Source organism: Thalia democratica, chromosome 4 (assembly GCF_965202585.1).
Source record: "Thalia democratica chromosome 4, ktThaDemo2.hap1.1, whole genome shotgun sequence".
NCBI classification, from domain to species: Eukaryota; Metazoa; Chordata; class Thaliacea; order Salpida; family Salpidae; genus Thalia; species Thalia democratica.
The window spans coordinates 37,167,174-37,311,352 of record NC_139168.1 but is presented as its reverse complement, the minus strand read 5'-3'; the positions used below and the strand labels follow the sequence as shown (position 1 = coordinate 37,311,352).

At 25.1% G+C, this 144,179-nt stretch overlaps 9 protein-coding genes across 10 annotated transcripts; 5 read left to right on the top strand and 4 right to left on the bottom strand.

The window, feature by feature from the left end:
* The first annotated feature begins 17,413 nt into the window (after positions 1–17,413).
* LOC145835000 (agrin-like) lies at positions 17,414–23,437 on the top strand. Its single transcript, XM_082942529.1, has 5 exons — positions 17,414–17,558; positions 17,955–18,082; positions 19,299–19,393; positions 21,784–21,892; positions 23,132–23,437. Exons 1-5 carry the CDS (start codon positions 17,430–17,432, stop codon positions 23,136–23,138), a joined length of 468 nt encoding a protein of 155 aa, XP_082798655.1. The 5' UTR covers positions 17,414–17,429; the 3' UTR covers positions 23,139–23,437.
* A 20,168-nt stretch (positions 23,438–43,605) lies between these two features.
* Positions 43,606–57,639, top strand: LOC145833963 (uncharacterized). Its single transcript, XM_082941251.1, has 17 exons — positions 43,606–43,738; positions 44,367–44,641; positions 44,867–45,054; positions 45,844–45,999; positions 46,674–46,803; positions 47,181–47,308; positions 49,522–49,810; positions 51,069–51,127; positions 51,410–51,541; positions 52,227–52,328; positions 52,680–52,861; positions 53,101–53,218; positions 53,644–53,781; positions 54,419–54,588; positions 54,869–55,064; positions 55,979–56,160; positions 56,920–57,639. The coding sequence occupies exons 2-17, from the start codon at positions 44,413–44,415 to the stop codon at positions 57,071–57,073; spliced, it is 2,553 nt and encodes an 850-aa protein (XP_082797377.1). The 5' UTR covers positions 43,606–43,738; positions 44,367–44,412; the 3' UTR covers positions 57,074–57,639.
* Positions 57,640–59,795: 2,156 nt separating this feature from the next.
* Positions 59,796–63,226, bottom strand: LOC145833337 (G-protein coupled receptor 84-like). The gene is made up of 7 exons (XM_082940519.1): positions 63,178–63,226; positions 62,280–62,477; positions 61,740–61,895; positions 61,246–61,429; positions 60,390–60,536; positions 60,273–60,316; positions 59,796–60,102 (listed from the first exon to the last, which is right to left on the bottom strand). Exons 1-7 carry the CDS (start codon positions 63,186–63,188, stop codon positions 59,796–59,798), a joined length of 1,047 nt encoding a protein of 348 aa, XP_082796645.1. The 5' UTR covers positions 63,189–63,226.
* A 3,472-nt stretch (positions 63,227–66,698) lies between these two features.
* Positions 66,699–75,307, bottom strand: LOC145833336 (very-long-chain 3-oxoacyl-CoA reductase-like). Its single transcript, XM_082940518.1, has 8 exons — positions 75,253–75,307; positions 71,540–71,629; positions 71,242–71,288; positions 70,917–70,992; positions 70,119–70,336; positions 69,784–69,966; positions 67,971–68,120; positions 66,699–66,794 (listed from the first exon to the last, which is right to left on the bottom strand). The coding sequence occupies exons 1-8, from the start codon at positions 75,305–75,307 to the stop codon at positions 66,699–66,701; spliced, it is 915 nt and encodes a 304-aa protein (XP_082796644.1).
* Positions 75,308–77,990: 2,683 nt separating this feature from the next.
* On the top strand, positions 77,991–99,921 carry LOC145834992 (N-acetylgalactosamine-6-sulfatase-like). 2 transcript variants are annotated; one of them, XR_014369806.1, is made up of 14 exons: positions 77,991–78,104; positions 79,952–80,075; positions 81,064–81,138; positions 81,257–81,359; positions 81,485–81,628; positions 90,480–90,546; positions 91,465–91,592; positions 91,941–92,077; positions 92,684–92,790; positions 96,898–97,037; positions 97,522–97,624; positions 97,911–98,015; positions 99,025–99,142; positions 99,440–99,921. XR_014369806.1 is itself a non-coding variant. In XM_082942523.1 (14 exons), the coding sequence occupies exons 1-14, from the start codon at positions 78,006–78,008 to the stop codon at positions 99,524–99,526; spliced, it is 1,554 nt and encodes a 517-aa protein (XP_082798649.1). In that variant the 5' UTR covers positions 77,991–78,005; the 3' UTR covers positions 99,527–99,921. The 2 variants fall into 2 exon arrangements, 1 of the variants encoding a protein (XP_082798649.1); XM_082942523.1 differs by having other exon boundaries at positions 97,894–98,015.
* Positions 99,922–108,976: 9,055 nt separating this feature from the next.
* Positions 108,977–110,705, bottom strand: LOC145834723 (uncharacterized). The gene is made up of 2 exons (XM_082942226.1): positions 110,467–110,705; positions 108,977–110,407 (listed from the first exon to the last, which is right to left on the bottom strand). The coding sequence occupies exons 1-2, from the start codon at positions 110,509–110,511 to the stop codon at positions 109,304–109,306; spliced, it is 1,149 nt and encodes a 382-aa protein (XP_082798352.1). The 5' UTR covers positions 110,512–110,705; the 3' UTR covers positions 108,977–109,303.
* Positions 110,706–124,271: 13,566 nt separating this feature from the next.
* Positions 124,272–129,211, bottom strand: LOC145834715 (dynein regulatory complex protein 12-like). Its single transcript, XM_082942216.1, has 4 exons — positions 129,057–129,211; positions 125,733–125,920; positions 125,359–125,490; positions 124,272–125,126 (listed from the first exon to the last, which is right to left on the bottom strand). The coding sequence occupies exons 1-4, from the start codon at positions 129,172–129,174 to the stop codon at positions 124,974–124,976; spliced, it is 591 nt and encodes a 196-aa protein (XP_082798342.1). The 5' UTR covers positions 129,175–129,211; the 3' UTR covers positions 124,272–124,973.
* A 7,162-nt stretch (positions 129,212–136,373) lies between these two features.
* On the top strand, positions 136,374–139,208 carry LOC145834397 (uncharacterized). Its single transcript, XM_082941815.1, has 11 exons — positions 136,374–136,501; positions 136,562–136,738; positions 136,841–137,028; positions 137,140–137,248; positions 137,340–137,447; positions 137,598–137,847; positions 137,996–138,345; positions 138,405–138,524; positions 138,586–138,769; positions 138,836–139,013; positions 139,079–139,208. Exons 1-10 carry the CDS (start codon positions 136,380–136,382, stop codon positions 138,911–138,913), a joined length of 1,686 nt encoding a protein of 561 aa, XP_082797941.1. The 5' UTR covers positions 136,374–136,379; the 3' UTR covers positions 138,914–139,013; positions 139,079–139,208.
* Positions 139,103–141,805, top strand: LOC145834398 (uncharacterized). The gene is made up of 8 exons (XM_082941816.1): positions 139,103–139,228; positions 139,296–139,433; positions 139,503–139,568; positions 140,133–140,224; positions 140,597–140,711; positions 140,822–140,942; positions 141,072–141,151; positions 141,242–141,805. The coding sequence occupies exons 2-8, from the start codon at positions 139,404–139,406 to the stop codon at positions 141,380–141,382; spliced, it is 645 nt and encodes a 214-aa protein (XP_082797942.1). The 5' UTR covers positions 139,103–139,228; positions 139,296–139,403; the 3' UTR covers positions 141,383–141,805.
* Positions 141,806–144,179: the final 2,374 nt, after the last annotated feature.

Below are 144,179 nucleotides of genomic sequence, written 5' to 3'. Positions count from 1 at the left end.
TTCTCGATTTTATCTAATAAAAAGTTTAGACTTGTGATGTGTTAAAGTTAAGCATTCCATAAACTTTCATATTAGCTTTTTTTAGAAAACAAAGTTTTATGGAAACTTTTACTGTGATACTAAACTAAAAGTTTTTTTCGAACAGTAAAGTTAAAATTCAAACAAATGTGCAAATATAATATTAAAAATGTCATAAAATTTGCAAAGCAATTGATAAAAAGAGCGAAAATCTACAAATATTTGTAGGGTTTAATAATACTATCACAGAGTAAAGCTAATCAAAGTGAACACTATTAATAAACTTTAAGAAGAAATGTATTTTTAAACGTAAAAATGTTATAATAAAAACATGATTTAAAAAAGTTTTTTAGCCTTTAAGTCAGTGGTCGTCACTGGTGCACTTTAGTGTATATGAAATTTATTTTTAGGTGCACAACATTTTCAAGATATTTAAAGGAGTTTAAGTTTATTTAGTTTATATAATTCAAATAATTTAGCTCAACATAAAAGTTAAATTCAGCCTGGTGCTTTATTTTGCTTTTTATTTATTAACCGATCTACTAATTTGACCATCTTAATATTCCTCTCAAAACATCAAATACTTTAACAAATACTTTTTTCTAAGATTAGCATCTTTAATTTGAGTTAAAAGATGTAAAAGCTCTTAGTTATAATCAATGGACTGATCCTAAGAAAGTTTTCTGTTTTCAGCAACAAACACGAAGAGGAACCACAAAAATCTGAGATTATCTAAATTGTTAGTTAATCTTAATACTGTTGATTAAATATTAGCAGTATATTGATGTTTTACAACATACGATCCAAATATATTGATTTAAAGGAATTAATAACAACAGTTTTTTTTTCGGAAGTTTTCCTGTGCTAAAGTGTTTTCCAGTTTTACGTAATGAGAAAACAGGATTACATAGTGGGACAACCAAAAGATAGCTGTGTGCAAAATTCTTATTTTTTTTGTATGATGTCTTAACTTGTTTGGTTTATTTTAAATGATCAATAAAAAAATATAAGTTTTAAAACCGTAGAAGTTACAAAACAGAATTATTTTTAACTTTAAAGCTTAAGGCAAACTTTACAGCCGTTTTTTTAAGTGCACCAATGTATACAGTAAGGTTCATAAAAATTGTTTTACTAAGACTCAGAAACTTTAACAATTAATGAAATATGTTTTAAACAGTTATATGTTTATTTTTATTTCTTTATAAAAATAACCTAGTAGTTTTTTCATAGTTTATATAAATCATTTAAAACTGAACAACTGTTTCAAAAAAAAAAATCTACTGAGAAAGCTTTTATGTATTTTGTGTTTTACCGTATACAGTTTTAGAAAATTTTGAAAACCATTTGATTAAGAAAAAAATAAATCTTATAACTTAATAAAAAGGTTAAAATTTTCCAAAAACTTATGTGATTTTATAATATAAACACAACCAATAATTGTAGTTTATTTTAAAAAGGCCCAAGCATAGAAGCCAAATGTAGCTGAAACGCGGAAAATTAGTTAAAAAATGAGCTATTTTCCACAATAGCTGTTAGCTTAGCATAAACCTCTTTTAACCTAAATTTTGATTTTTATAGCAGAACGGCCTTGAGGGGCATCACGTAAACGTAAAGGGGAATCTCGTTGTACTAAACATTTTGAAAAATAATTTATCAAAGTTTATAAACTGTAGTAACAATGCTTGTAACTACAAGTTGTAAGGCTTAAAATAATAAATTTAAACTGTGACAAGTTAAAACATTATAAAAGGTTTTAAAAGAACACTGCTCTTCAAATAAATTAAATTTGGAAATATTTAAAAAATACTCATGATCATAACTTTTATAAAAAAAATCATCAGTATTAAAAAGTATATTCATTATATTCAGTAAATTTCAGTTAGTTATATATATTTTTCATTATTTTAGGTAGAAAATTACTAAATAATTAAAATGTTAATTTAAACTTATATAAACTTTTTTATATTGTTTAACGAAAATAAGACAAATAAGACTTTCAGCAAAATATTAAGCTTGGTAAGTTGTCTATGAAACATTTCCAAATTCTTAATTACATTGATAATACAAATTTTTAAATTGACAAAGTGTTCAATTTAATGTTAAGAAGCAAAATAGAGGGTGAAGTTAATCTGATGGTTGTCTACCATAAAAAATTAAAATATCCTCGAAATAAAAAATAAATTGTAATTAAAGTCTTAAAATACTTAAAGATTTTTATCAAAAAGTTTTCTTTTTAGTTTAATTTTTGTAATCTATTTTATATATTTGAATGTTATAATGAATTTTTAAATGACTTGATTAAGTTTCAAATTACTATTTATTCAAACATAAGTTTACCATTTTTTCAAAAACAAAAATAAAGTTTAAACTTTTTTTTTTTTTAAATTGCCTCTTTGACTTAATTTCTGCACATTTTTGCTGGTCACTATTTACTCAAAAAATAACAACAGATTGAGTATTAATGAAATGGGTAAATAAGATTTCTTGAAACAACCTATCTGCAAAATTTAATTTAATAATGCCACGCATTTTTAAAGTCTAGGACTGTTTGTATAGTAGCCATATACAAAGTAGCCTACAAATGTGCATAACTGTGTTAACCATTAAAATAATAAAATTGGTTAACATGTGTTATTAACTTAGTCCAGTTTTATAAGCTAACTCTTATTAAAAATATCTTAAAAGACTCTCCTTTTGTAACAACTAAATATTTTAACTGTATACTTATTAATTATTCAAGAGTTAGCTAAAAGCCTTTAGACTAGTAAAAAACATTTTAAGTATTATTTTAGAACTTAACAGTTATATAATGTTTTCTTTTTAATTTTTAACACTTTATTTACTCTATTTAGCTCTTCTTTGATTTCTTAAATAAGTTCTTCTGTTATTTGATAAATGTTTTTGTTTCAATTTTGGTTTTGATAAATCATGTTTTTCAAGAATTCTAGAAGTTATGATTTTATAGCTTAAGTTTAGAAGTGTACAAATTTTTTTAAAAACAGCTGTGTTTAAATCAAAATCTAAACAATGTCTTTTCTTCACTAAAAAAAATTAACAAAGTATTATGTAAAATAATCCTAAAAAATTTAAAAATAAGTTTTGTGTAATAAGTATATTAAAATGGTAGTTAAATAATTGATCTTAATCATCTAATTGTTACAAAAAGGAATCATTAAGAACAGTTTTAATAAAATGTTCATTAAAAAAATTTGATGGATTTGCTTCATTAAAAAAATTTTCTGCTCACATTTCCCATATCCTACAATATATGAGCAAAAAATAAATTTCTGTCTTTTGAAGCATTCAAATAGTCAATGAAAATGTACATTAATTTGTGTGGTGGACTTTAGATAAAATGATTGTGCTAAAAATTAATGTTTCAGTTTTAAAATTTGTTTGTATCATGTAGAAATTTCACATCAGTAGATTAGTTTTTTTATAGTATCATCCATAAAGTCTATAGTAAGATGTTTTATACAACCAAAAACAGTTTCAATTAACTTTTAAGATATATTCAGTTTAAAAAAGTTTCAGATACATACTGTGTGTGGCACTTTTAGGCTAGTATGAACTTTTTTTGAAATCTCATGCTAGTGTTGATTTTTAAGTATCTCATACCAGTTTTTATTTCTTACAATTATTGATTTTTAAAGTTCTTTTGTAATTATTTAGGTATCTTTTTGTATTTAAACTTAACTAGTATTATTTTTATTCGAAAATTTGCTAACCAAAACGTTCTGTTTCTATTTTATTATAAACTCTAACTAGTCTCAGGTAACACAGGCTGACTATTTTGCCTCAAAGATAGGCAATTCTGATTATTATTAACTCAGCTAAATTATAACTTCTTCAACTTAGTAGTTAGAATAGTTAAAAGCAAAGTATACATTTGTAAGTTGTTTAAAAAGTAGGAAAAACATCTATCTAACTAACTAATGAATTTTTATCAAGTATTAAGTAAAAATAAATATTTAATATTTATTTTAATACCTTATTACTAACAAAACAATGTTTTACTCCTATATTTGCATATAGGAGATCCTCAGTTGTTGTTAACAAATCTGAAAAAAAAAATTGAACAAATAAATGGAAGTAAAATAAAATTAAAAACAAAATATTGAAATAGGCATTTGGTGTCAAGAACTTTAAATTGATTAATTTAAAAAAAGTAACAATATTAGTAAAAAATATGTACAATTATGATTCCCAAGATTTATTTAATCCAAAATACTAAAAAAATATTATTGGTTATTTTATGATAGTTAACTTTATAACAGCCTATTTAATATAAAGCACTAAAACATTTATTTGTCACAGCTGGTTAAAAATGATAACAGTCGAAATGGAAGCACCTACTAGGAACAATAAACAAAAATACACTTCTAAATGGAAATCTGTTCCTGAGTTTAAAGGTAAAGTAGTTGATTATTGCTTTACATAAATAAGACTTATCTATTAAATACAGAATATGATTTTACTAAAAGACTGGATTATGCCTGATGTTTCTAGTTCATACCACGTAAGATGTAGATATTGTAAGAAGAGATTACAAGCGAAATGCTCAAGTCTTAAATACCATGCTAATACTAGCCAACACTTGAAAAAAGTTAATTTTAATTAATCATCCTACCAAAATTTTTGAATAACAATTAAAAACATGTTAAGGGCTTAGGGATGTAGATCACCATTTTTACAATTTAGTCTTATAATATTGAATTTTAAGTACTACAAGTTACAAGTTGCTTTACAAATTAAAAAAAATCAAATTACTTTTTGAGATATAGCAGGTCAAATTGGACGACAACAATAGGTTCCTTTTGGGAGGGGAAAACTAAAACAGCAAAAAAAAACTACTTCACTAAAAATCCATCTTCTTCTACGTTTTTGAGATAAATGCCACAAACTTACAGAATATGCTCCTTGCAATTTATAAAAAATTGTGTAGGAAGAGAATTTAAACAAATAAAAATAAATAATTTGTGACAAAAAAACAAAAAAAAACTGTTTGTTTTTTGTTTATTTTTTTATAATTTTATTTTTTTAATTTTAAAAACATTCTTTCTGAAAAAGTTTTAAAGTTTTTTAAACAACATATCCTGAAAGTTTGAGGTATTTATCTCAAAAAACGTAAGAGAATATAGATTTTTAGTGAAATAGTCTTTTTTTGCTATTTTAGTTTGCCCCTGCCAAAAGGAACCTATTGTTGCCTCCCACTTTGACCTGATATATCTCAAAAATTGTTTTTTAATATTAAAATCAGTAAAAATCATCTTGTAGCTTAAAAACTCAATAAAATAAGATCAAAATGTGAAAAAGTGTTTAACTCCCCTATTCCCTTAATACTTTTATTACAATTTTGTTAGTACTGCTTGATTTTAAAAATAACTAAGTTAATTTTCCTACTGATCTACTATTAGCATGTAGTTTTTATAGATATTCATGATTAAAACTTCAGTAACAGGTTTATTCATTATTTTTTTTCATAAATGGACTAGACTATGCATGCTTGTTTTCTAAAATATTATCATTTTGTACAAACTTTACCTGAACACAGTAAGCTGAAAACGGATTAAAGCGGCCATTAGTTGTAATAAAATAATTTTGCTGAAAAAAAAATTGTACAAAGTGTTAAACATAGTTTGATTTCTTTGTTTTAAAATTGGTTTTGTTGTTTTTCTGCTTAAAGTATTTAAGAAGTTATGTAAGTTTAAATCCAATTATTTTTTGACTATACAGTTTGAAAACTACTCCGAATTCTTCATAGTTTTGACAATTTTTTTTTGCAGAATGTTAGAGAAAAATTTCTGTAAGACTAATTTAGAGAAACTTTTTTAGTATTTTTCTTAAACTTTGTTGAAATAGTATTGGTAAACACAATAAGTTATTTAAAAACTTAAAATTTTTAACTTAATTTTTTTTATTTGATATTTTTTCAAGAAAAAAGTGCAAATAGGCATCAGGATGTTGCTTGTATAAACCTAAAATTAGTTAATTTCCTAATGATAATTTATTTTGTAAAATTGTATATAGAATTTTTATCATATTTGCTAAAACATAAAAATGAAGATATTTTAGCACCAAGCAGTTGAAATACTTATTCTCTTTTAGAAATACTTTGTAATTACCATAAATACATCAATGAAATTTTCAAAAGATTATAAGTTTTAAATTGAGAAAATATACACTTTTTTTCAACTTTTCAAAGAATTCTGACATTTTTTAACACTAAACCAAAGAAAACAAAAAACCTAAAAAAAGTTTTTATATAAAAGCTTCTAAGGTATTTTTTAGCAGTTGATGTTGGCCTTAATTTTGACATAAATTTTAGGTTTTTTCAACTTATTTTTCTCTATTTAAAAAGTAAAAATTTGCTACATTTAAGCTTACATAATTTAATTTAATTCACTGGCCACTAGTGAGATATTTATATAACAATTTTTTTACTGAGAGATTGTTTCTTCCAAAGTATGTTAAAGTCCACAGTTTTCATTTAATAAAAATGTTTAATATTGAAGAATAATATACTACACGTACATGTTTTGCTTATGAAAGCAATTTAAATCTAACTAAATTCTATTCGAACATTTTATAAACATTAAAAGTATTATCAGTAAACATCCAATTATTTCTAGTAATCTATTAAGTTTGATTAAGTGTATTTTGTATTTGTATCAAAGTTGTTTTTTTATTTTTTATTTAACTTTTTTATTAAAATATTTGTACAAATTGATTAATTTTTAATGTTTTATACTTGAATAAATTTTATAGCTTTCTATTTTTAATGATATTTTTTGTTTAGTATTAATGTGTTTATTCTAGTTCAACCTATTTAAAAAAAAACTTTTTTGACTTAACAGGAATTCATATCACTTGAAGCACATTTTAGTAAAGCCAATCGCAAAAAGTTGGTTAAGATTTCGAGAGACTGTTCCAATTTGATAGTTGTTCCAGGAGCACTCATCTCTTTAAGTTAGTTTTTTTTTAATATTTCATTTATTCTAAATAACTCATCAGTGTTTGTAATTTATCTATTTATTTATTTTTAGACCATCTTCCCTAATTAAAAAGATACTTTGGTCTTTAAGTTAGTTAAAAAAAAAAGTTTTTTACCTTTCAAGTTTTTTTTTTCAACTTAATAAAAGTATGATTCCAATTTTTCCACTTCATAATACTTATATTGTTTTTCTAACTCTTCGTTTTAAAATGTATAATAATATTATATTTAATTACAATGGATTTTCAAATATTTAAAAATTTATTTTTGAGTGATAAACAAGTTTTTGAAATTCTAATTTCTGTAAAAAGTTTCAAATACAAACATATGTAAAACAAAGCTTTTGTAGTAATATTTTAAAAGTTTTAACTAATTTACACAACCTTTTATATGTTCTTAACAAATAATAAGCAAAAAACCTTGAATTTGTTTTATTTTACTTTTTTTGCAATTAAAAAAAACATAAAATATATCAATTAAACTAAGATATAAATTTACTAAAATGCAAATAAAAATCAACAAATTTTAAAACTTTTGTATAAAAATTTTTATTTTTATTAGAATGCTAATCCAAGTTTAAGTAAACATTAGAGATTGAAAATACTCAAAATGCTTTATTTTCTGTTATAATTTGCTCTTGTTTTGTGGCATGTAATACAACTTTCTGATCAAAAGAACTGTAATTTTTATTTTTAGTTAATTTTAATGTTACTTCATGAATACTGTATCGGTTGAATTGAAGTTTAATAGATGCTAAAGAATTTTGAAAAAATGTATAGCTTGATCTTACTTTGTAGATTTTTAACTAATTTATATGTTGTTTATTTAAATTTTTTAACTAATTTTTAAATATAGCTGTTTAAAGTTAAGAGCACATTTAATTTTAAAAATATTTAACAAATGTTAAATTTACAATGATAGACAATAAAATGATTTAGATAATTGTTTGAACTAAAAGAAAAAAAATTAAATTGGTTTTATATATGTTTTGTAACTATAAATATATGAATTTTTGTTATATACTAAGTATTTCATTTCCTAATTGTTTGCAATTTTAATTATAACACATTAAAAATAGCATACTTCACTCCTAGGGTAACTTGAAGTAATTTGTTCTAAATGTTTTTTCAGGTAAACTTTAAAAAATTTTTTTTTAACCTTTTTAATTTTTAATTAGTTCAGTACATATTTATTATTTTATTATCAACAGTTTTATGTAACAAATTTTGCACTTAATTAAATTTAGTTGTGTTCTAAATGTTCACAAAATGTTGTTCTTGTGTTTTTTGAAGATATAGAACTAATAGTTTCAAAACATCTTAAGTAATTATATAAACTACTTCTTTTTTAATTAAAGTGTGTTCAAAAAAATTTTTTTTTTTTATTATTAGATCTTTTAAATTTATTCAGTTAAGAACAAAAAAATAAATTTTAGGTTATTATTTATAGTCATGTTTATTAATAGATCAAACATTTTGAAAATTATATACTGTAGCAGTTAACTTTTTAAAGTGATGTATTTAAAAGATTGATAGTTTCAATAAAAAATTCCTCCTTGTATGGTTTTTTTTACATTTTGGTGTTATTTTTTAGACAGAAAAATTAATTAAGTGGCTTAAAAATAAAAAAACAGTTACTGTTTAAAGCAATTTGTTTTAATTGCTTTGGAGTTTCTTTATGTTTTAAGCCAACTTTACAATCTACAATGTTATTACTGATGTTTTTTCTACTTATTTTTTATTAGTTACGAGTTTATTTAGTTTTAGTCTATTTAAACTATTTTTTACATTAAATGTAAAATTTTACTAACTTAGTATACAAACTTTTTTTAAAATTTTAGAAATAGTAAACAGTTTTTTATTCAGTGTTTCAACTTATGAATTGTTGGTTTTGTTAAAACTTATTTGTCTTGTTGATTTCTGATTTACTAGTTTTTTAGAAATGCTTAAACAAATCAGTTGTATAAACCAAGCTTATGTAACATTTTAAAATATTTTTAAATTCATGTTGTTTTTTTATTAAACCTCTATTTTCGTTCAGATGTTTAAAATAATTGAATGTTTAAAACTAAGTTAAATTTTTACCTCGTACCTTGGAAGTTTTGTTTTTAATAGAATATTTTGATATTTAGTAGTTTTGATCTTAAAATGCTTTTTAAGCTGTATCTTTCTATATTTTCTTCATACTAAATTTAAAGTTATTCATAATTTTTTTATTATAAAAGCTTTTATACAAATGAAATTTTGAAACTACAAGTGTAAGCTCTACTTTTTATGTGAAAACTACCTTTTAGAAAAAATAGTGTAGAAATTTTTTTAAATCTATTTGATTAGTCTTTTTAATTTCACAGTAGATTATTTAATGTTTTTTGACCTTTTTCTTATTAATTTTTCAATACTTAAAATAATGACATAAAACATTTAGTTATGAAGCTTAAATAGTATTACCTATTATTTTTATGGTTTAGTTTTAAGGAGTACCAATAGAAGCAATTTAATTCTAATAGCTTTAATCCATTTGTTTTTCATTATTATGATGAACAAAAAAGATTAAAAGACCAGCTTAAAATTTAAAATAAATTCTTCTAGGTGTTTTATATTGTAAAATAAGTTTTACTGTTTATAAGATGTGATTTTTAGTTATGTAAATAGTTTTGCAGGATTTTAGACAGTGAACTATTACAATTTCTGCAATTAATATTTCTGCAATTACTTTGATTTGTTTTTATTATTTGTATTTTTTATATGTTAACTATGATAAAGCTTTAGTTTTTAATATATTTTTTTTAGCTAGTTTATTGCAAATTTTTTCAACAAGTTACTTAATATATTTCAAGTATTGGAAAAAATACTTAAATTAGCTACAAAAATTAAACTAGCTACTTTAAGCTAATGAATTTTTTACATCTAAAAGTTTTCTGTATTCTAAAGGTAAATGTACTGAATTTGTATACGTCCAATTATTAGAAAAGATATCTTTTTTTTTAAGTTTATCCAAAAATTTTGTTCACTGTAGGAATATATACAAACTAAATAAATAAAGATTTTTTTGTTAATAAAATTTATTATAAAACTGATAAATAACCTTTTCATTTAGTACACTTGCTAAATTTCACTTTGTATTCAAAATAAAAGTCTAAAACTATTTAAATATAGTTCGATAATAAATTAATGTATTTTTTAAAATACTCTACTAATAATAAGAAAAAAAAGCTTTTATCCACTATTATCGTTAAAATTTAAACCAAAATTTATTACAAAAAGGTTACATATTTTGAAGTTACTGTAAATTATAAAAAAATCATTGTCTAAACATTAAGTACCATTTCATTTACATATTTTTAAAAGAATCGTTTTTTTATAAAAATATAAAAACAATCTTATAATTTGCTTTTTTTCAAAAAAAAGTGTTTATTACTGCTATTTTGAGACTGAATTTACATAAATATATAATTAAAGTTCTTAATCAAGAAATGATTTCTTTGATTAGAACATTTAGTACATTTAAAAATTGTTTGTTTTGTTTTTCTTTAATTTTATAATGTTTTTATACATTTATTTAAATAAATTAGAAAAAAAAACTCATTAATAATAATATTTTGAAGCAAATATTAAACTTAAATTCACTTAACTTAAAATTGAAAAAGTTACATACTAGGCAATTTTTTTTAATTCTGAATCCAAAATTAAACAGCAGTGCGAACTCAATATTTGCAAATTTAACCGACTGTGCGAACTCAAAAAACTCGAACCTAACTTATAGACTTCTGCATTTGAAAATAATTTTAAGTATGAGCAAAAAACTGTAAGCAACTTTTAAATACCGGAATTTGTACTTTTAGTTTGCAAGAATTATTCTTTTAGTATTTCAGTCTAAAGAAGTTAATTTCAGTAAACTGAAAGTTAATAAGAATAGCACTATAGTATAGTGTTTTATTTGTAGACTAATTCATTTACTGAAATTCAAAGAAAGCCAAACTTAGCTCTTGGGCGATACTTAACGGTTAAAAATTTATATATGTCAATTTTCCTATAGAAGTTGAATGAGGGCAAAAATAGCAGAAAAATTCTGGCAACTATGGGCCCAAGTTTATTTTTTTTCGCCTTTTTCTAATTTTCTTCACTAGTAGTTTAAAAATTCTTTTCCTCACATAAATACTATATGGTTAAAACTTATTTAGTATATTATGAGAATGTTAAATTTAGCATCTAAAATTTTTGTTTGCAAGTTAAAAAGAATAACGCTAAGACCAAAAATAAATAAAAAACAAGACTAAAATAGTAAATAAAGACCTTTTGTTAGAACTTGTTACTTTTTCTATATTTTAAAGATAATAATAGCAATAATTTTAACTGTATGTAAATATACATAAGTATCTTTGATTTTGGTTTATATACTAAAGTAAGAGTAATTTATCAAACAGTAAATTATTTTCATATGATTACAACTTAAAGTTTTAACTTAATTTTAACCTTTTTTAAGGCTTTTCTTGAACTTCGACTAACTATTCTGCATTAAAACTTATAAAAAAACTTTAATTTGAAGTACTAATTTTAAGAATTTAATGTTATACTTTAGACTTGAAAAAGAACATATTGTTGCTTTGTTTATAAAAGATAAAATAGTATTTATCAAATATTTTTTATTTTTATATAAACAATAAAACAACAATAAAAATAAAAGAAGTAAAGCTGCACTATAACAACACTCTATGTCAAACGCTGTCTACTATGCAGCTTTTTAGCTAAAAAACAAAAATCAAATAAAAGTACAAAAAATGAGAGCAACAAATTATTTTTTTGCTTCTATCTTGTCTGATCAAAGCAACGCTAAAGCCCCTTGTAAAAAGGATTTAAAGATACTGTTTGGACTACTCCAGAGTCCAGATGACGAGATCGCGGATGAAGGCTGTCCTGTGGGCAGCTTTTGTTGAAAATCTGAAGTGGAATACTTTTTTTCGACTAATGATGGTTTGTAACAAAAAATGTGTTATTTTTAATAATACTACTTATACTTTTTCCAGCCAAGCCCAACACGCCACTTGAGATACCAGTTTAGGGCAGCTTTAAGATCTGCAATGTATTTTTTTCCTACAACTTCTGTTAAGCACACTGTCTTAAGTGATCGAGTAGTAAAATATTTTTAATGACAGCAGAAAATTTGACTTTGCATGCTGCAACTTTGTTCTTAATTGTAATGAGAACACGGTTTAGGTTTTAAAAGAGGACGAACAAGAAGCGAATAGAGCTTTAGCGAACACAAAGAATCTGCGAAAATATTCAATGCTTTCACTGCCTACGTTCTAACAACGTTTTTCTTTTGATTATTTAATAACGAAGTCAATTGGTAAGAATAGAAAATTAATAAAAAACTATGTAAGAAAAGCATGAAGTTAGAAAATGTAGCAATTATCACCAAAGTTTGTCGCAACTTTACCAGTTTTAGTCCAATTTAAGCGTTCTTTTGTTAGTTTATATAAGTTTTTCTAAAAGTAGAAGTTAGTATATAATTTTTAATGATTTAAACATCTTGAAGAAAATTATTTTAAATATAATGGTTGATTTTAATTTTCTTTGAACGTAAAGTGTGTTAGATATATATTTTCTGTTAATTATATAAAACATTTTTTATTAAATATTATTGGAAAAACATAAAAAAACGAATAGAATTGGTGATTTTTTAAATATATTTTCTACATACTGACAAAAAGCAAAATTAAAATCGAAAATAGTTTTTCAAACAGTGCATACTTATTGTCATGTATAAATAAATGATTACAAACGTACTTTAGGTATAAAACTGAAATTGTTATATATATTTTTAATTTTTTGTATCTTTTAATCTTATGTTACTAAAGTTTGTAAATAAAGTCGATGTCATAAATGCCATAAATTTTATTAGTACTGTTATTATTTTATCTTACAATTGCAAACACTAAGGTTTTCTTACATTAAAGTTTCATACGTATAGTTTTGGCGAACTAATTATAAAGAATATACGTTATAGATCCGATAAGTTTAAGTAAGCTTTTTTTATAACGACTCTAATTTAAAATAAAACTTTTAATTACCTGAGAAATTTCAGACATATTGTAACAGATTTGCCCTGTTATTGAATTGCACTTGAGTTTTAGCCATTTTCGTTATTAACTATTAGGCGGTTAATGTTTTCATTGTAAAAAAAGTTGTTGATGTGAGTTGTTGTTGTTGTTGTTGATATAACTTTGACTAAATTTGTATATATTCTTATAAATTCTTTTTCATTGATGTTTTCAAATTTAAATAAAAGAGTTTAAACTATTTGTCACTTGTATTTAATTCTACAAAAATTAAGTTAGCTGTTTTATAAAAGGTAATCCCTACATAGATCATAGGGTTATAATATGACACCTATGACCTTGATTATGAATTTAATAGTAATGATATGTAATATTAAATTTCATTTAAAACTACTAAAAAATAATGATTATGTATATAAAAGTGTAAAAAAAAACGTCAGAAAACATTTAAGGAATAAAAAACGGATCGGCTTTTCGTAGTGTATGTAAATAGTAGAAATGGTTTTTTGCAGAGCTTAAAAAAGATATAGGCAACGTACTGCCTGCGGATTGAATCTGGGCCGCCAACAGAAACCTCTAGGCCTAGTAGACGTATATTTAAGTTGGAAAACATCTTGTGCGAATCAAATAAGTTAAAAATTTCAGCATTAAATTCCTTAGAGTGTTTAATTATTAGTACTAACAGTAGTTATAAAAAAAAATTGTGCTTGTTAATGTTAAGTTTTTTTTGTAATTTTTTTTACATTTACGCGGCAGCGAAAGACTTTTTGCTTAAATCTAGCCTGCCCACAAGACTTGGTAAACGGCAGTGTTAAAATAGTTAAAAATTCACGACAGTAAGATTCAATTTATTCTTAAATGAATACTTAAAGCAGCATATTACTAAATTTGCTGCCGATTTTAAAAATAGCTACATCTAAGCTACAGTACAGCTAAAACTGACAGAAGAACTAGTATTTTTATTCAATATAAAAACTTAGTTTATTTGACAATCGCCAAAAACTTACATCATTTTTCTAATAAATTATTAAGGCTTTTATAACATAGTTGCTATTGTGATGACGGTGTATTATCCAAAATTAATCGAGAATTAAAAGTTAAGTCAAAAAATTCTAAGGATTATTGAGTGCTATGTTTTCAGAAACATGTATTTTTTTTTCAGAAATATATATTTATGGTGATCCTGGTCCATTCTAACACCAATATTTGCAGAACAATTAATACTACACTGGTTTGTTTTTGTTGATATGACAAAGTATTAAGTAAAAAAATATTAATATAACTTCTTAATTTGTGCAATATTGTTGAACATGTTTACTATAAAAGTCTGGTTATGATAACTATCGAATCTCGATAATCTAAAGGTTTTTTTCATACACTAGGTCCTTAGACCGAACTTTTTGAGCGCTTTTCTATTAAAAAAAAAACATAACTAACTTAAATTTATGACTTTGAAAAAACGATGGTAAACATAAGTAGTAAATACTGTAAAATTTAATTAAAGGAAGCTCTTTTTTAAGAAAAAAGTATAACTATGTAACAATAATTTAATATGCTGAAACATTTTCTAAAACTGTTGTTAAAATTACAAAACAGTGAAATATTTTTCTATAACCATCAAAAAGCGTTATATTTTTTATAATTGTATTTACAGATTTGAAGTAGCTAAGTTCTATTATAACATTTAAATTTTAGCTTTTTTCTTAATTCTTCATCAAACTATTTTTGTTGTTGAATTAAAATTATCTAAAAATGCTACCTTAAAATAAGACTTTGTTATATATATTTAGCTTAAATCACTTTCAGTAGTTAGTTGATACTAAAAAAACTATGAAACTAATTTTCTTTTGTATAAAGAATGAAAGTACCAAAACAAATATTCAACCATCTAAAAAAATATATAATCAATTGTTGTTTATTGATATAAAAGGGTTTTTGATCAGAATTTAGTTTAATACTAAAAAAAATTAGTCAGTAGTATCACAATATAATCATGTTGCATACTAATAACCAAACGTCAATGGTTTATAATTTTCTACTTATGTTGCATAAATAAAAACCTACTAGTTTTCGGAAGCTTTAACAAGTTTTACTTTCTGTAATTAAGTTTTATATAATTTAGTTTTAGTGTAAACAAAAAAAAAATTAAATTGAAGCATTTGAAGTTCTCAAGTTATAAAGAGTATTATTATTGTTTATTGAACGATAAAAAAAGTGTTCAAAAAGTTCGGTCTAAGGACATGTTGTACAAAGGAAGCTTTTGGTTATCGAGTCGTACACCACATGCTTATAAAGTTTCTTACAAGCTATTAAACATTTTTTTTTTCATATAAATCTTTAGTAATAAACCAATCATTTAAACGAAGTGAAAGAACTCTAACTAAAATTAATTGAATTTTGTGTTTAAAAATGTACTTAAAAACTTGTCTAGTAACAAAAGAACTAAATAAAAAAATATATCTAACCTTAAATTAACTAATAAAAGGAGATAAACGATACTAATAGCAAACATGTGGTAGCTTGAATGATAGGTTACAACTTTTTTAAAGAAGGTAAAAATGTAATATGCTGAAATATTTTTACGTAAAGTTTTATCAGTAATTTGTGCTAAAAGTGTATTTTTTATTTATTTAACAATTTTACATTTAAATAGATAAATAAGCTTTTGTGTAATTTTATAAGCTTCGTTGTTTAAAACGAGTTAGTTATCTTTGCGGATTAGATTGAGATAAATTAAAACGTTGAAGGATTTTTTATTAATTGTGGAATGTTAATGTACTTAAAATTAAACAAAATTTTTTAAAGATAATTAAATATTATGATAATGATTTTAAGGTGAAAACCTATTCTAAATTCTTCCTTGTCAAAAAGTTCTATAAATATAAAGAAAAATTGATTTTTAAACACATTTTATAAAATCTGTTATAACAACGAAATAGTTTTTGATATTTGTTGCAATGAAAAAATGTTTTGTTCTTAAGTTTAAAGCTAGTTAAACTAAAAGTAATTCTTTAACCGCTTGAATATAAAAGAGTTTTCAGAATTTGAGAAAAAATAGAAAAGTTGTTTTGTAAAAACCGAAATTCATACTCATAATCAAAGCATAAATAATCGAGGTTAGTTTGATATTTACACTAATACTTTTTTTTGCATTCATAATTTTATTTAGATACTTTTAAACTTAAAAATGTAGGTAACAAGATACTGTTATAAGTCTTTTGTTGATTAACATTTGTGCAGATAAAAACGCTTGATTTCATTTGTAGCTTGAAATAAAAAATTAGTTTATTTTTTAACAGTCATTTTAAGGTATGAAAAAATTTAAAAGTAAGAAAAGATAAAACTGGTATTTTTATTAAAATTATTTTTGTTATATCACATTTTCAACATTCTTCCAGTTAGCATAATTTTATCCAAAAATCTACAGCTAAAAACGAATGTAATAAATTTTAAAGCTTTACCTTTTTTTTAATAACAAAAAAAGATATTTTCTATTTTGAAGCATAATTTCAATTCCTAAGCTCCGTAAAATATTTATACAGATTTTAAATAGTTTACAGAAGTGTCAGTTTTTAAAATCTAGTATAAACACAAAATGAATATATTGAAAAACGTAGTTTATTTTTGTAATTCTAGTTTATTTCCTACGAAATAATAACAAAATCAGAGCTTTTTAATAATATCTTTGCAAAGTGCTTTACTTTTGCATTGTTTAAATTAAGGTATTAGTTTAGAATATTTTAGATGTTAACAGTAACTAAAAGCTTAAACCTTACTTTATATAATGACAGAAATTTAACGTTAAAAACACTTCCTAATTTCATAAACTTTAAGAAATCTTAGATCTATTTAAGATTAGAATCTTGTTTTTTTTTTAAGTTTAGTTATGTGCAATATGATTTAAGCATGAAATAGTTTAAACTGTTCATTAAGCATAAAACTATCAAACGAACAAACAACTAACTCAGCAAAAAATAAGTTACAATTCTTAACTGTACAAACTTTCAAGTATTTAAAACTAAACTTTTAAAATTTTATTTGATTCATTTAATCTTATACTAATAATTAAGAACAGCAGTAGAATTGAGTTTATGAAGTAGTAAATATTTTAGTTTTCGGCCATTTATAACTAACTTTGTTTCTAATTTAATTAGTAAAGATTTGTTATAAATTTCAATGTATATTTAATGTAAAATTGATAGCTTATTAAAATTATAGCGAGTTTTTGAATGATACAACTATTAAACCGTACTTTCGAATTTACATAGACCAAGTATCAATGGTATTATAGAAGTAACAAAAATATGAATCAATTAATTTTTAATAATTAAAAACAGGTGTTGATTAAAGAAAATAGATATGAATACATCAATAGTAAAATTGCTAAGCTTTACCATATTGTTAACAATAATGACGCCAGCATTTTCAATGCAACCGTGTGACCCAAATGATCCGACAACATGCGGCTATGGTGGAAAGTGTGAACCGGTTCGTTTAACTATTTCGAAATTTAGATAGTCGACAAAAGTATATTTAGAAATTAAGTTCTACGTTTGAGCTTGAATAAGATGATTTAGAAATATTAACAAACATAATAGTTTATCGGTGTTATAGTATTTTTTACTTTTTGCATCTTGCTTCTTGATTTTCAGCTCAGCTTAAGTTTTTTATTTTGAACAAGTATCTGTGACTTGGTTATAGCCTAAAATAAATATAAAAATGACTTCAATCTTTACATATTACACTTAAGTAGAAAAATATTATTAGTTTATTTGAATTTTTTTATTTAAGAACAAAAATATAGATTATAAGTTATTATTTTTAAATAAACTAAGTATTAAAGTTTGTTTGCATATTTAAAAATTTAAAACAAACTTATTTTAGATCATCAAAAGTGAACATTTTATGCTGTACTTAATGTATGGATACAAATATGAAGACTACGCCTGTATATGCAATATAGAATGCTATAACAAGCCTAGAAGATTGCTTTGTGACCCAAAAACTGGAGTGTAAGTATTCTCAATTTAGAACTAATATATATTTTTTCTTAGTAAAATAAGCTTGTTTAAAATTTCATATTACAAGTAGCATGTTTATATTTACTTTTGTTATAGACTTTAAAACATAAAAAAAGGAAAACTTTTTAGATACTAAAACTATTTACAAAATAAAAGTAAAAAAAAATAAACTAAATAATAGTTTTTGAAATATATTTTTGATAAGCTTGATTTAAATAACAAAATAGTATTTTGTACAATTACTTGTAAAAAATATTGACAAAAATTTATTTTACTAAAAGTATTAAAATGCCCCTTAAAAATGATTTTAGAAAAGCAGATAACGTTTTGAAAATTTATCAACTATTAAAAAAATATAGTCTTATTATTTATTCGTATCTGAATTTAAACTTAAACTTCGTAACTTAATTATTTATCTTTGGGTAATTAAAAAACAAAATACAAAAAAATGTTTTATCAAAATTGGTTCCATAAAATTGATCATAAACATAAAGGAATTGATCATTTAAAATACATTTCAAATGTTAGAAACATATAAAAATTTTATCAGTTATGTTTAAGAAAAAATAAACTTTCAACATTTTATCTAAAAAAATGAGTCAATATGAAGTTTATTAAAGTTTATTAGTTAAAGTAAAGCAATCAAAAGATGTTAAAATATCTTATATTGATTAGACATTATTTTCCAAAAAAATAATATAAAACAGTTGTCAATGAAAAATGAAAAACACCTTATTCAAAAATTATAACTATTTAAAAACGGATTAATCTATTAATCATTATCGAAAATTAAACGTTTTTCTATTTTGTATTAGTATGTTTTTGGTCTAAATAAATATAATCAATTTTTAGGTTTGAAACAATATTATTTAGTAACGCTTAAAAAAGTATCTTGAAAGTTTAAAGTTTACTAGCATGACTTGTTTATCAAAAATTAACTAGATTAACATTTATCGTTTTTAAACTTAATAAAACCGTGATTACTTTTTCGTCAAGTTTATATAGTATAGACAACATGTTTTTGGCTAATTAGTTTATTTGTTTTTGCAAAAAAAATCTGCAATATCAATTGAATATATGTTCTATTTTATGTTGTAGACAGATTATGAAAATTACTACATTCATATTTTAGAAAAGTTTAATAATTAAAACAGTTTAGATTTTTTAATTAAGTGCAAAAATTTTACGCAATGTTTGTAATACGCAGAACCTACTACAACGAGTATTGTATAAAGAAAGAAGAATGTCATGCACAACGACCTATTGTGGCTAACTGTGAAGGAAAATGTGGAAGCTGTAAAAGTTAGTATTTCTTAACCTTTATGGTATTAGAACACCAAACAAGATTTACAAATATTTACATTATTTTTAACAGACTGAAATTACATTAGTACAATAAATTATACAACTATTTGTACTATTAAAAGTTTCAACCGACATACATTTTTAATACTGTTTAAAAACTTTTATTTAAAGGAAATTTAGAAATTATTTATTACCAAATAAAAACTATGTGACATTTATTTATGTTTTATATGTTTAGAGGTGTTTCTTTATCAAATTGTAAATAAAAGCTGTATTAGTTTAAGAAACAACTCTGAATAAAAATGTGAACAAATAAGTTTTAACAACTTTATAATTTTTAGATTCTTGATTTGCAACTAATACTTTAAATTCCATATTTTGGAATAATTATAAAAAACAATACTTTAGCAGTGTCATTTTTATACTTCGTTTAGTATTTATTCAACGTTTTAAGTTCGCCAATGTCTTTTTTTATTTATTTAGAGAGTACAAAGTTTTAAACAGAATTAAAAAACTTCGTTACAAATATGTCAGAAAATGTTTTCGTTACGCTTTTTATAAAAAGACTCAATTTATGATCGGTAAAACTTAAAGTTTACCATTGTGTTAAAATGTTTTGTAATTTTTACTAAAAGAACTAGAAACGATGAGTAACTTTTTTGACTTTTGTTAATAATTAAAAATAAACATGACATTTAAAACTAATTACAAAGTTTTAGGACAATTTATGACATCAGTTTAAAGACATAAGTTTAAGTTTTCTACAATTTAGCACAATTAATTACTTTATAATAAGCTGTGTATTTAATTTTAGAACAGTAGTGTAATAGATTAAAAACCGTAAATTTATTATTTTAATTATATAGTGTTATGCGGATTATGTATTTAATTGGAACACATGTTAAAAATTTCATATTTTTGTGCATGTTAATATTTTATTATTCTAACTTTAAATATATTTTGTAGTTAACGCATTAGTTAATTAACAGTATTTTTTTCATTGTTTAAATGCACAAAGTACAGAAAGCTCAAAAATAAATTAGTAATATGATAATAAATCTTAAAAATACTTGGTTACGGAACACTTAATAAACGCTGAAACATAAAACAAATCAATCATTTTTTTTTGTGTATCATTCAACTTCTTAGAAAAAAAAAATATTAAAAAAATTTGTTTTTAACTTATTTTTTTATATGATACAACAATTTTGTAGTTTTTATGAAACAAAAGAAAATAAATCAAAAAATAACTTTTTCTTGTGTTACTGCTTTTTTTATAATTTTGTTCAACAAACGTAATAACTAATTGCTAAAATGTGTAAAGTAGTCAATATTATTTTACAAAAAAATTGTTTATAAAGTTAAGTAAAATTAAGCAAAATTCAAACTTTAAATGCATTTTTCTTAAAAAAAATTTCTTAAAAAATAATGAATTTTTTTTTACGTATAATTGAAAGTTTAACAATTTTGAATAAGTTTCCTGACGGTTCTTGCTTTTCTAGATCGATTGCGTTTTCTTTAATAATTTCTAATCTACATGAAGTCGTTTAGTTTGAACTAATGTCCTTTAAGGGCACTGGAGACGGTAAGGACATATTTTTTACAAAAACAGACAATGGCTCTTATATGAAAGATAAAGTATTAAATTGAAGTCAGTTTTTATAAAGATATAAAAAGTTTAATTAACACTTGTTATATTATAACAATTTACAAAATACTTAATTTATTGCAAACTGGCGCACGATATCTGTGTTAAACTAATAAAATGTACTTTAATCATTAAGATATATAAGTTTTTGTTACAAGTTTTCAACATAAATGTATTGACCGCAATTTTTATAGCAGATTATTAAAAAAAAAACTGTCCTCTTCTTTTTATTCTTTTATAAGTAGACCTCACATTTTGAGAAAATGTTACTTGCATTATCAAAAAACTAATTCATTGTAAAAGTTAAAAAAAAAGAAAATAACTATTTTACCAAAGGAATAAAATAATAGTTCAAGAAAAGTCATGTTTCTACAAAATGTTTTAAATATTTCAAAATGGAACTGTTTATTTTTAATTTAAACTAATTGAATTATACTTAAAAAACTTTCAACGACTTCCTAAACATTTTAGAAGTATAAGGTATACTTTTAATTAAATAATAATTTTTCCCTTCTTTCAAGTTGGCCTACCTTTTAAGTCCTGACCTTGTATCCTTTTACTTCAAAACACCAGTTTCAATATTAAAAATTGATTAACATGTAAAAAATTTGTCTTATTCTTCTGTGCCCTTATAATTTAATGCAGTTTAATTTAAGTAAAATATTTGATATTTTTTTCTTCTACTTAAAAAAAAAGCATTAATTCTCTGTTACAACTTTAATCACAACAAAACTAATAGTGATAAAACATGACCACTGGAGGAGATGCACCATAGGAATCAGATACAACTGCAGAAACGACGAGCTTTGTTACGAGGATGAACGAGACACATGGAACTACATTTGCAAGTAAGACAAATTTTTTTTGTCGCCAGGAAAGTTAAGTATTATTCTGTTCAACTAAAACTACATATTCTAAAATCTATAGTTTACTATATAGTTATTTATTTTTTCAGAAATCCTATTGTAAATTAAAGGTGACAATTTTTCAAATGAAAACAACTTTTTTGTCAATTGACTAAAAGTATTTAAAAACAAGAAATAGAGTTTTCTTAAAATATCTTACTTTTTTTTATTATGACTTTTTTTTTGTAACTTAATTTTAGCTGATATTAGTTTAAGTTTAATTAGAATTAGCAAACAAGTCTTTCAAAAATTAATATAAATTATAAAAAACAGTTTTACAGATATACGTTTGTTTAGATAAAAATTTCTAAGCAGTTAATATATTAAGAATGGAAAAGTACAGATTTTTTCATTCGTACTTATAAAATTAAATAAAAACTTGTTCGTTCAAACGCGTAATACCAAATTAAAAAAGAAACTTCTTTAGCATTTTGCATAAAAAAGAATATTTAGTTTGATTTTTTTTAGAATGTTTTATATACTAATAAAAACTACTATGTTACTTTGCAGTTTTAATTTTGTTCTTTAAAAATACAGACTAGATGCTTAAAAATGTTTTGACCTATCAAATTTGTGATATGATAAGAGATTTCAAAAATTTTAAATTTAATAATTACATCTTTGATAGTATAAGTTCCAAAACATACTAATAAAACATTTTTTTACTCACTATTTAAGTTTTAAAAAATAATAACTTATTTTAGGTAGCTTTTTTCATGCTTTAAGTGATAGCATCTTTTATTTTTTTACAAAATAACTTTTTTGTGTACACTTAATAAACTTTAGTGCTACAATTTTAGCTTGTTAGTTATTGTCACAATGAAAATTTTTTGATAGTTTTGTAAACTAATGATAGAGTAAAAAAATCAAACAAAAGTTTAATTGCTTAAAAGTAGCTTATATTTTGTAACATTGTATGAAACTTTTATGCTAAAAAGCAGTTATTTATCAACATAAATTTAGTTCTATACAAAAATATTCGAAATACAGTTTTTAAATTATAAGTGTATCTCATTACCTTTTATTTATCTTTAAACTGTAATTTTTTTAGCAATTATTTATTGTTTATTTTTTATTTATTTCGCTGTTAATGTCAAATTTTATTGACACTACTTTTTTAGAAACTAACCAGATACTTTCTCAAGTTAATACTGTTGTATTTAACAATGCTTCTTTTTTCAGAAAATAACACAGACACGAAACCCAAAATAGTTTGAAACGAAAACGAAACTTACGAGCTGTTTTTTTCCACTGTTGTGTTTAGAATTTCTAAAAAAAAACTTTTTAAAGAAGTACATTTACATTATACTTATATTTTTAACTACCTTTCACCTGCTGTGTAAAAAGATACTTAATTGTACGCAAGTCTTCTAACAAAAAATACAGATTTTAATAGACCTCAAATTTTTTTTTATTATTGTAGTTAAAAATTCTTCATTTTTATCTTTTTTTGTCACTAATAGTTTGTTGTAAAGATTAAACCGTTATAAAGACATCAGCATATAAAAAGTATTTCCAAAAGTTTATTTTTGTTTTTTCTTATACATCACTATTGAAGAATATAATCACTAAAGCTTCTACTTACTATTGCTTTCAACATAAGAAAACAAAGTACGAAACTAGACTCCCATATTATTTTAACCTCTTGTCAGCGGTGGCATCTCAACTAAGACGTTTATCCTGTTGCTTGGCAACCGGTGACAACAGCGATGGTTGTTTTTACAAAATCATTTTTGCTCACCCATAACGTTTGCGTTACCTTGACGTCAGTAAAGCCGCTTTGTACGCAATAATTTGGTTCTTGGTAGCAGTTGCATTACCTTATCGTTTAAGCGGTTGTAAAACTGTTTACTTACTCGAAACCAAAATAAACCTTACTTTAATTCGGAAACTGGACTATGCTAAAAACTAAAGTAGTTTTGTTTTTTTTTCTCAGAGGAAGTTTTATATGATGCATGAAAGTATTTCTTTAATACAAAAATTTTCCACAACAAAAATAAATCAGTATAAAAGTTCTTTACTATTCCGTTGAGTGAGCTAAACTATTAGCTAAGTTATTTAATATCTTATTACTTATAAATCTAAAACTTTATATTTATGTAACAAATACAATTTCTTATATGCCATTATTAAAGACTGATGACTTATTTTGAAAGGATAAAAAATATTCGACTAGTAAATACCAAAAACTAATACAAAAGGTTTTCTTTTGTTAGATTAGAAAAAATAACTACTTGTTTAAGTTCATTCGTGTATATCCGTTACTTATTTGGATTTATATTATAATCATACAGATAGTATTTTAAAGTAACCAAATTTTCCAAACTCAACATGTTAACATTTAACTTTGTTTTCAAAGAAACTTTTATTAAAGTTATATTTAATTAAAGTTACATTAAAAGTTACATTACATATAGTAATGTTGTACGTATGCAATATTTTATCATAATTACACCAGTAATGATAAAAATTTCAAGTTTAAAATATTTTTTAGCATGCGGTTTTTGGTACATGCGGTTAATTTAACTTAAAAAGTTAAACTTAAGATGAATTTTTAAGTTATTATTTCAACACCTGCTAAAATACTTTATAATATAAATTACTTAAAAACTACTTAAAGTCAAACATTTTCCATTTAAAATTAAATTCAATAGTCAAAGTAATTAGCAGCTGAAAATAATTATGGATCCTTAAAAAAGTTAAATAAAAGTTAAATAAAATTAGTTTAAGGTGAAAGATGTTCGAAGTTTGAATAAAATAAACAAAATAATTTTTAATGCAGTTGTACATGAAGTTTACAGTTTTAAAAAAGTTAAGGTCGGTTGAGATTACAGTGATTTTAGGGTATTTCATATTATTATAAAACATTTAATTTTATTTGTTTTAAATGACCTCAAAATTTCAATTTAATCAGTAATAAATGCGTATGGGAATAGTTTATTTTATAATTTCAAACACTTAAAAATAAGAATTGTTTAACTTAAAAGAATTTTTTAAAGCAGTTCTCAGCTTTTTCTAAGAATTGCAGTTAGTTTTGTGTTTAAGTAAAACAATTCAGGAAGTAAAACTTTTCTTTGAGATGCGTGCGCTTTTTCCCGATTCGTCATGTTAATGACATTAATCATTAAAGTTTTGGCGACATCTAATACACCTGATGAAATTAAAAACCGCAATAAACTAACAATTAACTTGACGTAAGCCCTGTAGATTACAACAATCTTCCTAAAATTGGAAATCAATTTTTCTAAAAGTTAATTGGAAGTTTTGGCTTTTTAAAATATAGAAAAGCTTTATCATGAAAAGTTTTTATTTATTTTTTAACTATTAATAATGTTAGCATATATAAGACTTTGAAGTTAAATAAGAACACGAATTAGCACTTAATACTGAATTTTAAATTGCAGCTTTAGCACTAACGCAGTACATATTGAATACTTCTCAACACAACTTATATAAATTGTAATCATAAAAACTACATAGTGAAATATTGTAACTAAAAAGTAAAAAAAAGCAAAGGCAAGTTTTCATTCCGTAGTAGTGAGTTTTTGAGAATTTTCGTACACATAATGTTACCATATGCGATTACTGAGATATCTTTTTGTGGTTGATAGATAAACGAAATGGGACTGCATTACAGTGAAGTTCTCGATAAAAAATACTTCATACCGTTTTGACAGTTTTCCTTACCAGTATTTCATTTTATAAAGTAATTTTCTAAAAATATTTAAAGTTTTTAGTCTATTTGTGAATGTTTTGTTTGTTTCTTCTTTAGTTTGCTTTTTTAAACAAACTTTTGCTCTTGAAATAAATTTTAGTAAAAAAGTATTTCAGTTAATTTTCAAATCTATTTTTTGTTTATAAACTATAAGTATACAAACTTTTGGTAGTGTATAAAAATTAAGAAAGTTGAACTTTGTCTAAAATGAAAAGTAGTTTGAGAATGGTCGACATTTTTGCAGTTTTAAAGATTATAAAAGTACTAAGTGATTTATCATTCATAAGTTGTGCTTACAAACATTAAAACAAAAACTCTTAGTTCACTTAAAACTCGTTTATGGTTGCTTTGACAATACTTAGTCTTTTGTAAACAATGTTATAAATATTATTTAGTTTAGTTGAAATTTCAAACGGTTTTATTTTTTAATCAGAATAAGTTTAAAAAAATAATTAAATAAAGCAAAAATAAAAAAATTCAATACTGGAAGAAGAAAGGTTCAGAGATTGATTTAAGCAATTGCCCTTATAACTGCTTAGTTAATTAAGTATTACATTACTTCCAACCTTCTCTACTTTACTCCGTGTTGACAACAATTTTCTTTGATGTTACACATAATGCTTACTACATACTTTTACAACAAAGTAAAATCTTTCGCATTCTGGATAAGAGTATTTTTTAGTTTAGAACAAGTGTTTTATTCAAGTGTAAAAACTTGGATTAATTTCTTATAAATGGCTTAAATGTTAATATTTAGCAAAAATTTAACTTTTAAACTTACCTTCTCTAAGTAAAAATTCTAATAAGTGAATTTAGTATTAAGAAAAGTAGAACATTTTTGTCCTATAAACTTGTATATATACTACTATTTTAGAAACCGTTTTATTTTATTAATTTATTACTTTTTTCTTAATATATACAGATTTTAAAACAAACGATTAAAGCATAAAGAAGTGTGAGTTTTGTACTTTTCTTTATAGAATAAACCATTAAAAAACTCTAAATGTTTTAGTTTTAGTTGCTAAAAAATATGCTTATTTATAAAAAACAGATGAGTTGTTCAATTTTACGATCAGGATCAGAACACATATTCAAAATGTTTTTTATATTGTAAAAAATGTATAAGCATAGACACAAATTAAATATATGTTTATTTAATTAGTGTTTATGGTTTTGAAATATTAAACAGTAATGTTACTGCAAGTTAATTATTTCATTCACTACCGGGATTAAGTGGGAAAAAATTGGCTTTGTCAAATATAATAAAATAGTAAATTGCTTTTTTAAGTAATTTTCAAGTTAAGACAAAAGACTATATAGATTTTAAAACATTAAAATAATTTTTAGTTTTTGTAACCTATATGAAAAAATTCTGTTCTTTGGTGAATTTAAAAGACCGAAAAACTTAAAAATCCTTTTTTTTGAAACTTAATTATTTTGTTTATTAAATGCAGTATGCAAAAAATCCGTTGAACTTGAATTTGATTGTTACTTTTCTGTTTTGACAAAACGTCAAACGCAGCTGACAATCAGAGAGTAAAGTTTAAGGAAGTTATAAAGCGCCGTATTTACTTAAGTGAAGGTCAACCAGAAACCAAACTAACTATTGCCTTAGTTAATTTTTGGTTAAAAGCAACAGTAACAAATTGCAAAAAAAACTATTGTTAGATTTATCGTAACATTATCATAGGGAATCTAATGTACACTGATTTGTTTAAATTAAGATTGTTCTATCCGGTAAAGAAAGTTAAATGAAAGTAATAAAATTATACTAAAAAATATCACATCTCAAAAGTTGTCTAAATAAGAGAAAGATAAAAAATGTTGATGTAGGTCAGTTTTTAAGACTATGATATTCAGAAAAACATGAAAAAGTTATTTAAAGAAACAGTTCACAAAAAATCAAAACTATTAGAATTTAAACTGTCAGAATTTACATAGTCAGACTTTAAACTGTTGTGTACTCATTAAAAAAAATATCTTTTTATTTCACAAAACTATCTTTAAATATATCAAAAAAAGATTTTAGCTTATATTAAAATTCATTAAGTTATAGAATAAAAATAATTTTATACTACTTTCAGTTACGACAAATAGTACTAAAAAAATATTATACAGTGTGTGTAATCTGTTAGATGGCTTTATTAAATATCTTACTTTGTTACTACGTACAACTTCTTTTGAATTAAACAAGCTTTTGTTATTTGAATGTCAAAAACTTTAATTTAGTATAATACTCTAGAAGTGAAGTACTATTATAATTTTTTTTTCATACAAGAACTTTTTTAAAAGTTCATCGGTTTACTTTAAAAATTAACTACCAGTTTAAAAGTTTAATATTTAGAAAAAGTAAAACATGTATACTTTTACTCTTTTTAAACTTAAGGTTAATTCATTTGCAAAAAGTTTAACAAAAAAGTGAAATACCGATAAAAATCAAATCTGTCATATCATTTAGCCGCCGGTAAATTTAAATCTATTTTTAGCTCAAAACTTTTTTTAATGAACAAAGTCAATTTCCTGAAGCTCTTTTTAACTTAGCCAAAACAACTTTTATTAGAATTTTTTTAAACCATAAACTCTTTTCAAGTGTCCATAAGTTTTTACACTTATTATATGCAATTTTTCCGGTACAAACTTTCAAAGTATCAAATGCGATAAAATTTAGCTTTTTTTAAAACACAATCACTTCAAAGACGTTTGAGAAAAACACTTTAAACAAAAACAAGTGTTTTTATACACCTTAAACTTAGCTTGTTGTTAGCTAATGTATCTTAAAACATTCATTTTATTTGACCTAGGAACCTTTTGATAATTTAAAAACTTATGTTTGTTTTTTGAATGTTTTTTTTTCAGTTTAAAAAGAATTGAAGCATTAGTGTTTCTTGTTAGTTTAAAGTTATTAGCAAAAAGTATCTAAGCACTTAGTTTTAGTAGTAAAACGAAAGGGAAATATTATTAGTTTCAAATAGATATATACCGGATCCCGACTTGTTTTTCAAAATAGGATCAGACCGAACTTGAACCTCATTTTCACGATCCTCCCATATCCAATTAATTGATAAAATATAAGAACTTTTAATGTTCCGAACCAAACACCAAATATTTTTTATTTCATTAGGGGTGTAAAACTTTTTAGTCGATAGGCAATATTTACCAGAAAATCTTTTGCTGGTCAGATATAATTGTAAATAAATCTTGGCAGGCCGCGTAAGTCTGGAAAATTATAAATTTTATTTAAGTCACTTTTCGAAAAATTGTAATAAATTATTAGTTTTTAAGTAACACTTTGAAAGGAAAATAATACTTATAGCGCATTTAGAAATCATAATAAGCTCAATTTTTTTTTTCAAAAATGTTTTTTGAGCTAAATTATTAAGAGAGGTTCCTACATGGCGAGCCAGATCCAGCCTACGGGCTATACTTTGCCCATCCCTGACCAATAAACAAATAAATTAGATTACAGTCACCTCTCGCGAATCTACGCACATTGTGTTCACAGCAATTGTGCGTAGCTAAACGAGAGAACGTAACAGTTAGTGTAGGCTTCGCTGGCTCGGTCATGTTTTGAGGATATGTGAAGCAGGGGTGTGTCTAGACATTTTTCAAAGGGGGTTCACAATTATTTTTTTTAATTTGCCAATTAAGTACGCATTTCTTAGGTATGCACTACCAGTTAATTACGCAATATTTAGCCGAAAAACTCTGTGTTTAAAATGCTTTTTTCTGCTTAGAAAAAAAAAAGTAGTAGAAGAAAAATATAATATTTTCAATTTACTGTACTGTATTAAATTTAGATAAATTAAAACTAAAAGAACCAGAAAAAATTATGAACTTAATCAAAGTATTTATATAAATTTTTTTTTTATATAAACTGTATATATTTATCAAAATTCAAATCCTTTATTTAAAACAAATATATTACATAAGTTTAAATATGCTTTATGACTAATATAAGTAATTAAAGACCAAAACTTGCAGGTAGTATTGGTAAATTATAATCATTGGTTTAAAATTAAAAAAAAAACTTAATGAATTTGTTGTATAATACAAAACTCAATAAAAAGCCTTTAAAAGTTGTCAAAAATAAAATTGCAAGTCAGTTAAATTAAACAATTGAGAACATAATTTTTACGAGCATTATCATTAATTTTCATATTTTGTTTGGAACAGAATTAATAAAAAGCACAGCTGGAATAAAATTTTTAAAGGTAAATAAAAATTTTTGAACTTTAAACAATCTAAAATTACCAGTTAAACAGAATGAAAATTCTTGGTAATAAATCATTTAAAAAAATTTCCCAGAAAAAAAAAATGCTACTTTAAAACTTTTATCTATTATCACGTCACAATAGAAATTTTATTTGAAATCCATTTCAGCTGGGCAAAACCGAGCATTTTTTACGGAAACTTATAATCTTTCAGTGTTATAAATTTAACATTCATTATTCAAAGTTTATCAAATAACCAAAATAAAGTCAATAAACAACGTTTTTAGTGACATTCTAAGAACTGATTTTTTAGGGGGTTCACAGGAAACAGGATACTAGTCAAAACACGCCCCTGATTTGAAGAGCGAATCCCAAAGTATCTGTTGTATGACGAGTTGATCGTTGGCAAACGCAGCCGTGGTATGCAAGCGTGGTCTAGAAAGCTTGAACACAAGAACTGACAAGTGGGAGTGGCTTGCAAATGACCGCGCTAGATGGCGATCTACTGTACACAAAAGACTGACAGAAAAGAAAAGAAAATACTTTAAGAAACCGAAGCAGACGAAGAAATGAGAATCAAAATAACTACTATTTTTTTAATTTATTTTTATTATTTTATATTTATTGTTTGTTTTATTTATTGCATCACTGTGTTTGTAAATTGTTATTGTTGTTTATTTTTATTCTCCTATGCACAATGTGCATACCTTTTTTGGGCGTTAGCGAGCCTATTATCAAATTATTTCCTAAAAAATAAACAATATAAAAAAATATAGGTTATAAATGATCAGTCTTGATTAAGTTTTGTTATGATTAATTATTTTATAAAACTAAATAGTTTTTTTACTTAGGTTTGTATAATTAGTTTTGTACAGTTTTTTTATTTTAAACATTTTCTAATGCTTAAAACAGTGAGTATTTTATTAAACTCTAAGTATTAAATTGTAATTTGCTAATATTTGGCACCTGTTAATAGAGCTTTCTTTCGACATAAGCCTATAAACAGATTATTACAAACTGTGTATGCACTTTTGGATTGTATTCAAAGTGCGTACTCAAGCAAAATATAACGTGTTACTTAAAAGAAAAATAAATTTACTAAAATTTACAACTGATAAGTTTTAAAGAAAGTGAAAGAAGTCAAGCTAACAAAGTTTAGCCTAATTCTAAAAACTAACATAAAGTTAATTTATTTAATTAATTTAATTTAATATTTTTAGAATTAGTATCATTATACAAAAAATTCAAAATATCAAAATTAAAAAAATCGAATAATGTTAGGTTTAATACGTGCTTTATTAGTTCTTTAATTCTATTAATTTTTTTATGTTTTATTAAATTGTATATGTTTATTATTTAGTTAGTTAAGTAAAAATACCTCATAAACTTAAAGTAATTTTACTTTCGTTAAAGTGATTTATTAAGAAAAATATTAAAATATTGACAACTATTAAAAAAAAAGAAGTTGTAGACTAAAAGTAAAGTTTTCTTAAGTATACTCATTGATATTACTCAAAAATAAATTAAGAAATATGTTAAATTACTATTTGTGGTTTTTTTGAAAATAAAAGATAGTTAGTAGTATTTTCTGAAAAAATAATTTTTTAAATGGTTGTTTTGTTTAAAAGTTTCAAAAGTTTAAATAAAGAATTAACCTAACTTTAGAAAAGTTGTAGTTTATTTTTTAACTGTTTGTATTTTTAATTTTTTAATATTATAAGAAAGCTTCTATTTAAAATGAGTTTTAGCATAAGATAGATACTTCTAAAGAATGGTGAATAACCTATGGCCTTTTATGTAGAATCTCTGACTTTGAATAACTCTTTAAAAAAAGACCGTAAAAAAGGAGTTTTTTTTTAAAACTTTAAAATATGCACTTATTTTGTTTTTTACTATTTAAAGAGTTTTAAAAAAATTAGGATTCCAAGAAACTTTATTTTATGCTAAGTCATACCTGAAAAAAACATTTTTTATTAATCTGGCCAGTCTACTATAAATGTTGTCCACCTCTACTTTAGAACTAGATTATTTCGTATATCTGTATAGCAATAAAAAACAGTTAATAACTTATACAATTTAAAAAACATTTTTGAAACACCATATTTGACTGTTTGATGTTTTGAACTTAAAATACTACCAAAGTAGTAGTAAACACAAGCTATTGTTGCCAACCAAAAAGGTAATTGAGTTTTGCTAAACTAAATTAAAGCTAAATCAGTTTAATTCGGGTTATTTTGATAAGTTAATTTAATTTTCACTTTTGTTTAAATTTTATATGCTAACTAGTTCAAAAACATTTAATTAATCTGCCAATATTATTGTATTGAATTAACTAAAATTAAAACTGCTAAGGTAACTAGTTTGTTAACGGTATCTGCTTGAAGTTAGTAGTTAGGTAGTAAGAGTATTGTAAATACTTAGTACAATTTTATACACAAAAATGCATTTATTTACATATAAATTGTTTATTTTTAATTTTCTTTTGAGTATTTATATTTTTTTGATAAAAAATCATCAGTCACTCTACCCTTGGTAATGATAAACATAAAAATCGATATTAGTATTAGACTCATAAAAAAAAAAAAAATTTTTGGTAGTTTGCTTTTCAGCAAATGTTTTTTAAACTGTGTGCTTTCAGAAGTTATGTTTTATTTTTTCTCTCTTGTATGTTGGTTGACTTAGGCGTCAGTTATCAGTTAGTTTTGTTTTTTTATTTTGTTTAGTATTTAGTTTGTTGCTCAAAGTTGAAGGTTTAATACAAACTTATATTTTATTTAGGTTAGTGAATATTTTTTAACTTGATAAGTTCTTGCAAAATAAAGTGTCATCAAAATCTACTTTTTTTATATAAAAATACATTCATTTTCTACTGTGAATAAACTTAAGTTATAGCTTATCAATTTAGACAGTTTAATATGCATAACATCTTACTTGTTTCAACTCTGTGTGAAACTTAAATCATTTTAAAATGAAAATTGACCCACGATTTGGTTTTACATTATAATTGTACTGGTTAGAAATTTAATTTTTTAATTAAAATTAAATAATATCATAGTAGTCTAGCTAGATTATAAAGTATAATTAAACTTAATTAATTGTTGCATTATATTAAGTAGTAATAATGGTCTGCTTGCAACTGTCATTGATGACAGTGAGTTACCATGCTCACAGAATTTAGGAAAACAACATCAAAGAACACAAAATAAAGACAGCACACAATAATGACATAATTAATAACTGAAAAATATACATTTTAATAAATTTCAAGAAATTATAGAAAAAACAAAAACAAAAGGAAATTGAAACTATTTTATTGGATTCAGATATTCTCTTGGGTTTGCTAAAGAATGTAGATTCTCTTTTACTCAGTTTATGGTGGCTACTTAATCAAAATATGGTAATAATCTGGAATATGAAAATTTAAGCTTAAAAAGTTTTGGAAAAAGTTGAAACTTTAAACAATTTTTACATGTAAGATAATGAAATATAGATGAATTACAAAAATTGTTTGATAGCTAAGCTAAAGTTCTACAAAAAAAATCAAATTGTAAAAAATAAGGTAGATCCAAATATGGCCTCAATGACAGTAATGCTTGAGTTACTCCAGCGGTCAGCAGGTTGAAAAAGTAACAATTTTAATGTGCTACAACTACATATTTGTTACTAATTTTTTTGAACAGGAAAATCAAGCAATAGACTATCTTTTAGTTCTACACTGAAGTTTTAAAACAATTGTCCAAAAACAAATTGATATTTAATTAGTTGAAACAAAATTTTGAATGCGGCCTGCAGGCAGCAGTTTACCAACCCCTGACTTGCCCAATAGTATTTGACATTTGCTATTGTATTGACATTATGTAACAAAAATAAATAGTTAGTGAATAATTCAAATTTGAATAAAAGAGACTTTAAAGTTTTAGATAAGACTAATGAGACTCAAAGTTTTTTTTAAATAGTATTATGTTCATGACAACCACTTAGGTTCTAAGTCACAAACACTGGTCAACTGCAACTATATTTAAATTTCTTAGGTGTTAGTTAATAACTTTTATTTTTATTTAAGACTACTGTTTTTAGTAAAAAACATATTTAGATGCTCATGATTGTATGACTGATATAATTTTAATTAAAGTAAAAAACATATTATAACAGACGTGAGGTAGTTATATTTTCATTTAGCCATATCAACAAACACTGATTTAAACTATTTTATTAATGTTATATTATTTTGTTTGATTATCGTGGGTCCGCAGACATTTAATGGTTGTAGGCCAAGCTTCAAAAATTAAAATTTTTGCTTGCCTCAAATGTAGTTTAAACTCTTTATGACAGACCCAAAATATCTAGTATATGTTTTAAATTTGCTATCAAGTATACCTAAAACCCTTGTTTGCTCTTCATTTCGAATTACAGAAATTCTAGTGTAGTATTATTTTCTAGTGGCCACATTTTCATATTTGCAAGCACAAACTTTTTTATTCTTAATAAATTTAAAACATGCTGGTGGGACATAGTTTGCTGACCCTTGACTTATATGTATGCTTAGTTATGTAGATCAGTGTTTCTTAAACCCTACTGTGAACTGGTGCACACTTATTTAAAATAAGCAAATTAAACTGTGAATTGGTATAAACTTTGGGAAAAGATGATGTAGATGACTCATAGAAAAATTTAAAATAAGCTGTCAAAATGTTGTCTTTGTTATGAAGAGTTTATTGTAAACCTATCTAAATGTTTTTTAAAATAAACTATTTGCAAAGAGTTGAGTATATTTGTTAGTGAGAAGGCAGTATTACAAAGCGAGTGTAATAATGTAGCTGTAGTTAAAATTTTTTAAAATTGAACGAGTTAGCACTCCGAAAGTAAAATCTTAACATGTCTTTAGCAGTTACATGATTATTCATGTTTCAAAAACTCAAATTCTTAAGTTATTTTTCAGGGGCAATATGTAATAAAATTGTTTGAAATTGAAAACATAAAAAATGTATCAAAGAGTGTGTTTCACTGTTACCGCTAAATCAATATTTTTTCTTTTTATAAGCCCAACTTGAGGCTAAACAACAAATATTACAGTAAATTGTCTGTATTTAACCAAGGCTTGTCAGTCTTAAATTGCAAAGTTTAGCGTAGGAACCCTGTAAATTTTAGTTTTATAATATTAAATATTGTTACGTTTATGGTACATTTTTGCTTCTCTAAAAAAGTAAAATAAAACAAATTACCAAAAGTACTTTTAATCTTCAACATTAAATTAAATTACTCAGCACTACTTTTTATCAATGTGTTTTTTTTAAATCCCCTAAAGGAAATACAGAATACAAAATTAGTTTAGTAATGCACATTAGAGTTTGTAAATGTTGTTAAGATTATATAATAATTTTCTACCAATAATTAAACATACTTAGTTTTTTTCTAAAGTTTTGTTTTGTTATAAGTGTTTTTATGCATTTTTTTAGAGCACTTATGCTAAATCAAAAATAATTTTTTTATCAGTTTCATAAAAAATAAATATTTTAACATATTTTGCAATTTGTCCAACAAGTTTCTTAAATGATGTTGTTTTGTAATTTGAAAAATATTTTTGTTACAAACACTGTAATTTGTTTCTAAATATTTCCTTTTTTTATTAAAGTTAAATTTATGTTTATATTAAACATAATCAAAAATAATCTACACTGTTAAGGTCATAGAAGAAGTGTCAAATAGTTTTTCTTAACATCATTTACTTTTTGATAGAAGCTTGAAGTATTAACACCTTTTTTTATAGTTTTCTATAAACTGTTATAGACTATAAATAATTCAATTGAATTTTGAGCTTAATTAGTATAAAAGTTAATAAACGACTTAAAATTTGATGAGATATAGAACAAATAACTCGTTGTCTGAATGATTACTATTTATATATCTTATTGTTTTACAATTACAATTAAATGAAGTTGATAGTTGCTATAGAATTTACCCATACAATAAAATTAAACAGCTTACACAAAAAAAAAGAACTAAAATAGTGTCATGGTGGGCAAAAGTCATAAAACTTGAAAATTTGAAATACAATTTTTTTTAGGATTTTTGTAACAAAAATTTTTTTCTGATGAATTCTTAAAAACCAATATGTAAACATTTTTAAACCATTTAAAGAAATATTTCTTGAAATTTTGAACTGTATAAGCTTAAAAAAGTACTTTTAGATACATTTAGTGTACTTTTAAAGTTCTAAGAAAACTGAAAATATTAAAATAGGCTTTTGTACTCTTGGATACATAATATTTTGAAATGTGATTTCAAATTTTAAAGGAATTTTTTATACTCTTTAAAAAGTGACTTATAGTTCATATTTTTAGCTTTCCTTTGAAACATTTGTTAATGTCTGTAAAATTAAAAACTATGACAATTAAGGCCATAGGGGGGGGGGGGTTTGACTTTTTTTTTTACAAAAAATAACTTTGGCTTTTATATGAAAGCTTTAAATACAAACTACAAGCCTGTTTTTATAGAATTCAAAAATATAATTTAACTTTTGAGATATTTTATTTTTTGTAAAAAGTTCCCGATAGAAACGTATGGACTGCAACTTTTTTGGGGTCAATTTTCTTGGAAATTTAAAAATTCACTAAAAACCTATCTCCTCCTTCATTTTTTGACCTAGAGACTTCAAATTTTCAGGAAATGTTCCTTTTAATATTTTGAAGAATCTGAATGTTGGAATTTTTGAAATTTTGAAAAATAAAAATTTTATCCACAAAAAACTAAAAAAACGGGTAGTTTTTTGACAATAATTTTTTTTTTACTCAAAATTAAAAAAATTCCTACAATAGATCTCTTTAAAGTTTAATGATACACATTCTGTAAAAATTTGAGAAAGATTACTCAAAAAATGAAGGAGGAGATAGATTTTTAGTGAAATAGTCTTTTTTTGCATTTTTAGTTTTCGCCTCCCATAAGGAACCTATTGAACGCCCTTTCTTTGATCGCTTATATCTCAAAAGTTAGTTTGAGTTTTTTTAAGCGGTTAAAAGTGTCTGATAGCTCAGATTAAATTCTACAAATTAAGATCAAGTTGTAAAAAACAAAGTGGACCCCCCCTATGGCCTTAACCAAGACTTTAATAATTAATACAAAAATAAAAACTTATGTATAAAGAGAAATAAACACTTTTTCAACTTCAATTATTTTCAAAGTTAACACATTATATTTTCCTTTTTTTTTAAACTGAGCAAAATTCAAATATAATATTTAATGTGTCATTGCAGTGAACAACTAAGTCCTTTGTTGAAACTAGTACATGAAGTGTACTGAATAAACCAATTCAAAAATTTTATATCATATATTATAAAATAATTGCTACCTGATTATTAAGCTATTTTCATCCTTTAATTTACTATTTATTCAAGTCAATTATGCAAATAAGTTCATTTAGTTTTTACTTTTATTTAACAATATTATTTTCCTGTCTTACCTTTAAGTATTTGAGGCTTAAAATTTATTGCATATCTGAATTTTATGCAATTACCTTATATAACAAAGTATTGACTAGTTGATGTTAGAAAGTTGAAGTTTTTTATAATATAAAACTAAAAAGGTTTTTATTTCTTGTAAAATCCAAGTTGCAGATAAAGTAAAATGTTTTTGATATATTACTTTTAATATTATACTTGTGTTTGTTTTCTTTTTTTTTTGTTTATAAATTTACAGTTTAAAAAAGAAACGTTTATTTTATTTATTTAATCACTGTATTTGTACTCTTTTTATGGTGACAATGTTTATTCAAAAATAATTTACTGTTGTTTGTGCACTGCACAATATTTACAATTGTATTTACAAAAAATGTACCATAGTTTATAATTAGTTTTTAAAGATGTTAAATTATATTTTTAGTATTAATAATTTTTTTCTCGAATAAAGAATTTTTGTGTTGTATTTACTACATAAAAATAAAATTTACAGATTTTATTGTAATTTTTTTTCTGTGATTTTTTTATTCATACACTGTAGTACTAATAATAATTTTATACCTAAATAGGTTTTAAAGGAAAGTTAATGTTGAAAGTCTTTCAATTTTATCTGTTTGTTGTTATTCTTTATAAAGCTTCCAGTCAAATGTTTTGCATGTAACAAAATTTGTATAACTATTTAAATTATTTTTTAGTATTATATAATGTTTGCTGAATGCAAGATATAATACAAGAAACAAAAAAAGCCAAGTTGGCAGGTTAGCTTAGCTATCTATAAACTTAATTAAAAGTTGAAGATGTATTTGTCACAAATACTTCTTACTTTCATTTTTGTGGTATTCTAGTTAAATTATTTTTTATGTCAGCTGATACATTTTTTAAAAGAAAAATTGTGACATTATTGGAAATATTAATGTCTAGATTTATAGTTACACTAAGTGGATAGCTTAAAATAACTTGATTAATAAACTAATTTATCATTATTGCTTTACAAATGGAGATTATTACATGTTATTGTTTGCCTGCTATTTACATCAAAACTCAGTCTACTAAATGTAATAGGACCACTCGTATAATACTTTTTATTTGTATTGGAATGCTAAAATTGTAAATATAATATAGCTAGAAAATGCTGTTTTTTTCATTGTTATGTTTATATACTTTTTTAAACCAAGAAATTAAAAAAATTATCTTGAATAAATATTCATCTCACTATAAAATATAACTAATCTTAAAAAATATCTAAAACAAGGCATCTAAAAGTATTCTTAGTACTATAGATTTTAATTTCACATGTTATTTTAAAACATTTCTTTGGTTTTATTTATTTAGGTTAATTAAGGTACTATCAGGGTTGCCACACATCCAGGATAATTCAGTCTAGTCAAAATCTTTAAAAAAATATGGCTAACTCAGGCTAGTTTGAACTTTTTTGAAAAAAAAAACCAGGCTGAATCAGGCTTGTTTTATTTTTTCTTAAAGCTCAAGCTAGTTTGGATAAATACCAGGTTTTTTTTGTGACTTTAGCTTAAGTCTTCAAGAATTGTATTTTTATTAAGATGTTTTAGGTGTTTTAGCTTGATTAAAAATTATTGTTTCTAGTTAATGGCACATATATAATTTTTTTTTTCCCAAGCTTATACCAACTCATACTAGTTTGATGTTAATCAGACTGGCTTTATTGTCTAAAAGAGTGTCAACCATATCATTATGCATTTTAAAATAATATAGTATATTCAACTTTTTTGGAAATAATTACTGTTAATTTTATTATTTTAACTAATTATCTGTAGTAACATTTTAATCATAGTTTTTCTGTTAAATAAATCTTTTCAGGTCAGAGTCACAAGATATTTGAAGAGCTACCTGTATTTGTAAAACCAAAAAATCTAAAGTTTTGTGAAAAGATCAAATCCAGTCATAAACAAATTTTGACTATATACAATCCCTATCAGTTTGTCATTAAATATAAAAGTAAGGAATATAGAAATAAATATGTTTATTTTTCTGTAATCATTAAGTTTAATTACGTATGTTAAGCTTTAATGCAAAGTATTAAGTTATCATTTATTAATAATTACCTATGATTAAATAACAATGTTTTCTAAATGTTTTCCTTAAAAGCTTTAAAAAATATAATTAACACAAGTTTCAAAGGAATAATTTTATTAATATATTGAATATTACAGTTCGTTGTACTAATCCAAGAAACTACATCGTAAGTGAACCAATAGGATTGATTGAACAAAATCGTTGTTCAGAAATGTAAGTTACTGTAGAACTTTATTTTTTCTAGATTCTGATTAGTTTTGATAAATTAAACTTTTTATTATATTTAAGAAAAAACAAAAACAGTTATTTATTCACTAGAAAATGTTTGCTTAAACTTATATATAATACTTAACAAATCTTTTTTATTAATTTTGTTTTAAATAACATAAATAATGTGAGAAATGTTACTATCTATAAATTTGAAGTTTAATAAACTGTGATCTAAGGTCAGTAGTTTTACAACCATTGTGATTAGTTGAATACTTTAATTTCTAATATTATTTTGCTTAATCTAAATAAAAAATTTATTTGTTCTTAATTTTTAATACATGTAATTTAGTACATGGGTTGCCAAAAAACCAGGATTCCTGAAAAAACCTGGAATTTGACAATCTAGGCTAAAAAATCCTGGAATTTTGGACAAAAATCACTAAAAAAACTGGAAAAACCTGGAATTTTAAACTATTTTTACATGTTAAATAGTAAAATTTTAATTAGACATGAAAAATCTATCATATAGATAAACATTTTTTGTCATCATCAAATTTTTATTTAATTTAAAAACACATTTAAAGTAGCTTTACAGTATCTTTTTAATTTTGTTACTACTTCGCACAGTTTTAATCTTAATCATAGCTTTTAACTAAAAATAGACCCAAATACGTGTACTTTTAAAAACCTTGAAGAAATTTCTCAAAAAAAATTGGCAACCCTGATGTATGCAAATTTGAATGTATACGTTATTTATATTAGGAATGGGCAATTTTTCTAGTTGGCAGGTAATATTTTCCAAAAAACAGGGTTGCCACACGGTCAGGAAATCAGGAAAAGTCAGGAAAAACTAAAAAAAAATGACAAAAGTCAGGAAAAATAGGGGTTTTTGAAAAAAGTCAGGAATAGTCAAGAAACTTGACAAAATTAAAAAAAAAAGGTCAGGTAAGTTTACAAAATTCCTTATTTTACAAAGCCTTCAAGAAAACTAATTAAAATTCTTTTAAAGTCTGACTAAAATTTCAATATTTTCCTAGAAATTTACAAAATTGTTTAATTTCCAATGCCTTCATCTGGTTAAATTGATAAAATATTCTTTGTAAAACAGCAAAATTTCTCTATTAATATATTGAACAACTACCCTACTTGAACAAGCAGTTTTTTCATGCTCTTTGTATTGATGATCTGTGGCAAGGACACTTCCATAGTGAAACTGTGGTATATACACAAAATTTTTCTTGCATTTCTTTAGTTATGTGATTTCTCTTATGCGGCTTTTTTGACATTGTACCAGAGTACCCAGCCTGTTGTTGCCTTTATGCATAAGAACATTTCGTGGTTGGTAATTAAATTGCTGTGCATCATTGTGAAAGACATAAGTTACAAACCTCAGCTTAACCAGTTATTCAAGGTTGAATTAAATGATCAAGCTTCCCTAAAACCTGCCTTTGATCTTGGTTGTGCTGCAACCAATTTGCTTGCAAATTTGAGGAAAAAAGACCTAGTTGAGGAACAAAAGGTTATAAATTTCAACAAAAAATATAGATTTTTTTTTTATAAACTAAAGAGTTTAGATTTGTTAAAATCAGGAAAATTTTAGTTAAAAATCAGGAAAATTCAAGAAATTTCTCACAGCTTGATCTGTGGCAACTATGAAAAAAAGTCTTAGCAAGCTATGTAATATTTGAAAATTGTACAATAAAAAAGTCTCAATTAGAAAAACCATAATCATTTAATAACATATTGTGAACCAAAAAAAGAAATTAAAAGTATATTTCAAAACTTTTATTATTTAAAAGCTCTTTTCTTTATCAATTAAAACAGAATAAGCTAAAAACTATGTTGCAGGCCCAATCTAGCCTGCTGGTTATATTATTAAAGCCTTACCTGTATACTTAAACTTTAAGAAAATTGTAGTATATAAGTAAACTTGTTTTTCTTAATACAATTAATTTAATTAACAGACTTGTGAAAAGAGAGCAATTTTTCGAGGGTTGTGTTGGTGAAACAGACACGTTTAAAGTGCTTATATACAATCAGGACGATAGTAGTTCACCCTCAGTTAGAAGAAAGCACCAACTAGATTGGAACTTACTTGGATCTTTAGAATTCATTGCTATTGTTACAAGTGACCTGAATAAGTCTCCTTCTATTAGTAATACTCAGGATACTGAACAGAGCTTAAGTGGACCCTTCACTGAAGAATTTGACCAGGCTCTGTCAGATAAAGCAAAGAAAGAAGAGGAAAAGAAAAACACAGGTGTTATGTTTGTAAATAAAATAATTGAGCTTTTTTTGCTATTAAAACATTGTAAACCTCCAACGAAATTTTTTTGTAGTTAAGAACAAAACATCTTTTTTGATCTTTTATATTACTGTAGTATTAAAAACAGCGGTTTGAAATTAAAACAGAGTTTTAATATTTTTTCAATAGATATACTTTTTGTGGAAATGGGTCAAAATTGTACAAGGGCAAAAATTGTACAATGACAGTTTTGCACCAAGGGTCAATTTTGCACAAGTTACAATTTTGCATGAAGGGTCATTTTTGCACAAGAGTAGAAATAACAGAAAAAAGAATAATAAAAAAAGTAATAAAAAACTAATTAATTCATTAAAAAAAACAGAAAGAAAAAAAAAAGTTACTGACCGAGGGTAAGGGTTAGGGGTAACAATGATAGTAAATATAAAATAAAAGCTAATAAAAAAGAAAAAAAAAGGCTGAATGAATAAAAATAAATTAATTATAAAAAAAATATTTAATAGAAAAAAAGTTACGGATCATGGGTAACAGTGATAGTAAAAAAAAAAAAATAATAATAAAAAAATATAAAAATTCAATCGGTGCAAAAATGTCCCCGTGCAAAAAAGTCTTTGTACAAAAATATCTTCGTGCAGTTTTTTGCCCTTGTGCAATTTCGTCCCCTTGTGCAATTTCGTCCCCTTGTGCAATTTTGTACGCTTGTGCTAATCTAATTTGACAGCTACCCACTTTTTAAGGTTAATTTTTTTTTTTTTTAATATCTTTTATATGTATACCATATTTATTTAAAGCTATATAGTGTAACTAAAATGACTAAATTAGTATAAAAAGGCGTAAGAAGTTATATAGTTGAAATAAAAGTTTTGAACAAATAATCAGTTTTTGCAAAAATATTCTATAAAAAAACACTTTTTTTAAAGTTTTTAGTAATGTTAAAAAAATTAAACAGTTTGCGTATTTTTTAATATCTCAATAAACACAATCCTTAATATGCATTAAATATATAGGTATTATCCAAGTTTATCTATTTTTCTCTTTTTTATTAATTAACAGTCACTATTTCTTAATCGTTATAACTAAAATCATTGTTTTAAGCAAAATACCTCATAATATCTGCTAATAATACATTTAAAAAAATGTTATTGTTTTTTTTTATGAAAAATCGATTTATGAATAAACCATCATAAGTAAATTTTATATACAGCATTCAAAAAAAAAACTTAGTTTTCAGAAAAAGTTTTTGTACTAATAATTTTGATTTAATTAATTTCTTAAACCAGCCAAATGCTAATTTTAGTAGTCTTACAGGGTTGCTAAAAAACTTGGAAAACTGCAATAACCTGTAAAAACCTGAAATTTGACAATTTAGACTAAAAAACCTGGAATTTTAAACAATTTTTAATAATAGTTAAATAGTAAAATTTTAATTAGAAATGAAAAATCTATCATATAGATAACATTTTTTTTGTCATCATCAAAAATTTTAATTAATAATGAACACATTTGAAGTAGCTTTACAATATCTTTTCAATTTTTTTATACTATTTGACACAGTTTTTTACCTTAAACCTAACTTTGAACTAAAAATAGACCCAAAAGTTTGTACTTTTAAAAACCTGGAGGAAATATTGAAAATCAGGTGAAAAATTGTCAAAAACATTTGGCAACCCTGGTATTATTAACTTTTTTAACTATAAACATTTAAGAAACATTATATTACAACAGGGACAGAGACCAACTACCAAGTTTATTACTATATAGCAATTTTACTTTGTTTATTACTCATTGGGCTTCCTACTACTGAATTAAACGAACCAAATTGGTTTTTCTTACCTGAATATTTTACTTTGACCGTCTCTCAAAAGAATGTTTTGTATTTAATTTTAGGTTGGTTATTTTAACTTGATACAGGGTTGCCACCCACTTAAGTTAGTTTGAATATTTTAAAGGTTTTTTGAAAAACATAAGCTAAATTTGTTGTCTTCGATTTTTTGAGAAACTCAGGCTAGTTTTTTGTAAAACGTTAAATAAGATTGAGTGTATTCATTTTTAATGTTTTATTTTATTTACAGCTAATTTCTCTTTTCTAATTTATTTTTGTTAACTTTGTAATGTTGATTTAAAAAAAAAGATAAATATTTTCGCTTAATTTTCTGTTCTACTAAATTATAAAGTTTTTAGATGTCTATTGCTTTAATTTATGGGTTTTATACTCCGACAAAATTAATTCTATTGCAACTCGTAAGCATAAAGTATTCAAGCTTATAATTTGACAGTCATGTTCTTAGTGGTTTTTAAATAAATACAGAATCTTAAAACATAGAATTTTATCAAGGTTTTTGTATAAATTCAGGCTTGATATTTTGCCTGGGTGGATGGTAACCTGTTAGCTGTCATATAATTTAAAGTTAATTTTTTTATTTATTACTGCTGTGTTTTGGTAAAACTTTAATTTTTCCAAAGTTTGCTTAATAGTTTTTAAAGTTTCAATTAACAAAATCGTATAACTGCACAGGTTATCTTTCAGCAGAACTTGTCAGAACCTTACAAGTATTGTGAAAATGTCAAAGTCTCCCTCAAGAGTGAGCCGGAGACTGTTAGAAAACGGCTACTATTACAACGAAGAAGACCCTGAAAGCTCGTATGAAGACGACACGAGGTCAGATGTGTCCGTTGAAAGCCTCACTAGAAGGGTAAAATACAAGGGATTCAGCCCTACAAAGAGAAAAAGAGGTTCTAGAATTTTAAGGACACCCCAATCTGAATATTTAAATTCCGTACTTATTCCGAGTTAGTTTTATCTATTTTGTAAGATATTATAAATGACAAGATACACTTTTTTAATGCAATCGTTTTAAAAATAGTAAAAGTAGTTTTTTTTAATTATGGTGAGCTTTTTAATTGTAAAAGTGAGAGGAAAAACATATACATTTTTTTGTAAGCAAGTACATACATACTTTTAAATGAGAGAATTTATCTTGAAAATAAAGCTCAATAAGAATACTATTTGTTAAGGCGGAAAACCATCAAGAACACCTTCTGAAGTATCTGGCTTACACAAAGGGCTTATAACTCATGTAACTCACGAGAAAAAAGTAGAATACTCTTCTGACCACACAAAAACCACTACTAGAGTAAACAGACGTACAACAGAAACAAGAAATTACAAAAAATCCACAAAGCCTATGACTGCACATTTACAAGTAACTAATGTTTTTTATAAATTTTAAGTGGTCCAATTCATTTACAATTTAAATTGCCATTAAGTAGTTTTATATGTTTTTGACTATATACATAAGTAAAAAGTAAAACTGTAAACGGTATACTTAACAAACCTCAAAAAAGTACACGATCTTTTGATTAATTGCAAAATTATATCTCCTACCATAGAAAATCGTGTCAAAAGTGAAAATACATGAGTGTTCAAATAACAGATTTAATGGGTACCTGAATAATCTCTGATTTGTGCTAAAGTACAAATTCGCTATCAATTTTTTTATTAATGCGTCAGATGAAACTATTTCTTACTGATGTCAGCTTAATTTTTATAACAATAGAGAAATAGACTAGAAAAAAAAATTTAAAGTTCACTGTATACAAACTTCTTTTGCACTTTAGCTCTTAAGTATGTTTTAGGGAAGATAATAGAACAATATTTTTTTATCAAAATATATACAGTGAGAGCTAAGAAAAGAAGCGAAAACCAATATCTTTAACAAATTTTGTATACTCAGACTTAGTTTGTCTAATCTAAAAATATCTGTATATAAATGTACTAACACTGATGTACCCCATTAAAGTAACTTTATATTTGTAATAAATTTAAAAAAAGAATGTTTTTACCTTATTTGTTTGATGTTTTGGAATGAAGGGCAACAAGTGAAGCTACTTTTTGCCTGGCTAGAGACACTTTTTTAGCAACAAGTCTACTTTATTACTAAATATTTATCCACAAATTTGCTTTGAAGTTCGTAAAACATTTCTTGAAATAGGTGGACCACCTTTTCGGGTTAGAAGAGAGTGGTGAAGGCAGAATGACTTCATACTTGAGCAGTGCTGGTGACACTAACAATGTTAGGAGAAGAGGGAGAAGATCTCCACACACTCCTCAGCTGCTACCAGTCTACGTCCAACACCCACCTTCAGCTGTAAGTGGAGCTAACATATATTAGAGCTGAATAAGTAAAACATAAGTTCCAGAAACGTGAAAGTGTGTTTGTGTGCAAAATTGAATATATATAAAAATTTACAAAACTAAAATTTTAAGTTCGTGTTAAGAAGAACCTATTTTATGATTACAGCTTATTTTATTATAGAATTTGAAAAATATGTCAAGTTCAAAGTATTAATGAATTACTAACTCCATATGCTTATAAGTTTACTTTTAATAAAACGTATGTAACTCCACAGTCTCAAAAAAAGTTGTTTATATAATCTTAAACTAATGCATAGAAAAAATCTTAAAATTTGCCAAGGAATAGTCTATAAAAAAAATTTAAAAACCACTGATTAGAAATAACAGAACTTCCTACCAAATTTTTATTGCAAGTAGTAATAATTTATTAATTTATTTAAATTTTGTTATGTATTTTAAAAAATTAATTAAAACATGATGGAAGATTTGGGTAGTTTATGTGCAAATAAAATTCGTTTCATTTTTTATCAAGCTATTTCAACATGCTAAGTAGTTTTTACATGGTTCTTATTTAACTTCAATTTTTTAAATGTTCTATATATTTCCAATTATGATGCCTTTTAACAACTTACAGAGATTCTAGTGTTGTTTATTTACTAATTTTATTAGTTATAATTATTTTATTAGACAAATACAACAAAAGCATCGGTGGAAAGCCGAGTTGTAAAAAATTGCTATTCAGACTCCGATACAGCTACCAGCTCCGACAACAATAAATCTAAAAACAACAACAATAATTCTTCTCACAAATCACTAAGTAACTTGATTTGTTTTTTTAAACGATGTTTTGTAGTCGTATAAAATAATAGTTCTTTGTAGTATCATACGTGTTTTGTTTTGTTTCAAATACTATTTTTGAGTGCATATAATTCAAAACCTCCTGTTTCAGCTAAATATTTCGTATTGCCATCTTTTTATTTTTCTCTAAACTGAGTCACTTTAAATTTCGAACTTTTACTGAGCTTTTTGTAATGTTTACAATTGTTTTAAAAGTAAAAATAAATCAAGTTATATTAAATCTTTATAAAGTAAGTGTTTTGCTACTGTTATTTTTTGTTTTAACGCTTTTCCTTCAGTTTTATAGTATTTTATTTTGCATTAAACTATATCTATGTAATATTTGTATTTTTTTAGGTAAAAGAAGTAAAACGCAAAAGATTGGGGTTAATATTAGTTACATGAGCAGATTTTTATACATATTTATTCACCTTTTAACATTTCCATTAAAGCATACATTGAGTTGGTGCAAATATTGGTATCAGGTCAGTTTAGTTAGTCATAGTGAAAAAAAACTGAAGATAATAGTTGTATTGTTTTAAAAGAGCTAATTTTGTTTTAGTTTATAGCTATTAAAGAATATTTCTAGTTAAAATTTTTTTAATTAAAGTTTAGATTTACACAAACTTTGTATAGGACATAGTTCGTGAAGTTTTTGGTAACAAAGTACGTTTATTTAATATATTGTTAACAAGTACTAGTTGTAATATGAATAAACTTTCTTAATGAATGATTAAATCGTTAGCTGTTATACATTTATATTTACAAAAGTTAATAAATTAGAAAATTATAGTTTGTGATTTTTGATGTATATCTAAACACTAAGATTATTTAGTCTTAGTTAGTTCTAATTATCCCTTATAAGGTTCTAGAAAATTAAAAGTTGTATAATAATTGAAAACTAGAATAATAAAACTTGGTTTTTAAAGGCCTTAAAAAAACAGTTTTGATACTTAGTTGAATTTCACATAGTAAATATATATAAGTATTTAGGTATTGCATATTTATTAGTCTATTCTATGGTAGTCTTTTACTAAAAAGGAAAGTTAAAGAATTACACTTAATATAAAATGTTTTAGACATAATGAACTTTATGATATGAAATTTACAATTATGATATGTTTAAACAAAAATAGAACTTTGTTAAAAGTTTATTATTCAAAAAAGGAAGCATACTGAGTAGAAGAAATGCAATATCAAATTTTTAGAATACTTATTATTATATGTTTTGATTTTTAGAAAAAAAATAAAAAGACCTCAACTACTAGAGAAAAAATAATGAATTTATTTTTTTAAGACTTTATTTTACAAACTTAATGCACTGACGAGGTCTTTGACCGAAACTTAGCTTGTAAAATAAGGTCTAAAAATAATGAGTTCAGAATACTTATTATGTAATGTAAGGCGCGTTATTTAAAATCACAACGTATTGTATGAAATGTTCACAATGCATATTTGTGGTGAATATTATAACAAAAAGTAGTATTTGCTAAGTAAAATGAGGTTTTTTTCATTATACTAACACTTTTTTAAAAAAGTTTTAACGAATTTGCTTGTAATGTATTAATTTTACTTTAACTTAAGTTTTATAAAAAAGTACAACCATTGATTAAAATGTAACAATAAATAGAAATAAGTGATAAAGGTGCGTATAAATAATAAATATTTTTGTTCTTTGTTATACTTTACTAGAAGATAATAATAATGCTTTTGATATAAACTATATATTTAATTTAGTTATATTTTTCTTAATTACAGCTAGTATCCAAAAAAGAGCTTTTTGTAAGACAACAAATACAATTTGACAAAAAAATCTATTACTAACTTTGTAAATTTCAAAAGTATATGCAAAGTTTTACATTAATGAAAAAATTGTCACCAGATACAAATTTTAACATATTTAAACTTTTAGTACAAGAGGATATTTTTCTGAATAAAATGTTACTTTGATTATTTACTGTTGTCCAACGATTTCTATGCTAAAAACTTACCTCCAAGTTTAATAAATTATATCAATACGTTAGCTTGAAGTCTGAAACAATGCGTATAAACTCAATCATTCCAGTGATACCTAACGTACACCTGCTTATTTAATTAGGGCGGTCAACGTATCTTTTTTCTCAGCTGTTTTATTAATTATTTTTACTATTTACTTAGAGCTATTTAATTTGAAGCACTAAGCAAAGTATTATGAAAAAAATATTTTACCGAATGTTTTAATTAGCTCACATGTACAATTTATTTTGCACACAAAGTTCAAGTTTATTATTTAAGTACTGATTTAAATTATTAAAATTATAGCTATAGTTTTATAATTGTTATAAAATGTATATTTACTTCAGGCTTTAGTTATCTCGTGTTTGTTATACTTATTTTAAATATGTTTACGAGTAGTTAACTTATAATTATATAAATGTAAAAAGATCATACATTGAAAAATATAATTTCAAATAATTTAAATAATTAAATTGGTGTAAAGAACAATGAAAATTACGTATATAATGAAGTTTCAATAGTTTAACATGAAGTACTAATGCTACCAATTAAATAAAAATGTTAGATAAAGTATATTTTTAAATTAATTTATAAGTTTTTAAGAAATTTTATAGACAGTCTTAGTAGTCTTTATGTGTTTACCTAGTCTGAATGAATTCGAATACAATTTGCGCCATACACATTTAATATACTTTTCAAACAGAGTGTGTGCTTGATGATATGTGCAAATTCATGGCTAAGCACTGCGCGTCACAAAAGCGTGACGTCATTTAACTTTCTTATTACGTACCTCATCAGAATGGTAGCATGCGGTATTTTCATTATGGTACTTTTACAAATCACCTCCTTTCTACCACAATATTCTCCTAAAGTACAAGTCGTTTCAATCAAGGGAATTAAATCTGGGCCGCTTTCGTTTAGTCAAAAGATTCTTTCTTATTTCACAAGCTCAGATACTTCACAAAAACAAGAAATAGAAAGAAACAAAATGAGTAAGTCGCTTTGTTTTGTCGTACAAACTTTTGAAAAAGCTCTAAAATTACTAAATTAGTTAGTTTCTGATTATCTGTCAATTTGACTTTGTAGTAGTTTTTATTTTATTAAAAGTTCATAAATTAAGTATAACTATCAGTTTTATTTATCTTCTGTTTGATACAAGATGATTTTTCAGTAATTTAAAAACGTATTATGGTAAAAGAAAGCTTATAATATACGAAGATTATTGTTAAGCAAGTGTCATCCATATGCTGCAGTTGAAATATGTGTAATTGATATTGAATGAAAGCTGCCCTTCAACAGCTGTTTCTTCTTATCTGTGTATACAGTCGTCAGAATATTATTGACGTATCTGTTTTTCTTCGTTTGTATTAAGGAGTTCATTCTAAGATAATACAGTTTAAATTTTAATTTTAATTCCAAAAATTTTAAAAAGTATTCAATTTATTTACAAGCTAATGTCGTTTTTTCATGCCATAACTAGCACGGTTATACAGAGTTCTAAAAATACAAACATTTAATTATGTTTATGAGTACTTTATAGCACAGAGTAATGATGTAAGCTTTTAGTAAACTTAATACTTTCTAATGTTGTTGTTGTTGTTTTATTTATACAAACTTGTTTGGTTCGGATCTTTTATTAGCAAACATTATTAACAACTTAATGTATTTGACGTTTTTTTATGTTTTTTTTTTATGCTGTAGTGAAATCAACATTTCATTTTATAAATTTAAAGCGTCTAAATAAACATGGAATTTTTGTAAAAATAAGTATCATTACATTGTCATTTTTACGTATCTTAAACAAATACTATAAAAATAAATAAAATAGTTAAATTACAAGGATTTACAATTTTGAAATGCTTCTAATAGAAAACTTTACTTGTAATCTCTCGCAGTAATTGGTGTTGATGAGTGCTGATATGTTGTTTTATAAACACGTTAGATTTAAGAATTAAATGCTTCTGTTACTTAAGTTCTAAGATACTTATTCATATTTTAAATTTTCATTTGTGTTCAATTGTTTTGTGTTTAATTGTAGTTTTTAGTATAGTGTGATTTAGTGATCGTGTATCTTTGTGCTTTTTAGTTTATGTAAATATTAAAATACATTTCTTTTGATTTGTATATCAATCTTAATGTATATTTTCTATACCCATCTATTCTCTATTATGCATAAGAATTCTCTGTAATGAGATAAAGCTAATCAGGTATTTTTTGTCTTTAAAATATGAATTTGAATCATTTTTACAGCTGAAAAAGTTATTTCTAAGTTGAATCATCAACAAAAGCATCTTGTAGACTCTATGAAGGTTACTTTTTATTTTAACAAATAATATTTTTTTAAATTATATTGCAGAGTGCTTCTCCTTAAAATAGTTTTTTTTTCTGAATTAAATTTTTTTTTACAATGCTTGTTTTAGGCTTAATATAATTTCAACTACATAACTTATTGATCTTTTTAGGAAAATAACACTTTTGTTCCAATTAAACAATATGAAAATTTTGTTAAAGTTTATCTTATTCTGTTTAGTTTTTTTAATATTTTTTCTAATAATTTCTATTAGCAGTGTAAAAAAGTGTTTTTGTTACAGATTTTAGAATCTTCCTTTAGCTTACTACAACATGAGTTTTCCCAGCAAAACGACAAAAACAAGAAAATTGAAGATAAATTTAAAGATAATAAAATAAATACCGAAATACTCATGTCTAATATACAAGACAATGTTAGTTATTACTTTTCAATTCTATCTGTATATGCGTTATTTTACGCAAAAATGAAATCAGCAAAATTTATAAAAGAAAACAAATATATCAACCTTATTAGTATCAATACTTTTGAATAAAATAGGTGCTTCAATATTTATTTTATATTTCATATTTTACTATAATTGTTTTAAATAATATAATGATGTAAATTTAAAAACATTTCTTATTTTGTTTTATTAAGTTAGTTTGTTATTGTTGAAACTACCAATTTGAATCTATTTCATATATAGTATTAATACCGCAGTTTTCCATATTTTGAAAAAAAAAACTTCTAACACCACAGTTTTAGTCTGTTATAGTAAGCTTGTTTAAGCATATATGATTAATATTATTTCAATTCTACAAAAATAAGTTTAATATTGTTTCGCTTGAATACAAAAAAGTGAAAACCGCTTTTAACAATAATACTAAGAATATGCTTTAAATTTTCCTCATGATCATTAGCTTATAATATCTATTTTTGGTCCATTTTAAACAGTGGTTTTATTGTTCAGTAGTTTTTATGGAGTTTGCCGAAGAAAGTAAGCGAACGCACGTGCTTTACATGATACTTTCTCATGCATCAATTACTATGTTTTATGAGCTCTTTTGTTTCGTATGCGTAAAATGTATTTTTGTAAACACCAGTTTTATTCATTGCAGATAAAAGGGGATTTTTCAGAAAAAAGCAGCAAGATTTACAGTGAACTTGAAAATTATAAAGTTGTTGTTGATGAACTTGACAAAAAAGTTGAAAAACTGAAGGTTGGTTTAATATATCTTTGGTTTATATCTAAAAAAAAAATCATAATAAACTTAAAAAATTTACGTTAAAAACATTGTAAAGAATTTGACAATAATCTAATTAATTCAAATAAATAATGACTCAAAATTACATCATATAATTTATGTCACAATAATTACGTGATAAAAGTTGTTTTTAAACTTTGTATGAAATCTAAATAGTTTTACACGGTACCGTTATGTTGTTTTACGTTTTATTTTCTAGTCCTTAAGTATATTATGGTTTTGCATTTATTCAGAATTTTAGTTACCTCAACTTAAATTTAATTTGATACAAGTCACAACTTTTTTGATTTAACTTTATAAAAACAGGATCAGTTCAAACTTTTAAGCACTTCAACTTCATCAAAAATTGATGCACTTGAGTCTAATGCTGATAGAAATTCAGAAAGTTTTAATGAACAAATTAAATTGACTCAACAATCTATACATTCATCTAATAAACAAATTGATGAAATTAAATCTCGCCTGGTAGAACTAAAAGACATTTCAAAGTGAGTCTTGATTTACTTTTTTATTTATTTGTTCTTTCTACTTGTATCGCCCTAAAGTTTTTTTGAGCTTAATATCTTACTTTTTTATATTAGTGTCATCTAAGGCTGTTAAAGATATCAAATTAAAATTGATATATTAAAATACTCTTTAAAATAACAATTTGAAGCTGTATATTATTTAAACTTTCTAATACTATATTTAAAGTTATATACTTTCTATTTAGTTTATTACGTTATAGTGCACCAAAATCTGACGTAGTGTTAAAGTCTGAAGTAGAAGAAATTATTGAAAAACGTTTTATAGAAAGCTTCATACTACTTTTAAAAAGTACCTATGATGATGACAAAGTAGAAAGTGTTAGTAAAAATATAAAAGTTTATTTCATATCTATAAAAAAGTTTGTAAACAAAATATGTTATTTTATTAAATTAATTTTTCTACATTATTACGGGTATCTTTAGATTATTAAACTTTTTTAATTTATTGTTGCATTTAAAACTATTTTAATATATTTAAGAACTTACTTACAAAAATATTATGTTTAAAATGTTGTTTATCAATTACGTTTAGTAATAAGTAAAAGTCTTAGAAAAAAATAAGAAAAGTGTTTTCAAGAACTATAGTTTCTGTTGATTTGTAAGTTTGTATCCATTGAAACTCAACATAAATTTGATTTTAGATTCAATGTATATCAATCTTAAACGCAGCTATTTCAAATTTTTATTACTGTATTGTTTATAATCATTTAGCTTTGAAAAACTATTACCAATAAACAAAACAGACTAAATACACACGCCTTGCATCCATTTTTCTACAATGGCTTGACTCTAAAGAGTTCATCTCAAAGCAGGAGTTCAATACGTTTACTAGCAACAACTTAACAGCTGAAGTTAAAAGAGAAATAAGCATTAAAATGCAGGTGAATTAAGTATTTTTTATTTATGTTTTATAGACAAGACAAGACAAGTTAATTTATAAAAAAAACTTGGTGTTCAGTATGTTGCGGTATAAATGTTTAATATTATAATGTTTTAGTGTAATGTATACGACGTTTTAAAACATAATATAATAAAGAAGTATAGATTTGATCAGCTTAGCTGATAAAGTTATTTATTTAAAAATTAAGCAATAAGCTAAGAGTAAATCGTCAAAACAGTAATGTTATGAAACTTAAAAAAGAATTTAGATTAATAGCAACCTATCATAAAATTCAACAACATTTAAGTGTTTTGATAATCTTTAATAACAAAACTTAAACTTTGATGACTATATAAAATCTCTTTGTAAGAACAACACCAAAAACTAGTTAGAGTTTTTTTAATTTTAACTAAAAAAACAAAACAATTTCTTTTACTAAATATAAAATTATTAAAAGTGTTGTATAACCTTTGCTTTTAAAGTTATTGAAGCTACCTTTTCTAAATTACTAACATACTGTTACTTAGTTGTAACAAAGCAAAATTAAAGTAATTTTAATATCATTTTTTAGTTTTTCCTGCGTTTTGCTGCCTATAGTTTTTATCTACATTTATAGTTTGTTTTTTCATTATTGACAGCAAGTGATAGCGTCGCAAGCGAGCCAGTTTCAGAATCCCGTAACGACGAAAACAAGTTCGTCTGGTCTAAGTATGGACACCATCAGAAACATGATAACATCAACAACTAGCTCACAACTGACAGAGCAAGATGTTAAGAAAATGATCAGCCAAGCCCTTGATACTTACAGGTATGTTTCAAAATAAACGTTTGCGATTAATTTGAATATATCAAGTTCACATTGCAGCTCCTTAAGATAGTTATGTAAATGAACAAAATAGTATTTCTTACGCTCAATATTTCTTGTGCTTCAGTTGTTAATGTAATATATTAATTTAATTTTAAAGCTGTAAAAAGTTAAAAGCAAGCACTTGCTTTAATACTTGCTTGAAATGAGATAATACACAATAAAGAGTAAAAATTCATTTACCAAAACAAGTAATGTTACCACTTACCCATTGGAACTACAGTGCGGACAGACTAGGATTGGCAGATTACGCGTTGGAGACAGCGGGAGGCCACATAGTGAGCACTCGATGCAGTGAAACATACGAGTACCGCACAGCTCAGTTCAGAATATTTGGTATTCCTCTCTATTTCAATTCCAACACTCCCAGAAGCATACTTCAGCCTTCTGTAATGCCCGGAGAATGTTGGGCTTTCAAGGTAAATTGAGTTTTTGAGAAAGGTTTTTTTAAAGTTAATTTAGTATAGTTGTGTTGTTTGAATTAGTGGATATTAAAGTTATTTCTTGAATTGCATTTATAATTTTCTATCACAATGATCTTACGAAACTATGTTTTCATTTCATTGAGCTATTGCTTTGTTACATATGAATTAAAGTTATAAATACTTTTAAAAACTTAAATATTAGAATATTTAAAAACTACATATAAATTGAATTAATGTTTTTTTAGTATTGCTAAGTATTTTTGTTTTTTTTTAAATCGAGTGTTGTCTATAAGAATATAAGTGAGTATTTTATTAGTCGATACAGAGCATCCTCGCTAATCTTTCCATTTTGGGCAAGCTTTTTTGTAATTATGACCGGAATAGCCTTCGGATTGTTTTTTCCTTAAATAATATTTATGTTTTATATTATGAATTATATATAACAAAACAAACACTAAATTTTCTGTTTATGTTTATTTTCAATGAGTCGGAAAGTTAAACTGGCAAAAATAAACAAAACTTTGTTAAAGTTTTAAAAAAAATCATTATTATAAATCACACTGTGAGCAATTTAATTTATATTTTTTTTTTTACGTTTTAAAAAGAAACCATTGATTTTAGCTGAATTAATAATCTACTTTTTGACTGAAACCGGCCAGATTAGCGAGAGTCAGATAATCGAAGATGAACTTTAGTATATAATTCTATTTTTTAATTTAAGTAATTGATAGTTATTAATGATCCATTCATTTTGGTTTTCATTAAAAAGAGTTTTAATATTATAAGTTTCATAGAGATCAAACATTTTGATATTTAAAAGTTTTTCTTGAAGTCGGAATACCTCTGGCCAATTACTATAACAATAATTTATGCAATATGAGTTAAGGTCGTGTTATTTTTGAATGCAGGGAAGCAAAGGTTATGTTGTAGTTGGATTGTCAGTGCCAATTTATATTTCATCGGTGACAATCGAGCACATACCTAAGAGCGTTGCGCTACTCAACACTTCTTCTGCACCTCAAAATTTTTCAGTATTCGCCCTTAATCATCCAGATGATATTGAGAATGAAATAAACCTCGGAAATTTCACGTTAGTTTTTTTAAAGTACTAATTAATATTTTATATTGAAATATTGTATTTTATAATTTTTTTTGATGTAACAGTTTACTTAGTTTTATTCTGATTACTGTTATCTTAAAAACTAAATATATAGATTTAATGAAAGTCTTAAAACAGTATTCTAGTTTTATTACTTTACGTGACCTAATACAAATTTGAATTTTTTAAATGTTATTTTTTTAAAAACAAAATAAAAGTGATAATTATGACTTCATTTTGCTGTTCAGTTGATAATATGAGTGATAGGAAGAATTAAAATGAACAATTTATTTTAAATTTTTAGTAAACTAAAATAATACCCACAAATGAACTATATCAAAAAATAAAAACGTGTTGTACATCGCTCAAGTTCCAGTTATAAAATTATGTTTGAAGTTTATTTCACTTAAACTTAATAAGTTATATGTACTAGAAGTTTATCTGTTTTGTACCTTTATTTAAAACAAGCCTATGAAGTATGTTGTTATTACTTTGACCGTATGACGTTATTAAATTTAAAAATTTTATTTAACGAACTTTTATAAGATATTATTAGTATCTCTTAAAGCAAAGTTTAGCACCTAAATAATGCTATGAAATAATAACCATCACATTTTACTAAGTTTTTATTTTAAGTTAAAACTCTTAGTAATTTGAATTTTTTCTACAAACTTTGATAGAAAACAAACTTTATTTAAATAAATATAGTTAATATTATAATTTTTTCACTCAAATTTTTTTGATATACAGATTTACTGAGGAAAACGGATCACTTCAAAATTTCCCAGTATCCAGCGACAACAGAATGAAGTACTCCTTTGTCGAGTTGCGTGTTTCTTCAAACTGGGGGAACCCCGACTTCACGTGCTTGTACAGATTCCGGGTTCACGGAACCAGAGAATAGTTTCTTATTAACTTGATATACTTTTTAAAATGGACAAACGGGTGAAGTTTAATAATCTAAATTGGAAAAGAGTGAAAAAAGATGCTGATTTTAATAACATACAACTTTAGTTTTTATGGGAGATGAACTTATGCTTATTAAAGTTCCAATTTAGTTTTACGTTTTTATATTTCAATGTCGATTTTCCTTTCCTTTGTTTTGCTTTTGTTTCTGTAGTTATCATAACTTAGATATTAACTTTATTGACTTAAGTGCAACTTAGAGTAGTGAACTCAGTTTATTTTACAATTTCATAACGAGAAAATAAATTATTTATTTTGAAAATGTATATAAGTTGTTATGTTAATTTGTAGAAAATATTGCCTTAGTAGTCTGCCTTAAGTTCTCTTGCAATGAAAATTTTATTTCAAAATAATTTGCATTAAACGTTACGCATTATTATATTATTTTTAATGAAAATATTAATTTTGTTGTTTTACAGTTTTCCTATTACATAGAACTTGAAAATTTTGCTTTTATATTTTGTTTTATTTGTACAAATTTTGTTTAAAAAAACTGTTTTGTGCTGGTGTAAATTTTGAACTTAGTTCGTGAAATAAAGAAATATGCACGAATTCATTACAAAGTTTATTTACATAAAAAACTATTTTTTGTTAGTTTATTGAAACTATAGTTTTAAAACAGAAATAATGTCTAAACTACCTTTATATTGCATTAAAGCAAGTTTTACAGCAAATTCAAAATCATATACTAGTACTTGTTGTGATAGTTTTAAAACTACAGTAATATGTACTTAAATTTCAAATAATCTGTTAAAATTTCTGTAAAATTTAGATTTTTGCTTTTTTTATGGTATATATGTGTTTTGGGTAAATTAAATTTCGAGAACTTATATATCATTTAAAAAAAATGTTTTTGTAAGCAGGTACTAAATTTACTGACAAGGTAAAATATGAAGAGCTCTACAGAGTCTAAAAGGTTTACTTACATTTGAAAAAAATATTTAAAACTAATATTTATGTGTTAGATATATTTAGTATAATCATTTCACAACCGACATTTCATAATGAATAATTTATTATAAAGATCTTTCGACTAAGATCTAAGACATGTAATGCGTTTCACCAGACTTTTTTCTCCTAGCTATTTTTAAAACGAGTTGAAAATGCTTCAAAACACTTTCTCCTTGTTATCTGGGAAACTTAGTATTGAAAGTTATAACAACAGCGTTAAAAATCATTGGCCCTTAGAACTGTTCTGTAAGCCACCTTACGTTGGCAGTATTTCTTAATAATTCTCTAAAAAATCTGAGGAAGTTATCGAGGTTTTTTGCTCTAAATGCTTGAGAATATACCATTTTGTACACTAATCGACCTCTAGTACTGTTTATTAAACGACAATAAAGCGCTCAAAAATGTTGGTCATTTCGGTTGTCGAAACATGCTCAACGGATATAGTTTAATGTCTTTTTCATATCATTTTCACTAAATACTTTTATTGTTATTACATACTTTTGAGCGTATGAGATTTTAATCAAGATTTGAAAATCAGTACATTTTCTGAAAAGGTCTTTAATTGTGAATTTACTAAGCATTTAGTTTTGTAACCTACATTTTACTTAAACCAAGGCATTGTTAGTAAAATTTCAGAATTTTTTTGTACAAATGCTAAAAATTTTGTGAATTTTTAAAATAAATTTTATAGTCAGTATAATCTATTTTGAACAGGTTATTAAGTTGTTATTTTCTTTATAAATAAGCGTTTGTTTTTTAGCTCAGTTCTCTTTGAGCATTCTGAAAGTTGAATATGTATGTAACGGTTACATGAAAATTCAACTTCAGATAACTCAAGTTCTTATGGGGTTTTATGGGGGTCATAACTGATAAAATAATCTAAAATTGTGCTAAAAAGTCTTATTATTACTAGGCTTAGCCATATAAACTAAAAGTAGTTTCGTCTAGTTAAAAACACATTCAGGCGCTAACCAACAAGGGTTAGGAAAATGTCAATCAAGTTCGAGAATGTTTGTCTTAAATTGCAAAATTTTGTGTACGAACCCTAGTTACATCTTATCGTTTACCGGGTTTTAAAAATTTAAAAGTAATATGAGAATTAATATTTTTTTAGCGTTAGATACCAACTGATTTTTATATTGAAATTAGTTTATAAATTTGTACCTTATTAAGTAGGGTTTTCCCAAACTATTTTTATAATATAGATTTAAAAAATATATGCCTATTTACATGCTCATCCTATTATTAGTTATTGCCCCCTGAAAGCCAAAACCGCTCACTTCTGAAAAACATGTTCTAAAGTTAAATTATAAATCGATTTGTTAGTAATCTAATTATATACTCTATATAACTTTCCTCGTGTTTTATTTTTATTACAGCAAACCTACATTAGAAAAAAACAAAACAAAAAAGACTTTTTTTAACGTTTTGAATGTCTTAATATACAAATAAACTGGTGAGAATTGTTAATTTATCTTACAACTATCTTTTTCTAATAGAAAAATACAAAACAAAAATATCTAAAATATATAATTTTCTCACTTTACTAGTTTTTCTGTGCTCTTTGTTAAGACAACTGAGTTAAAAATAATTTTCGTTAAATCTTTTATACTAATATGTACTTAAAAGATTTATTATTGTTATAAAATCATTATTTGTTAATTAAACATTAGCTTTTTTCAAGTATTAAATTATTAATCTTTTTTGTATCATCTGCGCACACTTCCTCTTTCATTTTTTGGAACTTCTTTGCCCACCAACTTGTATATGATGATCTTGTAGGCGTTCCTGAAGTTCGGGTTGAAAATGGCGTATATGATCGGGTTGAAGCAGGAGTTGAACCAGGACAGGTTGGAGGCGAGCATGTGAACGCGTACATCGAAGCACCTGCGACCAGGCAGAAGGTTGATGATGACGGAAGGCAGGAAAGTGACAGCGAACGCCGCACAAATCACCATCGAGACTTTAATCAGGCGCTGATTCGCTTTCTGAGCTCTGTTTATAAATTTTCGCTTTCTGATGGTTGGGTTTATAAATCAAAGTTTAAGGATTTTTTGTTCTTATTACTTAAAAGTGGCACTTAAAATCTCAGTGTAAATACGTTTAACTATAAATACCTTCCAAAAAAAAAGATTTAACTAATACTGTTTATTTATTTAAACAAATTAAGTACTTGAGCTACTTACCTTAATGCCGACTCGTTTTCTGCTTTTCTCATCGCATTTTGTGGCTAAAAAATAAAGCTGTGACAAACTTTTGATAGCTTAAAACAAATTTAGCTTTAAATTTTAAAATAAACGTACAGCATTTTTATCATAAGATGATTGAGATTTTTGCTTTCCAGATATTTTTCTTATTCTGTTCATTGACTGTATTCTTCTTACGAATATCAAGCTATACACACCAATCATCAGTGGAAAAGGCAAAAGTTGGAAGAGTAATCTTGTGAGCTATAGATTATAGCAAATTAATTAAAATATTAAAGAAATATTTGCGTTAAAATTTGTTTGTATTATAAGATAACATATTTTTTATTGAAAAGTTATAGATTCGATACGATAAGTAAAATAGTTTCGTATCAATAAATAATGGTTTAAAATTAAATAAAACATTTATAAATTACGTATAGTAAAATAAAATAGATTAACATGATTCGAGCTAATAAACAGATAACTAAAAAATTGCATATGAAAATTAAAAAAACTTAGTTTTTTTTTCTAGCTTAAAATAACTGTCTAGTTTTTTATACTTAACTAGTTGTTTTATAATTTGATAACTTTTTTTACATATTTATACTTGTTTAATTTTAAAAACTTTGTTTTTTTGCTTGTTTTTATAGGCCATAACATTAAAGTTTTATATTTACTTTCAATTTATGATGATTCATAAGTGAATCATTTATAAGTGTATTATTTAGCTTAAAAAATTATTAACTTGAAAAATTTTTAATTGTTTTTCGCACAAGTAAACATATTTACTTTCACATAGTTACTAGACTTTTCTTTTTAATACTTTTGATTTTCTAAGATAAAAATAAATCTCTAGAAGCAAGCTTGTATAAAAACTTTTGTTAATGTCGCCTGTCAAGTAAAGTATCAAAAAAAAAACTTCTTGATTAAAAATTTTACTCAAAAAACTCGAAATTAAGTTCACACAAACGTTGAAACTATCTCTTACCCACATGTACCCAGCGTAGCGGCTGAGGCAGATGTAAGTGCAGACCAGTTGGGATTTCAACCAGCCGGTCATCACCCCGTTCGTGCACCCCGAATCGTAACCGAAAAGAAACGGAAGGAGGAAAATGGGAGCAATCAGCCAACAGGCAAGGATTATCAGCTTTAAACTGTGTCAAGTTTCGATTATTTAATGATACAAAAAGATAAACGTAAAAGGGTATAAAAACTTCTTGATACTTTATTTTTCAAAGCAAAAATTAATTACATAGTAGCTTTTAAAACTATTGAGCTTTTTTTAAATATAATAACTAAAACATGCATACTTTAAAAAGAACTTTTAAACATCAGTTTTTCACAATTCTTTTTTTCAATAAGTTTAAATCTATTTAAAATTATATTTTACATTACTATTATAGTTTGAAAATACGTATACCTTAGACTTATTAAAGTAAGTTAGGATTTTAATTAAAAAATTACTTCAATCCTTCGTAAATTCTGCTGTAAAGATGTGGAAAAACTACTCCTATTAATCTGTTTATAGTTATAGCAACCAAAAAGGTAACACTTGAATAACCACAAGAAAAATATGAAAACTGTTGCAATCTTGCTGTAAAAGGATATTCTCGGAATGGCCTGTAAATTAGTATTTTTTTTAAACCTGCAGTAAAAATAAAGATTTGATTTTAGACTGTAAAAATGTATCTGAGATTTAACTAAACTCTTTTTATAATAAAAAAAATAATTTAAAAGCAAAATTTTTTTTTAAATGCTTAAAACTTATAGTCTTTTAATATTTTGGTTTATTAAAAACATTCAAGAGTTTAAGTCTTTTTTAGTTTTTGATCACTTTTTGATTACATGTTTAATTTCGTTTTCATTTTCTTTTTAGGTACTTTTTAGGCTCTTATAAAGCTTTGTTAATGTAGTAATAGCTTCAATCATTTTTTTCAAAAATGTTTAAAGAAAATTAATTAAAAGCAACAAAACTTAAGCATTTTTATTTATGCAAACACTAACCAGTCAGCTTGGACATACCCAGCAACGTTAAAAGGTAGCATCAAGCAAGCAGTAATCATGTCAATCATGCTTAAGTTTAAAATAAATAGATTAAACCCAGTTCTGAGTTTTTTTGTGGTAAAGTAAGCAACTATGGTCAGCAGATTACCAAATGTACCAACTATTATTGCAAAAATCCCTATGGTTATTCCAAAGTATCTATCATTTTAATTGAAATTAGTGTTCAAAAAAGTGAGTAACAATTTTATTTAAAAGTTTATTTTAAACTTAAAAAGGATTTTTTTATGAAAAAATATTTGACTTTAAGTAAGTATATTTTAAAAAAAATATTAAAAATTAAGCAAAACATTTATTTGAAAGAAAGTTTGAGTTAATAATTTTTTTTAACATATCTTTATGTAGTTTAGAACACAACTTTTAATATATAATTTTAAACCATATTTTTTTGCTTTGTTATGTTTTTTTAATCATCAAAACTAAACAACTAAAATATATAGTACGAACTATAAAAATAAGTCTGTGTATTTACCAGCAATTTATTTTGATTGTGCAGAACAGCACAACTTTTATAGTGTAGTCAGCTTTATTAACAATGTTAATAGTATATAAATATTTTAAATGTAGTTTTTTTTTATTTAGCCATTAGTTTATTTATTTTATAAGTGTATAAAAATTTATGCGTAGATATTTTCGAATAATATTTGAACATGAGCTATCTTGAAAATTAATTTTATAGATATTTTATTAGTGTTTTTTATTTATAAGTTAGGTTTACTACTTAGATTAAATAGTTTTTACATTTTATTAAACAATATATTTTTTTTAATTACAATCTTTGTTTTACAGTTTTGTTCGAACACTTCTTTGTTACTATTTTTTAATTAAACTAGCTAATTACCTGAAACTCATCGCTCTCTGTGTTTGTATTTGGGTAAAATTGTAAGTAGCACACTTTAGAATAATTGGTTTTGCTGTAGTATAGTTTTCAAAAGAACCAATAAAACCTTCAGTTGTCGTCATTTTAATAAAATTGTATATACCAAATTAATCAAATCTAAAACAATACTATAACTGATTGAAATTAGTAATTTCATATCTATCAAATGATTACAGTTTTTTTAAACTAATTCTAACAAATCAACTGTTTTACATAAAAAAAAAAGAAACTCTACTTTTTTCTTTTACTACGCGTAGTTTAAGTAGAACTAAGCAGCTTCATTCCGAAAAGTATTTAAACATTCTAAGAACACTGTTAAATCTGTACTTAGATATTTGTTTTATTATTTAATTAGAGTTTTTGTTGGCTTGCGGTTCTTTGTGAATTAGTATAAAGCGAGTTTGTTACAAAAACAAAAGCATTTTTTATTTGCATTGAACTGAAAGTCGTGATTAGCTCTAAAATGAGCAACTACATGAACATTTGCATAATTGTTTGAGTTGGAAGTTTTGAAACCAATTTTTATCATTTTTCAACTACGCAGTAAAAATCTTCATTAATCAAATAAAATGTAGCTTTATTTTTCTAACTAACGCTTAAAAGGTGTATAGTAATGTATAAAACTACAGTTGCAAAAGCTCTTTTTATCTTTCAATTCGGTCTTATAATTTTGTGGTATTTTGCTAAATACTGTTTGCTACATTTAATTTTGCTTCTTAATAGATTTACCAAGGTATTTAAAAAATATTCAAAAACAATCAGTAACAACTTTCCTGTTTCCTTTTAGATTATTTTTCTTTGATTTCACTTTTACTTTATCTTTTGTCTTAACACTTGTAAATTAACTTGAAAACACTTTATAGGGATCTAAACTCCTATTAAAAATGACTTAGTTCAAAAAAAATTTTGTTATTAAAAACTTTATTTTTTGTTTATCTTAATTTTTGTTGACGTAGTTAATTAGTTTTTCTTAGAGCAGTATTCCTTTGTACAGCCCTTGTATATAAAGATATATAATAAATAAAACATTACAAGTTATTCTTTAAACATTTCGTACTGCATTGAACCATTTATGACTAAAGTTCTGCTTTATTTAACATAGAATGTTTATTAACCTCAATAAAAGATGTTCTATTATCTTTCTTGTTTATTTATTGTTACTATCACTGTTACCCCTAACCCTTACCCTAGGTTGGGTAAGCAGTTCTCGGATTTGATCGGGTGGGAATTGAGCGCGGGTGAGAAATGATCGCGGATTGGAACTGAGCGGTTCCCAACAAAAGTATTATTGGCTATATTATTTCTTTTCACTTTAGTATAAAAGAGAAAAATACTTAAAATTTTTCAAATTAAAACTTTAGCTATAAAATAATAAGTTTTGTAAAAGATAAGCAAGTTAAAAAGAATTTGAGCGTTTATTGTTATGAAAGTTAATCTTTGGAGTTTTGAATTAATAAGTTCCACTTTTGATTAGTGTAATTGAACTGTAAAAAACTGTTTCATATTCACTATGCTTTGCAATACTAGTTTTATTAATTTTACAAAATGTGTCTAGCTGAATAACTTTAATTATGAAACTTAAATTTGTTTTAAAATTAATGGAAAAGTTGTGTTAGTAAAAAAATTGAAATATTTTATTTCATTTTATTTTTAATTTAAAAAACTTCCAAAACATTTATTTCATTTTAAAAGCTATAAGTATATGAACTTTCTACTATTAAGTTCGATGAGTTTAGACTAGTTCAGTACTATCTTTAAGTTGAATTTTTTTTCAAGTGTACTTGATAAGCGTTAAACTAAATATAATTTAAACAATAAATAAGCAGCCAAAATATAGAAATAAAGTGTTCTATAAAAAGGCCGTTTTAGTTCAGTTCCACTGACGACTGATACTTTATAGTACAAACATGTACAACATAAGATATAGCGTAAAATGGCATTAATTCCTAGAGATCAAAACAAGCAGGGCCCGTTGGAAAATCAAACCAACTGTTTTATACGGAGACACTTTATTTGTCTGAATACGTTTGCTGCACACGTAATATTTATAGCTTTACAGAGTCAACTTAATTTTTGCAAGTAAAAAGTTAAACTTTTAGTAAATATACATGAAAAGTTTATACATAATAAAGATAATTTATACATATACTGTAAAAGTTTACAACTTAAGTTTAATTTTACTCTTATTTGTTAAGTCATAAACGTTGACAATATTAAACCTATTATAAACAAGCCTCGTATCACTTTTATTTGGTAAACACACTCCATGACTTAGAGCTTTTTATTTTTTGTTTTATTTATGTTGGTAAATTATTTAAATATTTTAGTTGAATTAATGTTTGACTTAAAACGTGTGTTTTTAACCAATCGTCTTACGCAATAACATACCCGGGCTCTTATTTACAAAAAAACTGAAAATTTTAATTTCCTTAGGTTTGAATTTTTTTTTAACATGTTGGCCACACCAACATTTTCATGCATTCTTTAATGCTTGTTGCCAATCTATAGTTTTTATTGTGAAAAGTCGCTTATAGTTAGCGTCAGTCAGTCTATTTTATCTTTATGCTGTACGAAAAAGAATCTTAATCAGCAAAATTTTGTGTATTGCACATTAAGGCTGATTTCAGCTTAAAAATTTATAAGATACACTTTTTACTAAATATAACTATAGCAATTATGAAGCACATGGTTTGGTAAGTGTTGTATAAAATCAACTCTATCGTATAAACGTTAACAAAAAATCTTCTAAGAGCTTGTATGTTCGAATATTTCATTTACTTAGAAAGACTAAATTCCATTTCTTTGACTATAAAAATTGATAATGAGTTTGTAGTTAAGTTTTTTTTAAGACTAAAAAAAACAGAACTTAAAGTTTATTGATTATTATATCGTTTAACAAGTTTTATTGATTTGTTTAATATTAAAAAGTAAAAAAGCTTTTTTTTGTCTGTATGTTTGTATATTGTAATATTGAAAAAAAAAACTACGTATACAATTTACAGTCAGAAACCTTTAATTTTTTTATTTTAATAAAATTTTAATTAGAGGTTAACAAACTAAAGAACGCGAATTAACACTCACTATAAACCTTTAAACTAAAACAACTTAAACTTTTTTTAATGTATTATTAATCAAATCTCTGTAATTATGTCATAATATTTTTTTCACTTTTTTTGATAAACTTAAAGAAAGGCATACGATAGCCTTTGTATACTAATTCACATCCAGTTATTCATTAAATATTGCCGAGTCCTGATTTACACGGTTAAACAGTGTACATTTTTTTATACTCTATAAAAATCACTATAAATACTATTTGTGTAATAAAAAATAGTTGTCAATTTTGGAGATTTTTTTTTTCACTTTAGAATACTATCAAAAAATACAAACAGTTGTACAGTAATAAAAAGCTTTTAAAGTATAAGCTGAAAAACTATAACAATTTAAATTATTTTTTTGTAAAAGGTTTTAAGTTTTAAAACTTATTCACTCTTTTCGTTTTTCTTGTTCCATCTTTTTTGAAACTCCTTTAACTTTTTGTCGAGTATCCACTTAGGACCACTACTAAGTAGAGCAGCCTGAAAATTTTCATCATAAAAAAAATATTAATTTTTTTCTTTAATACACAGCGTCCAAAATTTAAACCAGGAATTTTACTAAATTTATAACAAAAATCTTTTGAAAAGACAAATGTTTTAAGCAAAAACAAAATGACAATATTAGATGCTTCTATAAATGATATTTAATCTATTTCAAGGTTTACAAAAAATTTTAAATATTTTCTCATTGCTATCGATGAAACAAAACCCAAAAGTATTTTTCAACTTGCACTTTATTGGCATATCTTTTTTGTAATTTGATCAATAAAATATATTTAATTGATTTATAGTCATTTCAATTTCTTCTTTCCATGACAAAAATAAGTTTTTTAGTAGATACTTTTTTTAATTAGGGATGAATTTTTTTTGTTAAATCAACTTATTTTTTTTTTTTTAATTCAATGTTCTAATTTAAAGTTGGTTAAGTCGAAAATCAATGAATGGATATATACTTATCCAATTTAATTTGTTTGTTAGCTAGAACCTAGTAATAGCTAATAAAAAATAATAAAATTATACTATGAAGGTAATTTAGCAAACATTTTTTTGAAAAGGTTAAACTAGTGATCTACCGAAGTCAGTGTTCCGGCCCTTTTTACTAAGGTCCTGTTTTGTGGAAATGATGGACCAATAGTTTTAAGCCTGTTTACAGTTTGCTTTTTTTAGCGGGTAAAAATCCATGCTACAACAACCAATTACAAATTAAAAGAATTACAAATTGCAATTTAATATGAGTTTACTATTATTTGTAAGCTTTTATAAAGTTTTGTTTAAAAAAAATAACATAATTGTATAAAATAATTTTATACTACCTTACAATAAAACAGTTTCTATTCGAAAAATGTTTTATTGATTAACTGAAGATATCTTTAAACTATTTTAAACGAGTGAAACATTAATAAGGTAATAAATTTAAAAAATTTCCAGTGGAATAGTTTTTATTAATAAAGTTTTGTCCTTTTGAATTTTGCACTTAAAACTTATTTCCTTATAGTAACAAGTTATTAAAATTAAATGCAGTATTTACAATTTCATATTAAACAAGTTTTTATTTTCATATATTAAAAAAATATACTTAATCAAATTTCAAATATATAATTTTACTTTATGCGGACTATTCAATAGTTATAACAAATTTGTTATTTTAGAACTTACTACAATTTCATGCAAGAAGCTTCCATGGGTACTTTTAACCTTACCAACGGTGGCAAGAACACTTTTGACATATTCTTCTGGTTGAGCAGTGAAGATGTCAAACTTCATGTTTTTGATCATGTCAGTTTGAACAAAATAAGGCTTAACACTCTGTTAAATGTTTTTCTAATAAAAAAAATTAATTTATCCAATTCAAACACTTTGTTACTTTGAGTAGTGGTAACTTTGCGACTACGATTTGAATAAATTGAGTGTTAAAAGTTTTAATACAATTGTACAAACAATTAAATTAATGAAGATAAAGAAAAATATTAAATAACAATTTATTACGTTTGACAATAAAAAGAGCTCTGTTACAATATGTCTTAGTACACGAAACCTTTTTTAAATATTTTATCAATAGTAAAAGATGTAATACACGAAATACTACTAATTTTTTGTACTTTTTTTAAGTTTAAAATATCAAAATTTATTTTAAAATATTACATTTTATAATTTTTTTACAATATCTGAACCTCAAATTTTTTCTGAATTAGTATTTATAGTTATGTGACGACTTTTTGTTAGGCTAACATAAATTACTGCATAAAAGTCTTAGAAATTTTGTTTATTAAACATATGTATAAAAAGAAAATCAAAACAACAATAAATTTTACATAGTTTTCAGTAAAAATTTGAACTACTTTATCTCAAACCCTGAACCAAAATATAAACTTAAACATACACATTTAAAAAAAGTGTGATCTATTATTTTAATTGCTTCTATGACAGAAGTAGTATCAATCATGTACTCGAAATTAGGTCAAAATAATTAAACACCATCAACCTAATTTCATACTAAACTTCAAAGAAGGAGAACAAATGCTAAATTAAAAATTGATTTAACCAAAAAAATTATTCAGATTATTCATGATTTCCACAATATAAATTTTGGTGGTAAAAATTACAAAATAAGTAGATTTTAAGTTTTATGAAAACTATATAATATGAGTAATTTGCTTAAAGTAGAATAAACAGGTCGGAGTAACTTTTGCAATAGGGGACACTTTTTGCACAGTGTCACTTTTGCACGGATTGATATTTTTGCACGTCGTAACTTTTGCACAGCGTCAGTTTATCACGGGTTGAAACTTAGTTTCAGTTAACTGGTAATCAGTTCCTCCTGTCAGCTTAGAAAGCGTTTAAAATGATTGTAGCGTTTGTATATTATCTCTGTTACACTTACCCTTGGTTGGTAAGGTCGGTAACAGGTTCCTTCTGCTGGATTGGTGAGCGGCGCTTGAAGATTGCAGCGGTGACTTAAACAAGTCAAAATGACAAAATTAAACAAGTCAAAATGACGTTTCGTACAAAATTAACAATCGAGAGAAAGTAACATAGAAAAATTGACGACTTGTGAAATAGTGACTAGTCGTGCAAAAGTGACTTCGTGCAAAACAGACCGATCCTCTAAATAAGCACGTTGTTCTTAGTGCAAACAAAACAAAGGTGCTAAACTATTTACAACATCTTTTTTAGTTCAAATTGTATTTTTGCCTTTTACGCTTTTATTTATGATGAAATTGATTAATTTTTATTTTATTTCATCATTTACATGAATCAGATCAATATTAGTTTCACAAAGTTGTTATTACAGACAAACTATGTATTAAATAGAAACATTTTTTTTTCTATTTTAAGTTGGTTTTAAACTTCAATTATTAAAGTTAGGTATGATTGTAAAAACTGTAAAACGATGTTTTATATTACTTAACAAAATGAATTTTTAAAGAATATAATTCAACTAAACTTTGAATGTTTTTTGATTACTTACCATAACCTCAACTCCAGAAGTTTCACATTCAATAGACATAGCTGTTGTGAAGTAATCAACAAAACTTTTTGTAGCACCGTACAATGAAATGAAAGGAAGAGGTCTTACGGCGCTAAACGAAGAAATGTTAATTATAAGTCCCCTTCGCTTCTTCATCATACTAGGAAGTATCATGTGAGTGATCTTTTAAAGTTTTGTTTGTACTTTATAACTTTAAAAAAGTATGAAAAGTTGTTAATTTTGTTTTGTAAACTTTTTAGTTAACTTTTGCTTCAACAAACAAATCAAGTACTAAAAATTTTTCTAAACAAGAACTCAAATAAACTAAGTCTTACCCTCAAAATAGGAATGATGTTGACGTTAATAATATCATGGCATACTTCAACACAATCAGGCATATCTGAAAAACAACAAACTGGATGGGGCATTCCAACATTGTTTATTATTATACCAATATCAAGGTCTTTGATTGAGGCAAAAATTTCATCATATATTGACCGAGGACCACGAAAGTCAACAACCAGAACTATTGTCTGAACACCAAACCTTTTTTCTTTGTATTAGTGACATAAATAATAAGTTTTGACAGACCTTATTTAACTTTGAAAACAGTTGATAAAATAGTTTGTAAGTTAAACACACAGAACTATGTAATATCATCTTTCATTAATTAAGCTGTATAATTAAAAAATAGTAATGAAGTTTTATTCATACCACTTAGTTTAGAAAAGTTTAATAGTAACTTTAAAATTTAACTTTCTATAAATAAAAATTAAAAAAACATTAACTAGTATGAAATATACTTGTTGTCTTTTACTGCCGCAAGTTTTAGTTTAAAAATACTTTTCAAAGTCATTTATATTTTTGTGCTCTCCCTTTTAAAGTCTTTTATATAGAGTGAAGCGTGTTTGAAAAGTAAAGTAATTTCAAAAAAATATTTTTAATGTATAAAATGTTTATCATCAACACTTACTAGATGTATATTTAATGTTATCAAAAGCTAAATTGGCATTACTAATTTAATGATCAAAAAAAAATATTTTTTAATCGAAAAATTCTTCTTTTTCAATCATTAAATGTCTTTAGAAATATGTTTTTTAGAATAATAAGTTACAAAATACAAATAAACTTACCAATATAGGCAGCAGTTTTGTTAACTTCATCTTTCATACAGTCAATCAATACCAAACTGACGCCTCTACTTGCAAGCTAAAAGTTTCTTTTCATAAGTTTGTTTAAAAATAAATCGATTTTTACAAAAAATATGGTAGATTTACAATAAATACCGCTAGTTTCTAGCTCAAGTATAACTTATGATACGTTTGTTAATTAACCTATTTATTTTTAAGCGTTACAACGTTAACTAATTTTTGTAAGTTTTTTAATAAACGAATAAACAAATCCATTATGTGTAAACTAGCCATGTTAATCAACTATTAATATAAATTTAATTTAAACTTGAATAGCGAAGGCCTTTCCAATTCCCCTGCTTGCTCCAGTTACCACTGAAATTTATAAAAAATTACTCATTGATAAAATTTTGTGAAGCTATTAAAGAAATGAATGTTTATTAAACTACTTTACATAAAGTTTAAAAAATTTAGATATCAAAATTTAGTTTTGTTTAAACAACTTTTACTATGCTAGAAATTAATGCTTATAGTATATGAGTAGACAAGACACAATTAACAAGTCTTATGTATATCAGAAAATGTTAAACTTAAATTTTCAACAGTATTTGTGTTAAAAGGAATACCTGCCCATTTCCCGAACTTTTTAAAGTTCACGTAAGATTTAAATCCAAATGTTTTTATAGTTTTGTATATCCATAGAAGTAGCTTCCATGCTTTAAAAACAAAATAAATGCTTCCAGATAAAATTAATATTTTATATATTGTACTATCCTCATCAGATAATAAAAACTTCATTGACTAGGCTTCTGTTTTACATTTGTTGAACTAAATTAAAATAAATCTGCAAAAAGTATTAAAAAAACTGACCTTCAGTAAATTTACAAAACGGTTTTTTTTAATTAAAAATAATCCAAAAATAAACTTGCTTGTTTTAATTTATACAGATGCATTTTTTCAAACAAGTTAGTGTTACTTTTAATATAAAAGATAAAAAACATGCTATTAGAAAACCCCTATTTCTACATTATAATTAGTTTTGTAAACTCATAAATTTGGAAAAACTAAACATTTTTTCAACCTATTTTTAAGAAGTAAACACTTTTCAGCTATAACTAAAGTATTTAAGGTAAGATTTCTTGTATAATTTATCATTATTTGGCTATAAGCAACGAACATAAAAATTCTTGAATAGTAAAAAAAACACCTTAAGTAGTATAATGGAAAAAAAGAAAGTTTTGACGTAAGTAACAATAATTATTTACTAGATCTCACTTAAAACACCTTAAGTAATATTTAAAGTGCTACCTAATAAATGATTATTATTACCTACGTCAAAACTTTCTTTTTTTTCATTAAGCTAATATTTTAAATTCTTATGTTTCAAAATATTTCAGCAACAATAGATAATAAAAAGTTGAGCTTACAGTACCGTATCGAATTAAAGTTCAAATTATAAAAGAACAATGTTTTAGTAACCAACACCGTCTAAAATACTAACATAAATTCTTCTTTTTTTATTTATTTTAGTTTTAGCATGTAACGAAGGTAGATTAAAAGTCTTTCAACATATAATTTTGATAAATTTACGTTTTGATAACTATACAGTTGTAAAAACTTTTTTTTTTTTTTTGATGTGTAATTTTTTGTAGGTTAAACTAATATTAAACATTTAAAAAGTATAACTACTACATTTTAGATTTTACAGTTTAAGTTTGACAACCCAAACTACAACAGTTTATTACTACAGCTCACTTTATTTTAAAAAATAACGGAGAATTAACTACGACAATATGCGACAACAAAATTATACTAATTTTAATAGTTTAGAAAAACTAAATAGAGTTTTTTAGTTAAGACAAATAACTATATAGTTTAGATAATCAAATATTAGTTTATTTAATGTAGTTATATCTTAAAAAAGGTTTTGTTCACAAAATTTTATGATTATTTTAGATGATTTCTATTGACGAAAATTCAAAAAATACTCTTCTGACATTTAACTTTTAGCAACTTATTCACTTTTTTTTTTTTAATGTACTTATTTACTAACGTACATGTCTTTTAATTTGTACCACTTAAAGTTTTATACTTGTAGTCTACAAATGGTAGATATACTTCTTAACGTAAATAAGTCTATATTTGTTTAACATAATGTTACTAAACAATACTTGGTAAAATTTTATAAATCAAAATATTTAAAAACCTTTTTATTTTGATCGTGATGATTTCATGAAATAAAACTTTATCTACTTAATTCGATTAGGTCCATTATTTTTACACATCATTAAACTTATAATTGGTTTCAACAAAAAGAGTTTTTTATCATTTACTAATATGTCAACAACAATATATTAAGTTTTTACCTTAATTCAAAACGAAACTTATTGTATATTTAGATTGCTTTATTTTTTCCTAAAGATGAAAATTTAAATGAAAATTGTTAATGAATTGTTATCGAGAGTTTTTAACTATAATATTTATCGCTTTTTTACAACAAAAAGCTTAACAGTTTAATTTCACAAGTTCTTCAAAAATATATCAAATTTAATTCTTATACGAAAAATAAAGTATTTTAGTTTTACTAAAAAAATATTTTTTTTAGTTTTAAAAACTTTATTTAGTATATTAAACGCATGAACAAAGCCTATTTTAAAACTGGGTTTTCCAACTAGCGGTGCTCGCACCCCTTGGGAGTGCGAGGCAGCATCCAAGGGGGTGCGAGATGGTTTTCAATTTAGTTTGATAAATAAGGAGATTTTTATTTAACTTGGGCGACTGTAAACCGAAATATTATTTACCAAACAAGACGTAACTATAAATTTTCAAAGCTAACAAGCTGTTCAAATCATATAAAAAGGAGTTCAGGATGAAGAGCAAAAAAAAAAAGATCTTAAGTCGTTTTAAAACTAATTTTGAAACTTACACTAGTTATTATGTACTTATCATGTACTGCAAGGGGTACGAGAACAAATTAAAATATTTTAGGGGTTCGGGGCATCAAAAAGGTTGGGAACTACTGTCTTAAAATAAACAATCAATAAAAACTTTCATACTGGTATGTTTAATATGCAAAAAAAATGATTAAATTCAAATTAAAATAAGAATATTGAAAAGTTTATAGACTTAAAATTTTTAAAACATTTTGGTTATACTTAACTTCGTCAATCTATGTAGTTTAACTTTCGATAAATATTTTTTCTCCACTAGTTCTTCGGAATATTATACTTTTATTGGTAAATTAGTCCAATATATTTGTCGGTGCTTAATGTAAAATTTATAAAATATATATTTTTAAACAAAATTGTTGAGAACCTAGACTTAATTTAGCGAACGTTTTAAAACCAAGATTACTATTTAAAAACCACTTTTTCAGCTATATTGATTGTTTTATTTAGAACAATCTCTAGATTTGTAAGAATTGTAAGAAAATTATTTCTTAACATAATCTACATTATATACAAACTCAAGGGCTTAGTAGACACCCTGGTTTTTATATAGTATTTAAAACAATTTTATACGTAGCTTGATTTAACAATATGTTTTATTTTAATAAAAATAGTATTGGTATTACTCTTACTCTTTACAAGTTTATCTATACTACATGTACAAATATTTAACTACTTTTAGTATCTTAAACCTTAAAACTTTGTTTTTATTGAGTTTTTAAAACAGTTTTGTATTTGTCAATAAAGTAATTATTTCAAAGACGTTAAAGTTAGACTAATATATTATTTTGTTTAATAAATATTTAGTTAATTTTGTAACTGTTAGCAGGAGAAATTTATGTTTTAATTTATTTTTGACTGGAACAACTTTAAAAAATGTCGTACAACAATTCTGTCAAAACAAGAATACTTAAGAAAAACTAACTACAAAAGCTTGAAATTTATTAGTTGTTAAAACTATTTAAATTTAATATGTTGTTATTTAAATATTGTTTGTAAAAATGTAATTTATTATCGTAAGCTTAATTTTTATTTTTGTTTGTTTCAATAATACGAACAATTTTTCCATTTTTTAAATTAAAGGATTTCTTCATATTTTAAATTTATTTAAAGATTGCTACCCTTGATCTAAAGAAGGGGTATGCAAACTGCGGCCCGCAATCGAAAAATCTGCCGCCCGTGATGTAAATTTCAGCAGAAATTACAATTTAAAAAATTTCATAAAAACTTATAATTAGGCTTTTCAGTTAGTAATTGCTAATTACTAGTTCTTTACTATTGCAAATATTATAAAACTTTGATCTAAACAGTATTTTTATATTGAGTACTACAGTTTTTCAATATCTAAACTCTTGAAGGACTTCTTCTTTAAAAAACAACCCGCAATCAACTTTTATTAACAAAGTTGGCCTGCGACTTATACAAGGCTGCCGACCACTGATCCATAGTAATAAAGTAAATTAATCACTTTTTTTTTTCATAACATACCTGATCCTATATGGGAATTGAAAAAAATATTTTTTCTAATGAATTTAAGATTAAGTTACTAGTTCATGAACAAAATACAAAGCTAGTAAAAATATTGCAAGGGTTTCTATACATCAAAGTAGAAAATAAATTTAACCTAAACTATATAAATTAAATTATCATATATGAACAACAAAATATATAAAAAATTATTTTAAGTATTGTTACTCATAAACTATACAACTTATTTTACTTAAAAAGCTTAAGTTTTGTTTTAAAAACTTAAACTTTATTTTTTTAATACAGCTATTTAAATTTAAACTTCTTTAGTTAAACAACGTTTAATCAAAAATTTAAAAGTTTTTACTTATTTAGAATTTTTAATTAAAAAAATGTTTTCCTTTATAAACATTATTATGTAGAAAAATTTTATTATTTTAGATAACAAGCAATTTTTTTTTGTCAAAAGCTATTTAAAAGTTTAAGTTTAATTTTACAAATTTAAACTCAATTTGAAAAAAAGTTTTGGGTTTTTAAACTTATCTAGTTAAAAATTGTAAACCGTTACTTAAAAACTTAAGGTTTTTTTAAAAAACAAAACTTTACCCTTTATAAACACTTTCACAAATTTCACATAGTTTATAGTTATTATGTCTAACTTAGATAGTATAAATGATAAGTTGCCTGCAGCAAGTCCTGAACACAAGCCTGTTAGAAGGTCACCTCGCCTGCAGGAAAAGTATAAACAAAAAGGTCATATTGACAATCTACCCATAGAAAGTCAACCTGACACAACTGAGGCTTTGGATGTTGGCCCACCAACATCCGTAGCCAACACCCTCGTGTAATTTTCGTTTCGTGCAAACTTTTGCACTCGTGCAATTTAGTCCCCTCGTGTAATTAAGTAACCTCGAGCAATTTTGTCTTTGATTACCTACTTAAACATCTCTCGCTTGTGACGTAAAGATTATCAACACACACATTGAAATACGCTTGTTTGATATAAGAACAAAAAGCAAAAAAATTATTGTATGTTTATGTTTTTAATGACGGTGTAATTTAAAAGGTGATGAAACGTCACCTAAAACTACTAAATGTATCTGAGATAGACTTGCATATTTAGAGTGCAGAAGAAGTATTTTACAACTTGATAGTTTACGAAATTCGTAAAAGCATCTTACAGCTTGATACTTCACAAAACTTGTGCTAGTATCTTACTGCTTAATGCTTCACAAAACTTGTGCTAGTATCTTACTGCTTGATGCTTCACAAAACTTGTGCTAGTATTCTACAGCTTGATACTTCACAAAAGTTGTGCTATTATCTTACAGCTTGTTTAGTAATATTCAAAATACCGTTATTTGATTAAAAATCGTTTTCATTGTTAAAAATTTTAAACTTAAATAAAATTATTAATATCACTTAGTAAAACGTATAGATAAATTAAATAATTTTTTAACAACTTTTAAGTACTTAATATTTCTAAAATTTTTAATTTTTTCAATCTAAAATAATAAATTTGCACTTAAAATAAAAAATTAGAACTTTACTGTGTTGGTACAACATAACAATAACCAAGCAAAGGTATTAAGGTAAAAAATAACCATACAAATATAGTCAGTAGAGTAAACTGTCGCATTTCATATTAATAAGTTATGTCCTTAGACTGTTAAATATTAATCGTCTATATCTAAGATAACAAAATTGTCTATAAAAATATAAGAATTTTGATAGTTGTAACTTGTATTTTTTAATTTTTAAAGTCTGTTAATAAATTATTAAATAAGTTAAGTTTTTGAGTATGATTAGTTAGTTTTAATATACACAGTGATACTTTAAATTGTTGGAAATTGAATTCTCATCATTTGAAGTCTTGACACTTAATTTAAGGATGTAAGTAAATGAATTTAAATAAGAGTTGTTTTATATTTTTTTGGAACTTTTTTAGTGTTGTACAGGTTTTTAAGATATATAATGAAAAATTAATCTTCCTCAAAACAGTATACATTTAAAAAAATACTGTTGACAGATTTAAAAAATAAAATCAATTACAAATTTTGCTTTTAAAAACTTATCTATTAAAGCGTTTAATTTGTAAGATATATAAGTTCAAACGTTATCAAGTATTTTAAACATTTACATATGTATTTTTTATAATAAACTAATATTGTATTAAGTTTATTTTTCATGATAGAAGAAAATACGTTAATCAACTAAAAACCATTGTCAAATTCTATATTTCTCAGACTGTGCATGCATAGTAGACTTAGTTACCGTGCAGTGCAGTGTATAAAAGTTGCTGATGTAGAAAATATTTCAAAATTAGGCTTATCAAATAATTATTTCAAAAACTGTTGAAAAAAAAACTAGTCTCTCCTGAAAATAGCCAGTTATATCTAAATTTAAATTTAGCTATAACTGTTTTAAGCCATTTATAAGCAGCCTTCATATAAAAATAAATCAACTAGCGTCTTAAAAGCTTAATTCTTTTTTTTAGGCATTTATATTTATGTATTTTGATAATAAAAACAAATGTGATAAGTTTTATTTTAGTTATGTTATATATCAGAAAAATTTAAACATTAAAACTTTTTAGGGAGCTTCCCTACTGCAAACCTAAAAACTGATTAAAAGAAAACTTTACAGTAGCTAGAGATTTACCAGAAATAAATCAATCATGTCACAACTTTTGATAATTTTAATACTGTTGAGGGCAATAGGAGCTAGTAGTGAGACTGAAAATCAACCAAATATAATTGTTATGCTAATGGATGATGTTAGTTGATTTTTATTTGAATTTTATACCTATTGAAATATTTACTATTGTAGGAGACATAATTGTTTACTGATTTTTACTTTTTATGACATATAGTTAGTAATTGGACACATAAAATAAATTATGATTTAATAAGGTTGATTTTTAATAAATAATTTTCTGCAAAAGTTTTGTTTTAAAGTATAATTCCCTAATAATACTGTAGAAACCACTACAATAATTTGTTTTGAGTTATTAAGAATCATTTTTATAACATTATTAACTAAGGATATTGTATTGAAATATATAAAAAAAAGTTGCTCTGTAGATACTTATGAAAAGTACAAGACACAGTTTATTTAATGTTTATAATATTACATGCACAAAACTTTTTGCCAAACTTGAATAGATTAGATCTAAACAGGGTTGCCACACACTCAGAATAACTTATTGATCAGAAAAAGATATTTTTAATTTAGTGTTTAAACGCAGATGGACTTAGGATAGTTTTGTTTTCTATAAAGAACTCAGAGTAGTTATAAGATTACTTACTGTAAATCTCAAGCCATTTTTTTCTAGATTTTTAATGAAAATTAGTTAATTCTGTTTCAATATTTTGTTATTATACAAGTATTTTTGTTGAAGAACTTTATTTTTTATGATAAACAAAAAAAAGGACTTGAAAAAACTCAGAATGACTCAGGACAGTTTTTGGTCAATAAAGACAATTTTTGGACTCAAAGAATGGCACTTTTTTAACAATTTGATCTTACTTGATATAGTTTTTACTAAGCTACAAAATGCTTTTTACAGGTTTCAAAATTTAGAAATAATTTTTGAGATATAGCCGGTCAAAGTCAGAGTCAACAATAGGTTCCTTATGGGAGGCACAAACTAAAACGGCAAAAGTAGACTATTTCACTAAAAATCTATCTTTTACTACATTATTTGAGATAACTACCTCAAACTTTTAGGAAATGTTCCTTGCAATCTTTAGAAAATTCTGTCACAGGGAATTTTTGAAAAACTAAAAAGTAAAAATTTTATTTAAAAAATAAACAAAAAACACAGTTTTTTTTTGTTATAAATTTTTCTTTTTTTTATTAAAAAAAAATATTTTCCAACAGAATTTTCTAAATATTGCAAGGAACATTTCCTGAAAATTTGTGGTAGTTATCTCAAAAAACATAGGAGTATATAGATTAAGATTAAGATGAAATTGTGAAAAAAGTGTACCCCCCTATGCCTTGGAGCTGACCAACAAAGGTAGGGTAAATATAATTCAAAGTCAAGGAATGTCAGTCTACAATTGCAAAACTTTGCTTACAAACCATGTGGGAATGATGTTTTTCTCTCTCTTTGACTTCTTAATACTGTCTAGTAACATCAAAGAACCTTCAAAATTTTTATAAATCAACTTATAAAGAAATTATTTATAATATCTTGCTAAAGCATATTTAAAGTTGTATACCAGTAGACAAAAATGTTTATTTATCAATCGTTTGTGCTGTTAATACCAGAGAATCAAAATCAAAAGAAAAATCAAACACAAATTATTGTAGGAGAGCTCCTTCTTTAAAGTATATACCCCACTAACAAAAGAAACTCGAAAACTTTAAAAAACTTGTTGTTTTTTACACCACAGAATATAGTTTAAGTCTAAATATAAATGGATTATTACTTATAAAAACTTATAAAAATTAAGAACAGGTTAGTTTGTAGAAAAACTAATTAGTGCTAAAATTGAATAAATTTATTTTTTAAGTTTTTTTTTTTTGCTTTCTTATCAAGAAAATCATATTTATAGCTCTTGAGATATTAATAAATTACAGCAGATTTTACTGTACTAGTTTTTTTATGTTTTTTAGATGGGCTGGGGAGATTTAGGAGTTTTAGGAAATCCAGCTATGGAAACTAAGAGAATTGATGAAATGGCTAAAGAAGGAATTCTGTTGACTGACTTGTACAGTGCTAATCCACTTTGTTCTCCATGTAAGTTTTCTTTACAAACGAAATCTATTTAATTTTAAGTTTATGACATCTATACCATTGTTTGAAAACAATAATGAGGCAGTGAAAGTTGGAGCGCTTTATTTTTTAAGATAAAAGCTACAAAATCAGTTTAGATTTCAGAAAATGAAAATAATTAAAGTTTTATTATTTGTATATATTAAACTTTTTTATGCCAAAAATTAAATTGAATATTAGAGATAATGTTATAGAGCATTAAATCCTTAAGATCCTAGCAAAGCTTGTCAGAAAAAAGGAAGCAAATAATTCAAATAAGGTGTTTGACTAATCTTTAAATATTAAGAGCTTTATTGAGTTTGTAAAAACTAAATTGTTCATTAGAATAAAGCATCAACATTCTGTTGTTTTTTTGAATTCAGTCTCACATAAAAAAGTTAAAGTTTAGTTTTTACTTCAGATAACTTGTTTCAGTTAATTTTTTGCACTCTTTTTATAACTAGAATTATCTATTTAAAAAACTACATATAAACATATTGTAGACAATTTGTTTGCATCATCTTTTAAAAGTTTCTGTAAAGTTGTTCATAATTTGCGGTTATTCAAAAAAATGTTTGAGTACAAAAATAAATTGTTAAATAAAACATAGTTTTGTAAATACAGTTTTTTTATTTTTTGCACTCTATATTTGATGTTATAACGTACTAATTTTAAACTAATAAGAATTATAATAATTTAATAGAGCTTTGATGAGTCGAAAAATTTATAGATACTTTGTTTATATACCTGAACTTCACTGTTAACCTAGCTGTTTAATAAGTCATTAGTTGTTAAAATTAAAAATACTTTTATTTTAAAATTAAATAAAGTGTAATAGTTTTGCTATTTTATCTTTATGCTGTTTTATATAATACTATAAGATTTTTATTTTTATTTTCTGTATATACTAAAAATAGAGCTCTTGTATGTAGTATTGTTTGTTTAAAAAATATTTGGTTAAAACTTTTAACAGCAAGGGCAGCTTTGTTGTCAGGAAGGTTACCGATCAGAAATGGTTTCTACACTAGTTCGTACCATGGTCACAATGGTTCATTTTGTTTGTTAAATGTTTTGAATTAGACTGTATGTTTATTTTGATTTCGAAACTTTATTTTAACAATTTTTAATTTATAAAAGTAAATAAAAGTAGTCAAACATTTTTGTAGGATACACCCCACAAAATATTGTTGATGGAATTTCTGATGAGGAAATTCTACTTCCTGAAATTTTGTCTAAAGCTGGATATAGAACAAAGCTAATTGGGAAATGGTTTGCTAAATTACTTTTATCCTTAATAAAAAAAAAAATTTTATGTAACCAAACTCAGATAAACTATTTTTTTAATAAAACAAGTTTGAATTTAAACAAAAGTATATTAAAGATTTTTTTTTCAGGCATTTGGGTCACAGGGAAAAGTATCTTCCTTTAAAACATGGTTTCGATGAATGGTTTGGAGCACCAAATTGTCATTTTGGTCCATATGGTGATATAAATGAACCAAACATTCCAGTTTATAACAACTCTAAAATGCTTGGAAGGTTAAATAAAATTTAAATATATACTACTGCTTAATTGGTTAAAAATAAATAATTTGTTATAAACTTTTTTCAAAGATTATATTAGAATTACATGTTCAAAATTTTTTTAAACTATTAACTTTGTTGAGTAATTTATTTTTTCTGTAAAACTTGTAAAAATATGAAGTATTGTTGCTGATCTCAAATGAGTGGTCTATTGAAGTATAGTAATCTTTAATACGGTAATCTATAACAGTCTGTACAGTATAGTGGTCTTAAAGCTGTGCACAGTAAATTCCTTGAAAATAAGTTAGTGCAATTACATAAATAAGAATTACTTTTTAAAACACTTTATATATTTATATTGATTGTCTTAATATAAAGTAAACGTGATTAGAACTACTATCTTTTATAAATATACAATTAACTTTTTCTTATATAAAACAAAAAAAAACTTCATTAAAAGATACTTTTTATGCCTAATACATTTTCTGTGCACAATAAATAAATTTTTATGCACACATTGAAGATCACTGGTCTAGTATGCTAAAATTGAAGTTATTTTTTTAACTACCTTGTTGTTTCAAAGCTATTAATGTTTTTTTTTAAGTTCTAAAAATATTCAGTAGTTTTTAAAAATATAATTTTAAAAAATATCAATTTGAAAAACTTTCAATGTTGTCTGTGCTTATTTAGTAATTTAGTTGTACTAAGCCTATAAAAAATAAAATACAGTCACCTCTCGCAAATATACGCACATTTTGTTCGCAGTAGTTTAAAGTAACTAAACGAGAGGTAGGTAATATATCTACTATATTGGCTGTAATCTTATAATGTATTTGATTAAATACAGTTGGTGGACTTTTCTACTATTTCGTTTACAAAAATAGTTTTCATTCAAGTTGTACATATATATGAAAAATATTATTTAAAAATGTTCATTTGTATACATTTTTTTCTACTATGGTCCTTGCCTATCTAAGATTAACCTTGTCTTTGATGGTATTAAAGAACAATCTTTCTCTAACACCATGCAAGATAAGTTTTGTCTTAGGTGGGCAAAGAACATATTAGCTAAAAATAAGAGATCTATTGAGTTGAAGTGAAACAATATGCCATAAATATGCAAGTAAATTGAAAACTAGACCTTGTTTGATTTGAAGTTATAAAGGGGGGTTAAAACACCTAATTTATAAAGAGAAAAGTCATAAAGTTCAATAAGTTCCTTATGAAAACGAAAAACTAAAAATACAAAAATCTCAGTTTTGTTGAAAATCTTCTCCTCGTATATTAGCATTTTCAAATGATATACAAAAAGTTACATATATTACTAACTCAATACATACAAAAAAAATCAATGTTAAAGATTTTTTAAACTTGTTCTTATATTTTTTGATAGTTTTAATATATGTAACTAAACGAGAGTGCGTAACTAAACTAGTGCGTAGATTTACGAGAGTTTACCGTACAGAAATAAGTAGAAAATATATTAAGAGGTTTATGTACAATCATTAATTTTTTATAATTGTAGACACAACTATATAGGAGCTTAAAAAAAACAATAACAAAGTAACAGAATAACAAACTACTTACAATGTGTACTAATGATTAATCTAATACAAAAATTTAAGTTATTAAGAATATTTAAAAATTTTATGTAGTTGAAAAAAAAGATTTACAACTATAATACAATATTAAATCATTAATATTAGTTGTTACATTTAAAAAAAAGTTAAGTTTTCGAACATAAAATAAATAATTGTTATAACCAAAGCTATGGAAAAGATAGTTAAGTATTAATAACTTAATTATATAAAAAAGTGCTGACAAACTTAATGTGAGTATTGTTTTTCATACTTTTTTATGCATTTGTTATGTCAAATTTTAATAAATGTTTCAACATCTTAAAACTTGTAATTACTGTTTTGTCAATGTGTACTATATTTTTTAAGCATTGATGTATATATATAGTTATTATATTTATTTATTTAATTATATAAAAACTATAATTCAAACAGCTGTTTCACACATTGAAATGTAAAATTTCATGTGATCTTCAGTGAGTTGTAGTTTATTACAATAGTAAACAGAAATTTCGACTTTAGAATTTTTCATGGTAATTATGACGTAGTAATGGTACAGTTTATTGTACGATTAGTTGAATTTGAAGTACGCTGTAAATGTTATTCTATGCTTTTTAGGAAAGTTTAAAAAGGTTATTTTGGAAAAAATGTTTTAAGCTATTAGAAAAATTTTTTAGGCTGTTGGGAAAAATGTTATAAAATGCTATAAAATACTCGTGTTTGCCGCTTCGATTTTATTTTGTTTTAATATTTAGTTGGTTTTAATTTTGTTAAAAAAGTATTTTTGATAATGGATGCATATGTTTTGTCTTTCGCTTTTCTTGTTTAGTGTTACGTTCTTATCTGATTTTTCGATTTCTATTTTTTCTAAGTTACAAAGTTTGCAGCCGAATTTAGTATTGAATTTTAATTTTGTCCTGTTTAATATTTCCCATTTAATTTTGTAGTCTGTATTGTTGTCTTTTAAGTTCCATATGTAATTCGCTAGTTCTGTTGTGTGTCTTTTGTTAATATTGTTGAATGATGATTTGTGGTTTCTGTATCTTTGTTTAAAGGTATTTCCTGTCGACCCTATATACTGCTTTGTTGTTTTATTTGATGTTACTGTTGCTTTATAAATTATATTTGACACTAGGCATTCGTTATTTAAAGGGCAAGGTTCTTTACGGCAATTACAAAGTTTATCTTTTATGGTGCTTTTATCGTCTATATTGCTTTTGTTTAATATTTTGTTGTTGTGAGCTATTATTTTACTTCTGAAATTATTTGTGCAACTGTAAGATATTTTGATTGTGTTTCGGTTGAATATTTTATGGAATGGGTGGTTTTCGTCAAATGATGTAGTAATCAGGTTTAAGAATTGTTTGCCTATTTTTGAACTTATATTTAGACTGAATGGTGGGTTGAAATATATTATGTCTCTTTTTCTTTGTTTTTTATTTCTTTCTGGTAAAGTGGTTTTATCGTATTTTAAGGTGTTTTTATACTTGGCCGAATTTAATGCTTTTTGGTATTCATTTTTTACATTGTTGAAGGATTCTTCGTTATTAGATAGTTTTATTAGTCTTCTGTTTATTGTTTCGGGTAGTTGTTTTCGTATTTGTCGGGGGTGGTTGGAGTTGTAGTTTACGTATAAAATTGGTGAGTTTGGTTTGTTGTATGGTTGGTAACTTGAGTTTGATATGTTGAAGGATACATCTAAGAAGTCTGTTTGGAATAATCCGGATTCTATTGTTATTTTAAAGCCGTTTTGTTTGAATAATTTAAATAAATATTTAGCGGTGTTTTCGGCTGATCTCGGTGATTTGCTTCTTATTATCCCTAGCCCGTCATCTCTATATAATCCGAATTCATTATCTATAAAAATCTTACTTTTTTTGATTTCATTTAGTAAAAATAACCCTATTAAATCGCAGATTTCTGCCCCGTTAAATGATCCCATACTTACATTAAATAGTTGGTCTGAATTTGTTTTTTCCCAGGTTTGGCTTTTATGAGTTAAAATTGCTTTACAAGAGTGTATAATTAAATTCATTTCTTTGTCTGTTATTGGGTAATATTTTTCAGCGAATTCTAATGCTTTAATTAAATTATTTTTGGTTATACTAGGGTAAAATTTGGTGATGTCGAATTTTATAAATCTGTAGTTTTTGTTAAATTTAGAATTTTTGAACCAGGTGATAACTTCGTCTGTATTTTTCCATTGGTTTAATTTAGATTGTTTTCGTATTATACAATTAATTTTATCTATTAAGTTTTTTGAGTATTTGGTGAAAGGGGATTTACTTGGGTTTATGAGTCTGTATTCAATTTTATTCGGGAAGTTTTCTTTGTGGTCTTTGATTGTAATAAATGCTTGTTTTTCTTCTAGTTTTGGAATCTTGCCTTCTACGTTGTGTGTTTTTATTAGGTTATAGGTCTCATCATTTATTTTATTTATTGTGTTTTTGTTTGATATTTTATATTCGGCACATATTTTTTCGTTTAATATTTTTTCGTAAATACATTTGTCTACTTTGTATAGGTTATTTGATTTGTCAGCAAACACGAATAGTTTATTTGATGATTCTATTTTCTTTAAATCGTTTTTTAATTCAGTTTGGAATTTATTATAATGTTTTTTAAATTTAATGTTACTTATAATTTTGTACAGCGCATTTTCAAATTCAACTAACCGTTTATCTTGTGGTGCTGATCTTCTTGTAAGGAAGGTTCTTTTGGTTTGTTTTGCTGCTCCTCTTTCTCGGTCTTGTTGGAAGAAGAACGCTTTCCATCTCATTCTTTCTATCAGTTGGTAAACTTTTTGATACATTAAAACTATGTATTCTGATTTCTTTGTTGTTGGTATGTTCTTAAGAGAGTAGTTGAATTTTACTTTTTCAAAATTTTCTGTGTTGTCGACCATTTCTTATGGTTTAGAGGCTTCTTCTTTCAGAATGAAAGGAGCTAATATTAAAGGTTTTATACAAAGTTCTGATCGATAGTGCTTGACAAATCAAATTGGAGCTTAATATTTATTTATTTAATTATATAAAAACTATAATTCAAACAGCTGTTTCACACATTGAAATGTAAAATTTCATGTGATCTTCAGTGAGTTGTAGTTTATTACAATAGTAAACAGAAATTTCGACTTTAGAATTTTTCATGGTAATTATGACGTAGTAATGGTACAGTTTATTGTACGATTAGTTAAATTTGAAATACGCTGTAAATGTTATTCTATGCTTTTTAGGAAAGTTTAAAAAGGTTATTTTGGAAAAAATGTTTTAAGCTATTAGAAAAATTTTTTAGGCTGTTGGGAAAAATGTTATAAAATGCTATAAAATACTCGTGTTTGCCGCTTCGATTTTATTTTGTTTTAATATTTAGTTGGTTTTAATTTTGTTAAAAAAGTATTTTTGATAATGGATGCATATGTTTTGTCTTTCGCTTTTCTTGTTTAGTGTTACGTTCTTATCTGATTTTTCGATTTCTATTTTTTCTAAGTTACAAAGTTTGCAGCCGAATTTAGTATTGAATTTTAATTTTGTCCTGTTTAATATTTCCCATTTAATTTTGTAGTCTGTATTGTTGTCTTTTAAGTTCCATATGTAATTCGCTAGTTCTGTTGTGTGTCTTTTGTTAATATTGTTGAATGATGATTTGTGGTTTCTGTATCTTTGTTTAAAGGTATTTCCTGTCGACCCTATATACTGCTTTGTTGTTTTATTTGATGTTACTGTTGCTTTATAAATTATATTTGAAATGATATTTTATATAAAAAATTTTTCTAATAGCTTAAAAATTTTTTCCAAAATAACCTTTTTAAACTTTCCTAAAAAGCATAGAATAACATTTACAGCGTATTTCAAATTCAACTAATCGTACAATAAACTGTACCATTACTACGTCATAATTACCATGAAAAATTCTAAAGTCGAAATTTCTGTTTACTATTGTAATAAACTACAACTCACTGAAGATCACATGAAATTTTACATTTCAATGTGTGAAACAGCTGTTTGAATTATAGTTTTTATATAATTAAATAAATAAATATTAAGCTCCAATTTGATTTGTCGAGCACTATCGATCAGAACTTTGTATAAAACCTTTAATATTAGCTCCTTTCATTCTGAAAGAAGAAGCCTCTAAACCATAAGAAATGGTCGACAACACAGAAAATTTTGAAAAAGTAAAATTCAACTACTCTCTTAAGAACATACCAACAACAAAGAAATCAGAATACATAGTTTTAATGTATCAAAAAGTTTACCAACTGATAGAAAGAATGAGATGGAAAGCGTTCTTCTTCCAACAAGACCGAGAAAGAGGAGCAGCAAAACAAACCAAAAGAACCTTCCTTACAAGAAGATCAGCACCACAAGATAAACGGTTAGTTGAATTTGAAAATGCGCTGTACAAAATTATAAGTAACATTAAATTTAAAAAACATTATAATAAATTCCAAACTGAATTAAAAAACGATTTAAAGAAAATAGAATCATCAAATAAACTATTCGTGTTTGCTGACAAATCAAATAACCTATACAAAGTAGACAAATGTATTTACGAAAAAATATTAAACGAAAAAATATGTGCCGAATATAAAATATCAAACAAAAACACAATAAATAAAATAAATGATGAGACCTATAACCTAATAAAAACACACAACGTAGAAGGCAAGATTCCAAAACTAGAAGAAAAACAAGCATTTATTACAATCAAAGACCACAAAGAAAACTTCCCGAATAAAATTGAATACAGACTCATAAACCCAAGTAAATCCCCTTTCACCAAATACTCAAAAAACTTAATAGATAAAATTAATTGTATAATACGAAAACAATCTAAATTAAACCAATGGAAAAATACAGACGAAGTTATCACCTGGTTCAAAAATTCTAAATTTAACAAAAACTACAGATTTATAAAATTCGACATCACCAAATTTTACCCTAGTATAACCAAAAATAATTTAATTAAAGCATTAGAATTCGCTGAAAAATATTACCCAATAACAGACAAAGAAATGAATTTAATTATACACTCTTGTAAAGCAATTTTAACTCATAAAAGCCAAACCTGGGAAAAAACAAATTCAGACCAACTATTTAATGTAAGTATGGGATCATTTAACGGGGCAGAAATCTGCGATTTAATAGGGTTATTTTTACTAAATGAAATCAAAAAAAGTAAGATTTTTATAGATAATGAATTCGGATTATATAGAGATGACGGGCTAGGGATAATAAGAAGCAAATCACCGAGATCAGCCGAAAACACCGCTAAATATTTATTTAAATTATTCAAACAAAACGGCTTTAAAATAACAATAGAATCCGGATTATTCCAAACAGACTTCTTAGATGTATCCTTCAACATATCAAACTCAAGTTACCAACCATACAACAAACCAAACTCACCAATTTTATACGTAAACTACAACTCCAACCACCCCCGACAAATACGAAAACAACTACCCGAAACAATAAACAGAAGACTAATAAAACTATCTAATAACGAAGAATCCTTCAACAATGTAAAAAATGAATACCAAAAAGCATTAAATTCGGCCAAGTATAAAAACACCTTAAAATACGATAAAACCACTTTACCAGAAAGAAATAAAAAACAAAGAAAAAGAGACATAATATATTTCAACCCACCATTCAGTCTAAATATAAGTTCAAAAATAGGCAAACAATTCTTAAACCTGATTACTACATCATTTGACGAAAACCACCCATTCCATAAAATATTCAACCGAAACACAATCAAAATATCTTACAGTTGCACAAATAATTTCAGAAGTAAAATAATAGCTCACAACAACAAAATATTAAACAAAAGCAATATAGACGATAAAAGCACCATAAAAGATAAACTTTGTAATTGCCGTAAAGAACCTTGCCCTTTAAATAACGAATGCCTAGTGTCAAATATAATTTATAAAGCAACAGTAACATCAAATAAAACAACAAAGCAGTATATAGGGTCGACAGGAAATACCTTTAAACAAAGATACAGAAACCACAAATCATCATTCAACAATATTAACAAAAGACACACAACAGAACTAGCGAATTACATATGGAACTTAAAAGACAACAATACAGACTACAAAATTAAATGGGAAATATTAAACAGGACAAAATTAAAATTCAATACTAAATTCGGCTGCAAACTTTGTAACTTAGAAAAAATAGAAATCGAAAAATCAGATAAGAACGTAACACTAAACAAGAAAAGCGAAAGACAAAACATATGCATCCATTATCAAAAATACTTTTTTAACAAAATTAAAACCAACTAAATATTAAAACAAAATAAAATCGAAGCGGCAAACACGAGTATTTTATAGCATTTTATAACATTTTTCCCAACAGCCTAAAAAATTTTTCTAATAGCTTAAAACATTTTTTCCAAAATAACCTTTTTAAACTTTCCTAAAAAGCATAGAATAACATTTACAGCGTATTTCAAATTCAACTAATCGTACAATAAACTGTACCATTACTACGTCATAATTACCATGAAAAATTCTAAAGTCGAAATTTCTGTTTACTATTGTAATAAACTACAACTCACTGAAGATCACATGAAATTTTACATTTCAATGTGTGAAACAGCTGTTTGAATTATAGTTTTTATATAATTAAATAAATAAATATTAAGCTCCAATTTGATTTGTCGAGCACTATCGATCAGAACTTTGTATAAAACCTTTAATATATAGTTATTATATGTTTGTATTTATAGCTACAAAATATAAACGCAGCTTTTTTTAAATTTGCTTATTCCTTAAAGCCAGGGTTCAACAAACTTCAGCCCGAGGGCAAAATGCGGCCCTCGAGGCCAAAATCTGCGGCCCACGAGGTACTTTTCAGCTCAAAATATACATTTTTAAAAACAGTAATAAGAAAAATTATTGTGGTAAAATTTCAAAATTAGGCTATTAATTTTATGTTTACTTATTAATAGAGCTCTACTCTAGTTTACTTTATTACATTCTTGGTTTAATATAGTGTTTTTATGTAAATTAATACAAATATTTTGAAAGAACAGCGGCCCGCGAGCAATTTTTTCTGCGAATTATAAAAGGCTGCCGACTTTTGCTTTAACAATTATATTTTAAAGGCTCTGTAAAACTGTAAAGATAAATTAGCACAAGTAAACATTTTTAATAAGTTTAATACCATAAAAATATTTTTGTATTCTAATGAACTTCGCTTGTTTGACCTTTTATAACTATATATTATAATTAAGTCAATGTTCAAATAAAAAACTAAATTTTTTTTAAGGTATTACGAAGAATTTGAAATCAAACGAGAGTTGTATCTATCAAATATAACTAAATTATACACAAATGTTAGTATTTTAAAGCCTGTATTTTGTTTGTTAAAATATTTGACAACAGCTGTTGTATTATACGTTTTTAAAAAATAATAAAATACTTGGTTTGTGTTGCTTAATGTTCAATATATACCATTTATAATGTAAACTATTTTAAAGTATAAGTTTTTCACTGTTTTATATTCATTTAAATACATTTCTCTATAACTTTTTTATTCATTAAATTTTTATTTTTATTTTTTGTATGCTATAATTGTTACATAGTTTATCTAAAACATAGGACTTAAAATAGTTTTTAAGGTAGATATTGATCTATTTTCTTGGTACTTACTTTTGTTTTAGTTTTAATGATAGATTAGCTTACTAATTTTGTAATTCTAATAACTTGATCATTTTTTATCCTCAAGATTCTGTAAAAAGTTATTGTTATTGCATTTTTTGTTCAGAAGAAATTTAACTTTAGAAGCTAAAAATTTTTTATAGTGTTTACTGTTAGTTGCGCCTAGATTACATACAAAGTTAATTAGTCAAATTTTCAACTTTTTTTTTTTAATTCTGAATTTTACAGACTTAAACTTATTAAATCATAAGTATTTAAAATTTACCTCTAAAAGTCTGAATGATATACATGTTGAGTTTTTTTTCTAATTTAGTATTATTGAACAAAAATTTTAATATCCTTATTTTTTCCATGTATAATAAAAGCATACATATATCTTTATAGCTGGAATTACATATCAACTGTTTTATTAATTAGTCTATGCAAATTTAATAATTCGTCAAAAATAGTTGTTTTAGTGTGAATCAAAATTGTTGTACATATATAATTAAAAATAATAGAGTGTAGTTGAAGACTTCTTATTTTAATCTTAATGTAAATAATTATGTATGTTCTACATTTAATAAAAGTATTTTTGTACTTAAATATAACAGTCAGCATTAGAATATATTGAACAAATGGCAACAGCAAAGAAAAAGTTCTTTCTATATTGGGCACCGGATTCAACTCATGCGCCTGTATATAGTTCTCAGGAATTTAAAGGAAAAAGTATAAGAGGACCGTTAGTTTTGAATTTCAAACTTGATTAGTTCTTGTTTTATAACTGAAATTTAAAAAAACAAAGTGTTTATACTATATAAAACTGTAGTTTTCAACCAAATTATTTTACTGTGATCTTAAACAGAGAAATTTAAACAAACATATAAAGTGTTATGTTATTACTTTATCAAAGCATTGGAACTTAACCTATAATTTTTGTTTTCGAATAACAAAATGAACAATTTTTTCCTTTTTGTATATATATTTATTTTTTTTAGTCTGAAAAGTAACAAAGCATTTGAAAATGTTCAACATACATAACCTGAGCAACATCATGTTTAAACACAACAATTTATTTCACTTAAAACAGATACGGCGATGCTGTATTAGAACTAGATGACGCTGTTGGAAAAATAGTTGATTTGATAAGAAAAATGAAGATAGATGACAACACCGTTATATTTTTCACGTCTGATAACGGAGCTGCATGTGTGGACAGTGCTTTTCGTTAGTAATTGTTTTTTTATCGAGTTTGTAAGGGTCATTCTACGTTTTAGATAATTTTTCATTCATAACTTTCAATTTAAAGTGCTTAATTAAGTTTAAAATAGACTGGTAAATAAAAAAGCTACATAATACATATTTTTATTTAACAATTGATTATCCAATGATGATAATTATGTAATAAAAAACTCTAAATAAATATTTTCGTAAAATATATAGGTACACTGCATTAACAAATCTAAACATTGTTAAAACTTATCTACAATGTTAAAAACGTAAAATTAGTTTTGTTTATGTCCCTTCTTATACCTTTTATTTGAATATTAATTCATAAGAAAACAATGTAAGTTATACTGACATTTATAATTTAACTTCACAGCTGTTTATCAACAAAATAAGATATGTTAATAAAAGCTTAACATAAATTCTTAATCAGTTAAAATGAGTTGATCACATAAACTTTGTATTTTTTAACTTTATCTTAAACTCTATTTACTTGAAGTCTTTAAATCGATAATGTACACAAGTATATTGTAAACGTTGCACTGCAAGTCAAGTAAATTTTAATTTAATAAAAAATAGCATTAACTTCACTTGTAAAATCAACAGAGGATGGAAGCAATGGACCTTTTCTGTGCGCAAAACAAACCACGTTTGAAGGGGGAGTCAGAGTACCGGGTGTCGTGTGGGGACCTGGTTTTGTCAAGTCTAACCAGGTTGGTTTGAAGATTGAACAAAAAACTATTAAGATTAAGAAAAAAGTGCTAAGTTATAAGTTTTATTTCTTATGTAAACAACATTCTGTATGTTTAATTTGGTGTTGTTTTGAAGTTAACAAGTTGAGTTATACTTAATGAATATCTAAATTTTTTTTTTGAAATGTTAAGGGCATAAAGGGTCCACTTTGATTTTTACAAATTGATCTTGTTTTATAGAGTTTTATCTGAGCTATCAGACATTTTTAACCGCTTGAAAAAATTCAAAGTATTTTTTGGGATATGAGCGATCAAAGTAGGTGACCTTAATAGGTTCCTAATGGAAGGCGCAAACTAAAAACGCGAAAAGAGACCATTTTACTAAAAATCTATCTCCTCCTTCGTTTTTTAAGCAATTTTCTTCAAATTTTTACAGAAAGTGTTTTATTAAATTTTAAAAAGGTTAAATGCAGGATTTTTTTGTAATTTTAAAAAATAAATTTTTTATTAAAAAAAAAACAATTTTTTTGTTTTTTTAATCTAAAATTTTTTTTTTAAATATTTTTAAAATTCCAACACTCATAATCTTTCAATTTATAAAAGCCAGTATTTATTTCGGCCATCATCAACGAAGTTGAGATGTTTTATGCAATCGATAGTAAACAATGAACTTTACCGCAAGATCAACAGCAACAGCATCCAAGACAATCCTACGACCGGTTTCGTCCTTATTAGGACTCATCAGGCAGGAATAATCTCGAGAAACCGCTATTGTGATCTTAAACAAGCGGGCTTAAGTATGAAGTACTGAAGCGCAGACTATAATCTCACAACAAGCTGACAATGTCTGAGACGTTGGGCTGTGAATGATCTAGCTGTGTCATTTTTCCAACTTTACCCACAAACGGTCGCTTCAGTACTTCATACTTAAGCCCGCTTGTTTAAGATCACAATAGCGGTTTCTCGCGACTATTCCTGCCTGATGAGTCCTAATAAGGACGAAACCGGTCGTAGGATTGTCTTGGATGCTGTTGTTGTTGATCTTGCGGTAAAGTTCATTGTTTATTAAATTATAAAAGGAACGTTTTCTGAAAGTTTGAGGTCTCTAGCTCAAAAAATTAAGTAGAAGATAGGTTTTTAGTGATTTTTAAAATTTCTGAGAAAATTGACCCCAAAAAATTTGCGGTCCATACGTTTGTATCGGAAACTTTTTATAAAAATTAAAATATCTCAAAAGTCATATAAGATTTTTTAATTCTATAAAAACTGGCATGTAGTTTGTACTTTAAGCTTTCATATAAGATCCAGTGTTATTTTTAGTAAAAAAAAATGTCAGACCTCCCCTCTATGCCCTTAATAATTTTAGATATTATCTGTATTTAAAATTTAGACGTTATTTAGATCTTTGTTTTTTGTTGGCTTATGAGATGTTTCCTTTTTTTTTCATTTAACCTTTTTACCATAGTAATTAAGTTGTCTCATAAAATAAATTTTTTATCTCAAAATTGATGAATTTTTTTTTTTTATTCAAATAAACATTTAATATATTGTATTTATATGAAAAAAATATGCTTTAAGCTTATTTTTTCCCGACGAAACTTAACGACACACTTTAAGCTATACAATTTATATGTAATTCATGATAACTTTTTTTTTCAAATATAATTTCACATTTAGTTATATATAATACGGGTAGGTGTCAAATTTGCACAAGCGGACAAAATTGCACGAGCAGACAATTTTGCACGGGTTAAGTTTTTTTTTTTTAGTATTTTTTTTTTTTATCACTGTTACCCCTTACCTTCGGTCGGTAACTTTTTTTTTTCTTTTTAATTAATTTGTTTTTATTTATCATTTATCTTGTTTTTTTTTTATAATAATTTTTATTAGTTATTTTTTTATATTTATTTTTACTTTCACTGTTACCCCTAACCCTTACCCTCAGTTACATGACAACTCAAATTTGGACAACTCCGACAGTTCAAATATATTTAAAAGACTATATCTCAAATTGTAATATAAATTTAAAAAAACAAAAAATACATATGTAGATGTTATTCAAATCCACAAGCCACTTTTACTTTTTTGCCAATTGTTTAATATTTTTTGAGATATTTTAAAATTACAAAAAATGGCTTGTAGGTATTTATAGGACCTACATATGTATTTTTATATTTGACAAATATAGATTAATTTTTAAGTTGTGACCCTTTCAATTTTTTTAAAGTTTTTGAATTGTCCGAATTTAAATAGTCGTGCACCCCTTACGTTTTTTTTTTACTCTCGTGCAAAATTTTAACTCGTGCAAAATTGACCATACGTTCAAAATTGTCTCCGTGCAAAAGTATTTTAGTGCAAAATTGACCCTTCGTGCAATTTTGTCTGCGTGCACTTTTGACCCGTTCCCATATAATACATACTTAGACAAATACATAAATCTTTAAGTTTTTTTGATTAAAACTAAATTGCAGTTATTTTTTGTAAGTCAAATCATGCTTTTATTTAATTAACCTACAAACATGAATAAGTATGCAAAAAATACAGATAACTTTTCATTTAATTATGTATTTAAATCTGATTGTATTTTTTTTTGTTGTTATAAAACTTATTTACTTCAAATTATATCTAGAATTTACTACTAGTTTTATATTAAAAAAAAAGTTTTCTTCAAAAATAAGTAAGTGATACAGTATGAAATTTCTTTAAGTTCATTATGATTTTAACTATAGTTTAAAAAATTACTCGAAAAGTGTGCGGTATTGTTTGTAAATAAGTTTACTTACTAGTTTTTTACACTTTAAATTTCATTTAACTTTCAAAGCTAAAATTTTAACGGTATACTATCAAAATCCACCCGCGTTCAAAAACCACCTTATTTTTTTTTAATTTTCTTTATTTATTAATTTACTTTATACATTTTTTGCATTTTATTCATTTATCACTATCACTGTTACCCCTAACCTTACCCTCGATCGGTAAGCGGTTCTCGAATTTGACTGGGTGGATTTTGATCGCGGGTGGATTTTTAATGTGTCCCAATTTAACAATGGATTACTGTTCGAATAATTGTTTTATTTTGTAAAGATGCAAATTTTTTTTTATCATTCAGTAGGAGTAAATTGTTGTTTAGAAATTGACGCATTAAAAGTTTATCTTAAATATTACAGCTGGTAGAGTATATGTTATATTTTTTGTAGTTCTAATTTATAACAGACTTGGCTGATTCTGTAAGAAAAAAATTCAAGTAGAAATAACTTCTTATGTAGACCACCTAACAACAACTTGCTATTGTTAAAAAGATGTATGTCTGACTAAAAAGTAGGCGTTAAGTTTTGTTTTAGCAGTTTTTAGCACTATCAGCTATATAAAATTTTTTAGGAAAGCATAAAAAGTTATTAAGAATTTTTTGTTTAGTTAACTATTTAATTTTTACACATTTTTAGTTTTTAAAGCTGATATTTATAGAGGTATTTTTAAAACTGTAAAAATGGTGTATAATTAGAGTTTCTATTTTACTACAGTAGTACTAATAGATAGTTAATAAAACAAGTTTGTTTTATTTATAAAATTCCTTTAACTTAAAAAAATAGTATTTTTTAAAGGGTAAGTTAAAAGAGGTAATAAAAGAAACTCCGAGATGATTTTGTACTAAGTCGTTATATTTTAAAGTAAAAATAATAACCTCAAAAAGTTTACAATGTCACAAATATTAAATTTCTTAAAATTATTCCATGTATACAATTTTGCCTTTTCAAGTTGCCTGTTTTTTATATTTCTAAAAGTTATTTTTCTTCAATATAAATTTTGATGGAACTATAACACTTATGTAATTAAACTGCATTACTTTTTTTTCTCTAATTTATTTTTTAATTTAGACCTCAAATAACTTTTGTTTATAATAAATTACTTCTTTTTTCTGGCAGGTTTGTAAAATCATCAAAGAAACAAACTTTTTTATTTATAATTTTATCCTTATATATTTTTGTGTCTAAACGTACCTCTTTTATAAGAAACCTTCCGACTTTAAGCCCCTGTTTTAACTTAACATTCTATAAAATCATATATTTTAAGCGTTGTTTTCTAATATTCATCTAATTTCAAAAAAATATAAGGTTAAACTTTTCTCAGGTAAGTGACCAACCTTTAAGCTTGATGGATATATTTACAACGTCAATAAAACTTGCAAAAGCACCTGTCCCTACTGACAGAGCAATTGATGGAGTTGATTTAGCTAAACTTTTAAATGGAATGGAGAAAAAAGTAAACAGGTTTTCTATTTCTATCCTTTCAAGTTGCTACATTTTAGATCAATCAATTTATATTTTTTATGTAAATTTTTTTAGGAACAACTTTCATTTAAAAATATAAAAAATTCAAACCTCTTTTTAACTTTTATATAGCATATTATAGAATAGTTTAAATTTATTTAGTAAAAAAACAGACTTTTTTTGTTGTAAAAAGATTTTTTTGTGCAAATTCTATACTTGAAATTATAGATTACTCATACTTAACCAGTTTCGTGTGTTTATACATTCGGTATTTTACTTAGAGCAGTAAGTATAGTATTTTTAGAAGTTTATTAATGAAGAATAACTCCTTGTTAAATTAAGTGAATTTGAAACAATGTTAAATATCTGAAACAAAGCAAGTATAAACATATAAACTAAAATGAGCTAAAGCTTAATAATTCTACAATTAAATAGTTTTTATTATTTATGTTATTATCTTTTTATAATTTTTTTTATCTGAAAGGACAATTTTTCATTACCGAGGAAATGAACTGTTTGCAGTTAGACACGGAATATACAAAGCTCATTATTGGACTTGGACTAATTCGTTGGAGGAATACAAAAAGGTAAGTAGTTTACTGACTTTTAACGTGTTATCAAGCCACCACGCAATTTAATTGGGTGCAAATTAAATGATTGCCTTGTTTTAGTTCATGAATTTGCAAAAACACTATACAAGTAGTTTAAGAAAGAATTTTAGTTGTTGATATAATTACTTAAACATTGTTCACAATTTTTTGGAGTTTAAGAAATATGTATAAGTATTATATTAGTGATATTAATTAAATGTTAATTAATTTTATTTTAAGATAACATCTATAACCAAACACGACAGGGTATAACATTCTGCAGAGGTCAGTATGTGGAAAATGTAACTACTCATCAGCAAGTCAACAGAACCGGCTCCCCATTATTATTTCACTTAGGCAGGGACCCTGGGGAAAAACATCCAATGAGGTAATATTTTTTCTTAAAAATATTATTAACAATGCATTATGCAAACAAACCTTCATTCTACTTATGTAACAAATAATTACTGTAAATATTTTGTACAACTTTTTAGATCAATATATTTATACCTTTTAATTAAATTTTTTTAGTCTATTAGTAGAACAACTTTCATTTAAAAATATTAAAAAATTAAAACCTCTTTTTAACTTTTATATAGCATATTATAAAATAGTTTAAATTTGTTTAATAAAAAAAACAGACTTTTTCTGCAAGTTTCATACTTGAAATTATAGATTACTCATACTTAACCAGTTTCGTGTGTTTATACATTTTTTAAGCTTTTGATTTATTGCTTAATATCTAAAATATTTGGTAATCACTTAGGAAGGTCTGCACTTATTTTGGTATTATTTTCAGACAAATTTTTTCAATTTTTGTTTGATATTAACATTTTGGTTATTACTCAGAATAAATTTCTATAGACACGGATTCTATATTCGTTAAGTTTATTGTTTTTAGTCATCTTATTTTCCGTAAAAACAAAAAATGTAAACTAGAAAGTACGAGATCTTTTACTTGTAGTTTATTATTTAAGTTTCAAACAGTACTAAAAAACCATTCGTTTTTAAATATCACAAATATATTTCTTAACGTTAATTTACCAGGAGTGTTTTTAAATGATAAAGAAATCTGTTTTTTTATAAGTAAAACAAAAATGCTGTATAGTATTGCTTTAGAATTTGTAAAAACGTTATAAAATAAAATATCTCGGACCATTTCAACTTATTTATCTAGTATATTTTTAAGAATCAAGTTTTAACTTATCTTTAACTTAGTTGCCAAATATTAAACAATTAAGCTTTTTAATAACAATAAGCCAGTATTTATTTTGGCCATAATCAACAAAGTTGAGATGTTTTATGCCATCGATAATAAACAATGAACTTCAGATGAACAGATAAGGAATTTTTTTTATGGAGTAAAACAATATTTTTACTTAGTTAATTACATTTAGCCCTACAACTTCTGAGTACAAACTTGCAATGAAGAAAATCGACATTGCTGTTGAAAATCACAAAAAAAACTTGCTTGTTGGTAAACCAGTGCTAGATCTTTGTGATGTTTCAGTCATGGTTAGTGTGTTACTTGGTTGTTTTTTTAGTTTAGTGTTAAAAATAATTTATGAATAAGGGTTTGAAATAATAACATATACATGAAAGTATTTCTTTGTCATAAAAACAGGGTTTAAGAAGTATAATGTGAACAAGTAAGCTGTTAAATTTTTTTAATATACCTGATACTAATCATAGTTTATGGTTTAAAAATTTTCCCCGTTTTGTAACTATTTTTTCAGTTTTTCCAATTTTGAATTATTTTGAAACTTGGTATTTTCAATATTGTAATGCGTAAAGCTTAATAAAATAAAACAGAACTGGGCACCAAACGGTTGTGAAAAATTGAAGAAATGTCTCCCTATTCCTGATCCACAAGTAACTAAATGCATATGGCCACACTGAGTTTTCCATAGGCATCTGCAGTAGTTAGATTTTTATGATACCGTTTTTGACTTCATACTATGTTTTTCAATTTTTATTGTTATATAAAATACTTCGAATCAAGATACTTAAGTTAGAAACTTTTTTTATTAGTATTCTTTAAGTCATCACGCCAAATGAAATTTTTGTTAAATATTAAGCACATTTTAGGTTATTTAAAGTTTTAATGAGATCAATTTTAAATATCTTGTTTCTTTAAAAAAAATTTTTTGTGTAGTTTAGAATAAATACAGTTATCTATTTTATTTAAAAGAGATTAAATAATTCTTTAGACTACTTTTGTAAGTGCAATTTGATTCTGTTTAATACTGTGTAAATTTTGATGTTTTTGTAAGATATATAATTTTGAACTTAAATTTTTTCTCGGTGTTATTTTAAAGAGTTTTCTTATCATTTTTCAAATATAGTATAGAAAACAGTAAATGTTAGTTGTAACTGTTTGTTATGTTGTATTTTTTAAGTTATAAGATTTAAATTAAATAGAGTACATTTTTGAACTAAATTTATCTTATTATTTTAAAATATACTTGTTATATGTTTCACTATTTATGACATGTGTTTCTTTGTGTAGTTAAAAAAAACAACGATGTAAAAACTTTACAATAAAGTTACAAACTATCATAAAGTTTACACATTTTCAAGCTAATTTACTATTGCTTTAAAGAAGTCAACTATGCCATCGGGTAAGTCTTAAGAAGGTTATACTTTTAAAGTTTGCTGTTAATCTGAAAATTTTTTGATAAAAATTGTTTTTAGTATTTTAGTTTTGACTTGTATAACGCAGTAGTCCTAAATATTCTATTAATAAGATTGTAAATGTCTACATATGTATATTAAGTTCAATAATTTATACCATCAAAATATTTTTATGCTTAAATAAGCTTAATAAAATTGTCTTGATAAGGTTCTAGATAACATACTTTCAATAAACTGTTTATAGATTGAATATAGACTATTTAAGGCCTCTAAAACTTATAATTATTTAATATTTTATGACACTTGTAGATTATAGACATTATGATATTTATAGATATACAGTGGTTTTTACGTATTTTTGTAATATTATTGTTGTACGTTATAAACTTATTTTAAACCGAAAAGAACGGAAGAAAACAAACGTAGTAACATGCTGATATGCAAATAGTGGCGATGCGTGATAACGTCATAAAGGAGCAGATTAACACGAGCTAACTTGAGTTCAATTATCTCTCATACTTTAAGTTTCATTCTTATGCATTTATATTATAACTGCACACTTTAAAAACACATAAAACAACACTAGATGGAGTTTTATTTGCTCCACATTCCCATGAAGTCATCACACGTCACCCCTGAAACAACTGTGATTCAGTTTGAGTAAAAAAAAAACTAGCTCTTATCTATACATATAAAACATTTTATTAAGTATTTTTATTAAAAAATTGAATTCATCAGCAAAAAATAACTTTATAAAACATCAATAAATGAAAGGAAATACACTAACTATATTTCCACAAGCTTATTTTGTTAGCACTAATTTTAAAGTTGTCAAAAGCAAAGTAAAATAAAATTACTTATAAACATATGAAGTAACTTTTTTAATCAATTGTTGTAAAACCTTTGATTAACAGACTCTTTCAAAGTTTACATGTAAATTCTCAATTTAGAAAAGCATACAATTTTAAATATCAAACTAAAACTCTGTTAAAACGTTGAAATACTCACAGTGTAAAAAATCAAACTTATAATAGTACTTATGTAAATTTAAATAAGAAGTATTATATAAAACGTGACCACATTAAACAACTTATTTTCAGTTACGTCTCTGAATAGACTTAATGGAAGAGGTAATTTCGTACCTTCTGACCAAACATTATTTTCAAAGTCATTCAACAGAGTCGATGATTGTTTTTTTTTTTAATTTCCTCCAAACACGAATACTTTTTTGTTAAAAATACAACGTCCAAAATATGAACGTTATGTGTGCATTTGAGTACAAAAAGTAAAATGATTTGTCTCACTCAAGTTAAGCTCAACTGAGTTTATATTTTTGTTTTGTATGCTTAAACCACACCGATAACAAAGAACTTATCGTTATTAACCACAACCTTGTGGCCCAAACGTTTTTGAAGGAGTCTGGTAACAATTGCTATCCATTCATTCTCACCTAAATCGTATGTTTCTATTGTGTTTAAACTTCTCCGACCGTTTGATATACCACCAATGGCCCATACTTTATCTTAGAAATGTATAAAAGCAACTGAATTTATTTTTGTATTCACACTAGCAACTTCAATTCATTCAGAATACTCAATGCTTTAAACTTTACATTTATCAAGGTCCTGATAATTTTTAAATTCTCCACCTACAACAAAAATACATCCAGCAAATAAACACATTCTAAAATATCTTCTTTCGTAATGCATTCTGGGAATCGTCAAAATATACTTTGTCTATTTTTTATTATCTAGTATCGATTCACAGTCAGCTAAACATATCTCATTTGTGATACCACCATCTACATAAATATTACCTCCAACAACAACAGACTGATGATTGGCTCTTTCTGATTTGAAGTTATCGAACAATACCCATTTGTTTGTCTTAAAACTTTACTTGAAAACTGAATTATTGCATGTTCCAGTACTTGGTCTGCTTCGTGCAAATGTAAAACCCCCACTTGCTGTTATAGTTTGGTCGTTTTCAGTCGATTCGTTTTGTCTTTTAAGTTTTATTAAAACAAATAATTAAACGTGTATCTATATTCATAAGTAATTCAATTTATAAGCGATTTTTTGATATACCAAGTTTTAGACTCTGCTAAAAAACATTCTTCTCCAAAAGTTTATTCGTTTACTTTTGGCGTAGGGGTCTTAATGACAGCGTTGAAAACTTTCTGAGTTGAAGTTTGCAACAGCAAATCCCGTGGCCAACACACATACAAAATAAAACTGTTGTCTTCTTTTTTTGAGCTTATTCCATTTATCAATATTTTTTTCAGACTGGTTAGTTTCTATTTTTTTGTCAAAGCTTTACAATGTTTCTTTCTCAGTAGCTAACTTTTTTTCAGAATTTTTTAGTATTTTGTAGTGAATTTTTATAGGTTTTTCAAGTCAACCTGAAAGTTTTGTTTGCTTCTTTTAGGGCCTTGGTTTTATTATCGAAATTACTTAGCTTTTTCAATAAAGATCTAACATTTTTCCTGTCGTAATAAGTTATTTCTTTAACTTGCTTTTTAATTTCCTGTATTTGAATGACATTGTATAATCAATGTTGCAAGATTTCCAAAAAAAAAAGTTTGGAATACTGTATAACCGTATTTTATTTTTGACTTATATTATCAAGCTCGAGTAATTATCGGGCGATTTTCTAATGAAAATCTGCTAACTATGCATTATAGAGTGAAATTTAAACTTTTTATCCCAAGTTGATATATAACTAAAGCTCTTTTTTTTTATTCAAGCATACTTTATTAATACAAAGTTCTATCATTTAAAATTTTAAATGTATTTTGTTTTTTAACATAGTAACTCAAAAGAGTTTGTTAAAAATAGAATTTAAATGAGAAAATTTAAACCGAAATAAAAAATAGTACAACTGTAGTAATGTATACAATGTATTAACAGCTAAAATGACTTGATCAGCTTTTAATCGTTTACAAGAACTTAAATTGGATTGCAAACGTATAAAAAATCAAAAGTTTTAAAAATATTTTTTTATACAGATAAATGTAAATCACTATTGTACTCCCCGTATTTAACCAACTTTATCTCAAAACTTATTTAGAATTTTAAATTCTGTGACAAGCAAATTATAACTTATTTAAAACTTTTCAAAGTAAGATCAAGCGTGAAAAATGTGATTCATTCCCTCGATGCCCTTAATTATTTAAAAAAAATTAACAAAATAAAGTACGTATTATCTTCAAAAGCTGAATTTTTTAACATAATCTACTAAAATCAAGCTTATAAAAGCTTATATATTATGGGGTATGCAGCTATTGAATTACTTCTGTTGTAATCTGTTTTTTTAATTAATTAGAAACTTTAAATGCGCTAGGATATTGGTTTTTAATGTAAATACTCTTCAAATAAAAACTCAAAAATATTTTTTTATGTCGAGTTGCTGGCCTACTGTGTGCGTCTTTGATTTCCAACAAGAAGGATAAAACAGTTTATCGTTAATTAGTGTGTGCAGTTCTATATCTTCTTCCACTGTATAATAAGAGAAAGTATACTTGAAGGTCAGTTTAAGCTGAAAAATAGAGCTGAGTCTTTCTGTTTTATTAAAGCTTTTTTTTGACTGTTTTTTATTTATACCCTGATCCCTAATCCACTTTACCCCAACATATTAGAAACTAATAAAAAAATTAAAATGTTATAGCTAGAATTAAAAATAACATGAAACAAAGCTTATTTTTTTGCTGGCTCAGCTTTTTTTCAGTTCAGACTGACCTTTAATTATACTAGTTATAAAAAGTATGTTCAAGAAGCAGAAAAAAAAAATCTAAGAGTATTCAGGCAAATACACAATCTTCCTTGACAAAATTTGAAAAGTTGTTTTTCTCTTTAGAAAGTTTGGTAGTTATTTATCCTAACTTATTTGTTTTTTTAATTTAGTGCCTCTATACACTGGACAAATGCTTTTGTAGTGAAAAATCAACGACATATACAGTAACGTATCTTGCTATACTCATTTTTTCTGCATCTAATGTACTCAAAACATTATCTTTGAAGTCAGACTAAGGATGTCACATTCTGCAAGATGCTTCAATAGAAAGAGTATAACTGTGGAAAATAGTATCCACTATGCTTCTAGAACCTAAATACCTCAGTAGTTATTGTAGTCACTTTTTTTTATCAATCAAAGCTCTTCTTGTCAGCACTAGCAAGAAATTTTATACAGGGCAGACCTCCATAACTTGTACAAATCAGGTTGTATGTTATGAGCTAACTTGACATTACTATTGGTTAATTTACCAATGAAGACCCGGCTAAGTTGCTTAATAGTTAGTAGATTGAAATCTAGCTTAAGATTTTATTCGTTTAAAGTAGTTCGGATGGAAACGGATCTTAATATCGAATGAATTAAACGGAAAACGATTATATAGGATACTATTGGGATGGAAATACTTAAGATCCTAAATAAATAGGATAAGAACTAAACCTAATGAGAGTTAACAGTAAACCAAAATATCGACTTGTTCCGTTTTAAACTTAAGTAGCTCTGTTAGTGACAATTTCCTTGTTAATACAACACTAATGTGACATAATTTATTCAATGTTGTGACGTCTTTTCACACAGACACTAAGGCAACTTTGAAATATGAATTGACGGTAGCATTTCTGATTTATTTTAAATCAAAAGTGGGGTAAAGCAAGACTACGTACTTGCTTAAACTCCTTTTAGAATCTTCTTTTCAATTTATTTCTGTCTCGTTCTATTTAAAGCACGCTTTTATTTCATCAACTACAGTAATTAAGCTTTATTCAAGGTCGCCTTTGTAATCTTCATTAACGTCTGAGAGCAAAGCGAAATCTAAAGATTACCACAATACGTCACAATACTTTGCTGATGATGTTGCAATCGTCGCCCACTCTGCTTAAGACAGAAACTACTGAGTTAGTTTTCATCGGCATGATCAGATTTCGGCCTTACAATAAGTTTTTTTTTTAATAAATTTCAAAGTCAAGGATCATACATTCTACCATCAATTAAGATCAACGACAGGGATATCGAAAATGTAAAAACTTTTTTATGCTTAGCTGAAACATTGCGTCAAACACATCATTTGACAAAGAAAATAATAGTTGTATCAGAAAGACCTCAGACATACTCTCTCTCGTTTGACTGCAAAAGTTTTGGATAACTTAAAATTGGGCACTCGCACAAAAGCTAAAGTTTGTTGTTCCTGTGTATGCAGTAATCTGCTATATGGTAGAGAAATATGAACGTTTTAAGAAAATCAACACCTTCCACCTATAATGCCTCCGTCGCATCCTTTGCATATCATCTCAACAAAAGATCACCAGCAAGACGTAATATATTACCACAATGTACTTTTACCTTAGTCAGCGCAGGCTTCGCTGGCTCAGTCATGTTCTGAGGATGGGTTCTGAGCGAATCACAAAGTCTCTGTTGTATAGCGAATTGTTTGTTGGCAAACGCAACCGAAGTAGTCCAAAACTACGTTGAAAGGACGTATGTAAGCGCGACCTAAAAAGATTTAATATAAAAAGTGATGAAAGAAAGTTGCTTGTAAGTGACCGCCTCAAGTAGCGATCTATTATACACAAAAGACTGAAGGAAAGGTAACATCAATACAAGGAAACCGAGGATGACGAAGAAATGATGAGTGAAAATAATTTTAACTATTCTTATTTCTATTAGTTTATCTATTACTTTTTGTTTTATTTATTGTATAAAAGAGTATAAAAATTTTTGTTATTATTTATTTTTGTTCTTCATAGCACAACACGCATAGCAGATTTTGGCTGATAGTGAGCCTATTATTTTTATTAGCCCAAAAATTAAATACAGAGTACCAAAATCTTATTTACAATTTGTAATAGTTATTTTAATAAAAAAACAATAGCTACCTAAAATAATATTTTACAAGTTATACTTTCATCTTTTTGTCAAGCTAAATTAATTTTGTGTTGAACGTTTTTACTAAACTAATATACCAAGATAAACTATTTAAAATATAAATTTAATCATTTGTTAGCAAAAGATCCTAGCAAAACAAGTTCACTGGAATATATAATAGTAACAAATAATACAGCATCCTTCTTTTATTACACTTATAAATGTTTTCAAGACAATACAAAGAAACATGTGTTAGTGTAATAAAACACAATTGTCCTGGGCATGACGTTAAACTGTTCTGGTGTATGACTTGATAACCGAAAGGTTTTTTTACACCAGGCCATTTGACCAAACCTTTTGAGCGTATTTTTTGTCGTTCAATAAACAATAACAAACAGAAACATGTGTTATGGTTTATTGAACAAACAAAAAAAAGCGCTCAAATAATATTCGGTCCAAGGACCTGGTGTACGAAAAAACTTTTCGATTATCAAGTCATACACCAGGATACAGTTTAAAGTTATGTCCAGGACATGATTTTAAAGGAACATGTTAGTGTAATAAAAGAAGGATACTGTATAATTTTTTGTTGTTATACAGTCTATAATACACACACATAAAATAATTTAATTTACAACCAGCTGTAAACTGCAAAAAGTAGTTTCTAAAAAAATGTATAAGTATTCTAGATTGAAAAATTATCAAAAGCTCAAAATTGTATAACTAATATCCTATTAAGAAATGTCGCAAAACTGTATAAAAATCTTCATATAGAATTTACAATTTTTTTTTAATTTTTCATATAAACAAGTTGAGTTTTAAGAATATTTACTTAATGACAACTTAATATCTTAATCAATATTCAGTAAAAACTTTCTGTATTAAAAAGCAAAGTTTACTCAAACAACATCTTATTGAAAAAGTCATAACTATATTGGATTGACACAAGGTTCAGTCTTAGGATCATTATTGTTTTTAATACTTTTTAATGATTTACGTTATACAACATTACAGTAGTTTGAAAAGTTTGTTTCTGGTGTAAATTCAATACTACTTAAAAAAATGCGTATAATGATTAGAAATACTGCAGGTCATAACTGTTTTTTTATTTATTAAAACATACTATTTTTTCTGTTAAAATTCAACTATTTGATGTTTTAAAATCAAAATCACTCCAGTTAACTAAAAGCTTAGATTAAGTTAACAAGAACGTTATAACATATTAAGCACGATGTTTTTACTTTGGTTACTTGATAAAATAAATAATTTATTGTCAATTTCCCGATTAAATAAAATGATCTGAATAACAGAAAGTAGAACTGATTATTTTGTTATTCGATAAAATAATTTTTAGGAGATATATTTTACGTTTTAAATTAGTTTTGACTAAAAAACATTTGAATTCGATAGCACTGTGCCCACAAATATTTGAACAAAATCTAATGTTTAAGAACTTCTGTGCACTTTGTACAGAATTTTTTGAACTAGTTAAACTATTTGAAGCAAAGTATGCATCTACTGTAAGCATTTTTTTAATAAGTCAACTTAACTAAGAAGAATAATTTTCTCTTTAATAACATTGTAACTGGCAAAAGCTTTTATATTAACAACTTTTTAAGAATTTTGTTTTTAATGAATTACTGTTTTTAAATTACACTTGTATCAACTACTTACCTACAAAACATCTTTTGATAGATTAGTTAGTAAATAAGTTTAAACTTATCTTTGATACGTTTTTTTTTATGTTATGTAATGGTATATTTACAGTTCCCACCTTTTTATCTTTACTTATCTAACTTTTTTACTATCACTTTTACCCCTAACCCTTGATCGGTAAGCGGTTCTCTGATTTGATTGGGTGGGAATTGTGCGCGGGCTGAAACTGAGCGATTCCCATATTCAATAGTTATTTACTCACAGTAATTTACTGAGTTTGGCATTGTTTAGTGCAAAGCAATTTGTGTTAATAAAGTAATCAAAGCTGAATACTTAAAAAATTATCACTATCCTAAACTACTCTTTCTTATAGTTTTTTTATTTATCAACTTTTTGCTTTCAGACTATATGACTACAGAAAATGTTAAAAACTTAATTTATAATCTAATATAATACGCATGTCGTACCACCATATTTATCAAAACAAATCAGGAGTTTTTTCTGTACTTTTAATAATTTTTTGATAGCAAAAAATCTATTATTGCTACTAGAAAACATAAATTAGCTTCTCTTATTTAGTAAAAATTTGGTCATACAACTGAATAATTTAAACTTTTAAGATATTAAATATTAGTTAAAACAAACTTGTAATAAAATTACATCAGACTACAGCAGTGCATAGTATAAGTTCTAATGTAAGTTTATAAGTTTAATACGTCAGGAAAAAAATACATAAATTACAAAAATAAAATATATTAACACTTAACAATCAAAAGACAAACAACACAATTTAAAATTAGTATAAAAATTATCCAGAAAAAATGACTTATGGTTTTTTTTGAAAACATTAATAACTATAGCATTTCAGAAATATATATGATTACATTAAAAACTTATTAAATTTTATAAACAGGAAAGATATTCAACGAATTACTTAAATAATCATGAATCTATACAAAAATAAACAGGTAAAAATTTAAAAAAACTTAAGTTTACAAGTCCAAAGTCATATAAGTCATCTTTTAAAACAAGTTTCAAAAAGGTATACTTTTTATGTCTTTAAAATTTTATCTAATAAAGCTGTTGAAATAAATTATAAAACTAACAACAATTTATTTAAAGATGATGAGTGAAACCATTTTTTCAGGGAAATTTGCATTTGGTTTATACAAAATATTTTTTACGAAATTAAGTTTCATTTAATAATATGTTATATAAATGTACATTGGTAAAATAAATAAAATAAGTTTTTTTAATTTCGAACAACTTTCAAAACAATACAATTTTCAATTTTAGAAGCATGTATCAATAAGATCACTCAATTTAAGGTAAGTGATAAAGTTTCTGTAAAAAAAGTATTTCAACTAAATTAAAGATGTAAAAATTTATAAAAAAATACAAAAACATATATTTAAATTATTAGTAATTTCACACACTTTAAATTACTTTTAAATGTTTACCTACTTAGTTTAATTAACTATGTGTAGAATAAAAAGTTTATACATGAAAAACACTTTACATAATTATATTTGTTTTTATTTTAGTATGGTCTTTTGTTTTGGGTGAATTTATGTTTTCTGATAAGTTCTTAGGTTTAACTTCTAAGGTATCAATTTTAGGAGTATCCGTTGGTGAACAATAATCAGTAGTTGGTGAAATAATTGGCGACTTACTTGATTTTGAGTTTAAATCATCATTAGGATAAAAACTACGGTTATTAGCACAATCAACTAAAGAACTAGAGCTTGAATCACTATGAGAACAGATTTTATCCTTTTTGTGATAGAAGAGTGTTTCTTTATCAAACAAATCTAAGCTAAAACTTTTCTTCGGTGTTGATTCTATTTGTAAACTTTTATTGTTCACTCCTTTACTCGCAGAACTAGGAGTTTCTTTTTGGTTATTCTCACAACTAGATAACTTATCAAGTTTTTCTACTTCTTCGTCTAACTTTTCAAAAAGTTTATCTACTTCATCTTTGTAATTTGAACTTTGATTAAGTGATTTGTTACCATTAAAATTTTTAAAACAAGAGTCTTCAGTAGAAATATTTTCATCAGTATTATCAAAGCAGCCATAATAAAAAAAATTTGACTGACAAAAATTTTGTGAAAAATGCAAAGGACAATATTTTAAAAACTCTGGTACTTTTTTTACACATCTTATTCCATCTAACTCATACTTGCAAGTATTAGTCAAATCTTTTGATTTGTCAGAACTTTTAATTTTTTTAATCTTCCTTATTAGCTTTAGGTCTTTGTGAGAGTAAATACTATTCTGAAAAATAGCTTTATCTCGTTTTTTGATGGTTTTATCTTTAATTGACTTGAGTTTTCCATCAACTATTAATTCTTTATACTTATTTTCTAATATTTGTTTTTGTTGCTCTACAGAAGCAATTTTATTTTTCCATGTTTCTAAATTTCTACTTGCATGAAAAATTTGTTTTTTATAGTACTCTTCATCTGTTAATACATCATCAATGGGCACTGGATCATCCAATGAAAAATATTCAGGATCTACATCATATTTCATTATATCATGAGAAAGCTGTCTTATTAAGGTAGGGTCAAAATCACCAAATCTTGGGTCTTTAAATCTGGAGATATTTGAAAACACCTGTTTAAAATCATTTAAATAAGATTCAGGTACTATTTTTCTTACTAAATAGTCCTCACTAGTTTTATTGTGCATGTGGCAAAACCTATTTTGAAGTTCATCATTCTTGTTTAAAGGCAAAAGACAGCGCTTGCCAGTATTATCAGATATGTAAGAACAAATGCCACTACATCCTTCTGTGTTATTAATATCAAAGTGCATTGCACAATATTCTGAATCTTCTTTTTTAAGTCTATGACAAACAAACCCAGTGTAAGAACACTTTATATTTTCACTAGTTTCATTGCTCATTGTTTTAAGTATCTGTAAAATATTTTACTGTTTAAGCAACATAGTTGTTCCTATTTTTGTACTTTTAAATAGAATAATAAAACTAAAACTTTTACTCAAAACTTACTATTACTATTAAGCATTTCTATGTATTGATACTAAACAAGTTAAAAAAATCCATTTAACATTATTTTGTTCAAAAAAACCTTTAATTACTTAAGCTCATAGAAATTGTTATATATTGAATACACTATTGATTTGTAATACACAAAATACCAAGTTTCTATTACATATAGACTGCACCATGTGATAGTTTTTTTAACTTTTTATCATAGTTTTGAATATTAATTTTTAATTATGTTTGCCAATAAAAAGTCCAAACTAAACAAGCTCTTTGGAAAAAAACAAAAAATAGAAAAGTGTAGTTATCTTACTCTAGAGTGTGCACTTAAAACAACTTTATAAGTGTGTACTCAACAATAAGAGTATACCTAAGAAGCACCAATCCAAATAAAAAGTTGTATTTCAACTAGTGATCTACTGGATCCAAGTTCCGGACCCGCTCTTTTTTTGCTTGGATCCGGATTTGACCGGATCTTATTTTTTAAAAGATCTAGATCTGGACAAATCCTAATTTTTAAAAAAGATCCGGAACCAGATGCGTCCAGATCCTAGCTGAGATTTAGCCTCATCCGGATCCAGTTAGTTTGAAACGACTTTGTTTTCCACAATCAAATTCTTCTAGTTTTATATACTTGGATTATTTTGTTTTGAATATTTAATATTTAAAAATTAAGCAAAACAGACTGTTTAAAGTTAAAATTTTTAACTATAAATTAATTTTTATTTATTATGTTTTCAGATAAAATTATTTTTTTTAATTTTAATACAAACACACAACAGGGTTGCCACACTTAAAGGCAAAAAAATCATCATGAGTGAACAATAACTAGCTGCAGTTACATCAAGCTAGCTTGAGATAGTGCCAGTTTATAATAAAACCAAAAATATAAACTACACAAAAAATAAAAAATGATAATGATGCTTAAATATCTAATGATATCAACATGATAACAAAAGGATTTAATTTAAGACACAATTTTAAAGTAAAAATATTTTAAGTGGAAAAACTAACCTGCATCAATAAAACATATCTAAACTGGTCTGAGTTATGAAAAAGCCTTCAAACTCATTTGAGTCAGTTTTTCAAAAAAGCTTTAACTAGATTGAATTAGACTAAGTTGGCTTCAGTCAACCCTGTAGCTTTTGATTAAGTAGGTTACAGACAAGTGGGAACAGGTCTAATAGGCATGAACAGACTTTTTTGCACAAAGACTTTTCTGTACAAAGGAACATTTTTGCACAAAGACACTTTTGCACAGAGGGTCACTGTTGCACAAAAGGTCATTTTTGTACAAGATTTAAAAAAAACTAAAAAAAAATCAATCAAATTTAGAAAAAAATTATTCACCAAGGATAAGGGCTAGGATGACAGTGTTAGAAAAAACAATTAAAAAAATTTTTAATAAACTAGAAAAAAAAATAATTAACTAATTAATAAGAAAAAAAAACAAAAAAAACTACTGACCAAGGGTAAGGGTTAGGGGTATCAGTAATAGAAAAAAAAATTTTATAACTTTTTTTAATATTACGAACAGAAGGAAACTATAGTTTTTTTTACCTATATAAATAACAATCTAATGTTTTTCATAAAAATTTCAATATATTTTTACTGCAACTCTTCAGAAACTTACTGTAGACATTTGAAATAAAACAATAGTGGTTTAACTAAAAAATTTAACTTTAGAAAACTACTTAAGTGATTAATTAGGTTGCTCTAAAAAAAAATATCAACAAGACCAATTTTTAATTTTTTTAGAATAATTTATCTAATTCAAAATTAAACATTTTAAATTACAAAACAAAATAATTAAAATAAACAATAACACTTTTAAGTAAATAAAATAACCAAAGACACTTTTGAACAAATAAAGAAACTCTTTTTGTTTACATAATTCAGGTTTATTTAAAAATATTAAGATTGTTTCTAATCTAACCAAATAAATTTAATTTCTATAATTTTTAATAACCATATATCTCAATAAATCATAGTTGTTTGCACAATTGACGTTATTAAACAGATGTTTTGCTTTCGAAGATCTTTTTGTAACATTTATAACAGCTTTCTTTGTAAAGTTAAATATAAATTTTGGTATATGTTCATTCACTCAGATTCAAAACATTTAGGCTTCCTACGGATGTCTTACGTAAGAATTGTTTGATTTTATGACTCTTTTTAACAGCTCTATTGGATAACCATTTTCCACCAGAATTTCCTCTATCTTTTCTGTTGCAAATCAATAGAACAAATCATACAAGCCAATTGATATAAGGTTCTTACCAGTTTTATATAATAAATTATTAAAAAAACATAAAAGAAAAAAATTACCGCCCGAGGGTTAGGGGTAATAGTGTTAGTAAAAAATGTAATATTAATAATTTTAAAATTTTCAATCTGTGCAAAAGTGACCCCTTCTGCAAAATTGATGCCGTGCTATAGTGTCTTTAAGCAAAAATATCCCTTTGTGCAAAAATTTCCCTTTGTGAATTTTAGACTCCAACCCTAGAGATTAGTGTTTGTGATAAGGTTGAAAAAAGCGTTACAGTGGTGTGTTATAGCTAATTTAATCAAAACATTTTAGAATATATATTGTTCCTTTATATGTTAAAATTTAAGAAAGCTCAAAGAAAACTAAATTTATTATCAAGTTTTTAAAAAGCTAATGCCATTAAGAATCATTAATATTTTTAGTTACACAACATAACTTTTTATATACAATTATATAGGTTATCAAAAAAGCTCCACTGCCAGAAAATCAAAAAATCTTGTATTTTCTTACTTTTCTTAGAACTTTTTGATTAATTGGAGCAGGGGTCAGCTTTCAGGGGTCATTTGGTGGTCATCTGTTAAATTACAAAAGTATAAATCTTTACAGGAGGTAGTTTTATTTACAGCATTGACTTTTTCAAACTTTTCATAACTAGTTTAGATTTAAAATTTCCATCAACTACATCTACAACCTTATTAATTTTGCACTTCATTTCAAACCACAGAATATCTTATTTAAGTTTCAAAAATAATTATCAATTAAGTTTCAATATTAAAATTATGCTTGAGGTCTGAACATTAATCCTCCACAGACCATATTTTTTCAATTTCTAAATCAGTTGTTTCATGGTTGCCACTGATCAAGCTGAGAAAAATTTCCTGACTTTTCTAAATCATACTCTTAAATCAAACTTATTCTAAAATACATAATCTAACATTTAAAACTATATAAAGCTTTCAATATAATTTTAATACAGGTTAAAAACAACAGTTTTTTGCTGAATTCTATCAAGCTTCCAGTACATCACTTAAACCATCTGTGTATGATTCATGTTTGTAATAAACAGCTCTATCAGCAAAATGCTTGTATTATCACCTTATAAAAACAGCTTGTCTGAATAAAGACACAATTTTTTAGCATTTCCTAGCATAAATGTATCTAGATAAACAAATGACATAAAAGGAACTTTTACAATTTTTGTGTATATATCACAGTTTCATTATGGAAGTGTCCTTGCTACAGATTATCAATACTAAAAAGCTTACAAAATCTGCTTGTTCAAGTAGGGTACTTGTTCAATATGTTAATAGAATTTTTTCACAGTTTTATAAAGGATATTTTACTAATTTATACCAGGTGAAGGCATTGGAAATAAAATTAAATATTTTTGTTAACTTCCAGGAAAATTTTGGACTTTAAAGGACTTTTAATCAATTTTTACCATTTGAAGGCTTTAAAAAACAAGGAATTTTGTAAATTTAAACTGACAAAATCTGATTTTTTTTAATTTTATAAAATTTCCTTACCTATGCTGACTTTTTTTCAAAACCCTCCATTTTTACCTGACTTTTCCTAACTTTTGTCATTTTTTTAAATTTTTTGTGACTTTTCCTGATTTTTCCTGACCGTATGGCAACCCTGCTTATTATTTTTGTACTTTGAGCCAGAGACTTAAAAACTTCAAGAATATCTCTAAAATAATTGAGAAGATTTCTAGTTTTAAAATTTTAATAGCTTTTCTATTTCAAAAAAGTATTAAAAAACCTTTTTTTTATTTATAAAATCCTTATTTCTAAAGTTATAAAATTTCTTTAGGTGAATGACTTAAATATTGGTTTTGAAGTACAGTAACCTCTTGCTTATTTTCGCACATTATGTCCACAGAAAAACTGCATAAAGATACGAGAGATCGTAAAGATACGAGAGGTACCAAATATACTTACTATAATAGCTGTTTTTTGATATTGCTTCTAGTTAAAAGCAGACTGAGGACTTTCCCACTTTTAAAAATTTGTTTACTTAACTTATAAATATGAAAACAAAAGATAAAACTATACATATAAAAAAAGGATTTAATTTTATATAAAATAATAATACTTGTGGATAAATGTTACTAGTTTTAATAATAAATAGATTTTATCTTTATCTTTATTCATATTTGACTTATTTGATATTTAACATTTATATTCTATTCTATTGAGCAAATTGCTGTGGAAAGCAAGTGTTAAAGAAGAAGAACTTAAACTAAATATAAAACGTCAAATGAAAATTAGTGATATGTTTACTAAAAAAAAAACAATTAAGATTTGTTTTAAGTGTGAGCTCTATATTTATTAAGTATCACTGCTACTTTTTGCTATGAAGTTTCATTAAATTTCTTTTTAAGATGTTTCTTTATATATAGGGCAAGAGTACTGTATCATTTATTTTTGTTACAAACTCTCATTATTTCATTATATTTCATCATTATTTAACACAGTCATATTTTTTTCAGAGTTTAAATTTAATCTCTTGTTGCTAACGATATTTCTGATACAGTGAGGTATAACTTAATTTTTTATCAATTAGTCAAGGAACATAAGTTAACAAAGTATAAAGATATAGAGAGGTGAGTTAGTATTTAAAAACATGTTTTACATTTATAATATACAATAAACCTTATTTGTGCAATAACAAAGAAAACTAAAACTTTCATTGTTTGAATTTTTTAGAATTCTAAAATGCGTAACTAAATGAGAGTGCGTAATGTCACAAGTGCATAAAGATGCAAGATGTTATTGTAAGTGTAAAAACTTGACAAAAATAATTTTTAATGAAGAAGATAGACAAAAAAAAATTCTTTACTCCCTACCCCTTAAGTGCACAATTGAAAATAAAAATTAAAACCAAGAGAATATTAAACCAAAATAAATCTTAACAGTTTATAGCTTAAAACTATATAAAAATATTTCTATCTTACTGACAGGGTTGCTTTCAAATGTTTTTTGATTTTTTTTTCAATACCTCTGATTTTTGGCCTGATGGTGTATGTCCTAATGATAGCTTTTGAGTTGATTGTGGCCAGATCAAAACTCAGTGGTTGACACATTAAAAAAAACCGTGGTTTTTCAAAGTTTTTTTAGTGTAAATTTTTAAGTTTCAGGTGCTTCAAGAATTCCAGGTTTTTTAGCAAACCTGAACTGAACTTATGCCAATTGGTGTTAACCCTACAGTAGGCTGAAAAGTTGGTCAATCAGACATTGACTTTTTTGGTTACTAGAAAATCAAACCAAGTGTTACACATAGTTCTATAAAACTGGATTGTGTGTTTTTAAAAAACTTGCTTTGTTTCTTTTCTGCTCTGAGTATTTCAGAAGTTAGGGAAGTTGAAATTCAGCAAGGCTTTGTTTCTATTAATTCAGTTCAAAAGCTTCTCAAAATTATATTTGTCAAATATAGATTTCAAAACTGCATAAAAATACATGAATACTAAGATATCTTGGATTATGGTAACATCTCAGCCTTCTTTTCAGCAACATACCAACAAGGTTGCAAAAGGTTTTTTGAAAATTTTTTATAGTTTTTCTTAAGTTCTTCCTGGTTTTTGAAAGTATACATATACTAAAAAACTATATGAAGTACAGTGCTCTATATACAGAACTTAATTATTAAGTATAATTTATACAACAATTGTCAATTCAAGCTAACGCCGTTTCACCTAGAAGGTTCTTCAGAGCTTTTTAAAATTAACAAAAAAATAAAATGAAGCAGACAAATATGTATAATGAGATTAGGTAATGAGAAAGTAACTGGTTATAAATCATTTAGAAATTACATGCTTGAGCAAATACAATGGAAGTTAATAAATTAATTGTAAAGATAAAACTAAGCAAAAATATTCTTCAAATAAAATAAAAATAAATATAAATGAATACTTGTAAACAAATTGCTAGTAATACAAAAAATATTAAATAGATAAAACTTAAGATGGTACAATAAATCAATCAATAATAAATCAAAACAATAATTTAAATCATAAACAATAATTTCATAAACAATAATTTAATTCAAAATCATAAACAATAAAAAAATCTCAAACAATAAATCAAAACAATTATTTATAAAAAAAATATCAAAAATAAAACTAAAAACAACACTAAAAATAGATAGATCTGAAATGGGGGCATATCTATGTTAGTTCTTTTTTATATTAAGTGCTTTTTCTCTGTCCGATTCAGCAATGGCCATTCTTTCTAGGTTGCATATAGTGCAGTTTTGAGTTTTTTGGGATCAAAGCAGTCAATTTTAAACAATATTTGCCGTTTGATTTCGGAGAATTCAATGTAGTTCTTGAAAGTAGAAATATTTTGTTATTTTTTTATACTAATTAAATTTAAGATAAAACACTGTCTATTAAACTAAGATTGGAAAACTACTATAATCCTACATTCATTTTTTTTATCAAATTTACAATTTTACCTGTAAAAATTGTTTAAACTCCAGTGTTTAACAACTTTCTCAGATTCCAGGTTTTTTGGAAAACCTGTTTAATACTACTAACCATAGTTATGACCCTGGGCATTCACTTTTCTTTTACAATTAGAAATATTTAACTTATTGTACAATAGTCAACTAAGTGGTTACAGTTTTCCCTCTGCTTCCTTTAAGATTTTATGGTTTATTTTCTATAACTAATACATTACCAGGGCTTAGTTTTTCATTATACTAAAGTGTAAATGAGGGCTCGTCAGTCTATCAAGGTATATGTATCTTAAGATTTCATAGTATATTTTTCCAACAGATAAAATATATCTATAAATTTTAAGTACTCAATTTTTTTTCTTTATACAGCTATTTTTGCGATCTTTTAGCAGCCATAGGACTCACAAAGCTAGAACGAAATTGAAAGTTAATTATATTTTAATGTTATTGAATTAATAAAGTGAAAACTTAATTTAAAATTGTGATAAACGATTATAATTTAAACTTAAAAGTAATATGTTGCTGTATAGACTTGTATCTGTATGATTATTATAATATAAAAGATATTTAGGTGGTTATTTGTTTTGGTATAGTTTTAATAGAAAATGTTTTGTTTTACTTTTAATTGCGAATTTTTAGCTAGTTTAGATATGAATAATGTTAAACTAAAATCTATAAAAGTAAATATAGTTTAATCGGGACTCGATTAAAATCATGCTTAATAAGAATAGCCTTAATTTAAGTGTAATTTTACTTTAGAAAAGTCGTGTACGACTCGATAAGCGAAAGGTTCCTTTGTACACCAGGTCCTTAGACCAAACTTTTTAAGCGCTTTTTTTAGCATTCAATAAACAATTAGTAAACTATTGTAAATTTAAAGATACGTTATTATATATATAGATATTAAACATCTAGTTTATTGAACGACAAAAAAAAGCGCTCAAAATACTTGGTCCTAGGACCTTGTTTCGGTTAGTTTTATAATAAATATATAGTAAATGATATTAAATAATATTAAAAAAACGCAAAAAAAAAGACAATCTAATCAAATGCTATTTATCTAATAATAAAAATGTTACTGCAATAAAATAAGAGAAGAAATATTTTTTGTAGAAAGCTTACGGTTGTAAAAGAAGTAACTTTCACACTTAGATTAAAAATATAAACAATTTAAATTTTACGCTTTTGTGCCTAGTAGCAGAGTTTCCACAACTTAAAAATAAATATTTCTAAATACAGAAAAAACTGGCATTCATACCAGAAAGGATTTTTTTTAATCAATTCTGGTTCATTTCTTTAGCAGAACCGTTATGAACAAAGTTTATTTAAATTTAACTTTATTATTTTTTTTAACCTTAATAAGTCAATCAAGACTAACTTTTAGTGATCAAAGTATAAAAATTCAGTATTTACTACCGCTATATTTAAATCGTGTTGAAATTCTTTAGCATTTTTTATATTTGGTAAGTAGTCTTACGACGCATAAGAACTTTATAAATGCTAGAATTAAAGAAAATTGATTTATGATGACAGCCGATAGAACATATATAGGAAATAAGCTCTAAATCGATTAGATTTTTTTTAAGTATCTAGTTTTGTTATTAAGCGCCATAACAAATAAACTAATAACTATTAAAGCCAGTTTGTTAAATGGAAGTTGGCTTATGAAGTAAAGTATTGAATTTTATAATTTCTTAAACTTATAGAAATCAAATAGAGTAACAACACATCGGTACAGTAATATCATTTCAACCATTATTCCTTTCCTATTTATGGGCGTGTTTTGACTGGTTTCCTGTTTCCTGTGAACCCCCTAAAAAAAAATATTCTTAGAATATCACTAATACCACTTAAATCGTTGTTTATTGACTTTGTTTTGGTTATTTGATAAACTTTGAATAATGAATGTTGAATTTATAACACTGAAAGATTATAAAAGTTTCCTTAACAAAAAATGCTCGTTTTTGCCCAGCTGCAATACATTTAAAATTATGACGTCATATTAAGTAAAAGTTTTTAGAGAAGCATTTTTTTTCTTGGATACTTTTTACTAAGATTCTAAAAGTTCCCATTATAAATTGTTACTTAGTGTAAATAACTTTTGATTAAGTATTGTTTTTAAACTAGTAAGTAAAATTGTACTTAAAAAATGTCCAATATAATCACTAAAGTTTTATTTTACTTAGTTTATTGCAGTGCTTCTGAACCTTTTTCTACTGGCGGAACCCTTTTCCAAAGTTCAAATTTTCCCCGGAACCCCTAATTTTACTTTTACATAAAATGTTTAATTAAATAAATGATCTTTTTTAAGTTTAAAAGGCTTCGCGGAACCCCTGAGAGGCGTCGCGGAACCCTAGGGTTCCGCGGAACCCCATTTCAGAAGCACTGGTTTATTGTATATAATAATGTTGTGTGAAGCTTTTGTGTTATGTTGTTATATAATAATGTTGTGTTTGTACTTAAACATTTATATTATTCGTTTATGTGTTAACCAACTAGGTTAAATTCTTGAAAATATTAATTCAGAGAGTTTTCTAAATCATCTTTAGACAACTACACCACCTGGCAGTTTATTCTTTTATCATTTAATGGTATTTAAGGATTTCTATTTAAGTTGTTTTATTTTTGTATATCTGTTAGCCACAAAGTTGATTCTTGATTTTTTTAAATGTTCAACTCAAAGAGATTTCAGAACCATCATTAAAGTCCCTGCACCATCAGGCAAACATTTAAATAAAATTTAAAGGTATTTAAATTTAATTGTATAAGTCTAAACATTTTTTTAGTAAAATTTAAATTTTTATAGATTAAATTACTTGAATTTTTTTTAAATTATAAATAAATATATAAATGTGAAAAATTTAAAAGAAAAATTTGTAAGAACTCCTTCTATATTAAAATTTAATTCAAAGTTGAAATTCTCTTTATAAAAATTTATCTAGTTTTAATTATTTTGTAACATTGTTTCATGAAAAAAAGTTATTTTTTTATTAAGTTAGTTGTGTCTGTAATATTTTTATTTTAAATAACATATATGAATTTTGATATACAAGTTGTAAGTTCATAACTTATTTCAGGTTCTTTTAGTTTTAATTAATCTAAATTTGATACAGTATAATAAATAAAAAAATATATTATTTCTCTATTACTCTTATATGTTTTTTTCTATTTCTAAGCAGAAAAAAAGCATTTTAAATATAGAGTTTTTCGGCTAATTATTGCGTACTTGACTGACAGTGCATACCTAAGAAATGCGTACTTAAGCGGCAAATTAAGAACAAAAAATATTGTGAACACCCTTTAAAGAAAGTCTAGACACGCCCCTGTTCCTATCCCATTTTAACCAAAACTTCGAATCTAAACCCTTAATTGTATTTCATCGTACCCAAAAATATTAAAAAACAAAATAAAACTTATTTATTAACACATTAAAAAAAAAAACTTATAAATAAAATTTGAGCATTAGTTTTACATCTGGTAGATTAAATGAAATGCTTATTTTTCTAACTTTGCGAACTAATTTTTTGGTTATATTGCGTTGAAAAAAAAAGCTTTCAAATAGGTTAAATCTTGTTGAAATTTTTAAAAAGTCGTGAATTTAATATGTATAACTAAATGTGTCTATTAGTAAGGAAACTAACAGTGTACCTTTTATAAATATAATAGTTCCAAATTAGATTGTTTATAAAAAAAAATTACTCTGATGCCTTTTTATATTGAGGATTTTAATAAATAACTATATGTATATATATATATATAAATAAATCAATTAGAAAAGTAGATTTTAAAAAAACCAGAACATATATTTCATAAAGCTAAATGCATTAATCTTCATCTAGTACGGTTTGAATTTAATAGCACTTTGCTAAAAAACGATACAAAAGTTATAAAAAAAAACAAACAATATGATGTAATTATTAAACATTGTACAGTACAAGTATTAAGTGCAATAAATAATTTGCCATTCGAACAAACAACTAAAATTCACAAAACTACAATTAAGTGACTATGAAGTATTTTAAAATTTATTGTATTTTAAGAGGAGCTTTTTCATATATCGACAAGACGGTATAAATTCACTCCTCTTATTAAAGCAACCTTATTTTTTCAACTAATACACAACGCAAATATATAGAAAGTAATGTGATTAGTTAAACTTAAACACTTTCCACAGAGCCCAATTTAAGGGCTTTTAAATAATTTATTAAGAAAACTAGATTTAAAAAAAACAGTTATCAGAAAATTACTATGGGGTTACGAGTCACTGTTGATACACCAATTATGACAACTGACTACCTGGATGTGAAGCTCAACTTGATTGATCTCTCCTATATGCCTTATAAAAAGCAAAATGCAAAGACTATGTAAATTACAAATGTTATAGCCATCCACAAAGTGTTAAAGAACAAATAACAAATATAACTAGTCAACGTGTAATTAAAAGATCAAGTAAAGATTAAAGTTTCTTAAAAACAAAACATGATTACGAATTAATAATAAGATAATGCGGTTAAAATGATAAACTTAATTTTGAAACAACGGAGCAAAAAACTAAGAAGAACAATGAAAATAAAAGAAAACGAAATATAATTTGGTATAATTCCTCATTCAGCAGTTCAGTTAAAACAAATATCGGCAGAGAATTTATAAATCTATTAAAAAAACATTTTAACAAAAATTATCCATTATCTAAAACCTTTAATAAACATAATATGCGAATTAGTTATTTATGTACGGCGAATTTAAAGAGATTAATTAAGTCACACAATCAAAAGATATTAGATAAAATTCATGTAAACCAGAATCAATGAAGTTGCGCTGGTGGCTGCAAATATAATTTGAAAGGGGGCAATTGCCGTTCGGAGAACATTATTTACAAGACAACAGTTGACCTTAAAAAGAAGTTCTACTTAGGTTTATGCTCAACTCAGTTCAGATTCCGAGATTCTAGCCATAAAAATCTTTTAAAGGTGGTGTATATGAAAATAAAACTGATTTTTCGACTATGTTTGCGACCTTAAGTGCAAATTCATTGATTTTAGAATAACCAGGGAGATGATAAAATGAGCACAGCCAATAGCAGATGGTAATAACCCTGTTTGTAGGCTGTGCTTAAAAGAATCAACATTCGTTGTGCATGCGTTGAAAAAATAAGGTTGCTTTAATAAGAGGGTTTTAGTCGTGTCGACACATGAAAAAGCTCCTCTTATAACACAATATATTTAAAAACATTTCATAGTCACTTAATTGTAGTTTTGTGAATATTAGTTGTTTGTTTGGATGGATGATTAATTTTTGCACTGAATATTTATACTGTACAATATTTTAAAGTTACGTCATAGTGGTTTTTGTTTAACTTTTGTATCATTGTTTAGCAAAAAGCTATTTATTTAAAACAGTACTAACTGAGGCTTAAATCATTTAGCTTTATGAAACGTATGTTATGAATTGGTAATAAAAGCACAATTACCAGTTTAAAAATTCCGTATAAGCTTCTTTGTTATTTGATCCAAAAATTTTAATTGAAACAGTTTAAATATTGACTTAAATCTATCGTTAATAAGAAACTTAATGAAAAAAAATATTGTTGTTTAGTTAGAGATACAAGTTGCTTACTACTACGCAACATTAAAACTATCGTGGTCCTTCACAAGTCCAATAGATAAAATTGGCGTTGAGAAACTTTTCAAAACATACATGTTCGTTATTTATAGATATTTTTTTTTAACTTATAAATATTTCATTCACAATTTTACTTATTACTTGTAGCTATAATCAGAAAAAAAATCATTTTGATAAATATTTTCTATCTAAAAACTAAAACAATAGCATTTGAATTTTTATTGAATCTTTTTTTAACAATTTTCAAAACCTAGAGAATTTAAATTTTGCAAAATACAAAAAAAATTACGAGTTTTTAAATACAAAAAATATTGTTAATTAGTTTTAATTTAATAATAAAACATATAAATAAAACCGAACATAATTCCATTACTTAAAAATATAAAAAGATAGATGTTTTTATAAATTCAAGTTATACGAATCTTTAATATAATTTAATTTTCAATGTTACTAATAACTTCCACTAGTCATTAAAGACGGTATTTTTGAGATTATTTTTTTGAAAAAAGTTTAAAAGTATATACAAATTTTGTTTTAGTAGTACTAAAAATACAGTGTTTTTAAATAATATATAGATGACTTTTTTGTTTTACTTAAAAAAATAATAATACATAAATAATCTACTATAAAATATTCTGAAGCTTTACATATAATATAACATACACTAGACTAGAGTTTATACTAAAATTTTTATAAAAAACAACAATTTTTTATGATGCAGTGATAAAAAATTAGGCAGAAACATAAAATTTAAGCTAAATTATAATTTGTATAGTAAGCGCTCATTTCAAATCCTCGATCAATTCCTACCTGAATTATCTCTCTTCTAAAAGTTTCGTATTCAGTCACTATCACTCCAAATAATTTCGGTCCCTGTAACCCCCACATATTTCCTTTCTAAATGATTACCATATAAATAATCTTAATTAAAAAATTTTTGTCAAATACATGTGAAATAAAATTTACATTTTTAAAATTTATTTAATTATTTAACACTTTTTTTTTAGTTTAAGGTATTAAATCTTAGGAGATTTTACGATAACATTTTATATAAATACATCTAGCTTCGTCTATTACATTCCTAAGATTAAATTATAACTATTATGTATAACAGGCTTGAATGATACAATCAGTAAGAATTAAACAATCGACTGCATTTTAAAACAAAATAAGAATTTTTGAAAATCCAAGTTACCAGAAATTTATGTAAGTCTGACCTAGAACACGATTGTATTTTATCAACTGATGCAAATAAGTAAGTCTTTGTTATCATTTTATTGTTTTAAAATTAAAATAAAAGCTGATATTTAAGTATTAAAGTAGTATAAGGTTTGTTATCAGTTATAATAGTGGATAAAAACTCGTAAAGTTGGATGCAAATTGATCAAACGATAAGGATCCAAATGGTCAATGATTTAAACGGAAATGAATAATTAACAAATTAGCACAGTGTATAGTAGAATAACTGTAAGAACCGTAAAAATAAATTAAACTCATGTTAACCTTTTAATAAAACTTTTAAAGTTTAATAGTAAAGAAAAAACAGTATGCTATCTTATTAAAAAAATAATGCATGTAAAATTGTCAAAATCAAAAATAAAAACAGTGATAGGTAGTATTAAAATGAATTAAGAATAAAATTACCAATAACAAAAGGCAATATAATTCTGATAGTCAAGTACAATAGTAACTAATTTTAAAATTTTGATTGGTAAAAATAAAAAACTAAAAAAATACTGATAGGTAATGTAAAATTCATAAAAACAACCCAAGTAATATCAGGTAGAATAGTTTTGATAGTCAAGTACAATAATAACAAAACTTTACATATCATGAAAATTTAGTCCATAACTAGCAAGCGTTTCTTTTGAACTTATTTGAAATTCATGGCTGATTCCTTCCCATTTAAGTGAAGATTCATGTATCTTTTCAACTAAAGAATCAAGTGCCTCTGTTAACACTCGCTCATACATGCCCTTTCGAAGATTTATTGGATGACAAAGTAAAAATTTAAACACTTTTAAGAAAATAAAACCTAGAGTTACGTTTTTAGTTTGAAAATGCAGTGTTTATATTTAGTGTTAGTAAGTTTTCTCAAAATACTAAATAATAACTAAAATTTGTTATGGGAGCTTAAAAGTAAAAAAAAAAAAGTTTTTTATAAAACTAAGTCAGTCTTAAATTTTTTAACATTTTGTAACATTATACCTCCATGCCATCGATTTTTGTTAGTAATTCTGAAATTTTCTCATTTTTTTCTTTCAACATAGTTTCATGTTTCTTTTTGTAATTAGTCAATTCATTATTAGTGTGCGACAATTGCTGATTTAGGTAACTAACCTAAAAAGAATAATAAATTAAGTTACACACTTTTCAACTAAAAGCTAAATAAAACTTTCAAATTAATTGATAGTTTTCAGCATAATGGTTGTATAGAAGTTGTACAAAAGTTAATTTCAACTAAATTTACAGGCATATTTTTTATGTCATTAAAAAAATACTAAACATGATTAGTTAGAAATAAACATTAAACATATATGATATTACAAACCATAACAACAGCTCTTAAACTAGAAACAAACTTGAGCTTCTAGCTGTGTGTTTTTCACTGACAAATCTGTATGCATCGTTTTGTACTGTCTTGTGAGTTCTGCACTGATGTCTTTTTCATGCTGCTTCATCTGAATAAGCTCCTCTTCTTTTGAAACGAGTCTCTGTCGTGCAACTGATGCTGCTGAGGTTGCTCGTCTGCTTATGTCCGTTTGTACGGCTGCAAAAATTTTATTGAAAAATAAAAACTTTTTATAAACATATTGAAAAATTACCACTACACAACCACTAATAACTCTTAATTATAAAAATTAACATGATAAGTAGAGGTGATAAGGAATAAAATGGTAATATACTTTTTCAACACATTGCTAAAATATTTATTATTCTGTTAAATCAAATGATAATTTAAAATGTTTTGTTTTGATTTTCTTTTTATACTTCTTTGGCAAATCATCTAAGTTATTAAAAATACAAAAACTTTAAAAAGATATCAATTTTTATAACGCTTAAATGAAGTGTAAAAAAATAATCATAGTTATTCTATTTATAAGTAATAAATGAAAGAATAAATTAAACAAGTTGAAAGAATGCAACACAACTAACACATTTTGAAACTTTTATTTAATAATTAAAAAAAAAAGTTTAGATAAATTGTGTTTTAAACTAAAGTACATTTTGATACCAACATTAATATTGTACATTCTAATAAAAGTATTAAGAACATTAAATCATTTTAGTAAATTAAAAAAATTAGAATCATCTCTACTTGTCTTGATTTTACAAAAAGTTCTACTGCAAAAAATTTAAACTTTCATTATTTTACAAAAGAAAACAAAACTAATAATGAACTACAACTACAATAATTACATGTAGCTTTAAATTTAATAATTTTTTTTAAACGAACAATGTAGTATAGTACAAAAATAGTTTAGTAATTTAAAAAATATGCTGGAAAAATACAAAATATCTTAAACTTGAAAAAATATTAAACCTTAATGATGTTTTTACACCTATCATAACAATAAAAAGCAGTATAAAAATTTCACAAGTAGTTACAAATAATTGTTTTATAAACTATGTAGCAACTCTATGGACTTGAAATGTATATAAATATATAGTTATTTGATATGGTTTGCTACTATATCTAAGAACAGACTATCATTTATTGCTTGTATCAGGGTTGCCACTGGTCTTTGAAAAATTTTATCCAAGTCTTCCATATTTTTGAAAGTGCACGTTTTTGATTCTATTTTTAGTTTGTAGCTAGTAAAGGTAAAAACTTTATTAAATAGTATAAAAACATTAAAAAGATACTGTGAAACTACTTTAAATGTGTTTTTTAATATTAAAAAAATTGATGATGACAATTTTTTTATCTAGATTATAGATTTTTTGTGTTAAATCAAAATTTCATTCTTTACATGTAAAAATTGTTTAAAACTTTTTTTTGGTGTTTCCAGACTTTTTAGTGATTTTCGTTCAAATCTAGGTTTTTTTTTTCAAAATTTTCAAACTCCAGGTTTTTTAGCCTAAATTGTCGAATTCCAGGTTTTTTCAGAATTTCAGGTTTTGTGGCAACCTTGTTTATAACAAAAATTATATCAATTTTCTAAAAAAACTTTGACGTTTTTTAATGCCTTAATTATATTTGAAAAAAAAATAAATAAAAAATAATTGTATCAAACACTTTTTTATTGGAGGCACCTTAATCTTAAAAAAAGTTATGCATATCTTTCCATAATAATAATTTGAAAAAAATGCAGTTTGTTGAAGACTGACAACGCTTTTCAAGTCTATTGTTATTTAAAGAACTAGTTAAAGTAGTTTAAATCTAATGAATTTGGTTTAAAAAAATAATTTCTTTGTGTTAATAAATGTATTGAATTTTAAATTAAGTTATAATTTACGACTAAAAGTTTAATTGCTGAAAAACAATTAGAACTTTAGCAGTAAACATTAGTACAAATGTTTGCTTACAATACTTACCACAATCTAAAGAAGAAAAACAAAAACAGCAACAACTAGGTATCATTTAATTTAGTTATTGCTATTTACTCTCTTTTTTTGCTATTTACAAGTGAACTGTAACTTAATTCAAAATTCAACTTACAAAGAAAAAAAAGACATAAAACCTTTAAAAGTTTTTTTTTAGATTTTACTTAATTTTTAGTTATATAGTTTATATTCTTAAAGCAGAATAGCTCTGTTAATATATTGAACCATAAAAGACTATGTTTAAGAAACATTTTAAATGTTAGATTTAACTTCAGCTTATAATAGATCTTATTTTCAAAATTATGGTTTATTTTAGGGCATAGGAAGGGGCCAACTTTATTTTTACGAATTGATCTTATTTTATAGAGTTTTATCTGAGCTATCAGACATTCTTAACTGCTTGAAAAAAATTCAAAGTAATTTTTGAGATATAAATGATCAAAGTTGGTGACCTCAATCGGTTCAAAAGGCACAAACTAAAAACGTAAAAAGCGACTATTTCATTTAAAATATATCTTCTCCTTCATTTTTTAACCAACCTTCTTCAAATTTTCACCAAAAGTCTATTATTGAATTTAAAAAATATCAAATGCAGGAATTTTTTTAATCTTAAAAAATAAAAATTGTAAAAAAAAACATTTTTTTCTTTTTATCTGTTTTATTTTTATTTTATAATATTAAAAAAAAAAGAAACGTTCAAAGTCTTTTAAACTATAAAAGGAACGTTTCATTAAAGTTTGAGGTCTCTAGCTCAAAAAATGAAGGAAAAGATAGATTTTTATTGATTGTTTTAATTTCTGAGATTATTGACCCCAAAAAGTTTGCGGTATATACGTTTGTATTGGAAATTTTTTATAAAAAAACAATATCTCAAAAGTTAAATAAGATTTTTTAGTTCTACAAAAATTGGCTTGTAGTTTGTACAAGTAGCTTTCATATAACAGCTAATTTTATTTTTAGTAAAAAAAAATGTTGGACTCCCCTCTGCCCTTAATGATTTACTAAATTAACTTTAAGCTTTTACTTTAAGACATTATTTTGTTTTTGTTTGGATTTCTTGTCTTTTTTTTTGTTTTATATTTTAACTGCTGAAGTAACTTTTCAAGACTTTTAACTAGTCATTCTAAGAAATTTTAATTTTAACACTGAGGAGCTCTTTGAGTGAAACTTAGTTTGCCAAATAAACTTTTGAAAATATAAAAAGCAAACAAATATTATTAAAAATCAACAATTTTTTGATATATATTTATCTTTATAATCATAACTTTAATTTAATATTGTAATTTGTTAAAGTTAAAATTTAAAATGATGTATGTGCAATGTTTTACACTAAATATGAATATAAAACCATAACATACCAAGTTTGTCTTTTACTAGAACAATTTCTTTTTGACTTCTTTTAAATTTCTCTTCTTCTAAATTCACATCAGTATTTTTGCTTTTTTTACCTTTCTTAGATTTTCTTTTTGGAGGCATTTTTACACCTCAAATTTTTTTTTTATTGATTTGTTTCTTAAAAAACTGATCAAAGAAAAAATTACACATAAAAAATGTATAAAAATAATATCGAAATAGACTGATTTAACAACTTCATTAAACAAAGTAGTATCACACAAAATAATATCCCTTGTATTCAAAAATTATAAATTTTTCTAACAATGTTAGTATACTAAAATGTATAATAAAGCTTCAAATTAAATTTTAAAATAAAATGTCTTTTCAACATAACTTTTATTAGAATTTAGTTAAATCATCTTTGCCGTGTAGTTTATAAAATTTTATTAAACTTAGTGTAGTCAAACTAACAAATAAATAAAAACTAAAAATTCTACTTGTAAGAAATGCATTTATTTAAAAATATAGTGTGCACTGGACATTTCCTTAAATTATTTACTGTGCAGTGCACTGATTTTTAAGAGTAAGCAAACCACTGACTTAATTGGACTTTTTAATAACTGACAATAATGTATTGTCTATTTTCTTCTTTCACTTACTTGCAATAGCAGTTTATTGGTTGACTTTATTTGACTATCTTTAAAATAAATTTTAAATTAATTTTTAAAGAATTAAAAATTCTTTTAAGCAGCTTTTGTGAACAGTATTTACAATTTATATTATCTATAATAATAAAATGATAAGAATTCTATTAAAAGTATTAAAGTAAATGCAGGAGCAGGATTCCAATAGATTATATTACAAGTTAGGATACCATAAGCCTTATGAATGTATTTTAAAGGCTTATATACTTCTTTTAATAACAAAAAAAAAAAACAGAAAAAAAACTACAATCAAATGTACAGAAAATATAAACAGTTATGAACATTTTTATATGTACCATTGAAGACATTTATAAAACCACTCCTTAATTTTAAAGTGTTTCATTCAGTAACTATAAGGCCAAAAGAAAAACTCATTTTAAGTTTGGTTTTTGGTTTGATAAAAAATTTGTATTGACGCTAGAGTTCCTAAAAAACTGACAAAAACCACTAAAAAATATTGTTTAAAAAATTTTATCAATAGTAATTTTTATAAAAATATTTCCAGTAACTATACAAAAACAAGGTTCTTAGCTTAAAAAAATGGTTGAGTTGACATCATAATTACTCAAAAAATTAACTTAAAATGAGGAATTAGATTTAAACATGTGGATAATAGTACAGGTTAAATTTTATTTCTGCAGATTATTGAAAACAATACAATGTTCCATTCCTATTATAACCTATAAGAGATTCTCAGTTGCTAAATAAACCTGAAACATCTTTAAACAAACAAACTGAAGGTATTGTAAATCAAAAATCAGTAAATATAACTATTAACAAGAAGTTAGCAGTATGAAAGTATAAGTATGTAAGCGTAAAACATAATTTTTTAAAGCAATTTTCTTGCTAACTTTCAAGTACTTTATATTTATTTTTAAGATCTAAAAATTTACTTATGGCTTTTTCAGAGTCTAAACTTGCGGTAGGATGTATTTTTGACGATTTAAAGATTTTTAGTAATTATAAAAACACTTAAAAAAAAAACAACTCATACAACTGATTTGCGTAGGCTAATCGAATGAATTTTGGTTTTTGCAATTTTCTTGCTAACTTTCAAGTACTTTATATTTATTTTTAAGATCTAAAAATTTACTTATGGCTTCTTCAGAGTCTAAACTTGCGGTAGGATGTATTTTTGACGATTTAAAGATTTTTAGTAATTATAAAAACACTTAAAAAAAAAACAACTCATACAACTGATTTGCGTAGGCTAATCGAATGAATTTTGGTTTTTGCAATTTTCTTGCTAACTTTCAAGTACTTTATATTTATTTTTAAGATCTAAAAATTTACTTATGGCTTCTTCAGAGTCTAAACTTGCGGTAGGATGTATTTTTGACGATTTAAAGATTTTTAGTAATTATAAAAACACTTAAAAAAAAAAACAACTCATACAACTGATTTGCGTAGGCTAATCGAATGAATTTTGGTTTTTGCAATTTTCTTGCTAACTTTCAAGTACTTTATATTTATTTTTAAGATCTAAAAATTTACTTATGGCTTCTTCAGAGTCTAAACTTGCGGTAGGATGTATTTTTGACGATTTAAAGATTTTTAGTAATTATAAAAACACTTAAAAAAAAAAAACAACTCATACAACTGATTTGCGTAGGCTAATCGAATGAATTTTGGTTTTTGCAATTTTCTTGCTAACTTTCAAGTACTTTATATTTATTTTTAAGATCTAAAAATTTACTTATGGCTTCTTCAGAGTCTAAACTTGCGGTAGGATGTATTTTTGACGATTTAAAGATTTTTAGTAATTATAAAAACACTTAAAAAAAAAAAACAACTCATACAACTGATTTGCGTAGGCTAATCGAATGAATTTTGGTTTTTGCAATTTTCTTGCTAACTTTCAAGTACTTTATATTTATTTTTAAGATCTAAAAATTTACTTATGGCTTCTTCAGAGTCTAAACTTGCGGTAGGATGTATTTTTGACGATTTAAAGATTTTTAGTAATTATAAAAACACTTAAAAAAAAAAAAAACAACTCATACAACTGATTTGCGTAGGCTAATCGAATGAATTTTGGTTTTTGCAATTTTCTTGCTAACTTTCAAGTACTTTATATTTATTTTTAAGATCTAAAAATTTACTTATGGCTTCTTCAGAGTCTAAGCTTGCGGTAGGATGTATTTTTGACGATTTAAAGATTTTTAGTAATTATAAAAACACTTAAAAAAAAAAAAACAACTCATACAACTGATTTGCGTAGGCTAATCGAATGAATTTTGGTTTTTGCAATTTTCTTGCTAACTTTCAAGTACTTTATATTTATTTTTAAGATCTAAAAATTTACTTATGGCTTCTTCAGAGTCTAAACTTGCGGTAGGATGTATTTTTGACGATTTAAAGATTTTTAGTAATTATAAAAACACTTAAAAAAAAAAAAACAACTCATACAACTGATTTGCGTAGGCTAATCGAATGAATTTTGGTTTTTGCAATTTTCTTGCTAACTTTCAAGTACTTTATATTTATTTTTAAGATCTAAAAATTTACTTATGGCTTCTTCAGAGTCTAAACTTGCGGTAGGATGTATTTTTGACGATTTAAAGATTTTTAGTAATTATAAAAACACTTAAAAAAAAAACAACTCATACAACTGATTTGCGTAGGCTAATCGAATGAATTTTGGTTTTTGCAATTTTCTTGCTAACTTTCAAGTACTTTATATTTATTTTTAAGATCTAAAAATTTACTTATGGCTTCTTCAGAGTCTAAACTTGCGGTAGGATGTATTTTTGACGATTTAAAGATTTTTAGTAATTATAAAAACACTTAAAAAAAAAAAAACAACTCATACAACTGATTTGCGTAGGCTAATCGAATGAATTTTGGTTTTTGCAATTTTCTTGCTAACTTTCAAGTACTTTATATTTATTTTTAAGATCTAAAAATTTACTTATGGCTTCTTCAGAGTCTAAACTTGCGGTAGGATGTATTTTTGACGATTTAAAGATTTTTAGTAATTATAAAAACACTTAAAAAAAAAAAAACAACTCATACAACTGATTTGCGTAGGCTAATCGAATGAATTTTGGTTTTTGCAATTTTCTTGCTAACTTTCAAGTACTTTATATTTATTTTTAAGATCTAAAAATTTACTTATGGCTTCTTCAGAGTCTAAACTTGCGGTAGGATGTATTTTTGACGATTTAAAGATTTTTAGTAATTATAAAAACACTTAAAAAAAAAAAAACAACTCATACAACTGATTTGCGTAGGCTAATCGAATGAATTTTGGTTTTTGCAATTTTCTTGCTAACTTTCAAGTACTTTATATTTATTATTTTTTATTTTTATACAGGTTTCAAACTTTCTTAGTCAGCTGGAAATATGTACAAAAACGTAGCTCTCGACGACCAAAATCCTTTTAATGGTAAAAAAATACTCAATCATTACATTTTAAGTAAGTTCTTATCAAGTAATAAACTTTGTGTAAAACTTTGCTGTATATACACTAGTATCATTTTAATAATCACTAGTGCTTAAAATTTATAATAAAACATACGATTGTTATAAAATTTACGGAATCGTAACAGGATTTCACGTTGCACTCGTTTACTGTTTAGATCTGATGAAAAGTTTTGAGCTAAAATCATAGTTCATTCTAGCGTTTCAGAGAAAGCTCTCATGGTCACGTGTTTTACTGATGCAACATTATTGCAGTTAAGATAAGGAGAAAATTAAGTGCAGACTAGAAATTACTGATGTAATGTTGCAATCTTTTTGATGTAATCACAGTTTCAATTACTGATGTAACGTTAAAATTTGTTTAATTAGGTATTTGTCCTCTATATATTGTATATGCATGAAGCATAAGAGAAGCATTGATATAAAGCAAAAAAAAATTATGGCTGTCAAATATGCCGTTAATAAATTCGGAAACACTGAGATATTAAAATAAATAAACAACTTTTAATAACTTTAATTTTAGGAGAACAAAGTATAGATAAGATAGCTACTGTTACTTTATAACAATGTTTTCATTTTTACAGGCTAGTTAGTAATTATTTCTTAAATCTCAGGCTAGATTTATTGACTTTATTAAATAGTAAAATCTTTTTTGGTTGTAATTTTAAGGCATATAACTTTGACTAACATCAATTTTGCGTAGTTTTAGTTTAATATAAGTGGTTAGTTATTAAATTTTTGGACACCCTGGTTTGTGTTTTTTTTTACCTAAATTTAGGTTAGTGGCAATCATAAATGAACAAATATAAACTTTACAGCAATGTCAATGTGTCTCGAGTATTTTCACAAAAAATATTTTTTTTTAATTAAAAACTATACTAGCTAATATAATTATAGTTAAGTACAGGTTTAATGTTTGTTATACTTGTATATTTTATATTTTAAATATTTTAATGTTGTAAGCTTACAACCTAAACTAAAGAGTTAAAAATTGTATTCAAAACTTTTTCTATAGAAAATACAGATAATTATTAATACAGTTATTTCCTTGATCTATTTAGTTATTTATTAAAAATATTAAATTTTAAATATTAAGTTTTTTCATAAAGTGCTTTCAAAAAAAAATTATCTTCTCTGTTTATACTGTTTGTTTTATAGCTTAGTTTTTTATTTTATAGCACTTTAAATAATTTGAAAATGCCTGTCAAAGTAAAGAAATTATCAAAAGTTGATAACATATTAAAAGACAAAGACTACCTAAAAAAAGTTGCAAAACAGTGCAATTTTTTGACTAATTTAGACAATGATGAAAACCAAGCTTTTGAAACATTGTTTAAACAACTAGATATACAAAAAAATATTAAAACCAAGTATCACAAACGTACTCTAAAAAAGAGAATTAAAAGTATACTTTTCAAAAATGTTAGTTGTCAGTTAATGGATAAACCTATTAAGTTGAGAATCTTAAGTTGTTTGATGTAAAGTAAACTCCAATATTATATATTTATTGATAGCAATGTAATTCATTTAAACCAAATTTATAATTAAAAATTAAGGATGAGCTTCCTTCTGTAGCTGAAGAAGAAAATGTTAATACCAGTGAAGGAAAGAAATCAAGTGGAGATAGTAATGATGAAAATATACTAATTGAGCAGGTATAAATTAGTTATATGAATGTAGAGTACCTATTTTAATAAAAGCAATGTAATTCATTTAATACTTTATTTGTATGTAAACTTTAAGGATGAACTTCCTTCTGTAACTGAAGAAGAAAATGTTAATACCAGTGAAGGAAAGAAATCAAGTGGAGATAGTAATGATGAAAATATACTAATTGAGCAGGTATAAATTAGTTATATGAATGTAGAGTACCTATTTTAATAAAAGCAATGTAATTCATTTAAAACTTAATTTGTATGTAAACTTTAAGGATGAACTTCCTTCTGTAACTGAAGAAGAAAATGTTAATACCAGTGAAGGAAAAGATTCTAGTGAAGATGAAAATATTGAAAAGTTGTGGAATGAGCAGGTACAAATTAGTTAAATAAAAGTAGAGTATTTATTTCAATATAAGCAATTTAAATTATTCAAAATTTAATTTGTATGTAAACTTTAAGGATGAACTTCCTTCTGTAGCTGAAGAAGAAAATGTTAATACCAGTGAAGGAAAAGATTCTAGTGAAGATGAAAATATTGAAAAGTTGTGGAATGAGCAGGTACAAATTAGTTAAATAAAAGTAGAGTATTTATTTCAATATAAGCAATTTAAATTATTCAAAATTTAATTTGTATGTAAACTTTAAGGATGAACTTCCTTCTGTAGCTGAAGAAGAAAATGTTAATACCAGTGAAGGAAAAGATTCTAGTGAAGATGAAAGTATTGAAAAGTTGTGGAATGAGCAGGTACAAATTAGTTAAATAAAAGTAGAGTATTTATTTCAATATAAGCAATTTAAATTATTCAAAATTTAATTTGTATGTAAACTTTAAGGATGAACTTCCTTCTGTAGCTGAAGAAGAAAATGTTAATACCAGTGAAGGAAAAGATTCTAGTGAAGATGAAAGTATTGAAAAGTTGTGGAATGAGCAGGTACAGATATGTGTTAAACAAAATATTTATATCTTGTAATTCAAATTACTCAACATTAAAATATTTTTAGCAATCAACAACAGATGCTGAAGAAATCAACAATATATCTAATAATATAAATAAAGCAGAAGAGATAAATCCAGAAAACGTTAGTTTTATTTTTTGTTTTAAAATAAAAATGTATTTCGTTTTAATTATAGAATAGTTTTATAAGCTTAAACTATTAGGAGTACCTGGAACTTCCATACCTAGAAAAAGAATTAAAAAATGACATTCAAAGAAAAGACATTGGACTTATATACAACGTTGCGACAGGACAACTAGCCCCTCAATATGCAAAAAATTTGAAAAACATTATTTTAACTAAGAACAGTCAGTGTTGTTTAAGAATTGATTATAGACATACCAAAAAACTTGGGTCGAAAAGAAAAAAAAGTCCTTTGTTTAAAGTTTGCGCTAGTTGTAAGAACGAGGGTAAGTAGCAATTAAATTGGTTTTAATTAAAAATTTTCTATTTATTTAATTAAATTCATATTTGATTTTTAGGTTGTCCTGCAAAATATCATATAACATTGAAACAAAATGGGGATGAAATTTTCCAATTAACTTCGATTCGCGAGAACGACATAATGCATTTAAAATATAAAAAGTCTTTTAGCCATGTAAAACAGCCCGAAAGGAGTGAATTGGCGAAGAGAATGCTAACGGAAAACTTAACTGGACATGACATTGAGAATGAAACTATAAAAAAGTAAGAAACTAATTAATCAATTTTGTAACGTGTTTAACAAACTTTTGTCTATAATTTTAGTGTAACCAACGATCAAAAAAAAGCCGGTAACATGACGAGACTTATAACAAGTACAGTTGCAAATAAAATTCTCTATGAGTTAAAAAGTAAGGAAAGTCTAGAATGGTTCACAGAACTCAAAGCGGTAAAATTAACTATGGCTTCTTGTGAAAAAGATGCTAAAAGAAAGTTTCCCGGGTTTGATCATATTCCAATATTTGTATTTAATTTTGAGATTTATTTAAATAAACTAACTATAATTAATAATTAGTTGTTTTATATAAAATAAAATATTTTTAGCTACGTGCAACAATTAAATTATGACGTGTTCAGTTTCACTATGTATACTGACGAAAGCTTCTTCATAACAAAAGAGCAAATGAAGAAAAGGCCGTTTATGTCGTTATTTCTTGATGCGACAGGGAGCGTTGTCAAACAAATGGACGGTATGAAAAAACGTCCGTTTTACTATGCTCTTTCGTTGGCAGGTATGCTATGTTTTAACAATAGTACCTATGTGTAGTAAAACTAGTTAATCACATACTATTTTATTTGTAGATGCTTTAGTATACAATTAGAGCTAAAGTTTTCTTCTACAGGTAATGGAAATAACAGACCGCCTATTCCAGTTACAGAGTTTGTTACTGCCGGGCACAGTCTTGAACATGTCATACCATGGCTTACGGACTTTTTTCTGAAACTAAAAAGGTATTATTTTAAATTTTCAACAACTATCTCTTTAATGTACAATAATTATATTATAAATTAAGAAATCTAATTGCAAATTCTAAACGTACAGGTTTACTAACTCCATGCCTTTTAAAATAGAGTGCGACTATTCGTGGGTATTCATACACTCTATTTGCAGAGCAGTTAATATTGAAACAATTGAAGCTTATTTAAAAAGGTGAATGCAAATATAAAATTTTAAAACAAGATATTTGATCATTTCTATTGTTTTTATAATATCTTCAACGACTTATGATGCTTTTTTAACTACGAATACACAAATATTACAAAATTTTTCATAATGTTTTATTCAATTAATAATCTATAGGTGTTGGAATGTAGTAAAAGAAGAAGAAACTTGGCCACGCAACAAAGTTGTCATTCATTTGTGCAGTTCCCACATCATTAAGGCAATTACAAACAAACTAGGAAAGTTGACAGCTAATAACGAGTTAAGAGAGTTTTGCACATTTGTATTTGCCAGGATGATAGACTCAACGAGTAAAAAGGAATTGACCAAATTATTTACTAATTTGTGCATTTTATTATTAAATGAAAATTTTGGGGATGATCAAAAGGTATGCATTATACATGAAATATGAATTTTTTTTTTATTTTTAAAATTAATATGATAAATTATTTGTTTTCTTAAAATATACCCGCTGTAGTTGTAAAAAACAATTAACATAAAACTACTAACTAAATGAAAATATAAATAATTTCAAGACCGCGTTAGAATATCTCAACCGCAAGATTCGTAATAAAAAAAAGGACGAAGAAAAAAAAGACAAACTTAATGAAAATAATAAAAAACAAGAAGGAAAAGGATATGATGAGTTTTGGCTGCAATACGATCTAAAAGAGGAAGAAGCTTGTAAAACAATGGCAGAAAAATCACCTTTTGGAAAACTATTTATCAAAATATACGAATTTTATTTAAATACTACAAGTAATGGCAAAGATCGTAATAAATACCATTTGCCTGGTTTTATAAGAACTCTTGTCGTATTTTATATGCCTCTGGTTCCCTTGTGGACAGGGATGCTTCTGTATTCAGATAAAAATCGCCAAACAAGGTAATTTTTTTATTAAGTAATGAAATAGTATATTCTATAACATATTTACGATTTTTCAGAGATACGAACACATACGCCGAGTTATGGTTTCGTATACTTAAACACCAAATACTTAAGAAAAAAACTCGGCTTAAACCAAGTGAATTTGTTAGGATTCTTTATGAAGATATGAAAGGAAGGTACGTCAATAAATAATACAAACTTGACATAAATAAAGTTTTATCATTATTAAAAAAACAGATATTTCATGTACATGATGAGAAACCAGATGGACTTTGTGGACCTTGAGGAGTGTACTGGGAGAGATGGAACTTTGACATTAGAGGAGGTTTGGAACCGAGCAAAACAACTACCAGATCAAAAAAACAAAAAACAAAGTTCTAAATATTTTGCTCCGCCCAAAAAACTTGAAATAACTTCAAAGGTTCACAGAATATGTTTTGGTATAGAAAAAAAAGTGTTAAAAGTTTGTTAACTCTTGTTGTTTTAGGTATCAGGCATTTCAAAGTTGATAGAGAAAGGTAAAGGTAAAAAATCAACAAATTACGACAAAAAAAAAAACAAGTGATTTTGACTTACCAGTCACGAAAGAAAAGAATAAAAAACGAAAAAGTAGTAGCGTAATAACAACGTTTGTACGGAACAAACCTAAATATGCTGAACAACAAGTAAGTAAAACAATTATTTTAGTATTTTTCAAATATAAAATGAAACAACGGCAATCAATTTGTAGGTGTATTATTTGTGGGATACCGAACCACTTAGAAATGCATATACTATTGTTACACACGCAAGAAGGATTAATACAGGAGCTAGTACGTATATTACCCACTGGGACTTCTATACTCTGAACAGTAGATCAGTCGGAAAGCTTTCAAATAGTGTATGTTGTTTTTAACTAAGACTAAATAGTTTCTAGCAAAAATCAAACCAATTATAACTTTACACAGGTCATATACGGTTACTTCTTAAATCTATTAAATATAACGAAAGCTAATGACATACTACTTTTGAATGACCAAAATCAAAGACTTGATTTGGAAAAGCTGTATAATGGAATGAAAGTACATCATAGTTTCATAAAAATTGTGAGTTATCATGTTTATTATTTCTTAACACTAATACGTATTCAAAACAAAATGATAATATGTTCTCAGATTGTTGAAAGCGAGTCATTTTTTGGATTTTGTCATCTTAAAGCCAACAACCATTGGATTGCAGTAGTTAGTAATTTTTTGTACATAGAATCTAATAGTTTTTAATTTAAACCAACTATGAAAATTTTTGATATGACACAAAATATGATACAAAATAATGAAAATTCATGATTAGCTTAAAAAGTTATTTAGTTGTAGTACAAATTTGTATACTAATACTTTGTATTCAGTGTTACTTGTTTAAAACTTGTTAAAGTCTAGTATAGTATCAAAGTAACTCACACTGCACAAGCTATTTTTTCAAAAAGGTAAGATAAAAAAGATTTAAATTAAAGTGAAGAAAGTTTACCACTCTTTTCAGCGAGTTTATACTTCAATTTTAATGAGTCAAGTTATTTTATTAGAAGCCACTTTTAAGGCATTATATCATTGAAAAAAACTTTATCCGTCTTTAATCTGAGTAAAGTTTGATAACATCGTAGATTAGGTTTGGTGTAGTGTAATAGCTACAAAAAAAAACTTGTTGAAAGTTTATATTTCTATAGTAAAAAAATTTTTTTTTTGAAAAAAAAGGATTGATTTATAGTTATATTAATGGTCAAGTTGTAAAAAAATAGTCTTGTTTTTTAGTTCAAAGTAAAAACGAATATCATTATTTTTGATTCATTGAAAGATTCAAAGGGTGAAATACAACAGTGCGAGACTTTTTTAAAATATATGAAGTAAGTTTTGTGTAGTAATTAGACTGATTAATGAATTTTAAATTTACTAATATACATATATAATTTAATTTACGTTGTACTGCAGCTATTTAAAACTTCAAGTATTTGTTTCTTTATCAACAAAAAATAGTTTTTTATTGTATGTAATGTGGTTATATTTTTAAAAAGAATTTTAAAAATTATTTTTTATAATAAAGTTGTACTAAGATTTAAATATAACAGTGACATGTTTCGTTTTGAAATATAATACTACTATTGTGTTGCATGTAAAATATGTTACATTTTTTGTCTACTAACAATAGTTTAGTAGTTACGATTTCGTTTTGCGATAATATTTTTTTTATGGTAGTTCTAAAATGTTTTTGTATTTAGAACGCACGTTAGAAAAAACGAAGAGTTGTTAAAAACGGTGAACACTTTCAAAGCCGTATCGATAAAACATAACAAGCAAACAGACGGAATAAGCTGTGGAGTTTATGTCATTGAGGTATTACTGATAAAATTATTAAAATACTAGTAAAGAGATAAGTTTATGACTGCGTTTGATATATTTTGGTGAATTAATAAGCTTCGTTTAGTAATAACTAATCTTTTTAGGCTGGTGAAAAAATAATTGAATCTTATCCGTGGCTTCCCAAATCGATACAGCTAACAACTAATTGTAACGAATGTTATGAAAAAAGATTAAAAGTGGCAGCTAAGTTGATAAATGATGGAGGTAAATATAATCTTTACTACGACCATTAAATGTATAAAACTGTTAACTTAGTTTTAATTATTAGCCCAACTAAGGTACTTAAATCGTCAAAAACAAAACTTATATGAGTTAATCTGGTTAAATTTTCAGTTATAAAAACGACTATCTGCTACATATGCATGCTCAAGACTCCACAAGATACGAATTTGAATGAAGATGATTATATATGGGTTAGTTCATTGTTTTATGTATAATATAGATTTTCGCTGTAATATACAAACTAATATAAAAACCTAATTGTTTTACGTATCCTATCTTAGGTACAATGCGATAATTGCCAAAAGTGGTATCATAGTTGCTGTATTGACAATTTGCCTAAAGATATAGAAAATGTGAATTGGAATTGCGCATCATGTTCTTACTTGGGGTATATTGATAATTCACACGAGGAAAGTATGTAGCCACTGCATTTACTTTTCTGTTTCTATTTTCTGTTCATTTATTTTAAGCTAGGTTTTAATATAATTCACTTTTTTTTCAATGTAAACAGGTTCATTTTTAAGTCTAATTATTTTTAGATAATTTTTTTTATTATTAGTTTAATAAATATCTAATTCAAGTGAAACAAAAAACAAAATCAATAAATAAAACAATAATATTGAACTTTATATATTACAAATAATTACTTAAGTTTAAAAGTAATTATATTGTCGTATATTTTTATCTAAACTTTACTTTTATTTCGATATTTCTGCTTTCTGTACACAAAGTTCGATCTTCTTTTAAGCTTTATGTCTTAGCTGTTTTCTTTCATTCTTTCTAAAAAACTTCAACAAATTAATCTTTAATTTAACATTATATTTTTTTTACAAAACTATATTAATTCCAACCCAAAGCAAACTTGAATATGTTTTCTCAAGTGATTAACTCTATATAAGCGTTCATTTAAATTTGATTTCACCAAATAAAAATTCAATCGATTACCCTCAGTTGTATGAGTTGTTTTTTTTTTTAAGTGTTTTTATAATTACTAAAAATCTTTAAATCGTCAAAAATACATCCTACCGCAAGTTTAGACTCTGAAGAAGCCATAAGTAAATTTTTAGATCTTAAAAATAAATATAAAGTACTTGAAAGTTAGCAAGAAAATTGCAAAAACCAAAATTCATTCGATTAGCCTACGCAAATCAGTTGTATGAGTTGTTTTTTTTTTTTAAGTGTTTTTATAATTACTAAAAATCTTTAAATCGTCAAAAATACATCCTACCGCAAGTTTAGACTCTGAAGAAGCCATAAGTAAATTTTTAGATCTTAAAAATAAATATAAAGTACTTGAAAGTTAGCAAGAAAATTGCAAAAACCAAAATTCATTCGATTAGCCTACGCAAATCAGTTGTATGAGTTGTTTTTTTTTTTAAGTGTTTTTATAATTACTAAAAATCTTTAAATCGTCAAAAATACATCCTACCGCAAGTTTAGACTCTGAAGAAGCCATAAGTAAATTTTTAGATCTTAAAAATAAATATAAAGTATTTGAAAGTTAGCAAGAAAATTGCAAAAACCAAAATTCATTCGATTAGCCTACGCAAATCAGTTGTATGAGTTGTTTTTTTTTTTTAAGTGTTTTTATAATTACTAAAAATCTTTAAATCGTCAAAAATACATCCTACCGCAAGTTTAGACTCTGAAGAAGCCATAAGTAAATTTTTAGATCTTAAAAATAAATATAAAGTACTTGAAAGTTAGCAAGAAAATTGCAAAAACCAAAATTCATTCGATTAGCCTACGCAAATCAGTTGTATGAGTTGTTTTTTTTTTTAAGTGTTTTTATAATTACTAAAAATCTTTAAATCGTCAAAAATACATCCTACCGCAAGTTTAGACTCTGAAGAAGCCATAAGTAAATTTTTAGATCTTAAAAATAAATATAAAGTACTTGAAAGTTAGCAAGAAAATTGCAAAAACCAAAATTCATTCGATTAGCCTACGCAAATCAGTTGTATGAGTTGTTTTTTTTTTAAGTGTTTTTATAATTACTAAAAATCTTTAAATCGTCAAAAATACATCCTACCGCAAGTTTAGACTCTGAAGAAGCCATAAGTAAATTTTTAGATCTTAAAAATAAATATAAAGTACTTGAAAGTTAGCAAGAAAATTGCTTTAAAAAATTATGTTTTACGCTTACATACTTATACTTTCATACTGCTAACTTCTTGTTAATAAATATAACAATTATTTTTTTCTTTACATGTACATAATTTGAGAAGTTTTTGTAGTTTAACTTAAAGTAAAGTAAAACATCATGATACTGCATAAAAAAAATCATAACTATTTACGTAGTAACACAGCTAAAAGTGAGGTTCTTATCTATAAACAAACTTTTATTGTTATGTCACAATTACTAAATTAATTATGATAATTAAAAGCACAGTAAACTTTTTAGAACAAAGTGCTTATTTAGAGCTGCGTTCTCATTGTCCTGTCTTCTAAAATAGGTTTATACTTATAGTCTTTCTCAGGGTTTATGCGCGAAATTTTTAAAATTTATTGATTTACTGATGTTGACCAATTTATACTGATACTTATCTTAAGTAAAGAAAATTCCCTGGCATTTTTTAAATGTAAAATGTGGGTCATTTAATGTATCGGGGGCTCTTAATTATTAAATTAACAAAATATAAATGTTTACAAACACTACTTTTAAAGAAAATAAAAACTTAACAAAATTATTTTTCAACATCTATCAATCGCTTAATCAGCAACTTGAATATTTTAACTGGTCATTGAAATTTCTGCTTCAATGGATTGTTATCTTTATCAAATTTTGGGGCTTGGTTGCATCTACCACACATCACGCATGTAAAGGGTTCGTGTCATGGTAAGCTTTTTCGCAAATTTGACTGGTCTTTTTTAATTGGTCTAGTTCAAATTGACCAAAACAACCAAAAAATATAGTACGCTTCTTAGCATTAGTTTCATTGAAATTGAATTTTTTGAGATTGAGACGTCACTAACATGACCTGCTTTATAAATTATACTCTCTAAAGTTTTAATTATATCAATAGCGTGATCTGCCATTATTTGCTCTAATACTTGCTTATATACGGCTTTAACACAAACGCAATGCACTAAAAATTTAAGTTTAACTGTAACTAAGGGGTCCTCAATTGCACTTACAATAACTTTAAAGTTATTGCCTTGCTGCTGTTTACTTGGGACAAGTGTCTTAGAATGTTTAACCATGAATACTACACTTGG

Bases quoted from the DNA above. Each gene is read 5' to 3' on its own strand.
- LOC145835000 (XM_082942529.1), top strand. From the start codon at position 17,430: ATGAATACATCAATAGTAAAATTGCTAAGCTTTACCATATTGTTAACA. The intron at 17,559-17,954 runs GTTCGTTTAACT...AACTTATTTTAG, and splicing joins ATGGTGGAAAGTGTGAACCG to ATCATCAAAAGTGAACATTT. The intron at 18,083-19,298 runs GTAAGTATTCTC...TGTAATACGCAG, and splicing joins TGTGACCCAAAAACTGGAGT to AACCTACTACAACGAGTATT.
- LOC145833337 (XM_082940519.1), bottom strand. The intron at 61,430-61,739 runs GTAATTTTTTAA...AACTTGACACAG, and splicing joins AGAATTTACGAAGGATTGAA to TTTAAAGCTGATAATCCTTG. The intron at 60,537-61,245 runs GTTTGTGTGAAC...TATAATCTATAG, and splicing joins GGGTAAGAGATAGTTTCAAC to CTCACAAGATTACTCTTCCA.
- LOC145834397 (XM_082941815.1), top strand. From the start codon at position 136,380: ATGCATTTAAAATATAAAAAGTCTTTTAGCCATGTAAAACAGCCCGAA. The intron at 137,029-137,139 runs GTATGCTATGTT...TTTCTTCTACAG, and splicing joins CTATGCTCTTTCGTTGGCAG to GTAATGGAAATAACAGACCG. The intron at 138,525-138,585 runs GTACGTCAATAA...TTAAAAAAACAG, and splicing joins TATGAAGATATGAAAGGAAG to ATATTTCATGTACATGATGA.
- LOC145834992 (XM_082942523.1), top strand. From the start codon at position 78,006: ATGTCACAACTTTTGATAATTTTAATACTGTTGAGGGCAATAGGAGCT. The intron at 80,076-81,063 runs GTAAGTTTTCTT...AACTTTTAACAG, and splicing joins TAATCCACTTTGTTCTCCAT to CAAGGGCAGCTTTGTTGTCA. The intron at 98,016-99,024 runs GTAATATTTTTT...AATTACATTTAG, and splicing joins GGGGAAAAACATCCAATGAG to CCCTACAACTTCTGAGTACA.
- LOC145833336 (XM_082940518.1), bottom strand. From the start codon at position 75,307: ATGGATCAGTGGTCGGCAGCCTTGTATAAGTCGCAGGCCAACTTTGTT. The intron at 71,289-71,539 runs GTATTCCTTTTA...TATAAATTTCAG, and splicing joins AAAGTTCGGGAAATGGGCAG to TGGTAACTGGAGCAAGCAGG. The intron at 69,967-70,118 runs GTAAGACTTAGT...AAACTTTAAAAG, and splicing joins ACATCATTCCTATTTTGAGG to ATCACTCACATGATACTTCC.
- LOC145834398 (XM_082941816.1), top strand. From the start codon at position 139,404: ATGAAAGTACATCATAGTTTCATAAAAATT. The intron at 140,712-140,821 runs GTATTACTGATA...TAATCTTTTTAG, and splicing joins GTGGAGTTTATGTCATTGAG to GCTGGTGAAAAAATAATTGA. The intron at 141,152-141,241 runs GTTAGTTCATTG...ATCCTATCTTAG, and splicing joins ATGAAGATGATTATATATGG to GTACAATGCGATAATTGCCA.
- LOC145833963 (XM_082941251.1), top strand. From the start codon at position 44,413: ATGTCAAAGTCTCCCTCAAGAGTGAGCCGGAGACTGTTAGAAAACGGC. The intron at 52,862-53,100 runs GTGAGTCTTGAT...ATTACGTTATAG, and splicing joins GAACTAAAAGACATTTCAAA to TGCACCAAAATCTGACGTAG. The intron at 56,161-56,919 runs GTTAGTTTTTTT...TTTGATATACAG, and splicing joins ATAAACCTCGGAAATTTCAC to ATTTACTGAGGAAAACGGAT.
- LOC145834715 (XM_082942216.1), bottom strand. From the start codon at position 129,174: ATGCCTCCAAAAAGAAAATCTAAGAAAGGTAAAAAAAGCAAAAATACT. The intron at 125,491-125,732 runs GTTTGTTTCTAG...TATTCTTTTTAG, and splicing joins ACACACAGCTAGAAGCTCAA to GTTAGTTACCTAAATCAGCA. The intron at 125,127-125,358 runs GTATAATGTTAC...AATCTTCGAAAG, and splicing joins CAAAAATCGATGGCATGGAG to GGCATGTATGAGCGAGTGTT.
- LOC145834723 (XM_082942226.1), bottom strand. From the start codon at position 110,511: ATGATGAACTTCAAAATAGGTTTTGCCACATGCACAATAAAACTA. The intron at 110,408-110,466 runs GTGAGGACTATT...GATTTTAAACAG, and splicing joins CCACATGCACAATAAAACTA to GTGTTTTCAAATATCTCCAG.